Consider the following 130,305-nt stretch of genomic DNA (forward strand, 5'->3'; position numbering starts at 1 on the left):
ACCAGCCTGCGCAAACGCCGTAAACCCAAGCCGCCGGTGGTTAGTTATAGTTAAACCTCCCTTTACGCAACCAGCGCAAAGGATTTCTCAAGTTCCTAGACGCACAACCCAAGCGTGATTAGCGTAAATCCCCCTCCGTTGTTGTTGTTGCTGTTTTCCCGCGTGAGTAAGAATGGCGTGAGTAAGAAACAAGAAGGAGAAGTATAGAAGCTTTCCCCCTATTGCTCTCTCTTACGCGAGTGGCGTAAACGGCAACGCTGAATAGCGAGTACCACAAGAGAGTGGGAGGGATTAAGGGAGGGGGTATATGTGTGGCGTGCGGCCCGACCAATGGTAACGCGAGGAGGGGAGAGGCGAGCAGCCAATGGCGGTCCAGGGGGCGTGTCGGGCGCCGGTTGGGGTGTCTCGCGCTTGGTGACAGCTCGCGCGTGCTGATGATGGCGGTAAATAAAGGGGCCGGTTGTGTGTTTTGGGGGGGGGGGCAAGGGAAAGAGACGGGGGGTAATATTCCCTCCCTCCATTTTGAGGCTGAGGCACTAAATTAAAGGGGACGGTCTGTTGGTTAAATGGGGAGCCCCCCATTTTGTTGGGCAGAAGGGGCGCCTCACGTGCGGCCCAGGCTCGAGGGCGAGGGGCTTGACCCTTGGGGGGCCTTTGTGTTTGCATTTGTGGGGGCCCCTGGCCTCCTGAAGGGAGCGGGGTCTGTAGTGAGGGGCTGAAGAGGGGCAGCCCCTCAGAAGGCGGGAGTGGGGAGGGGAGGGGCCTCAGGTCCCAGGACCTCTGGGGCTCCGCAGAGAAAGGCACCGCAACGCGGGACCCTCGCGCCTCCCGTGGCTGGGCAGGCTGGGGTTTCAATGCTCTGCTTGGGCTAGAGACCCTCTTCGCTCCCCTCGCCCCTCGAGAGGAACACATGGAGCCATAGAGTTGGAAGAGACCCCAAGGGCCATCCAGTCCACCCCCATGCTGCCATGCAGGGACTCTCAGTCCAAGCATCGCCTGTGGCAGGTGGCCTCCCAGAGAAAGCCAGGCACCCCTGCCTTCAAAGAGCTAGTGACACATCAAGTACGTCGCGTGGAGGAGGAGAGGCTCAGAGAGAGAGGAGACAACAACCACAAAGTACAAGCATCCCTCCCTATTTCTGGCTTTGACATGTGCGCATTTGAGTGATACGTTCTCTCTAGGAATATCTAGGTCCTCCGGCGCAACTCTGTGGTCAGCTTTAACTCAGAGTTGCACTGAGAGACCTGGAGAGAAAGCTCTATGTGTAGCTCCTCCAGTGTGGTTCTATGGCCAGTGTCTGTCGGACGTTGGCCACAGAGTTGCACTGGAGGACCTAGAGGCTCCTAGAGAGGTGTCCTTCTCTCAGATAAAAACAAGGAGTTTTTTGTTATTTGCGGTTCTTCCACATTCACGGGGGTCTTGTGCCCCTAACCCTAGCGAATGTACAGCGACAAGGGTATATAGTTGTTGTTATTATATTTATTTGTATTCCGCTCTTTTTCCTGGGACTCAGAGCGGCTTCGCAACATTTAAAGGAAAAAGCAGCACAATTAAAAACATAGAGGAAAAAAGGTACATTAAAAAGAGGAATTAAATTGTTAATCATATTAAAACAGATAGTTGTTAAAAGACTAAAACACATTTCTAAAAAGATAAAACCTTCCGCCGGCAGGTTAAGACCTACCTGTTTACACAGGCCTTTAAGGAATTGTTATAATAATAAGTTTTATTGATATATATCCCGCCTTTCCCTCCGGATCAAGGCGGGAGTAGATCACGATTTTAAAATTACAGTTAGTTCAAATACATTCTCATGATATAAAATCTTAAAAACACAACAAAAAACCTATACAGGTACAACATCAACCTCTAATTTCCCGTACATGCTCCAAATGAAGTGTCATCTTAAAGCTGTTATAGCAGATCTGGGAGATAGGCTCGCCGGAAGAGATCCATCTTGAGTGCCTTCTTGAAGGCATCTAAGGTGGTAATAAGACGGATCTCCTCCAGAAAGCCATTCCACAATTTGGGAGCCATTATAAGGACAGGCTGGGATATTGTACCATTTTAAAATGAAGTTTGATACCATTTTTGATATATACAGTCACCCCTTGGGACTTGCGGAGGAGTCTGGAACGGATCCCCACGAGTTCCAAATCTCATGCATATTCAAGCCACATATGCTTGAATGGGGCATGTGCATGCAGGATGCATGCATGCGGGGCGTGCGCCCCATTAATGTTAATGACAGTCGCCCCCTCCGTGGATTTTCAAGTCCACAGACTTGGAGGGGTGACTGTAATAGTATTATCTTTTTAAAATTTGTTTTATTCTTATATCTGTTTTAATATTGGAATTATTTAATTCCTCTTTTTAATGTACTTTTCCCCTATGTTTTTAATTGTACTGTTATTTTTAATGTTGTGAAGCTGCTCTGAGTCCCAGTTCAGGGAAAAGAGCGGGATACAAATAAATATAATAAATAAATAAATAAATAAATAAAATACAGCTATGGCACCACTGTCTTAAAAGAGCTAGTTATAGATCAAGTACATTGTGTGGAGGAGAGGAGTTGAGGCTCAGAGAGAGAGAGAGAAGCCAACAACAGCAACACAAAAGTAATGAGAAGGGGTGCAAACTGGGATGGGAATAATGTAGAAATTGTGAAGTCGAAGACTTTCATGCCCGGCATCCATATTTTTCTGTGGGTTTTTTGGGCTATGTGGCCGTGTTCTGGAAGAGTTTATTCCTGATGTTTTGCCAGCATCTGTGGCTGGCATCTTCAGAGCATCCAGACCTCCAAAGGAGACTCTCTGATGGAGTGTGTTCTACTGTCAAACAGCTCTTACTGTCAGGAAGATCCTCCTAATGTTAAAGTGGGATCTCTTTTCCTGTAGCTTGCATCCACTTTTATGTGTTCTAGTCTCTGGAGCAGCAGAAAACAAACTTGTTCTATCCTCAATATGACATCCTTTTAAAAATTTAAACATGGCTATTATGTCACCTTTTAACATTCTCTTATCCAGGCTAAACATACACAGCTCCCCAAGTCTCTCCTCATAAGGCATGGTTTCCAGACCCTTCACCATTTTTGTCACCCTCCAATTTCTTTTCACAGAAAAAGAGATTCCACCTCAACATTAGGAGGAACTTCCTGACAGTAAGAGCTGTTAGATAGTGAGACACACTCCCTTGGAGTGCAGTGGAGTCTTCTTCTTTGGAGGTGGATGGCCATCTATCAAGGATGCTTTGATTGAGAGTTCCTGCATGGCAGAAGGTTGGACTGGATGGTCCTTGTGGTCTCTTCCAACTCTATGAATCTGAACATCCTTTTCTGAGGAAGCCGACTGAAGTATCTGAACAGACAGGCCAAAATAAAGCTTCTTTGGGTCACTTTGGAGGTATGCTATTTAAATGACACATGCATCTTAAGAGGCTAGAAGCTGCACCAGAGCTGTGCTTCAGTCCTTAGGACACATGCATCATTTAAACAGCACACTTCCAAAGTGGCCCAAAGTAGCTTTATTTTGGCCTGTCTGTTCAGGCCCTGAAGTCTATGAAAGCTCATGCTGCCAACTTCTTTCTTTCAGTTAGTCTCAAAGGTCTGATAAGATCTGATTCCACAGACTAACAGCTGTATCTTTGAATTCTACCACTGCAGAAATTAAAACTTGTAGAGAAAAACTCTGTCAGGAGAGAGAGGATGAAGGAATGGGATGTATCATAATTGCTGGAAGCCAAGAAAGGGGCTGTGTGTATCCATAACCGTGAAAGAGTGACTGGAAGCCCTCCTTTCTCAGGACATGTCCTACATTTCAGTCTTCTGTCCAGGAGGAATTCCAACATCTCCTCCATTTTCAGCATGACTGAAAATCATGAATTTGCATGTCTATGGTGTTTTTAGCATTTATTTGATCATGTATTACATTCAGTGGTTTTTACAAGAGGAATACTGCAGTTGCTCTAGTGGGTATTAATATCGGCAGCGTGCACAAGAGTTAGGATACAAAGATATAGCCGTGTTAATCTGTAGAATCAGAGATGTAGAGAGATCTTGTAACACCTTTGAGACTGACTGAAAGAAAGAAGATGGCAACATGAGCTTCCCTAGACTAAATTCTACTTCTTCAGATGTATTTGGTGGAGTGGAAGCCACCATATGAACCTGAGAAAGAGTTAGGATAGTGGTGGGCAGCAGGATGGTGCATGTTGGTGTTGCTAAACTGCATGCTGCCTTTGTTTGGAGGAGAAAGATGCTTTGGTGATTCATTTGAATTATTGTGGGTTCTGACTTTGTCTCTTTTTTGCAAGCCTCTTGCTCTGAACTTTGACCTGTTAATTCCACAGCATTTCTCCCCCTTCTGCTTCAAGTTAAGCACATTAGTATGAAATTGGTTTGAGAAAAAGTGTTGCGCTCAAGTATTTTTAACTCATTATGGTTAGTATGGTAACGTGTTTAGTATCGCTGGGCAAGTTGTTCCAAAGATGAAACCATGCAAATGAGAACACTTTGTCTTATGGGATGGATCAAGTCTTTGCAACAACTAGCTTGCTAATTGCTGTTTGTCATCCTGCAATTGTGCTGCTGAAGTCGCACTTGTTAAACAGCTCTCACGTGTAAAATTAACAGGATAACAAAGATAATGATTCTGTTGCAATTGTGTCTTTATTTTTATTAGCAAGTTGCATATATTACTGTGTGAAAAATTTTATGTGCTTTAAAAGATATTTTTATTGTAGATTTTACCAATTGTTAAGTAAAATTAGGCCAGTTTTCTTGTGAGTCAAATAGTTGTTTTACTGGATGAGTATGATGGTACAGTGATAACACATCACATAGGCAGTTGCAACAGTTACCTGGAAACTAAAGATCTCACTGTTGTTTCAGAATACGTTGATTCTTTGATCTTTATAGAGAAGGAAGCAAGACTTGTTTAATTCATTTGAAGTTTTCCTCTTTTCTCTCCACTGCCACTACAGTGTTAGTGGAAAAAGGGGTGGAGCAATGTCTTAACTTTAAATTGATTTCTTGTTTAAATGATGTAGAAAGTAAAGGAATACAGTGGACCCTTGTTATACGCTGGGGTTTGGTTCCAAGATCTCCCGTGTATAACAAAATCCGTGTATGCTCAAGTCCCATTACATATAATGACATAGCAAAATGGTGTCCCTTATAAAAAATGGAAAATAAGGTAAATTTATACTTTTTTGTAACATTCTCAAACCGTGTACGCTTAAATCCGTGTATAAAAAATCCGTGTATAAGAAGGGCCGACTGTAACTACCAGGTCAGGCATCTCTAGTTCTGTTTTATTTCTAAGCTACTTGAGAAAGCCATTGCTTTTCTATGATCCCAATACATTGAATTTTAGTGAAAGTGCTTCCCCTCCCCCGTTTTGTGAAATAAATTTGAAGTTCATGCTAAAGCACAAGAAGTTGAAGAGAAACTTCCAACATATACTCTGTATATGTAATTAACAGGAACTGATAGCTAGTCTTTATCAAGTAGCATCTTAAATCCATTATGAATTTCCCCCTTCCCCAGTTCATTCAAAAGTAAAGGGTAAGATGCAGAAAGCAAAATATATCTCCTTTTATGTTCTTAAAGTGGAAGTACCATGATTGGAGATTTCAGAATGGTACTACTATAGATATTTGTCAGCTTTTACTAGAGACGGATCAGTGGGAATAAAACTAGCATAGAATTTCATGTCATTTCTTGGCAAAATCAGAAAGTACATAGAGTACTCACAATCTTAAATTGTGAGTACTTTAGCTAATAGGTGATACAATTCATGATTTTACATAGGTTCATTTATATTTAAAGAGGGATATTTTTCTTTGTACAATTTCAATTTATCACATTTCAGTATTGTTTTTGCAACTTTATCAATTGAAAACCTCTGGTTTGTTTTCCTCCCAATTATTCATGTAAAGGAGTTGGCATTACCTGTTGTTATCACTTGTTAAGTTTCTTTGATGTTAAAGAACCCTGGAGAGTAGATTAGATGTTGGATGCTGAAAAATGTTGGGAGTTTGTGGAACAGGGTTGAAAACAGATGGACATGTTTTATATGTTATAAGGAGCCTTTAGAATTGGCAGAAGCAATATATCTGGCAACCACACAATGGGTAGAAAAGAAAGGAATGAGCACAGTATCAAGGGAGTTAAGGCCCCCTCCTGACTGAAGATCTTCATTTATTTTCAAAGTAAAATAACAGTCTGATTGTATACCCTTCCTGACATTGCTTGAACTGTTATGTCCCAGAATGGTTTGGCGTGGAAACTTCATACAGTAAAAGGGAAAGGGGGATCTGAGTGCTATTAATGGGAAGAAGCAGGAAGGGTTACATTTCTGATGTGCTCTTGAGTTTCCTCAAGGGGGTTCTGTTGTCTTTTGGTGAGTAGTGTTGTTATGAGAAAACGGATCAGCATTCTTTATTATTATTATTATTATTATTATTATTAACCTTTATTTATGAAGCGCTGTAAATTTACACAGCGCTGTACATGCAATCTTTTTAGTTAGACGGATCCCTGCCCTCAGGCTTACAATCTAAAAAGACATGACACAGAAGGAGAAGGGAGTGGTGGAGGGAAAGGGTAAGAGGTCCAACAGTTCCTCTCTACCTCCAAGGCCTGGACCAAGGCAAATGGACTGGAGGGAGGGCTTGGTTTCATAATGGATGGTTAATCATTTTCCAGGGAAAATACATACTCTCAAGTAGGATAATGCATATACAGTACATAGCAATACAGGAAATGGTTTGATAAACAGGCACCAAAAGAACATCAAATAGTAAGCGACAGTTATGCAATGGTAAGCGACAATTATGCAATGGTAAGCGACAATTATGCAGTGCCTGGGAAGGCTTCTCTGAACAGGATGGTTTTCAACTCCGTTTTGAAGCTGGTTAAAGAAGTGATGGCTCTTGCTTGTGGGGGAAGAAGGTTCCAGGAGTGAGGGGCAGCAAGTGAAAAGGGGCGAATCCGGGATGGGGCAGAGGAAATGCTGGACTGAGACAGCAGACCTTGACTACCAGAATGGAGGGCCCTGGTGGGAAGGTGAGGAGAAAGAAGGTCTGATAAGTAAGGAGGGGCCAGTCCATGGAGGGCTTTAAATGTCGACAGCAGGAGCTTATACTGAATGCGGAAAGGGAGTGGGAGCCAGTGAAGGGATGCCAACACAGGAGAGATGTGGTCAGAGCGGTGGGTGGAAGTGATAATGCGTGCAGCTGAACGCTGAACAGAGATTAAAGGACGGAGGTGAGAAAGAGGAAGCCCAGCCAGGAGGATGTTACAGTAATCAAGTCGTGATTACTTGTCACTAGGGCATGGACCAGGATCTTGACAGTAGAGGCGGAGAGATATGGTCGGATTTTAGCAATATTGTACAAAAAGAATCTACAAGCCTTGGCTGTGGTCTGGATCTGAGGGATACACGACAGAGAAGAGTCAAAGATAAAACCAAGACTGCGGGCTTGCTGGACTGGTTGAATAGAAATGTTGTCCACAGAGACAGAAAAGGAGTGTTGAAGGGTAGGCTTACGAGGAAAGACAAGAAGCTCTGTCTTGGACATGTTGAGCTTCAAACGCCGATGGCGCATCCACTGCAAGACATCTGTGAGGCAAGACGAAACTTGCTGTTCAAGCCTTGGAGAAAGGTCAGGGGCGGAAAGATACAGCTGGGTGTCATCAGCATACAGATGGTAGGAAAAGCCAAAAGAGCTAATGAGTTTTCCTAAGGACAGTGTGTAGAGAGAAAACAGAAGGGGACCCAGAACAGAGCCCTAGGGAACTCCAACAGATAAGGGAACAGGAGAAGAAGTCTGACCACCTGCAACTACTGCAAAAGATCTGCCAGACAAGTAAGATCTAAACCAGTCGAGAACAGAGTCTGAGAACCCAAGGTCAGAGAGTATGTCAATTAGGAGACAGTGATCAACAATGTCAAAGGCTGCAGACAAATCAAGAAGGATGAGAACAGAGTAAAGGCCATTAGCCTTGGCCTGTAAAAGGTCATTCGAAATCTTAGTGAGAGCTGTCTCAGTAGAATGCCTTGGGCGGAAACCAGACTGAAAGGGATCAAGGATGGAGTTGGCTTCAAGAAACTCAAGACAGTGAGAATAAACAACCCATTCCAAAACCTTAGAAAGAAAAGGAAGAAGAGAAATCGGACAATAGCTAGACAAACAGGAGGGGTCAAGAGAAGGTTTTTTCAGAATTGGGGAAATGAGAGCATGTTTGAAGTGCGAAGGGAAGGAGCCTGTAGAGAGAGCGAGATTGAAGATATGGAGAAGTGAGGGCAGAAAGGAGGGAGCTATAGAGATTAGAAGACGAGTAGGAATTGGATCAAGAGAACAGGTTGCAGGTTTGGAAGAGTTCAGAAGTGTAGAGAATTCATCCAAAGAGGTAGAGGAGGAAACAGAAAATTTGTTAGGCGAGGGCGATAGAAGATTAAGAGCAGAAGAAGAATCGGGGAGGGGGACTATCTCAGAGCGAATAGTGGTAATCTTAGAGATGAAATAATTAGCAAAGTCATTAGGAGAGAATGATGAAGAGACAGGAGGAGAGGGAGGTTTAAGCAAAGTGTTGAAGATGGAGAACAAACACTGCGGGCGCCTCTCATTGGCGGAGATCAATGATTTGTAATAATTTTGTTTTGCCATAGAGAGGGCGTGTGAGAAGGACGAAAGAACAAATTTGAAGTGGATAATGTCAGCCCACTCTTTGGACTTTCTCCAAAGACGTTCGGCCGCTCTAGAGCAGGACCGGAGAAACTTAATGTTGGGGATAAGCCAGGGCTGAGGCCTAGTCTTAGAGGAAGAAGTGCGTACAGAGACAGGGGCAAAATGGTCAAGAGTTGAGGAAAGAGTGGAGTTAAATAAAGACATAGCTGAATCAGCAGAATCCCCGAGATTTAGGGAAGAGAGAGATGAAACCAGGGTCTTTCTTCTTTCATTCATCATTCTTCTACATAGACACATGTAGAGAAGACTGAATTTAGAGGAAAAAACAAATAGAACAAATGTACCTTTCATGTTTCTTTACCATCCATTTCTATTATGTTAATATACAGAGAAAACAGTTTATTATCTAGATTTGGGAAAATGTAACCTATTTTGAGGTACCTGGGTAACAAGGAATCTGGGATGATTTGAGTCTTATGTTGATCATTAAGCTTGCTTTAATGTATTTCATTGCTTCCTGAATAATAAGACTGGGACAATGGCAAAAATCCATAAAGATTGTGTTTCAGAGCTGGACTAGTGTTACTAAAGGGCTGTTCCTCCATTCTCCCCCTTTTAAAAAGTGGTGACGAGAAAATAGATCAGGATTGCAGTGCTGTAATTTATATCACCTTCCCCCAATGCCATTTTCCTGAATCAAATTGTTCCCTCCTCACACACCCACGCTGTTTGAATAAGTGAGAAAAAAAGTTTATTTATTGCCAAAAATGCAGTTATTTGACTAAGGGGCAATTCCAGCACCAGGTATAACTTGGCACTCATAGCAGTGTATCTCAAATGAGTTGGCTGCTGTTTTAAGGCATTTGCCAAGTGCTGGCATTCTGGTGGTTTGGAAGCTCAGAGTACAGAGAAGAAAATGGGAAACAAACTGCCACACATAAGTAAGAAGATACTCTTAAATATTCTCCAATCTGACAGTTATTACCCAACACAGGAAAAACTATGATTGTAACCACCTCTGACTGGAGGAAAGATTTTCGGTACAGGATTAATGTACAATCTAGTAGTATGAGCCATGTTTTTGTCAAAACCCTTGCTTATCAGATACAAACAACATGCTATTGCATACTTTGATCACTCCCACTTGCATCAGGAGTATCTAAACAAACTATAGAATTCCATTAATAATTTTATTTATTTTGATGTCTAAACCTGTCATAATCCAGCATTCTGGTTTCTTTTTTTCCTGACCGGCCAGTGAAATAACTCCTGGTTTCTTGTAGAAATGGATGTAATGTCAAACAAAACATGGACTGAGGGCCCATAGTTAGTTTGTATCCCAAACTAGATAAGGAAAGTGTGGCTATGAGGCCCATGTGGCCACAAACTCCCCCCCCTCTTTTTTTTTTTTTTTTTGAAGCCCCTGGATCAGCCTGGGAACAACCTCCACAAGATCCCAGATCTGCTTTTTAGTTTGGGGGGCTTAACATTTATAAATCACTGCAAACAACTTCATTTTTTATTGAAAAAATACAAATAAACATACAAACATACATACAAATCTAACTATATACAAATATCTAAATCTTACAAATAATTCTGTAACCATAACAGACTTTACCAACATTATATCTTATTCCCATCACCTTTATATAACTTTACCTTTTCCTTACATATATATTTTATTTTCCCTCTCCTTTCCTTCCACCTCCCTCTTCTTCTTTCTCTTCCTAATTCTTTCCACCTTTCTCTTCCATCTCCTTTCCTGTCTTCTCCTTAAACCTCCTCTTTACTCTCTTTCCTCAGCTCTTTCTAATTCCAACTCCTTCTTCTCATTTTTCTTTAACAGCCTTCTCTTTGTTCCCTTCATGTTTAGCCTTACAACTTACTCTTACCTTCTTCTACCTACTTTACCTTCTACTATCATTGCTATCCAATTCCTTTTGGAACCTTCATAGTCATTCTTATCTTATTCCTTTTAATATCTAAAGACAAGAGGGGATGGAAGAGGAGGGGGTAAAAAGGACAAAAGTAGCACATGAACAACACATAAACAAAACATTCTCATTCATTCAACTAGAGCTTCCTAGTGAATTTTCTTGAAAAGCTATACTATATTATCACCTCCCTTATTCCATTAGAAATACCTTACCATTTCTTTTCCTCCCTGTTCTTCAAAATATACTTTAGGTTTTAGGCCTAAAATTGCTATTTCTCCCCATTGCTCTTTTAAGTATTCAATCACCATATTCCAGTCTTTATAAAAAATTTCTAAGTTATTGTCTTTTAGGAGCTGAATTAATTTATCAGCTTCTATAATATCATATAACATTTATAAATCACTGCAAAATATGATGGAAACAACTTCAAAACATGTAATCCATGATAAGGTGCTGGTTTGATAACACAGGTTACTGGAAGAATAGAGGTAGGCCCTATATATTTCCATACTGGGAAAAAGCTGGGAGTTGCAGAAGTTGATGCCAGACTTCCTACAAAGAAAAACACAGAGGCCTGTTAGTGTTTTGTAGGTTTTAACTAATAATTCTTGTAAAATGGGTTTTAAAACTGTGGTAATTATACACCATAGTGTTCATGACTAGGTTTCTAGTGGTTGATGAAAATGCTAGTTGTCATAGGATGTCTGACTTTTGGTTAGACATTAATGGGATATATGTTATATTTGGTAAAATGTTTAAGAATTATTGTATTTTCTGGCGTAAAAGACTACTTTTTAACCCAGGAAAATCTTCTCAAAAGTTGGGGGTCGTCTTATACGCCGGGTGTCATATTATAGGGCAGGTGCTGAAACTTCTGAGCTGGACTGGAGAATCTGCGGTCGCCGCATATGGTGAGGGGAGCTCAAAAATGGCCGTGGCCTCATCCCTGCCATATGCGGCGATCATATGAAAGCAGCTACCACTCTGATAGTCTTGGAGACAGGGAGCACTGGCCAGGCAGGCTTTGTATACAACAAGGTTTCCTGCTAAGGACCTGCATGTCATAAGTATTTGAATTTAAATTATCATATTGAAATCAAATCTGATGTTTTTTAAATTTTTATTTGATGTGCTTTGGAAGAGGGGCAGTCTTATACGAGTACATCCCAAACTCTATATTTTAACTGGAAAAGTTGGGGGGTCGTCTTATATGCCCAGTCGTCTTATACACTGGAAAATACGGTATGTTTCATCTGACTTAGGGCCACAACAGACAGCCCTAAAGGATCCATGTGATGCCACCTCTTTGTGTGCAGATCAGAGCTATGGCAACCACACCTTTTTTGCCAGCAAAAGCGCACCCTTTCAGCTGTTGCCACTGCAGCTTTGCAGCACCATTGCGGCATGCAACATATAAACGCCACACTGCCAGAGCACCACAATGCTGCCTGCTGTCTGGTCGGGTTGGTGGCATGACGCCAGCTTGGGGGCGGTGTTGGGGTGTGCGTCATCTAAACGCCACATCTCCAAGCCGACGCTTACTGCCACTCTGTTTGGGTCCTATTTGCAGAACTAATCATATAATTTGGATATTATTTGAACTCGATGCAGCTGTTTTAAAGACTGTATGGCAGAAAAACGGGATATACACTTATATATAAATAACAATAACAGAAGGAAATTTTCAGCAGATGTTTGCCTCTTACACTAAATTATTAACCATATTAATAACCATAGACGTATTGCTGAGTTAATAAAGTAAACAGTTACTTTATTCCAGTCTTCAGCCTCTATATAGATTGTGGCTGAATTTGTTTTTGCTATTGATTATTTACAAGTAAAGACATTCATTTGATATTTTCTTACTTGAATTTCCTCAATGTTTCCTTCTTGGCTAACCAGGTTTTGTAGTGCCTTATATTTTTCATTGTCTGTTTGGTTCACTCTTCTTCACATGAACATCTGGACGCTTGAAAAATGGTAGCCCCTAGCCCTCTGCAAGCCACTTATGTGTACCAGCTGTTACTCATTGGATTTAACGTTTAACATGTATTCTCATGCACTAAGAAAACCTGCATTTGAGCATGTGTTGAAAGAAAAATCTAAAGCGTAGAGTTTGTGGTGATGATGGCTAATGAACAGGACTTTCAATGTGGAGTTTATTGAGAACCACCCTAGCTTTTTTGACTACCATGATATGCCTAGATGGCTGTGTGGAAAGAGAGGTATTTAACTGTAAAGTACATTAACTAGTTACATAGGGTTACCATATTTTGAACAGCAAAAGGAGACACATTTAGTGACTACTTCAAACTATCAATTGCTAAGATGCCTCTCACTTCAAATTACACTATTTTATAAACTGTGATAATTGCTACTAAAATTTTTCTTAACTTTCATTTTATTCAGTGATGATAATTGTAATTGATTAATGATACCAACAATTGATCTGATTACCATGGCAATATCCCAATACAACCTTGGAACAGTGGCATCCCCACCCCTGGTATCACCCTGTGCAGGGGGGCTGCCAAGGGATGGCCAAAAGGGCACGTGGCCCACTCCTTCACTGTTGCACTCATGAGGAGACTGGTGCTGTCACAGCAAAGTCAGGAGCGGTGCGCTTGGCCCTTCACTGCTGTGATGTGGGCCTCTTCATGAGACCGGTGGCACCACAGCAAAGTCGAGAGGTGTGGGGTGCAGTGGGAGGAGGGCCTGACTGGGTATCACCCCTGTTCTGTGGTGTCTCGTAGTGCCGGCCACAATCCCTGCAACCCCCTACTGATGCCACTGACCTGGGATTAGAGGTACAACCGTTGCACCTGCTTATCTACTCCAGCACTTTAGACTCTTGCAACAATACTGCAAGGTAGAGCAGGAGCAAGGAAAATAATCAAGGGGATCAAAACAAAGAACTACGGATAGCGAAAGGCATGATGGCTGGAGGGTCCTGATAAGGTGAAAAGGGAGGAGAGAGATAAACATCCAGGTATTCAGGAGGAAGCCCACAAACACTCTCTATCACACAATAGCTCCTTTCTCAGCAGAGCTGCTGTTGCAACCATTCTCCTTTCCCCTCCCGCCTCTTCCATCAAGTGCAGCGTGATGAAGTTAGATTGACAAGCTATAATCTTGGCCATTGCTAATGACAGGATATTATTTATATGTGCTTCATTATGTTTCATAGATTCACAGTAATTAGACTTACAGAGGCAGCTTGCGTCTAAGTTTCAGAGGTGGAGTAGGACCTTGTAAGAAAACCTGGATATTTGTTTTTAAAAAATTTCCTGACAGAAATTTTAACTCTGAAAAAAGGAATGTGTCTAGGAAAAAGAGGATGTATAATAACCCTAAGTTATGTTAAAGGAAAAACATAAGAATACGTACTTTGAAATAGATGCTTAAACATAATCTGAATTGTTCCTTTTCTCAGGCTAGCTTTATTCATGCAAAAGTGTGCACACATTGGCAGGAAGGATTTCAGCAAACACAGTTGGACAGTGAAAAGATATTATTGCCACTCCAGTTGAAATCAGAGGCCTGACTTGGCAATACAGATTCTCCAAATTGTATCTACCTGTAGTCTTTGTCCAGCAACCATACTCTTGTCCAGTGTACTTCGTGTTTACCTTGCAACCAAACAGATATGGAGACCAGAAATCACACTAGTGCAGGGACTGATTGTTTCTGCCTAATAATAAACATGTTTGGGAGCACTGCTAAGGCAAATACGCCCTAAACCTGTGCAGTTAATTTGAACTATTTGTATATCTGTTCCAAATAATTTTATGTACAACTGTACATTTCCGCTGTACTATTTACTAGCGGGCTTCATCTAAGTCACTGTTTTAATAATCCATACAGATTGCAAAGTTTTAAATTTAGGAATGATTTTTAAATGTATGGTTTCACATACGACATTTTCATTGTATAAACATCCTATGGACTGTGTAATTAAGACCTGTTACAGACTGCCAAAATAAAGCTGCTTGGGGTCTCTTTGGAGGTATGCTGTTTAAATGATGCATGCACCCTAAGAATCCGGAAGCTGCACCAAAGCTGCACTCCAGTGCTTAGGAATGGAGTGTGGCTTTGGCACGACCTCCGGGCTCTTAGGACCCATGCATCATTTAAATGGCATACCTCCAAAGAGACTTGAAGCAGCTTTATTTTGGCAGTCTGTAACAGGCCTAAGTTTTCATGGCAGCAGATTTTGTTGCTTTCCCTCACTTTTCCACACTTCTTAGGCAGGAAAAGCCTTGAATGCAAGGGAGTTGCAAATCAGAATTTAAATTATATGTAACGTCCACAATTTGGTTTGAAATGCAAACATGAAGAATTAAGATTGCTGTTCTGTTTTTTGCTTTCTTGATGCAAGAAACTGGAAGTTACATTTTTAAAAATGTTCTAGTAGCTAGTATTTTGAACTAAATATAAGGTAAAATCTAAGATAGGTATTAATTAGAGATTAATAACTAGTAATCTGATTTTTCTCCAGATTAAATGAACAACAGTGTAAAGGTTTTAAACTGTAATTCAGATTTTGTAAATAGAGATTGTATTTATGGGGTTAATTTACATGAAACTTCTCATTTGCATGAATATTATTTTATCCAGAACAACAAAATGAGTGCATGTTCTGTGAATATAACATGCTATACTTTTGCTGAAAGTCTATATCCATGGTTTATTAGTTATGTGGGGAAAAGAATATAAGAAAGGCATTTCATTGCCAGGACCTTTAAATTGATTTGTTAACCTAGTTTAGCATATTTTGTTATGCTTTCTGGTGGAGAGGGGTAGGAGGGAGCAGTTTAAGGTGTTCCCCCCTCCCCAAGAGTTGACATACAATTAAATTAATAGTCCAGGCCTTCAAATGTTTGTCCTTGTTTAGCAGGCTGTTAATGTGATTCTAGCAGACTTTACAGATTTCTCTTCTCCACACCACCTCCTGCCTAGCCTTATTTAGCAGAATTTAAAGTTGTGGAGGATAGGGGATAAAATAAACTTTTGAAAGAGAACAATTATGTTACATAAAGGAATGTTATATACAAAACATGTTTGAGGGTGATGGTTTTTCAAAGTCAGGAAGTGATGATTATGTGAGAAATTTAGCTATTGTATGAATACTTAACTATATCAGTGTAAACTGAATTATATTTGTACCTTGCTTTTTAAAATGAAGAACTGTGTCTTGAGGTAGGCTAAATGTGATAAAAAGTGGAGACTAGAACATAACATCCTTGCATGCTGATATTAATCTCATTTATTTAATCTTATAGTTTATAACATTAGTTTTAAAGTGCAGAAACCAAGGCTGGAAATGTTTTTTGTGGCTCAATCAATTTGTTAACTAAATGTTAAAAACTGGATTTTTAATCTAATTTTAACTGGATTGTCTTCCTCAAAAGTGTTGTAAAGCTGATATTATTTTTAGTAAGGCCATGGGTTAAATGCAACACTGCCTAACAAGAGTTCTACTTCTTCAACTAGAGCATCTCTTTTCTTCCTTCAGTCCCCTGCTGCACACTCTCACAAATTTGTTTTGGTAGATCCCCCAGGTCTCCAGAGCAGATATGGGGAGAAAAAGCAGGCTTGTAAAGGATAGGGGGATTTTGGTGTCCCCACATTATCTGTTCTACTGGGGTCATGATACCTTTGAATATAATTTAATTTGTCTGTGCACACGTTACAAAAGATACATAGGCTGATTGCCAGTCCCGTGAACCCCTCCTAATGTAGCTTCATCTTTCCATACAAAACACCTGGACGATAATGTTGGTTGTTGTTTTTAATGCCTTCCAGTTGACTCTGTGTGTGTGTGTGTGTGTGTTTGTGGCTGCTTGTGCTTTCAAGACACCTGTTGATTTATGATGAATCAAATAATTTCATAGACAAGGAGTATTCAGAGGTGGTTCTGCCAGTTCCTTCCTCTTAAATATAACCTACAGCACCTGGTATTCATTGGCTGTCTCCCATCTAAGTAATAAACATGACTGACCTTGTTTGACTTCCAAGATCATACAGGATCCTATGCCTTTAGGGTATTTAGGCCCTTACTGATCCCTGTTTAATGCAACACAATCATAGGGTTTTCTTGGCAACGATTGTTCCAAGAGAGTTTTCCATTGCCTTCTTCTAAGACTGAGAGTCTGACTTGTCAATGGTAATTCAGTGCATTTCTGTGGCTGATTGGTGATTCAGATTCTGGTATTTCAAGATCCTAGTCCATCACTCAAATTACTGTGCCATGCTGGCTCTCCATATTGTTGATCAATATTATAAATCTGAGCTCACGTGTATTTTTTAAAGAAAATGTTGGTTTCTCACACACTTTAGATTCATTAAAAAGAAAGTTTTCCTTTTTCAGCGAAATAAAAGTTTCTAGTTTCAATGTCATGCACTATTCTTCTGCTTGCACTACATTTTTAGTATTACTTGTTTCTCTCTGGGTTATGAACCTTTTTGGTAGTTTTGCATGTATGAACAGCAATCTGAGAAATGGAAAATAGTCACAAAAAGTTACTTGTGGTGTGGAACTAAAGCACCTATAGGATTTCACATGTTCTATATGCCAGGTTGTGCCTAGAAGCAGGGCTGGGGAAAAAAGTGTCAACCCATTGTTTATGCAAGATCTGTTTAGCTTCAGTAGTATAGATGTCTCTAGACCAATGTTTGACAAGTGCTGAAACAGTTTTTTAATTGAGCAGATATGGTTGGAGCACTTTACTCTGCAGTCCTAAGTAGAATTCCTTGGAAGCTTGTTCTGTTCAATTAAGTGAGTTCCCTTTAAGTAAAAGGGGTTTGATATTATATATTTTGGTTAGTGGCCAAAACTTGTGCTTGCTGTGAACTATATCTCAGGAGATTCAAGTTCTTGTCCCTCAGTGTTTCACTGAGCTTTGAAAACATGTAATAGGGCTTTCAAGGCCAATACAGTTGTTGCTATGAGGCCCTACGCTATGAGCAGAGGGCTGTCCGACAGTGGAACACACTCCCTCGGAGTGTAGTGGAATCTCCCTCCTTGGAGGTCTTTAAACAGAGGCTGGATGATCATCTGTCGGTGATGCTTTGATTTGGATTTCCTGCATGGCAGGGGGTTGGACTGGATGGCCCCTGCGGTCTCTTCCAACTGTATTATTCTATATTTGATGATTTTATATTCATAAGCACATCTGTGAAACCATGTTTAGGAGTTTTACAGTTAGACACATGTCTATAATTTTTTGTTTTGTTTTGGAAAGTAGCAACAGCTAAATTGTTCTGTTCCAGACAAGGGCAATACTGGGTGGCCTCTGAAAGCAAGATTAAGATAGTCAAATGATTAGCATATGAACAAGAAGCATGTATTTAAACAGGCCAAGGTATAGAAATCTTTTGAGTATTTTCATGTCTTCATCGTCCACTTTAAAGTTGTGCAGATAATATGGGACCATTATTATACGTAATGACCACAGATTGCATTGTCTTCCTTGACATTGCTCAACAGTCCTTCCAAGTTTTTGTTGTTTCATGCTAATATTGTTGTGTCATTTGCATATCTTAATTGTTGATGTTTTTTCCTCCAATTTTCTGAGCCTGTTTGTGCAGGCATTCCTTCCCTCGCTCACTCACTCGCTAGGGGGGAAAGGGATGGGAAGAGGGTGGGATGGCGGGAGGAATAAAGAGGACACCTGTCCCATCCTCTCCTTCCTCACACTTCCCCTATCCTGAGTGAATGAGCAAGCAAATGAGGGAACGTGCACACCATCCTTCTTCATTCCCCCCATCCCATCACTTTACTGCCTCTGTAATTGAGCAAATGTGCGTGTCCTCTCTTCTCATGCTCCCCTGTCCCATCTCCTTCCCCCTGCCCACCTAAGCAAGTGAGTGAGCAAGGGAAGGCATGTGTCTTCCATTCTCACACTCTGTAGCCCCACTCCTTCCCCCTCCCACTGCCTGCACAAGCATGTGTACACATCCTTGGTTGGGCCACTAGTTTGATATCCTCCCAGTGACACCAGTGTTATTGAAGTACCTGTTAAAAAATAGCCTAGAGCAGCAGCAGAAAATACAGTATTCTGCGATTATCAAATCCACTCATTCTTAACTCACAGATGTGGAAGTATGACTAGTTCTTTTTTTAATCACAGACCTTTGTGAGATTCAGATCAAACAATGGAAATCTTTCCTAGAAGAATACAAATAAACATACATATACCATATTTTGCATTCAATTAATTTTATTAATTATTACTTTTATTAATTTTACAATGGAATTTGATCGCTTCATAAACAAGTCCAGCACAAAATAAATTACAATAAATATTTGAAGAGACTATTATACCCTTACAGTTTACTGTGACAGTGAACATTCAAAGTCACAGGAAGGAAAAATTGTTTTTTGTACACAGTTCACAGAACCTCTGAAGCCTCTCCACGGGGTCCTGTGAGTCTGTGTGACTCAAATTAAGAACCCTTGTGCTGTAATATAAGCTGGAAGTTTTAAAAATAGGACCTCTTACCTCTAGGAAGGTGCCTGACTGAAGTGATACATTGGCCTGTTACAGACTGCCAAAATAAAACTGCTTCGGGTCTCTTTGGAGGTATGCTGTTTAAATGATGCATGCATCCTAAGAATCCGGAAGCTGCACCAAAGCTGCATTCCAGGAATGGAGTGTTGCTTTGGCATGACCTCCGGATTCATAGGACCCATGCATCATTTAAACAGCATACCTCCAAAGAGACCTGAAGCAGCTTTATTTTGGCAGTCTGTAACAGGCCATTGGTTCCCAGGACATGTTCTCTCCTCAGCTGGAGTGTTAACCTTCCTCCTGATGGAAGCTTTCCTTCCGCTGTAACTGTAGGAGAAATTAGAAGACCAGATCTGGTGAATCAAGGATTCAGCTTTATTTCAGGGAGAAAATGCATTTCTGTCTCTCACCTTGACAGACTAGAATGCAGAGAGAATGGGAGCCCTGAGCCGCAAGCTCATACATTCTAATACAGTTTGCCAAGTCACAAGATTGCTAAGTCACTACTGCAAAGTGCACGTGTTGCAAAAATTCTATGAAATTAACAAATTTGATAGCAGTCTTGACTTCTAGGTGTCAGTTGGTCATGTGTAGCTTTCTGTAAAGTAAACAACCATTACCCTTTCTCTTGGCATTGTGGGGAACTTGATGATGCTTATTATTTATTTATTATTTATATAGTGCCATCAGTCTACATGGTGCTCTTGCCATGTTACCCCTCACAGTGTGTCAGTTTCTTCTGGAGGAAGACCAAGGCAATATGAACACATTTTGCTAAGTTAGCCTCTGCAAAGCCAAGTTTGTTTCCCTTTCAAGAACCCCCTGAAGCCATATGGTGTCCTGTGGATCCCAATTAACCCCTGTAGTATAATATAACAAGTGTGTGTTCTTGCTATAAATTTCTATATGCAAAATTGATTTGTTTAACTGAAGGAAGGGCCAGATAAAGTGTAATTTTAGGGATCTCTGAACCAGATTTTGCAAAGTTTTTATAAAGCTAATAGTAGGGGGCAAGATTTGGATCAGGAGCACTGCATTGGAGGAAGGTTCCAATCAAAATTCCTCCATTTCCCCCATCAAAGCCCCCCTTCCTTAAGCCTCTAAGGATGTCTCCAGATGAGGGGAGGGGGGAATCTCAGGAAATGCTAGGGTTTGTTCCTCCACAAACTAGTTTTATATTTTTGTTTTTTCATCTTGAAGTATTTCCTGAGAGCTCATGGCATTATCAAAAACATTTTATTCTCCAGGTTGATTTAAAGCAAATCAGTACTTTCCAAAATTGAATGTGTTGACACTTACCTTTTATGTTTCTACTGTCTTGGATCAAAAGATGGCCACCAAGTAAACTGAGCTTTTGTTTCCAGGAGACAGATTCATCAGAGATCAAGTGTGAGAAAGAGGAAAGTTAGCACTAAAACAAAATTATTCTAATACTTAACTAGTATATTATTGCTAAAGCACTAGAACACTTTTACTATGGACTTTATTGCTAAGGTTGCACCTACACTATAGAAATAATGCAATTTGACATCACTTTAATTGCCATGGTTCCCTCCTACAGAATCCAGGGATTTGTAGTTTTGTGAGATACCAGCACATTTTGGTAGAGAAAGCTAAGGCCTTATAATACTACAAATCTCAGGGTTCCATTGGATGGAGCTACAACACTTAAAGTGGTGTCAAACTGGATTATTTGTACAGTATAGATACACCTTTAAAAGAAGGGGAAGGGGAAGGATACAAATATAAGAGAGGGAAGGAAACCAAGCATATTTCAAGAGAGGATTAGATGCAAACCTGTGAATGTGCAAGCACTACACAATCAAAACAAAAGGAATTGGAAATTCTTGGCACAGTCTGGTTGAAACGTAATTTGCCCCACAGGGGAGGAGAAAAACACCCCGCAAATACTAACATGGCTAAAGTTAAGATCTGTGATGGCTTAATTTAAAAAACAAAAAATAGTATGTACCTTTAGTAAAGTGAGACATTTGAGAACCTCTTAAAATCACTGGTAAATTACTATATAGGTACACTACTGATGAAGAAGAAAGTTCTTGAAATTGATTTCTTCAAAACAGCATTTTATATAGCAATGGTTTTAAAATTTAATGAAATGCTTCCATATTGATCTGTTTGCTGTAGAAACTTTGGATCTAGATGAGGATCGATGGGCATGTTCTGGGGTGCAAATTCAGTGGAAATTTCAGGCGCTTTAATGATCTTTGAAGGCTACATAAATACATCATGTGACAGTCTTGAGTGTGTGCTTTAGAACACAGCCAGCAGTCTTCCATGCTTCAGGGGAACATACAGTTCTGTAGTGATAAACTGACTTCACAATAATTGTGTGATGAACTAGGAAGCAAGGCATTTTTTCACATATTGTACTTTACTGTTGCTATGTATTGTATTAGTAGTGATTTTTATAATACATGCTAAATAATAAATCACAGGTGAGGGGATGTTATCATTCCAACCATACTGCTTTGCAGGTAGGAGAAGATAAATCTAGGAATTCGTTGTTTTCATTTAACTACCCTTATATTTTTTTCTCACTATTCTATGGAAGCTCAGTTTAAAAAATATAGGCCACAGCTGTATTTTTCCATTTATGACTTCCATAGGATATCAGCTGAGAAGTCTTAACAAATGATGAATATGACTTGGACAAACATTTACTTGTGTTCATAGTCTTCCAGTTTGTTTCATTGGGTGGCTTTACATCTTATTGAGAAATTGTATCCCTACAGCTGCATTTCCCTCTCAGATTTACAATCCATGCTGTGAAAAAGAAAACCACATTTGTTTGAAGGTCTTTTCCATTTTTTGTTTCTTAGTAAAAAGGTTGATGTGTGTGGAAAACTTTCCTGAAGAAACTCTTAAGTGAGCATTCAAACGACTTGAGAAGCCACATGTGATCAGAAATGTTATATGCATAATCTAAAAAAGAAATCTGGTTTGCATTTCTGTTTCACTTGTGCTTTGTTCCCAAGGCTTCTGCAAAGGATCAGCAGCTGTGACCCTTATAGATTCTCTATTCCAGTTCCAACTGAATCTCAAAATAGTATTTCAGATTTTAAAAGGCAGGGCACTAAAGCATTCTGTTTTATCAAGCCCATCAATTCCATGCTTAGCACATTTACTTAATGAGAGGTGATTTTAAAACCATATACTTTGAAATGTTGTGGTTCTGCCAACTAATCAAGTGACATTCCCTGTCAAATGGGGTGGGGCGTTTATATGGAATCTGTAGATAACTTACTATTGCTATGTCTGGTTGGCCACTGTTCAGTGATACATAAAAATAATTTATTTACTTTTTGTATGCTGCTTTTATCAAGCTGGACATTTTAATAATAGGTCGTTCTGGATGGGAAAGTGAATTCACTTATTTTACCTGTTTACTACCTGAGAGATAAATGTGAATCAGAATCTCAGTATTTAGTACAGTATGTTTCCATGCTGTGTAGTTAACTGTACTGTTTTGATGCTCTGTAATCCTGTATAATATAACCTGAAATGTAAATATAGTCAGGATTGTGCTGAAAGTAGTATATGTGTTAGTGTGTATTTTATTTCTGCACATTATCGCTCACGTCTGTCACAAACAGTTTATTCCCTGGGACAGTTTACTAGGAAATTAGTACTATATGTAAAGGGGATACTTCCTCTTTTGTTCATTTTCAAATACTTGTAAAGACTAACTTTGTACATCAGGTATACTTTAAAAAAAAATCCAAACAAAGGAGAGAAATGTAATGAGTATCCTTTCACTCCAGCTGGCTTCTGGAGGGAGTCAAGGCAGTGAGTTTCTGCCAAATCTACATCAAGCTGGGAATACTCCTTTAGTCATCCAGCTGAAGGTCAGGGTTGTTGGGGTAGCTGATCTCTATTAGTGCTTTCTTTTCCTTGAAAGGAGTTCTGGTGCCAAATTATTACTTGTTCCATATGGTGATTACCTTTAATTTTTCATCATTATATTGCTTTAACTAGGATAACAGTTTGGTTTTCTTGCAGTTCTTCTTCACGCTTTGCAGCCTTATATGAATAGCTTGAGAGCCAGTGTGGTGTGATGGGGTCAGCACTGGGCTATGACTCTTGTCATAGAGTCAAGGAGCCCTGGTGGCATAGTGGTTAAATGCCTGTACTGCAGCCACTTACTCAAAACTATAAGGTTACGAGTTCAATACCGGTGAAAAGGCTCAAGCTCGACTCAGGCTTGCATCCTTCCGAGGTCACTAAAATGAGTACCCAGATTATTGGGGGCAGTTAGATTACAGTTGTAAACTGCTTAGACACTGTTAGTTCAGTATGAAGCAGTATATAAATGAAGCTGGTTTTGGGTATGTATGTGTGTGTCTTCAAGTCATTTCTGACTTATGGTGACCCTAAGGTGACTTCTGATAACCCTAAGGTTTCCAACTTACAACAATCCTAAGGCCACTTGCATAGAACAGCACACAGATGCCTTTTATCAGTTACTGAGAGTGACTGAAGATGATTTGCATAAACTTCCTACTCTTTTAATGATGCTTTATCTTGGTTGTTATATAATCCTTATATCCATCTTGTGTTTTATATTATCTTACTGTATTTTAAATTGTTGTATTACTTTTTATAGCTCTCTTAAGGCTTAAAATACTACAGTCACTGGGTTTTCTTGTCAAGATTTGTTCAAAGGTGGTTTGCCATTGCCTTCATAGAATCATAGAGTTGGAAGAGACCACAAGGGCCAGTCATCCAGTCCAACCCCCTGCTATGCAGGAATACACAGTCAGAGTACCTTCTACAGATGGCCATCTTGCCTCTGTTTAAAAACGTCCAAAGAGGGAAACTCCACCACATTACAAGCAGTGTGTTCCACTGTTGAACAGCTCTTACTGCCAGAGTCCTCTAATGTTTAGGTGGAATCTTTTTTCCTGTAGTTGGAATCCATTGCTCTGAGTCCTGTGTTCTGGAGTGCAGAAAACAAGCGTTCTCTGAGTCTGAGAGGGTATAAGTTGCCTAAGTTCACCCAGCTGGTTTCCATGGCCAAGCAGGGATTCAAATCCTGGTCATAATCCAACGCTCAAACCACTACATAATGCTGGCTGACAAATGCAAAACAATGGATTCTTCAATAAAATCTGCTTTTCTGGGGATAGTACTAAGGCCTATGCAAAGAATATTAGGATTGTTGTTCATGGTGAATAAGAATAGCATTTCAGAAATCTGCTTTAAAAGATGGTGGGCGATTGCCCCCCTCCCCCCAGCTTTCTACTGAGTGTGACTTCTAGGTTGCTGGCATGAAGATAACTGATCATTATAGTAACCTCCTAGTGCAATTTCTAGCAGTTGACAAACGCTGATCTCTGAATAAAGTAGTCATGCTGGGATAGGCATATGACTCTTAAGAAGTTACTTGTGTGAAGATATTGTTTTTCTTGCATTTCTGATAAGAACCAGTGAGAAGCCTTTCACTGGAGATAATTCTATATCTTGTTCTCTTCAGTTGGGTTTACAAAAATATTTTAAGCTTTTGTTTTAGGTTTGTACATGAATAATAAAAATACTGTAAATACGATAAATTAATATACAAACAATGTGCTTAAAACAATTTAAGCATATAATTAAGGGATAAAACTGATTAAGTTATTCAGCATTCTCAGCTAAATTCCATCAGGTGGCCTCCTTGAGAAATGACTGTGATATCTGAAAATAGATTTGATTAATATATTTCATAGACTTTCGGTTTATCTTTGAGAGAGAGAGGTATCATGAAAAGAGAGAGAAAAATCCAAAAGGGAAGCCATGTCAGTTTGTTAAAGGATACATAGGCAGGACCTTTGGTGCAACAGGTCATGGCCATAACTACAGTATATAAAAGACAAAAAAAATATAGCCTTCTGAGAATCTGAAAAGAGGCTATGTTTTTGCAAATGTGTACATAACAGATGTTTCATTACTGTGTGGCAACATCAGCTCTCCTCTCTCATGGTCCTCACAATATAATTGACAGAAATAGATATACTTACCAGCAATTCTAGTCATCGCTACTGTCCATCCTTGCCCAAACCCCCATGCATACCTATACTTCAGAAGGGCTGTCTTTAAAGGAAATTATGTTGTGCATACTCTTCTGATTAATTAATCTTGTATTGTCTTCAATACTTTGAAAAAATGTTCTGGGTAGTAGATAAAGGATTGTGATGTCACCACTGGAGTCAACCAGTGAGTGCTATGCACAGCTGGCTTCTACTGCAAACTGGCAGAACTAGTTTTCTCTGAATCTCAGCTCTAGAGAATAATAGGTATGTTCTACAGAATGTGCTGAGTGGCTTCCAGAATAGCCCCAGTAGTCCTGTAATGTGTACTTGTAGGCAGCCTTAGTAATTACTAAGTGATGTACAATGGGGGAGAAATCAGAATATATTCAGAATAATATAGGGAAACAATAAGAGCCTTTACTAGTAGTGACGTGTTCATTGCTGTCCAGAATATCTGAAGTTTAATTTGTTAAAAATTGCAAGGAATTTTTCCCTTTGTTTACACCCTCTTCTAATCCTTATGGTTATCATTTCAGAAATCAGATAAAAACATTTACAAGCTTATTTCATTTCAGCGTACATAAATATTGGAAATGGCATTGCTAAGATTCTCTGAATTTTATAGCCTGACACCTAGTAAAGGGGCTGTTAGATATTAAAACAGCAGCTGTCACCCTCTCTTTCTGTCTTCCAGTCAGTTCCACCAGCTTACCTACTGCTCATTGTCAAGAGAAATGTCAGTGACCGTTAATGTCCTCCATCTGTTATGCTATATTAAAATAGCAGCAAGGGCACCGCCCCTGAATCACACCTTAAAGTAGACCTGTGGTACCAACATTTGAAAAAAAAAATTCCCCTTCTGATACAACACCCAGAAATGTATGCTGCTTCTGATTATAGATGCTGCTCTTCTATTGATCTCTCAAAACAGCTAATAATTTATTAGCAAAGAATTATTCTGTAGTAGATAAGCAGATGTTTAACAGGCTAGAGAAAGTGTTAATCATATTGTAATGGCATTGATATACCCCAAGTGATGAAATTAGAACGGGCTGTTATATCTACCTTGTCCTTACTTTTATTGTCACCTGTTCCTTGCAGGTTTTAACTTTGATAGGGATGTGCTGACTGTGCAGAGCAGAACCCAAATGAATAAGTGCAATTGACATCCAGTAATGATTCCCTTTTGTGACTAATGGGAGCTCTGGAATTGAAGTCAAGTTTTCACATGACTTTAAGATTAGCATTTCATTGTAGAGATAAGTATAGAAAAGAGTGGTGTAATTCTGTATGCATACAGTATTTTTACTTTTAAAAAGAATGTACTCCCTAAAAAAAGATACAGAATTATTTTAAAAGATTTTCACAGAAAGAAGTAGTGAGTATGCATATCTTTGCCTACTTAGTACTCGTGTTTATGATATTATGCTTGCTCTTTTGGGTAATAGAGCTAAAATGCAGAGTTTATATGCATGTATGCTACTAGGCTTTTCTAAGCTTCAAGCTAGAACAATCTTAGTTAAACATTCCTTTTAAAGTAGTGGCAATGACTTTGAAATAAACATTTTATGACTGAATAGGAGGGGGAAGAAAATGTTTGGGAAATTTGGTTGCAACAATTTTGAAAGTTTAGGTTATTTTACTTTGTAGTTTTATACAAAGATGATGTTGAGTGCTCTGGGATACTTTGCCTGTCAGATATTGGGGATCTTCAAGCTCAAAACCTCTGATGCTAAGTATTAGCTTGTATCTTTAAGGCTCTTAGTGTCTCTTAAAACCATTAATAGGTGAAAAAATCTATAGGTTTAAACCTGTATCCAAACAAAATACCTTGCAGAAAAAAATCAGCACATGAAAATAAAGATGTGGCAATTTTTTCCCCATATCTGATAAGGGGACATATATGGATACTTACCATGGTGAGATGGTTTCATTGATTCTGCCACCTTGGCAGAGACAACCTATTGTAACAATGCACCAAGAGGGATATCAGAATATAATACTATGGTGAGATGTGGCAGGCTGGGGGCAACAATGAAGCTTGAGCTATGATAAAACAAGGTCTCACATTGTGGCTTTTGGTAAACTTGAGATGGGAGATGGAGTCTCGGGATCTGCAGAACCAGGTTTTTAAAAGGAATCTACAGTCCAAGGTGAGATCCTAAAATAGACTAAGAATGACTGAACATCCTCAGTAGCCATAAAACACTAACTGGTTGTTAGTGTTGGGTGGGTGGAATGCCATTTGAGTTGGCTGGAAATCTGAAGAACTTTCACATACTAACATTTTGTTGCATGTACTATCCATTTTACTCTGATCTAGAAATGGGTAATAAGGATTTTTTTTAAAGAAATAAATTGCTTGGGTAAACGCATTCACACAGTTCAATTCAGTTTGAACCACAGGCAGGCATGCAGCAAAGCCCAGAGGACTACACTGACCAGTTTAGTCACTCTGGAACTCCAAAGTGTGCTGTCACAGCCACAGTTTTGGGTGATCTGAAGTGACATTGCATTACTTCCAGTTGCCTTTTGACTGCTTGGGACAGGATGTGTGAATTGATAACCAGCTGAGACCCCAAGTTTTATTCAGCTAAAAAAAGCATAAGGAGCAATGGTTGTGGAGGGCAGAGGGATTGGGGAGGTAGATAGGTGGATCTATATTGTAGATATAGATGGCATACAATATATTGTAGCAGGCATCTAGTTTGCATGTTCACTACCCCTCCTCCTTTGCAGCTGTGAGAAGCACTTTGGTTGCTTTTACCTTCAGTTTTAGTTACTACTGTTTGTCCTGATGTTCAGAACAAGTTGGACCAACTATTATATTTGGTTTCAACAAAACAGCTTAAATACCCAAAGCTGAAGTGGGCTTTTTTGAAAATATTGTTATTGTTATTATTGTTGTTGTTGTTGTTGTTATTATTATTATTATTATTAAACTTTATTTATAAAGCACTGTAAATTTGCACAGCACTGTACATGAACCTAGTCTGTGACAGTGGCAATTTATTGCATAAAGTTAACATAAACAAAATTTAGTTAAATAAAAAAACAGTCATTGGAATTAACTAAAATAAAGCTTCCAAAGTTCCTTCTCATGCTTGTAAGGCAGGAGAGATAGGAATGTAGAAGCATTATGGTCATGGGGTCATTCATCGTCCTGTAGCTGTACTAAATTATGATTTAATTGAGATTAAAAAAAACCATGTCTTATAGCTTCTACTTCTGCTTTACTAGCACTACAGTTGCTGCTAGGGTGTATAGTTAAAGAGTGAGTAATGGAGGTTAATTACTACAGACTGTCCTCCGTATACGCGGACTTGCCATCCGCGGATTTAAGCATATGTGGATGGCAGTCCCACATGGGGGTGGCATTGGCAGAGAAGGAGGGAGAAGGAGAACGAGGGAGAAAGAGAACGAGGAAGAGAAGAGAAGGAGGAGGTGGAAGGGAAAGGAAGACAAGCAGCGGCAGCGCAATGAAGGGGGGAAGAGGGGCAGGAGGAAGGCAGAAGAGACGGCGTGGGCTGGGAGTCACCCCCAGGAGTCAAGTGCTAGCAGGCGTGGGGGGCTTCGTGAGGCCAGCAGAAGCACAGGGACCAGGAAGGTAGGCAGCTCTTGCACAATCCAGGCACCTCACCCCACCATGTCTGTTCTTGTCCTCCTTTTCCCTCCTCTTCCTCCTCCTCCTCCTCTCTGCTCTTCTTCCTCATTTTTATTGTTGTAATCTGCTTGGATTCCAAGTGATTAAGCGGAATATTAATTATTATTATTATTATTATTATTATTATTTTCCTTTCTCCTCCTCCTCCTCTTTCCCTCTCTTCCTCCTCCTTTTTCTTCCTCCTCTCCCCGCTTCCTCTGCACCTGCAGCTGAAGAGGAGGAAGAGCAGATAAGAGGAGGAGGAAGAAGGAGGAGGATGCATGGAGCCCCAACCAACCCAAACCAGCCCTGCACTTGGTGCTTCTCTGGGGAACGAGGGCGGGGGCTGTTGTCTGCCTTCAAGTCAGTTCAGACTTATGATGATCCTAAGGTGAATTTATCCTGGAGTTTTCTTGGCAAAAATTGTTCAAGGTTTATCCTTGCCTTCCCCTGAGGCTGAGAGAGTGTGGCTTGCCCAAGGTTACCAGTGGGGTTTCATGGCCGGGTTGGGACTCAAACCCCAAAACCTGTGACAACAGGGAAGACATGAAGGAGGAGAAGAGTGGAAGGAAGAGCGAAGAAGAGGAGGAGGCAGGAAAGAGAAGGAGCAGAAGGAGAAAGAGAAAGAGCCTGCGGGGGGGGGGGGGGCGTTGGCAGAGGTGGAGGAGGAGGAGGGAGAAGAATGAGGAGGAGCATAGAAGAGAAGGAGGAGGAGGAAGAAATGGAAGGTGAGAAGCAGCAGGATGATGAGAGGGGGGTAAGAGAAGGAGGAGAAAGTGGAGGATGTGGGGAAGAGGAGGAGGAGGAGCAGAAAAGATGGGGAGGGGGAGGACGAGCGGTGGCAGGGCAACGGAGCGAGGAAGAGGAAGAGCAAGAGGAGGAAGGTGTAGAAGGCATGGGAGGGGGAGGAGGAGAAAGAGCCACGGCTGCAATGACAGGAAAAAAGAAGAGGTACCCCTTGCTGCCTGCTGCAGTGAGAACGGCGAGGGTGGCATCGGGGAGGGCAGGGGGAAAGTGCCATTGTCCTCAATGATGTCTCGGCCACATGGCCACGCACCATTGAATTCTATAGGACCTGTGCATACACGGATTTTGGTATCCACGAGGGGGGATGTCTGGAATGGATCCCCTGCGGCTACCAAGGGCCCACTGTAAACGTGAAGTCAAAGGCTTTCATGGCCGGCAGCCATAGTTTTTGGTGAGTTTCTCGGACTATGTGGCTGTGTTCTGGAAGAGTTCGTTCCTGACGTTGAATGTCCTTGTCATCCGCAAACTGAACCAACATTTGGGCCACACAGTATATAGAAACCCTACACACACGGACAGATACCAACACAAGAACTCTAACCATTACCCAGGGCAAAAAAGAAGCACAATAAAAACACTGGTAGACCGGGGGGAAATGATCTGTGAACCCCACTTTGTGGAAAATAAATTGAAGCACCTAGACAACTTCAGTAGGAAAGAAGAAAACCTTAAAGTAAATGAAGGGTTTTCCCAGCAGACAAAAATCATTAATCAAACGGACACCCTGAGGCCTTGCCACTCAACAACAAATCAACACAGAGATTAACATGTAAATCATTTCCTTTCAGCTAAGGCTCACACAGTATTATGCCCCACTCACTCCCAAGCCAGCATTCTCTGAAGATGCCAGCCACATATGCTGACGAAATGTTAGCTCTTCTAGAACACAGCCTCATAGCCTGAAAAACCCACAAAAAGATTTTAAAATGCTTTAATAAGCAGCAAACAATCTAAATCATAAAATATAAAAATATACTCTTCCAGAACATGGCCACATAGCTAAAAAAACCCACAAAAAACTATTAACTAGTCAACTTACTTCTATCAATGAGAGAGATTGCATGTCTTCACATTCTTTTCATTCACTTTGGAGAACTTTGGGGTTTACACAGTCACTCCTGTATGTCTCTGCATAAGCTAAATCTCAGGTACTAAAAGGACAGATGACAATCTCCGGAAAGCATTCTAGCATATGGTGAATGCAATTGTGAAGACAACAGGCAGATGGGAACCTTGGCACTAGCCAATGGGAGCAAAGCCAGGAGAAGGTGGGGGCTGCTCCCAGTAGTGAGTACAGTGGACCCTTGTTATACGTTGGCATTTGGTTCTAGGATCCCCCTTGGATAATAAAATCTGTGGATGCTCAAGTACCATTAAATATAATGACATAGCAAAATACTGTCGCTTATTAAAAAATGGAAAATCAAGGTTTGATATTTGAAATTTATACTTTTTTTGAACATTTTCAAACTGTGGATACTTGAATCTGTGTATAAGAAGGGTCAACTGTATATAAAAGGGAGGAGCAGGTTTGAAAGTTGTTGATGTTTAGTGTGCCCTGAGGGGTGAAGACCTATTGAGATTACGTTAGGCTGCTGTGAGGGCAGTTAGAAAGGGTTTTAGGTACCCAAGAAAGGGATGAAGAGTGTCCTTAATTAAATTGTTGTAGTGTCCTGGAGGAGACATAGTGTTCAGTGACTAGTGGAGTCACAGGTAACCAAAAGAGTTATATGATACAAAAGTTTAATAAACGTTCTGTGAGAATTTAGGGGCTGTGCAGACAGCCTCGAGCCGCCCCTTTCCTAGCTGGATCAGGGCCACGGCAACCTCACGCCGCGGCCCCAACCCAGCCTTTTGAGGGCACAAAAAGGAGCCACAAAAAGCATCTCCTTTTTGCGTCCTCGAAAGGGCGCCATAGCCGTGTTGCCACGGCTATATAATGCTCCTTTGGCGCTGTGTCATATGGATGCAGCGCTGGAGGTGCACCATGATGGTGTGCGCCATGTGAAGCAGCGTGCAGCATCAGAGCACCCTGGGGGCAGAATCGGGTAGGTAAGTCTCATCATGACAGCAATTAAAAGAAATTGTCATAAGGCCTAGGAGTCAGGATTTTGAAAAAGCTACTGAAATAATTTTAGAAAGCATGTATTCTCTTTATAAATGAATTGATAAAGATGTCATTGTTTCAATTTGTAGACAGGGAAGGGAGAGCATCTTAGTGGTTTGGCCTCATGAGTTTTAAGTGCCTCAAAAATGCTGTTTAGATGGAATATGACATAATCCTTCCTTTGCAGTTTACAGATTATATCTGTAGACTGCACACAAGGAATATGTACACATAGCCCTCTAATATTGATGTACTAGTGTTCAATCCCAGACGTCTGCATACACAAAAGCAAAGTGATGTGTTAGCTACCTAAAAGAGACTAATACCCAGTATTCTAGAGGTCCTGGTAGTGCAATGGTTAAATGACTGTACTGCAGCCACTCACTCACAAACCACAAGGTTGTGAGTTCTCAGGGTCAACTCAGCCTGGCATCCTTCTAAGGTTGCTAAAATGAGTACTCAGCTTGTTGGGGGCAATTAGCTTACACATTGTAAACTTCTTAGGGAGTGCTTAAGTGAACTGGTAATCAGTATAGAAATGTACTCGCTATTGCTATTGCTATTCTACTGACATTTGCCAGTTTGGTCATTCATCTTGACCTTATGATTTATATAATCCTAGCTTGTCTTTTATAATAGTGACTGAAGCAACAACAGCCTAAAATAGATAGTCCATAAAATCCTCTTGTCTTTCAAGTCTAATTTATTGCATAATGACTGGAACAGTATTACTATTATAATGTGCCAGAAAACCTGTAAACATTATGCACAAAACCATGCAATTTTACAAAATTTGTCTGTTTTTCTCTTGATTTACTTCTTGCTCTGGAAGAGGATTAATTGCATAATGTAGCAATTGTAGTATTACCTGAGTGGTAAAGTATGGTTTAGAGCATATATTTGTATTTTAAAAAGATTTAAGATTTGTTTGGTCCTGTTCCTAAAAATCATTGTAGCAATCTTACATAGATATGCATCTTATCCCCCTTTCTCTTTTTCCTTTTTCTCTAAACGGCACATGGACTTAAGTTCTGTCTTTGTATAGCTGGTCTTCAACTAGTTGGTCTTGCTATTAAGAAAAGCTAGCCTTTGCTGAAAATGCTTTATAGATCATTACTGTAAGTCTGGCAGTCCCTATCTTCATCTAGGTCTTAAAATGTCATTGAGTCCTTAAAATGGAATGTGGCAAAAGGCACATCTACTTATAGTTGTGGGTGTAGTAAAGCAGTGAATATATCTTCCCTTTCCTTGAAGTCACTTGATTTGTATGGCTAATTTAGATGACGTCTAGGCTGCTGTGTTACTTTGATGTAATCTGGCAACATCTGGAGGGCCATAGCTGTGCCTCCACATGGCTTACAATAAAAAGGGGGATAACAGGACTTCCAAAAGTACTATTGAGGTATTAAAATCAGATAAATAATTCTTGCTTTTTAGTTGTTAAGGGCTTTAAAATATTGCTAAACTTTTGGCCTGTTACAATTGTAATATTGATATTTTAGTTTTCTATGAGAGCATTGCTTCATGTTCTCCAGCCAAGCTCTTCCATTTCCTTGGCATGGTTTATATATGCTTTTGCCTTTTTGAAACAGTTGGCACTAGTCTTAACTTTTTCAGTTTTCCATATCTGAATGAAATGCCTTGGCTTCATTCATAGTCGACACAACAATATGTTGATATACTGACGATTGACTACTTTTCATAGCTCTTGACATTCTTTTGAGGAAAAATTCAAAGAAACTGGCAGCACTGTTTGTTTTTAAAGTCTCAGCAAGCATGCTGATATGAAAATAAGTTTAAACCCATCATATGGAATTCCTTACATGTGAGTAGGCTTTCTGGGGTGATCCAGAGAGCATGGATACTAACAATAAGCATTGCCTTAATTCGTATTTTGTTGGTCCCTGGTGGAGTATTTGATGCAGTAGGGAAACTGACATGATACTCAGTATTTGAATTATGGTGAAAAGGATAGGAGAGCGCAATGAAAGTGACCACCAGCCCATCAGTTTTGATCAGTTGTGCTTTCCCTTGTTGTTGTGTGCCTTCAAGTTATTTTTGACTTATGGTGGCCTTAAGGGGACCCTATTGTGGGGTTTTCTTGTCACGGTTCTTCAGAGGGGGGTTGCCATTTCCATCCTCTGAAACTGAGACCATATGACACCAAGGTCACTCAGTGGGTTTCCATAGCCAAGCGGGGAATTGAACTCTGGTCTCTAGAGTCATTATCCAGTGCACAAACCACTGCACCACACCGGCTCACATAGGGGGGCTGTCACAGAAGCTACGGATCAGACTCTCTCTGGCTCACATGTACCTCGAGCATTACAGCATAACTTCCAGCCATAAAAGACCTCACTTGTGTAATAGTTATTTGTGCTGTCTTCATGCATGCACACATACATACTTTGTTCATTCTCTTATTAGAGTTTAAGATCCAAAAACCACATGGATCCTAAGATTTCCCCATTGGAGAGCAAGTTACATTTTAAAGGAGTTTGTGAAGCTATTTGGTTCAGAAAGTGTACATAGATGTTAAACCAGCAGGAACCTTTGGAATGATTGACAGAAGAGATTATCTGATAAAACTAAATAGATGGTGGAAGAGGAGCAAGCAGTTAGACAGATCCTGCTTGCAGGCATCACATGTGTGGATCTAGTTAGACAGCCCAAGTAAACAAAGCGAGTGTAGTATGGAGTCAGACACCAGACTGCCCTCTTTGATTAGAAGTGTAGCCACATGGTGGAGAGAACTGGAAAAGGAAACCATGTAGGAATCCTTGAATACAGTTAGGAAAGGAAATTTTATCCTCCCCATGGCAATTATACCTCCTCCCTACCCCCCAGTAGTTAAAGGGGCATAACAGAGGTACAGATTGGGTCTCTTGTGATTTGAAGACAGATTATTTTACAGAACAGACAGGCTTGGATATCCTCTGTGATTTAGCTGTAGCCATTTCATGAAGTATGTACAGTATATTGGGATGTTCTTGTGCCTGCAGCTAGGATTGGTGGATGGCAAATAAACATTTGCCCTGCCTAATGTGGGAAATAGTCCTTGAAGTGGTTGTAGAAGGGTGATGCTTATGAGACAACAGGTAAACATAGAAATGATCTGAATATTTATCCTATGTTTTGCTTAAGAACTGCAGCAACAGAATAGCTAGAGAAATAGAGAAGTTAATCAGTATATTGGGATGTAGATAAGTGGACAGTTAAATTTGGTCTACACATTATTACAGGTTGTTTCTCCCATATCCAAAATGCTTGAGACCTAAAGTGTGTTGGATTTCGCATATTTTGTAATTTTGGAATGTTTGTCAGCTGCCTGATTCTGCCTAGCAAACGAATGACCAAGAGTGCTGCTCACAGTGGCTTGAAGGCAGAACCTGGTGGCTTCCCAGAGATTTCCTGTACAGTAATCAGTATTTGTGCAGTATTTGTGGACTGAAGAAGCAAGAGAGAGAGATGAGATTTCAAAAACCTACAAAAAATGCATGAAAAATAGAGTGAACTTTCCACTGATTGGGGCTGTGATGAGAGGAGGCAAGCAGCTGGCAAAAGAGAAGTCGCAGCAGCAGCAGCCTCTGAACTGATGGGCAGCTCAAAATCCAACTTGCTGTCTCTAACCACCTCTCTCCGACCTGTTCACTGTACAGGAGATCTCCAGCCACTCACATCAACCTTTTATGGCAGTGGCAGTTCTCTTGGTCATTTATTCATGTCTGTCTCTAGTCTCGTTTCCCTCCCCAGCCTCACAAATGTCCATATTATAGGACTTGTATCTCTAGAAGTTCTGGATTTTGTATTTTTATATTTCAGAATTTTGAATAGAAGAGACCCAACCTATAGTATCCTATTATATGGTCATAATTCTTTGAAAGTTCATTAGCCTATATACTACTCAAGCCCTCCGAGCCCAACTTGTATCAACACTCACATTATTTAGGCGCCAAGTTAAAACTTAGCTGTTCATCAAAGCTTTTGGACTTCGTTAATTCATTCCAAACATAGTTGTAAATTGTTTTTGAAACTTTAACATCTGTTTTTAGCTTATTGTTGGTGTTTATTGTTGCGAGTTCAAGACCAGCAAAAGGGCCCAAGCTCGACTCAGGCTTGCATCCTTCCGAGGTCGCTAAAATGAGTACCCAGACTGTTGGGGGGCAAATTAGCTTACTTACTCATTAGCTTACTTGCTGTTCACCGCTATGATCTTTGGAATAGCGGTATATAAATAAAACAAATTATTATTATTATTATTTAATATGGCTTAAGTTATTTAATTATTTTATTGTTTTAAAGTGTTTAAGTTGTTTTAATGCTATTTGTAAGCCACTCTAAGATCTTTGATATAGGGCAGGTTAAAAATATTTTTAACTAACGTGTATGCAAAACTAGTTTGTGACTCTTCTTTTGGCATATTTTATTAAAGGACAGAAAAGATTGATCACTATATTAGAGCAAGCTATATTTTTGTCCTTGTGTATTTGATTTGGTTTCAGGCATCAGGACAGATCAAACTGAGTGGTGATAAGAATTATCTCTGGAATTGGCTGTCCAGGTTTGAAAAGACAAGATTTCTGTATAAACACACTCCCCACACATTCTCCATCTTACGTTTTGGGATCAGAAAACAAGAATCTTACTGTAGTGGCCAGAATTACCATTACTGTTATATGATCTGATATGAAGTAGTATTTATAATACTAGGTTTAAGTTGTGAAACCCTTGTTCATATCTCTTCTCAGCTATAAAGCACCCAAAATAGCCGTAAGCAAACCACACTGTCTCAATGATATCTACTGAACAGAGTGGCTGAGGGGTAAAAGGATCTACTCTGAGCTCTTTGGCGGAAGGTCGGAATATAAATTCAGTCTGGTTATCTAGTGGTGTTAAGTGCCTTAGATAAAGTGGAACAAAGTGAGGGGGGAAGGGGCAAGAGCTGTTTTCTATTCACTTTCTCTGACTCATGAATGATTTCATATACTTTTTGATAGTTGTAAGTACAGTATATAATCTTTGTGTTACTATTCACATATGTGAAGACTGAACAATTTTGACTATCTTTACGATTTACAACTTCTGTCACATCACCACAAGCTTTTTGGAATCATAATTATCAAGTTAAATAGCACGGGCAAATGACAACTTCTTATTTTTTTTTTCTCCTTATGTTTTTTGCTGGTTTGTGTGGAGATTTTTTTAAAATCAATCTTTTGGCTTTAAATGCACAGATAGATAACTTGGTGTAGTTGTACACCACTGATGTTGAAACAGGAATACTCAATGATGCACTCTCTTGATGTTTTACTATTGCTGTGACTGCTGTACATGTCTGAACCTTTTGGAAAGGGTCTGGGGAAAAAGCTCCATGTACATGAAAGTATGTTGTTCATACTCATCTGATTGCTGATGTTTGATGCCTATTTTTTTTATCTTAGAAGCAGGCTTTATTTAGTCTATGAACCAAAAAATTCTGCTTCACCTGATTTTCTTAAGAGGCAGTCATGTTCAACTGTGGTCACTAGGGTTTTGTAGCATCCCCAGTGTATATTGTATTTTACACAGCAGCATATGCAAAAAAGAAACCCCTAGTTCTGAGTACTTATACTGCTTACTTTTAACAATTGGGGCGGGGGGGGGGGAGGACCAGGGGAAGAATGGTGTGAGAGGGAGAATGGCTGAAAGGAGATGTGAGACAGATGCCATTCTGTGTAGTTAGGTTTTATTTCAGTTGGGGGATGATAAGACACAGACTTCAGTGGATGTATTCCAGTTTCTTGATATATTCGAAGTTCTCAATCAGTTTTTAGTACATGTATAAGTCATGCCTGATGTGTGGCCCAAATATTTGTTGTAGAAGTGGTCATGAAAGAGCAAAACACTTCTCCCTCCCCCAGATAATCTTTCTGGGGAGTTCCTTATTTGTCTCCCTTTTCCTTCTTCCCCCCTTCACTCCAAGATCCCATGTGACTTCTTTGTTCTTTGCTAAAATTCATGGAAAGTTCTCAAGGCAGGCACCCCTGGCCAACCCCATCTCAGTGATGTCATACCTATTGAAATCTGCTTAGTGGGAGGCCAAAGACATGCAAATAGAAAGATTCCCCATGGGTTTAAATGTCAGAGGATAACTTGGATTGCTTCCAGGACAAAAGGATCCTCCAGGAAAAGAGAGCCTTCCTTAACTGTGAGCAGAGAAGAGTGTGAGGAATGATTTAGTACATACTCACAGATATTATTGGTGTGTGGGAATTCTTTTCATTAGCAATTAGCATCAAGCACATCTGTAACAATGTGTGTTTCACAAGGATTCTGAAACTGTGGCTTGTGCTGGCATTGCTAATACAAATATTTTATTGCATTCAGACAAATGATTCCTTGTCAATTGACTTTCATAAATATGGTCATTTACACTTTAATATAATTTCATTGATAAGTTATATCATATTGCTTTATATTTGTATGTTAGAAAAGCATGTTCTGAAATCCTATGGGAAGCAAACCTAATGCATTTTTCCATGAAAATCTATTTCCTCATCATCCCAAATCAAAGTAGTTTAACATGTGCATTTTGTGTCTGGGGGGGTGTCTTTAGCTTTTGCTTTGCAATATGATAAGTAGTTCATTAGAAGTTGTACAATGAATCAACTATATAAGATTAGAGTATTCTATAAAGTTCTAGAACAAAGGAAAATCAAGAGTGCCTTTTTTAATTTAACATTTCTTCATCGGTGGTATGTTTTTTATTATGACATCTAATTAGTTTTCATCCATTAAAATATATTATCTACAGTAGTTCTTTCACTAGATGAATTATTCAGATTCTAAAATTACATAGCCTGGGCTTTGTTTATGTATATTTTACAAGATTATTTTCTTTTTCAGGGCTTTTTTGTTGCATTGCCTTTTTCTGATGAAGATATAAATTGAGATTAAATTCCATAACGGTTGGAGCCTCTATTGATTGAAATGGGGATGTTCCAGCCTGTGGTCATTGAGTTGGGAGAGTATTTAAATATGAATCGGTAAGTATTTCCTTCTCTCTCTCTCTCTCTTTCTCTCTCTCTCTCTCTTTCTCTCCAGCATTTCCCCTGAGCAACAGATATCCTGCCTGTTTGTGAAGTTAGCATATGTGGGATAGGCAATGTGTTGGTAGATAGTCTGGGGGAGCATCCCAGCAGCAGGCTTAGCCAGTGCCAGTGATATGTAGGGCTGCAGAGGCCCACCTCTTCCACAGAGCTTCCCCCTCCCTGCAGTGTTTCTTACAATCTCTCATTTCCCCACCATGGGACAGACAGAGATGCATATGCATCTTACTTTTCTTCTCATTGCAAATTTAAACCTCCCTTTTCCAGGCAGTAAAGCTTTTACGGTCCCTTCTAGGAAAGGAGCAGTAACTGCAGTAGTCCAGCTTACTTCATGGTTTCTCTCTAAGTAACATTTTTGAGGGGGGAAATCACAAGGGGTTAGAGGAGAGTTATCAGAGTACAGTCCTGGACCCATTTTGTGGTCGTAGATTCCTCCACAATATCTGGACTTCCCTTTTTCTAAAGAAGAGTTTAATTGCCTCTTCTATTAGCCTGAAGAAATGGTAATCTTTTGGATAGGTTTCTCAACTTGTCTGCACTGCTTATTATTTAACAAACAAGATTTTTTTTCTGGATCAGAAGTTATATTTGGACTAGTTCTGGTTTAGGGAGGCATTTATGTGAGTCCATATGGCTCCCCAAACAGTTTTAAGGGGGGGGGGGAATCACCCCAGGACCCACTACAATTGCCCACTCCTGGCCTAGAGGGTCTTAGCACTCTAGCCCACTGTACTCCATGGGTTCGCTCAAACATATTAATAAAAGAGTTTGGTGGACCATACAGTCAGCCCTCCATATTCACAGATTCTTTATTCACAGATGCAACCATCCATGGCTTGGAAATATTTTAAAAATGTATAAATTCCCAAAAGTAAACCTTGATCTTGTCATTTTACATAGGGAGCCCCATTTTACTATACCACTGTATGGGACTTGAATATGCACAGATTTAGGCATCCACAGGGGGCGTGCGGTGTGGGGGCAGGTCCTAAAACCAAATCCCCAGCAGATAACAAGGCCCCATGGTAATACCAAGCATCTATTTTAGAACCTAAGAGAAAAAAGGTGCTAGAGAAAATATGCATGGAGGGGAATTTTAGGAGTCAGTTAGGGCAACTGTGGGCTGCAAGTAATATACATTGAAAGCTATATGTGGCCTATTGATCACAGTTCTCCTAAATAGGTAATCTATCCTTGGTGTCTAGGGGGCTACTTTCAGTGTGGCCATATCTTTATTATTCTCATTAATATTAAAGGACGTTAAATTGATAGTTACATCCTGCTGAGACAACATCTCATGATTTTAGTTAGCTGCTGATTTGAATTGTATAAGAGACAATATGTTTTTGGTTATATTGGATAAAAATATGCCAACATACAGAAGAACTTAAAATGTTGTTATTTCATGTTTAACCACAAAATAAACTAGGATTAAATATAGAGACAGTCATTACTTAATTATAGTGTAACTTCATGTTGTTTGTAAGATCTTGAAAACTTGATACACACACACATATAGATATATACATACACAGTGTGCCCACATATGATTTGAGCTTACGTGTATGGCAAGCTGCAGAGGACAGGAACGTACCGCCATAGCAAATAAAGGTTTAGCCTTACTTGGTTTTTCCCATACGCGAGGGGGGGGGGACAAATCTCCCACATATAGGATGGGGCCATTGTACCAGTAATTCAAATACCCATTCAGTGAGTTTTGTCACTCCCTCATACTTCCAATGGGTTGTTCACTAATATTTCTTAAAATAAATATTTAATTTTTATAGAGTTGATAAACTAGTCTGAATATGGGTTAATTGATGTACTAGAATATGGAAGCTATCAGTTTATTAATTAGGGTAAATTGATAGCTTCTGCTGTCATGTTATACAAAACTGGTTTCTCCTGAGATCAGTCCTGAAGGTTTTTTTAAAAAATCATGATATGCTAAGTACAAAGTCTTGTACATTTTGCAATTTATTAAGCCAAGACTAATGTGGTTAGTGAAAAGTTCCAATCTCCTCCTCCACAGCCATGCCAAAGCATGAGGAGAAAGAGAGAAGTTGTTGAAACCAAGATTCATTCACCATAGTTTAGCATTACAACCCAAATGAAGCTGAATTTTCATTTGTATGCAGACAGGGAAATTATTTAGATGCAAAACACCCAGTTCTGTGCTAGAAATAAGACTAACAAATGATAGGGTCATCCACAATTGGAGCTGACTTGAAGACACATGACAACAACAAAAAATAAAAAAGCCCAAAATTGTGTCAGTAATGTGTGGAAAGGTGAGAACAAAATGTACCATGCATACTTCAGATATAATTTGTCATTATGAAATATATCTGTTTTATATCATTATTGGCAACAACTGCTTCATCCAGGGACAACTAGTAGATAAGATCTGCAGGTCTGTTTAATTCTTTGAGAACTCACATACGACTTGGAGCAGCTGAGGTAGAAGCTGCCATACAATTGAGAATGGAATAGAAAATCATTCTGTGGCAATAGATCCACAAGCCCACCTCTGTATTTGTCAGCTTCATATTTTAAATAGGAATTTGGTCTATTTTTAACTTTTCAATTAACCGTTAACTATTTTTAACTGATGGGAGTTTTCAAGGTGGGATAATTTTAAAAAGTGGGAAGAAGCAAGCTCAAGACTTCCCTCCTTGGAAGTCTTTAAATGGCCATCTGTCGGGTATGCTTTGATTGAGAGTTTCTGCATGGCAGGGAGTTGGAGTGGATGGCCCTTGTGGTCTCTTCAACTCTATGATTCAATAAATAAATATCTTCCTATTTTATTGGTTTTTTCCTACCAGCCAGATGAAATCCTGATAGCTCAAATTATTTTTAAAATTCCTTCTTTCCTTTCCTTCTTCCATTGAAAGAAAGCTTGCACTGACTAAGTAATATGTGAGAGTTTAATCTGGTTCAGTCCCTCTTCCCACTGCTTTTTAAATACAATGTATTCAACTTTCGGCTGTAGATAAGTGATACTTTGCAGTACACCTAGGGCATGTATATTTTGCTTTGTTTTTGTTTTGTGGGCTATCTATATGATTGTATCTTTTTTTTAAAAAATGCATACAATGCTTGAGTTCTTTCCTATCTGTTTTTCAAGGTTAAAGCAGTGGAGCTTTATGTAAGAAATGGATAGATGCAAACATGTTGGGCGGCTACGACTTGCCCAGGACCATTCTATTCTGAACCCCCAGAAGTGGCACTGCATGGACTGCAACACCACAGAATCCATTTGGGCTTGCCTGAAATGTTCCCATGTGGCCTGTGGAAGATATATTGAAGACCATGCACTTAAACACTTTGAAGAAACCAGACATCCTTTGGCAATGGAAGTAAATGATCTCTATGTCTTTTGTTATCTTTGTGAAGACTATGTATTGAATGATAATCCCGAGGGTGACTTGAAATTACTAAGAAGTTCTCTATCTGCAATTAAAAGTCAGAAGCATGACCCATCTGCTAGAAGTGGGAGGACGCTGCGGTCAATGGCTTTGGGGGAGGATGTTTGCAACCATCAGAGGGCCCCTCAGGGACAGCCTAAGATGCTTACAGCCCTTTGGTATAGACGGCAATCATTGCTAGCAAAAGCACTGCGAACTTGGTTTGATAAGAGTTCTAGAGGCCAGCAAAAACTAGAACAAAAGAAACAAATGGAAGAACTAGAGAGGAAGAAAGAAATGGCCAGGCAGCGGCGTCAAGAGATGAAGCGGAGATTGTTGGAGGAACTCGCAAGTACTCCTCCAAGAAAAAGTGCCAGGCTTTTGTCACATATTCGCAGAGAGAATCTGATTCCTCGAAAGTTCAGAGACATGGAAGCAAGTTCCCCTACCTCAAGACGAATACAGAGTAGCAAATTCAAACAGTTCTATTCCATCCGGCGGAAGCCTCTCATGACTCCTGGTGTGACTGGACTAAAGAATCTAGGAAATACATGTTACATGAATTCTATCCTTCAAGTATTAAGTCACCTCCAGAAGTTTAGAGAATGTTTTTTGACGCTGGAGCTGTGTGAAACTGAAGAACTCTTAGCTAAGACCGTGAATGGAAAGTCTAGAATGTCTGGAAAGCTGCTCAGCGGGCCTGCTCCTACTGAGTCAGGGAAGAATGATCAACTGGGGTCTTATGGCAGGCAGAGCCTGCCAGCTGGCTTAAATGGCGGGTCCTCAATAAGCAAAAGTTTAGAACTAACACAGCCCAAGGAGCCAAGTTCAAAGCACATCTCTCTCTGTCATGAACTGCATACACTTTTCAGAGTCATGTGGTCTGGGAAGTGGGCTTCAGTGTCTCCTTTTGCCATGCTGCATTCTGTTTGGAGTCTGATTCCAGCTTTTCGAGGTTATGACCAGCAAGATGCTCAGGAATTTCTCTGTGAATTGTTAGACAAAGTGCAGCAGGAGCTGGAATCTGAAGGAACAAAACGCAGGATCCTCATCCCTTTTTCACAGAGGAAGCTCACCAAGCAAGTCCTGAAAGTGGTGAACACAATTTTTCATGGGCAGCTGCTCAGTCAGGTATGCATTTACACACTATTGCTTTTGTTAAAACTGTACATTTTCTGTGGCAATATTTTTGAACAACTCAGTATTCTTGTGTGTATTTTACAAAAGGGTAATCTGTTACAATTTTTCTCTTTTGAGGAAAGCTGGCATTTTCAGTATATGTTTCCAGTAAGACTGTGAGGACCAAACTACACATGGTTGCATGGGCCTCCAGCCCTGCCCTCCAATTGTTTTTGTTTTTCTAGAGTTGGTAGGCTTTTAGGTTAGCATAAGACTGTTGGAGAACTATTGTACCCTTTTCCTACCTGCCTACTCAGAATTTCACTCAAGAGGGGGCAAAACGTAGCCAAAGGTGAAGGACTGAGAAGTTCTGCTGCTAGCAGTAGAATGTAAGCATTTTTAAGATTTATTTATACTGAATATTCTGAATACAGTTGGGAATGTCAATCTGTCATTTAAATATAAAACTTATTTTTGACAAGACATTCTATATCCAGTAATGTACCACTATTTCCCCCTCCTCCTTTGGGTGTCCTTGTCTATTTTATATAAGTTTAAAAAAATAATATTATTAAAACTTATATAAAGGAAGGCTTAATTGAAGCTGTCATACTTTGGTCACATCATGAGAAGGCATGACTCCCTAGAAAAGACAGTAATGCTTGGGAAAGGTAGAGGCTGGAGAAAAAGAAGTAGACTGCATACAAGATGAATAGACTCGATTAAGTAGGCTATGCCACTAGAAGGTATGCAGAGCAGTTGAGAACAGGAAGTCCTGAAGATGTCTCATCCACAGGGTTGCCATGAGTTGAGTCTGACTTAGAATCATAGGGTTGCAAGAGACCACAAGGGCCATCCAGTCCAACCTCCTGCCATTCAGGAACTCATAATCAAAGCACCCCGAATTCAGGCCATCCAGCCTCTGTTTAAAGACGTCCAAAGAAGGAGATTCTACCACTCTTTGAGGGAGTGTGTTCCACTGTCAAACAGCTCTTACTGTCAGGAAGTTCTTCATAATGTTGAGGTGGAATCTCTTTTTCTGTAGCTTGCATCCATTGTTTTGTTTCCTACTCTCTAGAGCTGCAAAAAACAAGCTTGCTCTATCCTCAATATGACACCCCTTCAAATACTTATTCAGGGCTATCATATCACCTCTTAACTGTCTCTTCTCCAAGCTAAACATACCCAGCTCCCTAAGTCTCTCCTCATAGGGCATGGTTTCCAGACCCTCCACCATTTTAGTCGCCCTCCTTTGGACACACTCCAGCTTGAGGGCAGTTAACAACAGCAACAATTGTGCCAACAGAATTTTGAGGCATAATGAGGCAGAATTTACTTTTTAATCACTAAGGACTCCTGCATTAAAAAAAAAATCTGTCCTCTCCTTGTTTTTCAAAGTATCGTAATTTTATTATCCTTATTTCAGAGTCTTTGAGCTAGAATTTGGTCGGCTTGTTGTATAATATCATACCATAGGATTTCAGGCTCCACCTTATCTTCATCAACTCTATTTTCCTTCCTGACTTTCTGGTTCATGTTATTGCTTCCAGATCAACAAATTATGGGTTGTCTAGCACTGGAAGTCAGAATGGAACTTGAAGTATAGTGTAGAAGCTAAGCTTGATGTTCACTCTAGTAATGCTAGTCCTTGATTTGGAGTTGTGTATGAACCAGAGTTCTGTTGCTTTGTGACTCTTACTTTCATACATTTGATGAGGCAAATTAAATAATTTACATCTGTTACTGTTTGTAAAACAAGTGACAAGAACCAATATTACCCATAGAATAGCATTACAGTACTGAGACTGTACAAAATAAAATATCTCTGCACATATAAATAAACTGAAATAGTGGCATCATTAAGGTTGGTGTCAACCAGTGTGGTAACTCATGGTGTCAACCTCCCCCCACCCCCATGCCATTGACTTCCTCTCGTACCACACAGAATCCTTAGTAATATTTTTTGTACAAATGCTATTCATAAATCATAATTCTGGTATATAACTGAATGTAATGAAAATAGTTGTGACATCTTTATATTTAGTGCATTGTACAAAAGAAGGTCAAATCACATAAGAGAAATTATTTTCAAGATGTACCTATCTCTTTCAAAGCACAGCCTCTATCTTACCGATGGTTTCAGATTTGGGACAGTCAAACCACAAACACACCACACTGTCTTGGTTGCCACTGGCCTTGCAATGTCTCACAAGAATGTCTGTGCTGTAAGTGTACAAAAAATGTCTTAATAATTGTTTTTCTGCTAGGTCACCTGTATAACATGTAACTATAAATCCAATACTGTGGAACCCTTCTGGGATCTCTCCCTGGAATTTCCTGAACGCTATCACTCCATCAACAAAGGGATTGTGCCTGTTAATCAGATGGAGTGCAGGCTGACTGAAATGTTGGCCAAATTCACAGAAACAGAAGCTTTGGAAGGGAGGATTTATGCATGTGACCAGTGCAACAGTAAGTAAAGTACTGTTCTGTGACTTGAACATTTAACTTTTCATTGTATCTCATGAGAGATGTGCCTGTATGCTTGTGCTCCTTTCATGGTTCTTAAATTTTCATTTATAAGTTCAGAAATAATTGTTATATATTCCAGCATGGATTCTGAACACCACAAAGTGAAAGCAGAGGTGGGCAATTGTGGCCCTCCAAAAGTCTTTGGCCTCCCATCAGCCACAGTCAACATAGCAAATGGTGAGGGTTATGGGAGTTGCAAGATAACTGGTGAGCCAACCCCTGCTGCAAAAGATTTAACTATTTAAAATGGTTTTTTTTTACTCTTTACGTAGATTTTTCTCTGGTACTAAAAATAAATGCCTCATTTTTCAGTGTATGTCCCTCCCCCCCAGACAAGGGGAGAAATGTATAATTTTTCTGCCAGATTGTTGAGACAGATAAAGTCCTCCTAACTAGGTGGGTTACTGACACATGAATAACAAGACTTTTTGACAGAAACTGACTTCCCTTTAATGAAAGAAAGGGGCAAAACAGACTGGCTAACAAAGCCAGCTTCCAGGTTGTCCAGATGTGGGCCGGCTTTCGGACGCTCCAGCAGTGCACCGTTTACACGCTGCAGGAGCACCATAAAGCTGTGGTGGGGTGGGGTGGGAAAAGCCGGCTGTTTGCAGGCACAAAAAGGAGCGGCAAAAAGGCAGATTGGGGCCACGACATGGGGTTGCTGTGGCCCCAATCTGGCTTTCTTAGAGACAGTTTCAAGCAACATCTTCGGGGTTGTCTGTTCTGCATCGAAGTGCGCTCTTTGTGTTCTGCAGAACAGAACGCACATGGGGGGGGCAATAATTGTATTAATATAAATTAATAAAAAAATATTCAAAAAAATAGACATGTTCTGCTTAAATATATGTTTGATGTTGTCTGTACATAAGCAGTCTGGAAGTGTGTTTTCCTTTTACAACTTAAGAATAAGAAAACAACATTACCCAATTTGTGTAATTTATTTCAGTATTTGTCCTTTGCATCAAATTAACCTGCTGCATACACAGATAACTTCCATCTCTTCTCCATTATTCGAGAGGGGTGACTGTGTTGGTGATTCAGGAATGTCTGCTTTCAGACAGTTGTAATTGCATATCTGTTTTGATGATATGGCAGGATATAAATCAAAAGAATAAAATGCTTCTCCTCTCTCCCAAAATTGAGTTGGTTTATTAAGAGTCATAGAAATAGAGCAGGAAGAGGCTTCATGGACCATACAGTCCAACTTACTGCTCAGTGCAGGATGTCCAGCTGAAGCATCCCCAGAGGCAGCTCTCCAGCCTCTTTTTGTAGACTGTAGCTATCACCATTTTTCTTCATATAAAACATTATCCTACACTTTACAGTAGAGTAGCACCATGCAAATGAATAGATTCCTGTCTCCCCCTTCCTACAAAGGCAGCCACATGCATTTTTCACTTTTGATTTCCACAGAGCCTCCTTTGTGGGACCACATTTTTCCCAAAGCCTTTTTTCTATTGAATATATTATATATATGCAAAACATATGTATGTGTGTTTTAATGGAATGTTAACATAGATGTTACAAACCTTTAATTGCTCTCAAAAGCTTAGTGCATATTATTTGTAGTTACTTTTGTGGTGCTGTGTGTGTGTGTGTGTGTGTGTGTTTTAATATTTAATTTAAAATGTTTGTTTTTCAAACAGTCTTTATTGCTCTTAGTCTTAAGGTTTTATCAACTTTCAATAAGATGAGATTTACTTCTGAGTAGACACATGTAGGATACTGCTGTTAGCCTCTCATCTCTGCAATACAGTGGCGGGATACAGACGGGCAAAAAGGGGTGTATTCATGACGTCATGAAGGTAGAGCCTTCAGACGGCCCTTACCTGAATGCCGCCATGAACACGCCCCCCGCACGCCCCAAGCGGGAAGAAGCGGCATTAAAAAGGTGCTGCTTTTCTCCGCTTCTTTTCCGTTTGATGCGCAGCTCCGTCTGTAAGCTGCTGCACCGGTACGCCAGAATTGCTACGCCGCTAATTTAAGTTGCCCATTTAAAAGCTCCGTATCTGCTGCGTCGCATAATGAGTCAGGGTCCTGGAACATGCGCAGTTTGCAGTCAGGCTTTAATTGCAGCGTCAGCTGCCATGCAGGTGTGGAAGCTGCAGCACAGCTGCAGCGCATTTTAAGACTCGTAACCCTAACCCTAACCCTAACCCTAGAGCAACATGTACGCATGCGCTGCTTTGAAAGTTTGGACTTTAAAGTGAACCCCTACACACATTCCTGTGCCATTTTCACCTAACAATAAAAAACCCCTAAAACTTTAAATATTTACATATGTACAAGGGAGGTGATGGGGGATGGCAGGGGGACAGCGGTGGCAGCGGCGACAGCTGTGGCTGTGCATTGCAGATTCAGCAAGAGCGTGGGGACCAAAGGAGAGGAGGCATCTATGATGCTGGTGACACTGGCAAAGTGCAAGCGGACAAGGATGCCAACACCAGCTGATCACCAGCTGGCAGGAGACCACCATTGTTCTTGGGCAGAGCGGGGGCGAAAGTTTTAAAGGGGCTTGGGCACTTTAAATGTGCCCATAGGCTTTCTGCCGCCGCTGCTTAGCGCTGCGGCTGCGCATCCGCCAGCCGACAAAGGAAAAAAAAAGCCCCGTTTTTGGCCGCCCGTGAGGAAGCTGCCTCTCTCTTTGCAGCGTCCTCCGAGGCGGCGGTTTGGAAACTCCGGGTCTGAAACGGCCCCAGGTGAGGTGTCTTCACTGCCCCCCATGTGGAAGCCCCATCTCCTGAGCCACGCCCCCGGGGCGGGCGGTCTAGAGGCTCCGTATTCAGCAGAATACACCTCCAAGACGTCTTCTCCTGCCCGTCTGTATCCCGCCAGTATTTCCCTTTTAGTAAGGAAGTAAGCCCCAATGAGTTTGATGGGATTTACACTGAAGTAAATATGCTCAGGCATGCTTCAAATCATTGCAAGATAAGTAGGAGGGAAATTTATTTAATTCTCTATGAACCTGTGGCGTAGTGGTTTGAGTCTTGGACTACAACTCTGGATACCATGATTCTATGATTCTACCAGTTTTCAAATGAGACTTGAAATCCACTAGTGGCCTTGGGCAAATCACACTCTCAGCCTCAGAGGATGCCAATGGCAAATCCTATCTGAAGTGATTTGCCAAGAAAACCCCACAATAGGGTCACCTTAGGATAGCCGTAAGTTGGAAACGGTTGAAGGCACAAAACAAGAATAGCATTTCTATACTGCTCCTCAGTTAAAAAGGCTGTTTGAACAGTTTGTATAAATTTACTTTCTGAAATACATTTTTCTAGGGGGTAAATGTGTCTGCTAGCATATAACTTTGGGGGAAAAAAAGCAATACTGAAAAACTACTAGCAAAAAGAAATAAAACATATTTCAGATTTCCTGCAGCATTCTAGTATTATGACACTGAGGACTAACAATTGTTTATGGAGATCTAAACAGAAGTTCCTATAGCATTTCTATCCCCACTGTTACTGTTTAAATGATGACTGCTGCAGCAGTGAAAAGACTCAATATTTCCCTTCGGAAGACAGAAACCTGTAAATAGACTTCTATTTTAACTTGCCCTTTCTTAAATGTTATGTAGGCAAACGACGGAAGTCTTCTCCCAAACCTCTCATACTAAGTGAAGCTAAAAAGCAGTTAATGATCTACAGACTACCTCAGGTCCTCCGGCTGCACCTTAAACGATTCAGGTGAATTGCATGTGGTGGAAACAAGGGGTCATATTTATATCTGAAACAGTGATGTGGATAAAGATTTTTATTGCTGAATACTTTTATTAAGTGGCACTATAACATACCCTTTTACTTTTAAAGAACAGAATAATGCTTTTCCTTTAATTCTCTCAGGACTCCTGCAAATCACAAACAAAGCTGCTATTTGTAAAACAGACTTGATACACACAGTAGAATGATTGTGTGTTCATTATTGAATACTTTTGACAACATATTATCCTCTATTATTTCTTCATGTGTCTCTGAAAGCACAACCCTGCTTTTTTCCCCCAAGTCCTATTGATTTTTCTCCTGATACTGTTCATAGATTAAACTATTGTAAACTGGAATTCTCTTGAGTAGCCAGGATCCTGCAGGATATTGAATGTGTGTACATATGTTTGTATGTATGTGGATATAAAAACCTCATGGCATTAAAGCCTGCTGAAGTCATACTACGCTATAGATGTGGGGGGAATTGACTCAGCCATTTGACTAGGAGTGCCAGTGGAATCAGTCCAATTGATGTGTATCTATGGAAACTAAAACAACTGCTATAGTTTGAAAATACAACCAGTTATGTTGGAAAGAGTTCTCGGGATGGTGTGTTGTAAACTGTACATCTGCTTCTAATGTATCTGAAGCTTATGTCTGTTAAACAGATGAAATTATAACCAAAATAAGTAAACTTCTATTATACTTGAGGGATGAGGACCCTGCAGTCCAGTAATAGCTTGTTTTAAATGGCAGAACCATAAGTATTAATAAGTACAGTCCAACCTTCGTATCTGAGGAGGTACCATTCTGGACCTCCCCTCCCACACACACACATGGATACAAAAAACCCCCACGGTACCTCAAGTCCTGTTAACTCTAATGGTGGCACGGTGTGTGCATGGCTGCTAGCACAGCCACCTGCATATGCTGCCATTTGGGATAACAGGGCTTGCCAGCTGCGAATGCTCAGATTTACAGATGGCAAGCCTGCTGATGGCAAGGTGCCACTATACCCTCAAAACAGATTGGGATGAATTGCACAGTTGATTTGCAAAGACTCAACAGTGTAATGTATCATCTCTTACCAAATGTATCTAAAGGGGATACATCTATTCTTGTCCTTAGATTTCCATTTTTTCAGAGTTTTACTTTTTTTTTTGTCCCACTATTTCCATTTCTTTGTAGATTCTGGAAACCTTTTAAAGCCAGTTGATTTCATAACATCAAGCTGGCTAGGCCTATTAGTAAGAAAAAATTTTGTAGTAACCAACTTATTCCCCCTAAATAGTATTGCTTTACCCATTTTAGGTTTCCAAGGGAGGAAAAAATTGTTTTTGTCTCTAATTGAGAAAAAAATAATTTTAACAGTTTCCTAGGACATTGATAACATAATCAGGTTCCAGAATAATTACAGATATTTATTAAATGGCAGTCCATTGATTGTGAATTTCAGAAAATAGTTCAAAATGTTAGAAAATAAAAACAAAACAGATTTCATGATGTATTTCATAGGATAATACTGCTGTATTAGGAGCCCTGGTGGCGCAGTGGTTAAATGCCTGTACTGCAAAACCACAAGGTTGCGAGTTCAAGACCAGCAAAAGGGCTCAAGCTCGACTCAGGCTTGCATCCTTCCAAGGAGGTCGCTAAAATGAGTACCCAGACTGTTGGGGGTAAATTAGCTTATAGTTGTAAACCGCTTAGACACTGCTTAGGCGGTATGAAGCGGTATATAAATGAAGCTTGTTTGTTTGTTTTGTAGAAATATGTTTTAGTAACCCTTCTTAATATTATGTGAATTACACTAGAGTTGAAAGAACATTTAAATGATTTTCATTGTACCTGTACCCAGGATGTCAAGACTATTCCAAATCTTTTAATAGCTTTACTACACAACCAGTTCCTGTGCCATTTTTTGAAGTCTCTTTGACTGCATGTGTTTGAATTATAGGTGGTCTGGACGTAATCACCGTGAGAAGATTGGGGTCCATGTCCTCTTTGACCAGGTATTAAACATGGAACCTTACTGCTGCAGGGACACTCTCTCCTCTCTTGACAAAGAGACCTTTGTCTATGACCTCTCGGCTGTGGTGATGCATCATGGGAAAGGGTTTGGCTCAGGACATTACACGGCATATTGCTACAACACAGAGGGAGGTGCGTGTGCCTTGTTACAAGGGGAATTTTTAAAATTTATTACATCTTGTAGATCTGCCAAGTTTGTTAGAATGTATGTGTTTCCTGTAATGGTGTATTGATAATAGTACAGGTTGACTCTCCCTTACCTGAAATGCTGAGCTCCAGAAGTGTTTTGGATTTCAAAGTTTTTGGGATTTTTCAATTACATAAAGAGATGTCTTGGAGATGGGACCCAAATCTAAATATGAAATTCATTTATGTTTCATATACACCTTATACACATAGTTAGAAGGTAATTTTATACACAGTAGTTTTAATAATTTTGTGCATGAAACAAAGTTGCTGCATAATGAACCATCAGAAAGCATTGATGCCACTATCTCAGCCACTCTCGTGGTCAATTTTGGTATATTTCAGATTTTATAATTTTGGGTTAGTGAGACTCAACCTGTATATTTGCTAGGAGCATTAAGGATCAGAAATTGCTTTTCCTTCCTTTCCCTTGCTTATAGTGCTTCAGAACTGACTTTTATTGCTTCCTTGTTTTCAATGAGTCAGCCTCTTTTTCTTAAAGTTTTAACACCACATTAAATGAAATTGTTCCATGAACTGATATCCATACTTCTCAAGCTGTAAAACAGTGCTGTTCTGATGAGAAACCAACTGTGAATGGAGACTGTTCCTCATCCACTTCATTATTCAGAACACCTTCTTTCATTTCCTTTTAACGTGTCAAGCAATCTTTTGGTTTCTAAAAGGAGAACTCTGGATCTCAGCTTACCCATTTCATTGAGTTATCCTGAGAGATGTTCAAGAAAAGATAACCCTACTTAAGACTTTCTCCAGCTACCTGAGAATATGCTATTCTCCCTCCTTGGAAGTCTTTAAACAGAGGCTGGATGGCCACCTGTTGGGTATGCTTTGATTGAGAGTTCCTGCATGGCAGGGGTTGGACTGGATGGCCCTTGTGGTCTCTTCCAACTCTACGATTCTATGATTCTAACTCCATATCCTGTCCTAAACCTGGTTTGAAATGGATCCAGATAATCGGTTTCATCCAAGACCACTTGGAGTTGAAGGACAACAGCCCTCTCAATCACTTTGCTTAAAAATGGCAGATGGGACACTGGCCTGTAACTACCCATATCCAGGGGGTCCATAGAAGGCTTTTTCAGAAGCGGCCTAATGACCGCTTTCTTCAGACAAACTGGAACATGGCCTTCCCTAAGGGATGCATTGATGACACATTTAAGAAATGTCATCAAGGCATCTCCCCCCAGACAGACAGCCATGAAGGGCAGGGATCGAGAAGGCATGTTGTCTTCATCACTTTTCCAAGGATCTTGTCCACATCATCAGTACTCACAGATTGAACCGATCCAGTTTAATCTCATTAATGGGAGTTACTGGACACCTCATCAGTCGATTCTGCTATAATACTGGTGTCCAAGTCAGCTCTAATATGAGAGACTTTGGCCCATTACAGACCGCCCCATTGGGGCGGCCTGTAGGCGCACCTTTCCCCGCCAGATCGGGGCCTCAGCGGCCAGAGCGGCAGCCGCTGAGGCCCCGATCCGCCGCTTTTCAGGCTGCGGGGAAGCGGCAAAAGGCCCCTTCCTCGCAGCCTGGAAAGGGGTGTCCTTGGGGCTTCAAGCCCCAAGGACACCCCGTGGCAGCGGGGAGGAGAAAGGGGCCATTTGGCCCCTTTCTCCTTTGGTCCGCTGGGCGCAGCCGTCGGAACGCTGCGCCCAGCGGACCAAACGAGGAAGGAGCTCCAAAATGGAGCTCCTTTCGGGGTCGCGGAAAGGGCGCCCTAGGTGCCCAGCTGTGACCCCAATACGTCACAACTGCGCGTGCCTTGTTTGGAGGTGGTGCAGCCGTGATGTATCGACGGCGGCGGCCATGTGGAACGGCCGCCGCCATTTTGTGCGCACACAACGCGCACTAGGGTTAAGGCGGTGCGGAAGCATCGCCCCGCCTTAACCCTAGTACGCGCTCTGCGCGTACTTTTAAGCCCGTATGTAACGGGCCATTATCTGCAAAGTAGTTGATAACAAGGGCACACTACAAATTCAAGTTTCCTTTGTACTCATAGAAATAACTCTGTGGGTCCCCGCCATCCCATCTTCCTTTTAGAAATGGCACATATCTAGGTTGGTTTTCTGTTTTGTTTTTTATCTGTGGATAAGTTCAGAAAATTATGTTGGCAGATAGCTTCTTTTCATTAATATTCCTTGTCTTCTCTCCTTTTTAGGGTTTTGGGTCCACTGCAATGACTCCAAATTGAATGTATGTAGTGTGGAGGAGGTATGCAAAACCCAGGCCTACATTCTTTTTTATACTCAAAGAACTGTGCAAGGCAAAGCAAGTATCTCAGAAACACAACTTCAAGCTCAGGTGCTGTCCAAACACAGTGATAAAGACAGAAGACTGACGCTCCCATGAGAGGAAGCATTAATATCTCAATCAGCTGGCTCATCTTTTTTAAAAGCCTTTGGAGTTCACTCATCTTGGCAGGAACAAATACTCCTGCAGGAATTATTTGGATCCATTGTCTGGAAAAGTGGGCCTCCTACTATGTGCAACTCTGTTCTATGAGATTGTAGCAGAACATCTATTTTTTTTAAAGACAGATGTATTTGTAAACCCCTTCCTCTTCTAAACAAAACAAAGAGTAACAGCCTCCAGTGTCTAGGATCATTTATCTTCTTTCAAAGAGAAATCTAATGTGGCATGGAAAAGTAGATGCATCCAGACTTCTGTGTATAACCAGGATACAAAGCCATCACATTGACCACAAATATATACATTCCTTCAGAAAAGGAATGAATAGGTACAGTAGAATCTCATTCAGTCTATTTTCTCTTGATATAGTAAACGGTTTTTGCACCACTTGGTGTAAATAGCTCACACTATTATACAGCATCCATCTTTCTAACCCAACATAACTTGGGAAGATGGTGTTGTATTGTGCTAAAAACCTAGTTAAGGTATTTTTCACCAGCAAATGTGGTTCTGGTTTGTTAATTTGTCCTTTTTTGCCCAGATGAACAAAAACTGAAATTACATAGAAAGCTGAAGAATGTGTCTCACACTCCAATTTACTGTGTGTTCAAAAAGAGCAAAAGTGCTTCCCCCCTTTCTACCTTGATATTTTCAGCATCTGCTAATAAGATAAATATTTCAGTTGAACTCACAGTCTCCACTTTCCTATGTAATAATTGCAGACATTGGCGGGTTATAGACCGCCGCTTTGAGGCGGTCTGCCGCCGCTGCCGTTTGCTCCGTAAGGGAGCCGCTGCAGCCAAACCGCACGGCTCCGTTACGGAGCAAAAAAGAAGCTCCAAAATGGAGCTTCTTTAAGCGGCGCCTCTATGACGTTGCGAGGCGCCAGGGGCGGACTCGCGACGTCATAGACGCCGCAACACGTGCAGATGCACAGTGTCCGATATGTAAATATGTCGGCGGCCGTGTGGAACGGCCGTCGCCATATTGTATGTACAGAATACGTACTAGGGTTAGGGGGGTGCGGAAGCACCGCCCCTTCCTAACCCTAGTACGTATTCTGTACGTACTAAATGGCGGTCTGTAACCCGCCATTGTGGGATAGCTGTGACTTTCAAGGCTCTCATTATGTATTGGCTGTCACATGATGATCACTGCCCAGATTTGTATGTGACTATACCCAGTTTCACAATGAATGATTTGGTTTCCTATATCAATGACTCATTTTGTTTTTCATCTGCTGCTATCAAACATATCAACTCTTGCCCTATGTGCATAATAATTTCTTACATGGAAAGAATGTTCAGGGGGTGTACTGGTTATTATTCAGAGAAGGAACAGCTCCTAACAAAATCCTGAAATTTGTGACCATCGTACCAATGAATTATCCCCTTCTTAGTGTTTCAAGGCGGTGGGTTTTCAGAGTCATATTGGAAGGAGATTGTTTCTATCTAAACCTTAGAGGGATTGTAACTATCCTTTTGCCCTTCCCATACCTCCAGTTCACAGAGCTTTAGGAACATAGTTCACACACACATCTGCAGACACCTATATTCAATTTGTATTGATCTGTGCCATCCCTGTCATAAGCCTGGGTCTCGTGTGCATGATCACATCAACAATTTTTTCAATATATCTGTGGTGATCCTAGTTAAAACTGTTGCTGATCTTTTATAATTACAGTGTTGCAGCTTGGCAGAAAGAACAGGTTTGGAAAACATAAGGTTTTGTTGTAATGGAACAACTTGTGCTTTTCAACTAGGAAATATAGGATAAGTATTCCATCTTGTTCATTGAATGAAGGTAAAGCACACAAAATGTACATACTTTTTTGCTGGGTTTGTAACTAGTCTTTGAGGGCAGTACCCTGTAGGGAAATGTTCCTAATTGTTCTTAATAGACCAGCTTAGAAGACGTGGGTTTCGCCTTGACTCAGTTGCTATGGAAGCTGGACTTTAAGAAAGACGACAGATCTAATCTTGTAGTTGTGATGAACAGATAGTGTGCATCTTCCATTGGTTCCTTTGCTAGAGCAAAACACAGGTACTTCAGGAAACACTTTCAAAGATAGCACAATCTTTTTATAAAGATGGTAGCTACCACCTCTGGCAAGAACAGAAGCTGCAACACAATGGGTTCAGTTCACAGTATTCACTGAAAAATGTTATGGAAGGAGTTTCACTGATGTGCTAGAAATCTGCTTTCCTGGCAAACAGGAATAGTTGAGTTTTGAAAGATGGGCAGGGATCTGATGTGTTCAGGGCTTTCAAATGTTTTCCTGTGACTAGTAGCTTATTAAGTGGAGAAAAAGAATTTGCATCTTAGATTATGCCAAACACTGATTTCACTAAACTTTGGTCTGATGTTTAAACGGGTAGGGATTAGCATAGTTCACATGTAGTTTACAAATATTGAGTATACTATATCAACATGCCTGTTGCCTAATATTCCACAAGACTCTCCATGAGAAACATAATTATGAATAAATTCATAGCCCATTGTCTGATAGACATTACAACTAATTGATTCAGTATAACAAGTTGAATCCCTACAAATCACAGTATAGCATTGCAGTTGTTACTATAGTTAAAACAAAATTTTTACCAGTAAAGTTGTCAACTGACTGGAAAGAAAAAAATCCAGCCTTTCATCAACAGCACCTTCATATGCAAAAATCTGCGGCTGAAAGTTTTACAACATGAGATAAGCACCATCAAGCACTGTTGCCTACACACTGAGCTGTTTTTAAAGGAGACAGTACTCTCTTTCCTCTGGGGATTACTTCTGTTGAGGTAACCTCTGTGGAAAGAAGCCTATGAACAGAAGACAGGGCCAATCTACCCCACCATCGCCACCACACACGGTCACTAGTTTCTTTATCTTAAGAAGCTCAAGAAAGATAGTGTTGGGTGTGATTATTTTAAGTTAGTATCTCAGTGCCCGCAATTCTCTTATATATACCCCTACGTATATTTCTTCATCTTCTCCTTTTTTGCTTCTTTACCCCCACTCAAACACTTTAGTTAAGGACTTGCTGCCTCAGCTATCTGGATCCTGCAACTAGGACAAGACAACTAGTTGGTGGGCAGTCAGCCACATGCTCAGCCTGAGGCATGACCACACAGCATGGTAACTAGAACATCTTGGTTACAAATGCTTCCTTGTTCTAGCTACTGTGCTCCTTGGTTGTGTCTGTGCCTGCCTGGGTTCTTGTGCTGTTCTCATGGCAGTTACTGTACATTACCGCAAAAACTATGGGTGTGGGCAGGCACAGAGGACCATGTACTCTATGTAACAAGCACAACTGCAGAGATTCCTTTGAAAAGCTGACATACCTACCATTAGTACTCATCTTTTGACTGAGTGTTGCAGGCTTAGTTGCCACCTGTTTTAGTTGCATAGAAGAGAGTGGTGGGGGGTGGGAGAGGGAAGGTATTTTGGTAGCCATGAATGCTTCACATTGCCCAAGCAGATTTAGAGAATAGTAGCCTCTTGTGGGAATACTGGGAGTGCCATGAATGTGGAAAAATGTGCAATTAAGTTATCTCAATAGGGAAAGAAGGAACTGTCCTTTGAACTGAGCTTGCTGTTTCCAACACTGTGAGGTTTCTATAAAGATTAGCTTTTATTTGGAAGCGATAGCGTATAGCATTTTTTATGCTGTTTCTTTTATATCTGCCTACTGCAAGCAGTGCTCTTGCTATGCTGTGTACACTGTTTTAAAGTGTCCTGGTTGGCAGAAAAATTAGTAATAATTGATGTTTCTTGACAGTTCCATATCTTCCCATTATAATGGAAGCCTATCAGAGTAACAGATCAGATAACATGTCTTCCCAAACTAATTTTCCTAGCTACATCCCACTCCTTTTTTTGCATGTGTGTTCAAGGAAGGCCGACATGGCAGTCCAGATCCTGAAACCATTACTGAGCAATGTATCACTTCACACAAGAGCCCACACATACTTGCATAACTAAAAGCACATCCACACCTTTTGATCTATGGAGGTTTTCTTTAAGATTTCTTTAAGATTTCACCATCCTAAATATGTTGATTAGAAAGCAAGCCCACCTAATTGGTGTGACATTGCTGAGTAAACATGTCTGGGATCAGGATGGAAAAAATGTACAAACAGGAATACGTTGATTGTATTTAAAAACTGAAAAAAATTGAGTTAAGCAGAACAAAAGTCTATGTCTGTAACTAAAACCAGACATGAATAATAAAGCTGGATGGAGTAATTTAGTATACAGTTGGTCCTCTGTACCTACGGGATGGCAAGCCCACATTGTCACCATTGGCAGTATATGCACATGGCCACCATTAGTGACAGCCCCCCATTGTCCCATAGAGGCACATGCAAATGTCCATGCCACCATTAAGACCCATTGTCCCTAACACTGTCACACCACCACTGGGGACAACGGGGGCTGTCCCTAATGGCAGCACAGCCATGTGCATGCACTGCCATCGAAGTTCCGTTGTTCGTAACGGTGATGCAGCTGCATGCATGTACTGCCATTGGGGACAACGGAACTTGAGCATCCGCAGATTTTAGTATCTGCGGGGGGGGGGGGGGGCAGAACAGTTCACCTATGGGTACTGAGGGCCAAATGCATAAAATCTTTGAAAGGAAATCTTTAGTGAAGTAGCTCACACTTATTAACTTGATGTACTATATCACGTATATCAAGTTCTCAAAAGTTTGTAGAACAAGCAGCCGCTGATGAAACCTACACAGCACTTACTTTTACCAGTCAATGCTCTTTATCAGGCTTTGGAGCACTTTCAGTGTATCCATTCCTCTTTGTTGAGGACAGAACTGCATGTTGTCCTTGGTAAAAATGGTGTCACCTAGTTAAACTGTCATTTTTCCTTTAAATTTAGACATATGTGCACGTTGTGACATTGTCAAATTGTGAGTTTCCTTGTTCCAAGCCATAGCAAAAGACATCTGCTATCATGAGATATGACTTAATGAGAGAAGAAAGCTATGAGCTTGCAATTTATAGCAACATTCCTATGCTGACTGTAACAAACAGTTCCACCATGACTTTTAGACCTCCTACTTTTTAAAAACAGACATTCTCAGAACTATAATTTGTTGGTCAGAACAAAGACACAGGTAGAATGATACCCTATCTGTACTTACAAGCACAATGTCTTAAGTATAGAATTGTAACTAGCACTCAGTGTTTAAATTTGTGAGTAAAAGACAAATATAAAATCCCTTCCATTTCAAAGGCCTCTTGAAGGCATTGGGAAAATATTACTAACTTTACCAATCAAGCATATGAAATTGGATTGCCCCAGCAGGCAACCTTCTATCATACTGCAAAGTTGAACTGTGCAGATGCACTCTTTTGTTACTTTTGAACTATAAATGTTTTCATTCACTTCAGGGAAAGCATAACACATTTACAAATTAAAATGTATTTAAAAATTGGTGTTAAATGTGTCCTATGGACTCAAAAGGAGACTTTTATGTATAAAAAAGTTCTCTGTGATGTAGAGAAGACCTGTTTCTGATTGTAAAGTTGGTTTGTGTGCCATGTATGTCTGGTGAGAGAAAATGAGTGAGTGCTGAAAGTCAGTTAATTGTCCTGAACACAAATTGCAACAATGTTCCAACAGTATTGCTGACAAAAATAATTTTTATGAATGGGATGTAGATTGGGGGCGGGATTAGTTTTACATACTGATAAAGCTTTGTGAGCAGTTTTTTTAAAGATAAAAAATTGGTGCCTTGTATCTAATTACATTTTGCATGGGACACATGTTTTTTTTAAGTTCTACCCACTCTCAAATCTGTGTCTTTAGTAGCATTGCTTTTTTAAAAAACATTTCATATCTGTATGTGAATGGGGAAAAAAGTTCCTACCAGCAAATTGATGTATTTTACTGTGTATGTCTAAAGACTGTATTTCTAATAATGGAAATAATTTGCTTAAAGTTAGATCATAATTTTGGGTTTTGTATTAAATCTTTGTCAGTAAAACAAAGTAATTTTTTTCAAATTAGAATTTTTCTTCTTTAAGCAAGTACTTTTAACTATACTGTGGAAAGTAAGAATGCCTAGATAAACCTATTGATAAAGCAGTCTGGAATAGGTTCTTCACTCTTATGCATCAGGACTGAATATTTTAGATCCCCAGAGTCAGGTTTTGTTCCAGACTACATACAGAATTAAACCTGTATTTCTAATTCAGCAGAAGTCACCTGAACAATTTTTTTAAATCCTTAAAGTTCATACTAGCAACATACAGGTTATCTGTGTTTTCAATAAAAATAGCCAGATCAGATTTAATGGGGTTTTTTGTCCCAGACAGTGTAATAACATGGAACAAAAAACACTTCTCTATGGCTTTTTTTTGGAGAACCATGATACAATGAATCAAGAAATGAGGTGCTCTGGTTGTCAGCAGGTTGGCCCCATTCAAGACAATACTAGAATTCTCACTGGACTCAGGAAATTCAAGGAATATACCTTATTTCCTAATATTGATCCTAACCTACAATACATTGGAATTTTGATTGGAGTCAGAAAACATCTCACAACTCACTCAGTGGAAGCTTTTTAAAAAAACAACACATGAATTTGGTTATATTACCGACTGGAATCTAGCAAAGTGTACTGCTTCCTGTTATTTCCAGTTATGAGGAAAATTATTCAATCTTGACTTGAAGCAGGTTCAGTATTGTGGCACTGTATATGCATGGTACATGGTAGCTGTTTGAAGCTAAGTATTTGTATACAAAGGTGATTAAGAGAATCCAACATCTACTGAATTCTGCTTCATGATACCAGATTTATATTCTACATTCTAATAACTAGAGCTGTCCTCTATCTTTAAACTTAGTAGCTCAAATAGAATGAAACATGGTCACTATTAAATTGTTTCAGTATGCATGCATGCAGTCTGCATAGGCTGAAGAGTGACTGTTTAGAGCAGAATGCACTGTAACTGTGCAACAAAATTCTGTGCAGAGTATGGGTTCCACAGTATTTTCCCAATTCAATTTAGCTGAGAGCCTGGGAAAACGAAATGCTAAACATACTACTAAGGTATACAGCAGAGTACTGCAGTGTATATTGTAAAACTGAGTAGCAAGGGAGAAAAGCCAACTTTTTTTCCAAAAAATTTTATCAGTTGAAGCACTGCAGATCACACCAGGTTTTCCAACGTACAAAACTGGGATGGGTCACTCCTCAATTCATCCCCCAGTTCTATTTCTCCACTGTCTACGAGTGGATGTCCTCATTTCTCTAGCCAGGTTCAATAAACCTTTGCTGCTCTATAATTTTCATTACTAGAGTTGCAGCCTAGTGATGCTGAATCAAGTATCAACACAACTTAAAGTGAATGAGAACATGGCTTTTTAACATCCAGGTTTTGTTAGTTGTTCCACATTGAAAACAGGAGCTATTCTGGGATTTAGGAAATCCACATGCCAAACTTTTGTAAAAAGGTTTTGTGATGTCATTTAAAAAATCTTATCGCTAGGGATGAACTCTTAATCCCCCCCCCCCCCTTAATGGTCAATTATTCCAATACATTTTAAAACTGCTACCACTTCCGTTTGCTTGCATCACATTTATGAATGCTATTTTATTTATTTTTTTTGTAGAAAGATTAAGGTAAATCTACCTACAATTATACTTGTTATTTCTTGTGTCGTGTCAATTACTTAAATTGACTCCTTCCATTCACAATGGGTACTGCTTCTGCTGCAAGAGTGGCATGCAGGATGATAGTTAGTGATGGCAGACAGACCTATAAATAATCAGCATTTTAGAATTGCAGCAAACTCTTCTACAACATAATCTGGATTTAATGCTTACCAAGATCTCTAGTATATTCTAATAGGAAGCTGTGAGCTGTCATAGTTATGAAAAACAATGTTGTGCTCTAGCTGCAAAATTTTAGTTCTTTGCGTCCTTTCTTGAATTCTGCAAACAGTATGCCTACAGACAAAGGTCCAAACACACTGCAGAAATAATCCACTTTGAGATCACTTTAACTGCCCTGGCTCAATGCTAGGGAATTCTGGGAACTCTAGTTTTGTGAGACATTTAGCCTTCTCTATTAGAGAGCTCTGGTGCCACAATAAATTACAATTCCCAGGATTCCCCAGCACTGAGCTAGGGCAGTTAAAGCGGTCTCAAGCTGGCTTATTTCTGCAGTATGTTTTGGACCAAAATTCTGTTTCACCCTTACTGGCAGCTGAAGTCTTAGTTACATCTTATTTCCCCTTCAGATTCAGCTACCTGTCATCCCCTTATGGGAAGAAGAGATGGCTCTGGTGAAGAATTATCTTTCCATTATCAATGGGAATTTTAAATGAGACATTGTAGTAGTAATGGTGTCCTAAACAGGCACAACACCTTGGTCCTTAGTTTGTTAAAATTGTGCTTCATTAGCAAGTGGTTTCCTATTAACTTCAACTGCACTAGAGAACAGTCCAGGACACCAACATGCTATGCAACACCAAACAGTTTCTTTTCCGCATACAATATAAAAATCACAATTCACCACACAACCATTGTGCTGGGTGAGAACTGTCCATAGTTAAGGCTCACCTAGGCCTTCTAAAATGTAATTTCCCTTTGAATAGTTAACATGTCCTACTTAAAGGACTGAGGCTTGTTACTACTTTTAAGTGTGAATTATGAATCATGTTTTTATGATTTTTGTAAATCTACTCTTTTTACCTTGTTTTTGTAAGCTGAAATTTCCTATTAAAAAGAAAAAACGTTGAATGCACTGAATGTCTTTTTATTTTGCAATTCACTTCAGAAGCTATTAAACACTTCATACAGAAACCAATTTCATCTACAAAAGAATTTTCTCTTACATTTTGAATAACTGTCTATGGCAAAAAAGTAGAGCTTCAGGAAGTACACTTTCACTTGGACTCGAAACGATTTGCTCCCAAACCAGTGAAATGAACATAATGAAAATGTACTGGTAAAACATTGCCTCGGTGTTGTTGTTAATCCTTCATATTCTAGATCTCCTGATGCCTCTAATACTTGGAATAGAAGCCACTTGGAAGGTAACATCTGTACATAATGCAGTGATCAATTGCAACTCATTTGTCATGCAGCAAGAAGATGTTCTGGCTTCAGATGCTTCTACATCAATGACATCTGTAATCAAATATAATAAAGGTTAGGATCAATTCCTATTTTAAAACTTCTAGTGCATGGTAACACAGATGGGCATAAAAAATATTCATAAACACAAAATCTCATGTTTGATGTATTTTCCTTGACAGACATACACACCACACCAGCATGTCTGTCTCAGGCTTGATGAAATAATAGTATTTCGATAGGTCGGCCTAAAGTGTAATGAACTTTCAGAACAGCCTAATAACTGCCAGTCTTATAGGTTTTTGTGGATTTTTCAGGCTATGTGGCCATGTTCTAGAAGAGTTTCTTCCTGACGTTTTGCCAGCATCTGTGGCTGGCATCTTGAGAGCCTGCCAGTCTACACTCACAATCTGCACAGATGGCGTCACAAGTCTAATTATGCTTTACTGCAGGACGGGTAGCCACATTAGCACCCCAGGGGACATGGAAGCATTCTCGCCATGATTGGGGGTCTTCTCGAGCCTCTGGAAGGCATTTTTGAGACAAAAAAATAAATTGTTTTGACCAGGGTGTGTGGGGGCAAGGGACCTCCAAGCATGGTGGAAATGCCAGTCACACCTTCTAGCAGTCATTTTGGACCATAAGTTAATTTGGGGGAAAGACTGACCACCAAAAGTCACACAGGAACCACACTTTCCCCACTCTTTCTTTAGTTTTAGTTCTCCACAGATCATGGCCTTGGGGATAATTTTTCCATCTCTAGCTTATTTTCAAGCAAGCTGCATAAATGGCACCTGCTAAATCCAGTGTTAATTCTACTCAACTTCATTTAGGGTCTTGCTAATCAAGCTAACGTCTTGTCTCAGATCCTAAAAATTCAGAATGCAGAGGTGATACTTTTTCCCAAAAAGAGCTTTCTGTTCGGTGAAAAGAAAACTACCAAAGGCTGTGTCCAAGGATTTTTTTTAAAAAAGCACTCCTTTACAGAACAAGCATATTTATTCAAGTTTTCAGTTAACTATTAATCTGATTGAGAATAGACAAATTTAGAAGATATATATATGTATGCTCTTTCCCCCTCAGTCTTGGCTACTTACCAGCTATGCAACAGGTTGTGGTGCCATCAAATCAATATCTGTTAAATTTCTGGCTACCCAAACTCCTACTGCAAAGAGACCCAGATTAACAATGAGGTTCCTGAAATAAATACAAAATAGTTCAATTATTATGGCTCATATTGCTGGTTACACATAATCCCACTGAAGATTTCCTGTCTGGTTCCAGGTTGAAATGCTAGAGTGTTGTAGGGGCTCTTGGAAACTCCGCTAAGGGACCCTATGTTGAACGTGGCACTAGCTGAAACAGCTTCCCTGGCACAGGAAGCTCAGAAGATCATCCCAAAGGTCTGGTACCTGTTCCTAGCAATGAAGACAACACTAATCCTTGTCATTTGGCCATGGCTAGAACAAAGGAGACCGGGAAGTAACATCTCACCTCACTGCATTGTAGCCACTGAAAGAGTTTTGAACACAGCATACTCAACTTTCTACTTTTAAATAAAGGCATCCACTTTGTGATTTATCAAAGAATTTGCCAGTGAGTGGAATTAAACAACTTCCAACACCAGAATCACTATCTGTGGAACTGTGAGTAAAACAGAATCATGGAATCATAAAATCAAAGAATCATTTATCAGCTAAAGTTATGTGGAATAAAACACTTTCCGACTTGAGTTTAAAACACACTTTTAAAAAAATATTAGTTAACAATGAATTAGAAAGTACTGAGAAGGAATTAAACTGCAAAGATTTAAAGGCTAGGGAAGTACATTATTTAATCAAATATCAAATAAATATTGATGGAAACGTTGATGTCTGACAATTTTTAGAGTTCGCTTTTATTAGCGTAGTAATCTAAACATCACCACTACATCAAAGAGAAGGAAATTAAAGGAAGAGGTTTGTTTCCAATTGAAGAGTATAATGCCTAGAAGGCACCATGGAGGGCTGAAGGAATCAGGGGCATCTAGTGGTCAGAGTGGAAATTGCACAGGAAAAAATTGTGTTTTAAATTTGACAGCTGTCAAAATGTTTCTGCAGCTGAGAAAAGATGGGATCTTGTGCCAGATCCAAAACAGGGCAATCTACATATGCTCAAGGGCCAAGAAGAGCATCTGTTAATCAACCAAATTAAATAAATGAACAAATCAACAAATTTGAAAAGAAATATGTCAGTTAGCTGGCCCAGAAGACTGTGGAATGAAGAAAACAGTTTAAGAAGGGTCTGAAGGAAGAACTAAAGGTAACTTTAAAGGTGTAATTAAAAAAATAACATTTAAGATTTTTACTGAAATGCAACATATTAACACAAAACTGACATCTTTGGAAGAAAAATACATTAAGCTGGAAGAAATCAATGAAATGATGACTACTAACAGAGAGAGGGAGAGATCTGGATGCATTGTCTCTTTTGGAGCTTAAAGACAAAGAGAAAGCTTTGAGATTTGGAGGGACTGGAGAACAACAGAATGAAAATACCTATGACAGAGTAGTCAATGCCCTGGCTGAGAATGGGAAGGAGATACAATCTACAGAATAGGCTCTTGGGTGTCAAGACAAAGGAAGCTGAAGGAGGAGATACAAGAGACTGATATGAACAAGATGTAGATAGACAGCAACAACAATAGCACTTACATTTCTATACCACTTTACAGTGCTAAGCACTCTACAATGTGTTATCCAAATAGATGGGAAACCCATACATGGTTTTAAAGGCAGATCAGCCAGAATTCTGAGTAAGAGGAAAGATTAGTTTCTTAAGCTATTCAGGGATAGATGTGTTGGCCACAATAACAACCAACTTCCACAAAACAGTGATACCTTTCTTGGGCCAACCAAAATGCACAAAATACCCGTTGCAAACATCTTCAGAAGGCAAAGGTGTTAAAAATAACACAGAAGAAAGTAATATTTAAAAATATGACAATGTTAGTCACAAGCCTGCATTTTGTCAAGATGTTGTTGTTGTCTTGTTCTTAGTAGACCTGGTGTGGAGGGCTATCTCTGTAGGCAGGGCCCTCCTCCTTCGGGCCATGGGTAACATTTTTACAAGAAAATAAAGCAAATACAACGGTTGTCTTTATCAAGTTCGCCTTCTTACTTCCCAGTTAATGTTACCAGAAGATTTTGAAATTCATGACATGCATGATTGGCACTCAGGAAGTTTAACAAGTTCACGTTCTACTGAAATATCAAATAAAAGTACTGATTTCAGTTATCTTAAGGTATGTGCTTCTCTGCAAAATTAATATTGTCCACTTTCATAAATCACAGGATGCACACATTCCTGTCTTCATGATGAGCTAGCTCCCCAAAATACAGGAGGAGGGGGGTAGTCTATGATATAAAAAAGGTTCAATCTATAATATAAAAAGGTTTTCCAGCCATCAAAGCAAGGACCTCCCTTACATTAAGGGACACCTGCCAGTCCGATACAGGGCAAAATTTCTAGCCCTCCAATAAAGGGCATCCCTTGTAACAAGGGACAAGCTTTCTGGCCCTCCAATAAAGGGCACCCTGTATAATGAAGGATATGGGCCAGGCTTTCTTTATGTGTTAACTGCCCTTGACTCATGGCAACCCTGCGGATGAGACATCTCCAAGGCCACCCTATCTATCCTTCACTGCTCTGCTTGGGTCTTGCAGATTCAGGCCTATGACCTCCTGACTGACTAACCATCTGGCCTGTGGTCTTCCTTCCTTTCTACTGCCCTCCATCTTTCCAACCATTGATGCCTTTCAAGTGGGCCATGCCTTCTCATGAAGTGGCTGAAGCACGACAGCCTTAATTGTATAATCTTTGCTTCCAGGGAAGATTCAAGTTGGATCTAGTCAAAGTCCCATCTGTCTTTTTGGCTGTCCCTGGGATCCTCAGCACTCTTCTAGTTTCCCATCCTTCCAGTCCAGGGCATCCCTTGTAGTAAGGGACAGCCTTTCTGGCCCTGAATAAAGGGCACCTCTCGTAATCAGGGAGACTGCCAGTCCCATTCCTGCTCCCTGGCATCCCTTGCAATGATGGGGCCCTGGGCAGCCAGTTGTCCTCCTTTTCAAGGACAGGTCTGCCGTTTTAGCCTTCTGTTGAGAAGGGATTACAAAATGTTCTCCATTTTGAGCATGAATTTATATTTATACTGAGTGTTTTCGAGCCTTTCTTTGGCCACGTCCTCCATTTTTCTTTGCTGTCCTCCATTTGGGGGTGCCTCATCCTCCTTTGAGTTGAGGCCATCTGGTCACCCTGCCTTTGGGGGCTCCCACAAAGATGGAAGGAAGGGGGGAAGCCATGGGTTGCCAGTGATCCTCCGCCTCTTCGCCCTTGTCCTCCTTTCCCCATGACAGAACCAGGACCCCAGAGGCGAAACCACTGGGCAGATGGGAAGGCCGGGAGGGGGCCTTGGCCTGGACTGAAGAGAAAAGGAGGCCATGGCAGGGTGAACAGAGGTCCTCCTCACTGCTAGGAGGACAAGGCACCGCAAATTGGAGGACCTTCCAGAACAATGGAGGACTTGATCAAAGAATAGCTAAGACACTCGGTGTAAATATCAATTCATGCTTCTGAGCCCTGCTCCAAAGGGAGGACCTTTTGCAATTCCTCCTGGACAAAAGGCTGGAGATGGAGGACATGTCCTGGAAAAGGAGGACCTCTGGTCACCTTAAGCAAAAGACCCTCGGGATAAATGTAAATTCATGCTTCTTAGTTCTTCTCCAAACGGAGGGCATTTTGACATTCCTCCCGGACAGAAGGCAGAGATGGAGGACATGTCCTGAGCTTACAAAATAACACACTCGTCTAAGATAAAGGCAGGCCTTTGGGGATGCCTCCCGGGCAGAAGGCAGAGGAGGAGGAGGCGCTGGTTCCCCTTGAGCTCAAAGGCCGCTCCTACGAAGAAGGCCCATCCTTGCTCTGTCCTGAGCCCTGCTCACCGGCGGAAGTCGTTGCGGTCGGTGGCGAAGCGGTAGGCCCCTCGGACCCAGCTCCGGAGCCCCTCCGGGGAGACCGCGCTCGAGCCCCCGCCGCTGCTGCCTCCCGGCGCCATGGCTGCCTCGGAAGAAGGAGGAGAAGAGGCACGCTACGCCTCACACCGGAAGCCGCCACGAGAGCGGCGCCGGAAATAGTCGCCACTTCCGGTGCCAGGCATTCTGCGTCACTGTCCAATAAACTACGTCACTAGATTCCTGTGGAGGAGGAGGAGGAAGGGGGAAATAGGCCCCTATGGAATAGTCTGCCCCCTCAGATGCATTTGGATATAGACCTTGTTCCACCACCTTTGAGACTGAAAGAAAGAAAGAAAGAAAGAAAGAAAGAAAGAAAGAAAGAAGTTGGCAGCATGAGCTTCCCTAGACTTCAGTCCACTTCCTCAGATGCATTTAGTGGAGTGGAAACCAGGGACAGATAGATACACACACACACACCCCTCAAGCTCAAACTCCTTTGTGTGTAGAAATGAAGTGGCAAGACCATTTCAGCTTTGGAAAATGAAACTGACATTTCTGTGAAGATGCCATCCGCAGATGCTGGCGAAACGTCAGAAACAACCTCTTCATGAACATATTGGCCACTTAGCCCAAAAAACCCACAAAAAACTATGGATGACGGCAACAAAAGCCTTCGACTTCACACTGAATTGGCCCTTCACATACCAATGGCATATATATGTCTGCTCCTGGTTTCCACTCCACCAAATGCATCTGAGGAAGCAGACTTTAGGGAAGCTTGGCTGCCCATTTCTTTGTTCAGTGAGTCTCAGGTGCTAATGAGAGGTTTGAAGTTTATAAATATAAAATGGCTACGCTCATGCTAAGAAATAGGAACAAAGGCTAGAAATGCCACGTAGACAAGCTCTGCTTAAACAGCAATGTTTCACTTGAACAGCAAGACTATTGGCAATTCTACTCTTTGCTCTCCCCCTCCCCTATTAGTTTCATGTAGCTTAACCACAAAGCTATTTTTGACAATTAGCAGTTTCTGCAGAGACACCTGGTTATCTCGCTAGCAAATTTTGAAACCTGCTCATGAACTTTTGAATCTTTTTTAACAATTCTTGATCACCGCATGACTAGGTAGGAAGTATAACCCAAATTAGGAATTGGCTATTCTGCTTCTGTAATTGGCTTATGCTAAGGCACAGATAGACAGAGAAAATGTATAAGTATGTAACTCAAACAAGGGAGGTTGCGGCAGTCTTGGTATCGCCATTCAGGCGTGCTGTCGCCCTGCGCAGTAATAAAGCGTTTTTAACCTGGACCATCTCGGACTCCTGACTTCTTCTTTGTGCCGGATAGCTCAAGGACCCCTCCCGGTCTGGTGGGGTTAGAGTCCCCGCTACACTACAAGATCTCTCTATGTACTGATTCTACAGACTAACATGGCTATATCTTTGAATTCTAGCCTTCCTATGTATGCCTTCCAGTTCTTTCCAACTTAGGTTCTGGTTTCCTTTTGCCAAATTTCTTCAGAGGGGTGTTTGCCTTTGCTCTCCCCTGAGGCTAGAGTGGCCAAATATATATATATATTGCTAAGAAGGACAAGGAGGCACCTAAAAATGGACAGTTATTCAAGAAAACATGGAGGACATGACCAAATAAAAGCTCAAAACACTGATACAGTGGAGCTTCCCAATTTTTCTGGGGTTAGAAAGGACCCCAGTGAAAGTGGGAGCAAATGCAAATAAGCAAAAACTATTATTAATTTATCCTGAGAGATCATCTCTCCAGGTTCTCCAGGGCAACTCTCTGGTCAACATCTGCTGGAAACTGGCCATAAAATTGCACTGCAGGACCTACAGATGTCTAGAGAAGTGTCCTCTTTAGGAATTTTTTAAATCCCTCAGCATGAATTTCAGTAGAGGTTGGCCATAGAGATCCACTGAAAGACCTAGAGATTTCTAGCAAGAACATATTGATCAAGTCAAGATGCTAACAAGCTGGAACGTAATGAATGTAATGGAAACCACTCTATTCTGCTTTGGTTAAGCCTCACCTGAAATACTAGGAATCCAAGTAGACAACAAGTTGAGTCAGCAGCGTGATGCGGCAGCTAAAAAGGCCAATGCAATTCTAGGTTGTATCACTAGAAGTATAGTGTCTAGACCAAGGGAAGTAATAGTGCCACTCTATTCTGCTTTGATTAGGCCTCACCTGGAATCCTGTATCCAGTTGTGGGCACCACAATTAGGATGTTGACTGGATGGAGCATGTCCAGAGGAGGGCATCTAAAATGGAGACGGGTCTGGAAACCATACCTTATGGGGACAGACTTAGGGAGCTGGGGATGTTTAGCCTGGAGAAGAGAAGCCTAAGAGGTGATATAATATCCTATTTAAATATTTGAGGGATGTCATATTGTGGAGGGAGCAACCTTGTTTTCTGCTGCTCCAGAAAATAGGACATGAAACAATGGATGCAAGCTCCAGGAAAAAAGATTCCACCTCAACATTAGGAGGAATTTCTGGATAGTGAAACAGGAAAAATTTAAAGCCAGGAAACACTTAACAAATAGTCCAGGATACAAGGATTTTATTCATTGCATATGCAAGACACAGCTCTCGAATCTTTCCAGGGCAGCATTCATGCCAGTCATAAGGCAATGTCCCAGACAATTAAAAGGGGAACTTACCTCAAGGAGTGAGTTTCTATATGAAACTCATTTGATTATAGCAGTCTGCAAGTCTGCAAAAGCTAATGTCTGTCCTTTTGTCTAATTCAGCAAAAGGCTTGACTGTTGTCTGACCCCTATAGAAACTGGTTCCTCATTTTATATCAACCCAAAATCATGGCTTCTAATATATTTATTCAGCTAACTTATCTAGGCAATATAAAAGCCCTACATGTCCTACCTAAATGTCCTATTTTCCCTCTACAATAGAAGGGCTGTTTGACAGTGGAACACACTCCCTCAGTGATTGGTGGACTCTCCTTCTTTGGAGGTCTTTAAGCAGAGGCTGGATGGCTATCTGTCAGGGATGCTTTGATTGAGAGTTCCTGCATGGCAGAATGGGGTTGGACTGGATGACCCTTGGGTCTCTTCCAACCCTATGAGTCTATGAAACCCATGAATGATCAAATCCACAAAAGTCAAAGCCACAGATGTGGAGGGCCAACTCTAAATACAAATTCATGCTTAGTCGTGTTCAAGAGAGACATGTCTATGCAAGTTTGGTGGATACACATTATAGGGTTTTATTTATAGCAAAGCCACAAATACAGAACTCCCTCTCAGGTGAAGTCAGTCTGGCTCCTTCTCTTTTTAGTTTCTGGCAGGTAACTAAGGCCTGTTACAGACTGCCAAAATAAAGCTGTCAGGGATGATGGGAGTTGTAGCTCTTCACCTCTGGCTCGAACTCACCATCTTGTTGCGCACCGACGCTGACCAGTTTTGGCCAGTGGATAAAGCTTTGCTCTAAAGCAGCAGAGTTACAGAGAATAGGCTGAAGACCCTGACAAACTCTCCAAGCCTTCTCACTCTTGCTTCCACAGAAGTCTTCCCACTTCTTCAGGATCCTGCTGGCTCTTGTATCTTCACTCAAGACACCAGACAACTCAGTAGTCTTATATAAAAGATCTACTTTATTCTACTATATACAGCTCCAAACTATCCAACACAACAATACACCTCACTACTCCAATACTATCCAACTACTACCCACAAAATACACTGGGATTCATAGTCATTAATATAGTCCTTGGATCATACCACCCACTCTTGTCAGTATCCACCCAGTGGGCGTGTACAACCACTCTCATTGGTTCTCTTGTTTCTACCCAGAATTAGTGATTTCATCATCTCAGCCTTGACCACTTAACAATTCTCAGGTGTTTTCAATTATCCACTTTACATTTCTGTCCTTGGCACTCAGGACTTGTTAATTCTATTATCTTTTACACCTGTGTGGTTGCTACTTGCTTCTGCTGAGTCACCCTGACTCTCACATACATGTTTTATTTCAATCACTGTATATCCCATGTGGCTTTTTCCTTAACAATCCCCTCCGAAATAAAATATTGTATGTGGCTTACATTGTCATTCCAACCATTTGTGTCAACCTTTCATGTTTTTCTACTGTTAGTGCTTTTGTAAACAAATCTGCAATGTTATTTTGTGTTTCTATGTACAGTGGAGCCTCGGGTTACGAAAATAATCCGTTCCGCGGCCACTTTCGTAACCCGAACGGCTTTCGCAAGCCGAATCCCCATAGCCGCTAATGGGGAAAAGCCGCGATTTGGTGCAAAATCGCGGCGAAAAGCACCAAAAGTTTTTTCGGGACCCGAAAAAACGTTCGTAACCCGGATCAATAATTTCCAATTGGATTTTTTCGGGTCCCGAAAAATTCGTAACCCGGGTATTTCGTATCCCGAGGTTCCACTGTATCTCAATTCTATTTCACCTTTTTGAACCATGTCTCTCACATTTTGGTACCTTACACCCACATATTTGGTTCTGTTTTTCAAACTTTCTGTTTCAGCCATTGCTATGCATGATTGTGAATCTTCTTGAATTTCTACTGGTACTCTGAAATTTTCGTTTAGGTCATTTAACAGTTGTTCTAGCCATTGTACCTCGTTCACTATTTCATTCAATGCTGCAAATTCTGCTTCAGTTGTGCTTAACGCTACGTTTGTTTGTTTTCTGCTTCTCCACACTATGGGACTTTCACTATATTTGATGATCATTCCTGTGACTGACTTCTTGTCTCCCAATTCTGATGCAAATGAACTATCTACAAAACAGTCTAGATCTGCGTTGCTGCTTCTTATGATCAACCTTTTGTCTAGTGTTCCTTTCAAGTATCTCAACAAGTGTTTCACAGCTGTCCAATCCTCAACTTTAGGATTGCAAACTCTTCTAGACAACGTGTTCACAGCAAACGAAATGTCTGGTCTAGTGTGGCATGAAATAAACTGTAGTGATCCTATGATGCTCCTGAAAAATGTCTTGTCCTCAAAATCTCTGGTTGTTGGTTCTGAAATGAAACCAGTTGTCATTGGAGCTCTAACTGTCTTAGCATTCTGTAGTCCACACTTTTCTATCAAATTTTCTATTTTCTTTCTCTGACTCAACAAACAATGTCCATCTTCTGTCCATTCAACATTGATGCCTAAATAAGACTTCAACAAACCTAAATCCTTCAAAACAAACTTTTCAGACAATTCTCTCTTCACTGACTCTATTTCCTGTTTTGACTTTGCTGCCACGCACAAGTCATCAACATAAATCACAAGCACTATGTCTCCTTTTGTATAAACACAAGCATCTGCCACGCTTCTTTTGTATCCTAACTTAACTAACTCATCATTAATGCACAAATTCCATGCTCTGGCACTCTGTTTCAAACCATACAATGCCTTTTTCAATCTATAAACTTTCTGACTTCCATTCTCTTCAAAACCTTGTGGCTGTTTCATAAAAATTTCTTCATCCAAATTTGCATTTAAATAAGCTGTCTCAAAATCAAAATGTTCCACAACCAAATTCCTCCTTGCTGCTACAGCTAACACCATTCTCAAACTTTCTGGCTTTGCTGTTGGAGAATATGTCTTGTCATAATTCTCATGCTGTTGTTGTGCAAAACCCTTAGCTACTAATCTTGCTTTGTACTTAATGCTTCCATCAGGCATTTCCTTTCTTTTATATACCCATTTGCAACCTATCACTTTCTTATCTTTGGGTCTATCAACAATTTCAAAAACATCTTTGTTCACCAAGCAACTAAATTCACTGTCCATTGCTTCACACCATCTTCCTTGTTCTTCCCTAGAAAAGGTTTCCAATTCTTCAAAACTCTCAGGCTCTTCTATTACTGTACAAGCTCTTGCCTGTGTCACAACAAACCTATCTGGCGACTTCCTAACTCTGTGACTACGCCTGGGTATGAATTCTGTCGTTCTGCCTCTTTCCTCATCACTGTCTGCACTAGTAGATGTTGTCTTTCTGCTAAACCTCTTGTCTTCTGTCATTCTTGTGGTTACTGGTCTTGTTTGTGTCTCCTCATCAGAGGTACTACCACTACTGCTAGTTGAGGCTTCTGGCTTGACTGATACCCCTCCGTTTCCTGAAGTTGGTTCAGTCTGTGCTTGCTGCTCACTTGAGCTACCTAATCTCAAAAACACTTCCTTATTGGCATGCAGCTTGTCCCAGCCAGCATGTCTCTCAAAATTTGCAGACCTGGAGTACTGTATCTCTTTTCCTCTCATTAGGAACTTGTAGCTGTTTCCTGAATACCCTAGGAACATCAGCCTTTTGCTTTTTGCTTCTCCTTTCCTTCTGAAACAGGCAGGTATGTACACATGTGCAAATTGACCAAAAACTCTTAAATACTTGAAATTTCGCACTCTCCCATATAACACTCTGTAGGGAATGTCATCAATCTCTGAATGATACAATCTATTGCTTATATGTATGGCAGTCAGAGTAGCTTCACCCCAGAGACTTTCTCCAACGCCTGCATCTGCCATCAAACATGCAGAAATCCTTTTGATGTCCTGGATTTTTCTCTCTGCTAAACCATCCTCACTTGGACAAGCAGGATTGGTGGTTTCATGTCTTATCCCCACCTTCTGAAACCAATTGTACAGTTGGTTGTTTAAAAATTCTCCACCTCTATCTGTAACAATAGTCCCAACTTGACTATCAAACCTTCTTTCTATCATCCTGACCCATGCTTTTAAACTTTGCCCAGCTTCTGACTTATTTTTCAGTATTCTTACATATGCAAATCTTGAAAATCTATCAACAATAACCAGGAAATATTTGCTTCCCCCTAGTGACAAACAATTAGCTTGGGCTACATCAGCATGTACATATTGGAATGGTCTTTGAGCAATCCTTTTAGACTTCTTAGCAACTGGATACGCTCTGACCTTGACTTGGTTACATACAGTACAGTCTAAATGATTTTTACATTCTGCCACTTTCAAATCTGGACACATGCTTATTAAACTCTTTAAACTCTTGAAACTTGCATGGCCAAACTTTCTATGCAGCTCATGTATGCAGTCTTTGTGCATTGGCACATTATCAATATTGTTGGCATTCTCAATCTTATAACTATCAACATTTTCTTCCAGAAAATAAAGCTTCTCTTTCTTTAAGCCTATGCCACGCAGTTCCCCATTTAAAGTTATTTTACACAAGTTCTTTTCAAATGTGACTATATAGTCTCTGTCTGTTAATCTGCTCACTGATAACAAATTGTTTTCTAATTCCTTAACATGCAAAACATCATTAAAGTTTTCTTTCAGCCCTGGAATGTAAACTGTTCCCATTTGATTTACAGTACTGAGCTCATTCCCATCTGCCAAAACTACAGCATTTACATTGGCTGGCTTTCTCTCACTAATTAAGTTAATGTTATTACACATAGAGGACGAAGCTCCAGAATCTACAAGCCATTTAGAGTTTGCTTTTTGCTTTTCCTTGATCATGGTGGCAAACACCTTATTATTATTTCTATTGTCCTTCAAAAATGGCGGCTTGGACTGCTTCTGCCTCTGGTCATGTCGAGGTTGCCACCTGCTCTCTTGCTTGCTTCTATCAGCAGCCAATTGTTTACAGTTTCTCTGCAGATGTCCAATCTTTTTACAGTAGAAACATCTCCGTTGCTCCCTCAAAGAAGCTGCCTGGTCCAGCCCACGCACATCAGGCTTGGCTTGCTCCCTTGGCACAGTCTTGGAAGTTGCTGCGTCATTTCTCTCAGACTGTCTCCTTTGGTTCTCTTCCAGAATTCTGGCCACAACTAAGTCTCTCGTTAATTCTTCAGTTGGTAAGTTCTGCAGAGCATTGGTAATGTTGCCCCAAGTAGGATCTAGGGACTCAATCAAGATATAACACTGTTGTTCTCTGCTAATTTCAACACCTCTTAGCTCAGCCTGCACAAATAGGTCTTGCATCGTTTTCAAATGCTGTATTACACATTGGCCCTTTTCCATTTTCTGCCTATATATTCTTTTTGACCATAACATTTTTGCAAAGGCAGTCGAAGGAGTGTGTAATCTCTGCAAAGTGTCCCACACATCTTTGGCGGTTTCCTTATCTCTCACATCATTAATCAAGTCTTCTTCCAGCATTAGGAAAAGACAGGATTTTGCTTTACAATCTTTCTCTTTTATGGCTGCAGTAGGGTCTGCTGGCAGCCCGGCTTGAACAGTGGCCCACAAACTTTCTTTTACTAACAGAGACTGGGCATAAATCTTCCAGGTGGAGTAGTTGCTTCTATTCAATTTACTAAACTTCAAAGTCTCCATCTTAATTTGTGCAGTGACTCAATTGACACAGTCCTTCTGAGTATGCACAGCTGACCCCTTTCGGGCTTAAACAAAACACAGGAGGAGTTACTCACGGAGCTTATCAGTGCAGCTCAAACAGCTTGCTCTGATCTGTCTTCCACTCTCTGGAACTTTCAGCTTCTGTGGATGCTGGGTGCTGCAGTAACTGGGCCCGTAACCCTTGTCAGGGATGATGGGAGTTGTAGCTCTTCACCTCTGGCTCGAACTCACCACCTTGTTGCGCACCGACGCTGACCAGTTTTGGCCAGTGGATAAAGCTTTGCTCTAAAGCAGCAGAGTTACAGAGAATAGGCTGAAGACCCTGACAAACTCTCCAAGCCTTCTCACTCTTGCTTCCACAGAAGTCTTCCCACTTCTTCAGGATCCTGCTGGCTCTTGTCTCTTGACTCAAGACACCAGACAACTCAGTAGTCTTATATAAAAGATCTACTTTATTCTACTATATACAGCTCCAAACTATCCAACACAACAATACACCTCACTACTCCAATACTATCCAACTACTACCCACAAAATACACTGGGATTCATAGTCATTAATATAGTCCTTGGATCATACCACCCACTCTTGTCAGTATCCACCCAGTGGGCGTGTACAACCACTCTCATTGGTTCTCTTGTTTCTACCCAGAATTAGTGATTTCATCATCTCAGCCTTGACCACTTAACAATTCTCAGGTGTTTTCAATTATCCACTTTACATTTCTGTCCTTGGCACTCAGGACTTGTTAATTCTATTATCTTTTACACCTGTGTGGTTGCTACTTGCTTCTGCTGAGTCACCCTGACTCTCACATACATGTTTTATTTCAATCACTGTATATCCCATGTGGCTTTTTCCTTAACAAGAATGGGGTTGGACTGGATGACCCTTGGGTCTCTTCCAACCCTATGAGTCTATGAAACCCATGAATGATCAAATCCACAAAAGTCAAAGCCACAGATGTGGAGGGCCAACTCTAAATACAAATTCATGCTTAGTCGTGTTCAAGAGAGACATGTCTATGCAAGTTTGGTGGATACACATTATAGGGTTTTATTTATAGCAAAGCCACAAATACAGAACTCCCTCTCAGGTGAAGTCAGTCTGGCTCCTTCTCTTTTTAGTTTCTGGCAGGTAACTAAGGCCTGTTACAGACTGCCAAAATAAAGCTGCTTGGGGTCTCTTTGGAGGTATGCTGTTTAAATGATGCATGCACCCTAAGAATCCGGAAGCTGCACCAAAGCTGCACTCCAGTGCTTAGGAATGGAGTGTGGCTTTGGCGCGACCTCCGGACTCTTAGGACCCATGCATCTAGGATTGCCATATCCTGCCTGGGGGCGGGACTTTCCCAGTTTGGGGCGGGGCCACATGGTCCCACCCCAGTTTGGCCCCACCCCCAGGACCCCCCCAGCGAGGCCCTGGAGTCAGCTCCACCCCTCCCCGTGGCTGTGTCCCACCCTCCTTGCCTGGCTCAGCCTAGAGAGCAGGTCTTCAGGAGACCTGCCACTCAGAGCTATTGCCAGCCCACTTGGTATATATGTCTTGCAAAAGGCATTACTTCCCAGGTTACAGTGAGGGGGAAAAAAGGCCATAAATTGTTCATGTTTCACTGGGAGCCTAATTGCCTCATCTTTTAAATGTAAACCGCGTCAGTATTCTTGTAATTCTTTATCACAGGATCGTTTTTGAGGCCCTAAACACCTTTACTTGTAATATGCAAATTTCTCCCGAAGCTGACCAATGGGAAAGAAGCAATCAGCCCTCCCCTTGGGTTGGTTTTCAATGGCTTGGAAGGAAGAGATTTTGCCTTGCTTGTAAATAGGAAGGGCTTTGGGGTAGCAAAAGGCTGCAGAAATAGTTTGACCCCCCCCCCCCTAAACATCCATGGCTCAGTGCTATAGGATTCTGGGAATTGTAGTTTCTTGTGGTACCAGAGCTCTTGACAAAAGGAGGCTGAATGGTCCACAGAGCTACAGTTCCCAGGATTCCATAGCCTTGAGGAGGAGGAGGAGGAGGAGAGGAGGAGGAGGAGGAAGGGTGCCTTGAAGGGCAGAATTGGGGCAGAGGAGGAGGAGGAAGAGGAGTTGGAGGAAAGCTGAGTCAGTGGCCATTAGGTCTGCCTTGGTTTTTTGGGGTTTTTAAATTATTTTTAAAAATATAAAATACTTATTTTATTTTATTTTATTAATTTTTATTATTGCTTGTTTTTATTTCATTAATTTTTATTATTGCTTATTTTTATTTTATTTTATTAATTTTTATTATTGCTTGTTTTTATTTCATTAATTTTTATTATTGCTTGTTTTTATTTTATTTCATTAATTTTTATTATTGCTTGTCTTTATTTTATTTCATTAATTTTTATTATTGCTTGTTTTATTTTATTACATTAATTTTTATTATTAAATATATACACCCCTGCCTTGGGTTTTTTATTATTTTTTATTATTAAATATATGCAAGTGCATTTTCTGTGTATTTATGGCGATTTGAATGCTAACAAGTCTGCCTTTCTTGGCCAATTATAGTGGTGATGATGATGATGATGGTGGTGATATTGATATCAGCAAGCCTCTGAGGCACGGCCAATGTAACTTGCTGTGATTTTTACAAACTCATGCGCAGTGAAAAAAAACCACAGTCCCTTGCCCAAGTACACACTTCTGAGAAGTACAGTTGAACCCGAGGGCAAGTCCATTTCTGCCATCTGTCTAGGAATAATGCCAAAATGTCCTCCATTTTGATCATGCCTAAAAAACATGCATTTATATTAGGATTTTTTTAAAAAAACCTCAATTTTTTCGCATGTCCTCCATTTTTTAAAAAACGTGTCCTACATTTGAAAATGTTGCCCTACATTTGTCCTACATTTGTCCCGGTTTGGAGGTCCTGACTTATGGCAACCCTACATGCATCATTTAAATAGCATACCTCCAAAGAGACCTGAAGCAGCTTTATTTTGGCAGTCTGTAACAGGCCTAAGACTGTTGTTTCACATGGCCTTGAGTCCTCCAAAGCAAGAGTGGCTGCTCTGGATGTTTTAACTGTCTGTGATTTTAAAATTATTTCTAAGAATTTTGAACCTGTATTAAAATGTTTTTATTTTCTTAGTGAATGCTTTCGTCCATTGTACCTCAGATTGAAGATGATTGTCCATGACATTGTATTTCTAATTTCTACTTATTGTTGTTAAACCTGAACAGTGGTTTGATGAGGGGATGACAAGAAGAGAATCAGCTATTTTGAAATGTGATGCCAGAGGAAAGTTCTACAAATACCATGGACTGCCAAAGAGACAAATAAATTGGTCCTAGGGCAAATGAGACCCAGTATGGTGCAGTTGTTTGAGTGGACTATGACTCTGGAGACCAGGGTTTGATTCCAAGTTTGGCCATGAAAACCCACAGGGTGACCTTGAGTAAGTCACACTCTCTCAGCCTCAGAAGATGGCAATGGCAAGCCCCCTCTGAATAAACTTGCCAAGAAAACCTGGTAATAGGGTCACCATAAGTTGAAATTGTTGTTCTTAGCTGCCCTCAAGTCGACTCTGACTCACAGTGACCCTGTGGATGAGATCCAACTCTACGATTCTATGATATCTCCAAGAATCCTACCCTTCAATGCCGCTCCCAGATCCTCTATCCTCATGATAGAGTCTATCCATCTGGTTTGTGATCTTCCTCCCTTTCGTCTACCCTCTACCTTTCCTGGCATTATTGTTTTTTTCCAGTGATCTGTGCTTTCTCATTTTGTGGCCAAAGTATGATAGTCTCAGCTTGATCATCTTAGCTTCCAGGGAGAGCCCGTGGTCTGATCTGTTCAAGAACCCATTTGTTTGTCATCTTGGCTGTCCACAGTATCCCAAGTACTCTTCTCCAGCACCACATTTCTAGTGAGTTGTTGTTGTTTTTTCTGTCTGATGAAATTACTTGAAGGCAAACAGCACACAGGGCAAATGAAGCCTGAACTGTCCCTAGGAATCAGAATGACCAACATGAGAGTATCACAGTTTAACCACATGATGAGATTAAATGACTAATTAGAAATGAAAAGAATACTTATGCAAAGTGGAAAGCAGTAGGAAAAGAGGAAGACTGCATTATAGGTGGATAATCAAGAAGGCCACTGCGCTGAGTTTGCAGGACCTGAGCAGGGCTACTGATGACAGGGTGTCTTGGAGGCATCTCATTCCTAAATTCACCTTAGGGGGAAAGCTGATTTGATGGCAGTTAACGACAGCATTGCCACCCTGAGGGGCTGAGAGGTGATAAATGCTTTAAATAAAGTATATCCTCTTTAATCAGTGCTTTTCCTTAAGCTCACCCTCCCTCCCCTTTGTTCTTCAGCTCCCAAAAGCCCCAACTAGCATGGCCAGCTTTCCATCCTTTAGGACACAATCTGCTGCTGCTTTGTTTTTCCTTGCAGCTATTTCAATACTCTTTTATTAGTTTCAGTGTTCTTGGCCATTCTGATATAAGTAACCACCCATATCTCGTATTAGTCCTTTCTTTATTGCAGGGGTGGGCTGCATGCAACCCCCAAAGACCAATCTTAAGCCACCAGAGTAGAGTATTTCCTGGAGACATACGCCCATGCACACATGGGTGGATAGTCACAGGGAGTACATGATGGGTGGCTGGACATGAGAGATGATATGTATTGGCCGATATGCTGAGTTAGCAAGAAGAAAATAAATTTGTACTGCCAACTGCTTACAAGGATGGAACAGACTATTATATATCATTTTTATGACTTCGTAATAGGTATTGAGTATACGCATGGCTGATAGTAAACAATGTGATAACCCAGTGATTGACATGTTTACCTATTAACATCTGGTATAAATAAAAAAAAACCTTGGAGATTCGTCTACAGAGCTCATTGCACCATGCTATGATTCTCACTTTGTGATTTTGTACCCTTCACCCCAGGGCCCCAGCACATCAAAATGTTTTTGAAATTTTTGAAAAATTATTCCTCTTCCTCCATAAACCAAAAATGTCCCACAGGACAATTTTGCCATGTTCACCAAAAATGTGATGAATTTGCTCTCTGCTCCCTAGAGAAAATGGGAGTATTTTTTAAAAGTTAAACTTTTTTTAAAAAAATTGAAAGGGTATAGGTGCAGCCCCCACCTTCCTACTCATTGCCCAACCCTGCTTTACTATAAGCTATGACTCTTCATTCCTATTAATGGCTGCATCTGCATTGCAGAAATAATGCAGTTTGACACTGCTTTAGCTGCCATGGCTCAATGCCATGGAATTCTGGGACTTGTAGTTTTTGAGATATGCAGCCTTCTCTGTCAGAGAGCTCTGGTGTCACAACAGACTATGGTTTCCAGGGTTCCAGCATGTGGAGCCATGGCAGTTAAAGCAGTGTCAAACTGCATTATTTCTGCAGTGCAAATGCAACCAATGTCTCAAGAGTCCTCAGTGATTTTTCTCAACTTGTTATACAGTATTTACATTTCTCCTTGGCCAACTTTGGGATTTGCCATTTAGGGTCTGACAGCTCACTTAATCCACTCATTGTGTCATTTGGTGTTACGTTTGTGCAACATAGGCTAACCAATAATGATGAAATTATGGCCTGTTACAGACTGCCAAAATAAAGTTGCTTCGGATCTCTTTGGAGGTATGCTATTTAAATGATGCATGGGTCTAAGAGTCCAGAGGTCGCACCAAAGCCACACTCCATTCCTAAGCACTGGAGTGCAGCTTTTGGTGCAGCTTCCGGATTCTTAGGATGCATGCATCATTTAAACAGCATACCTCCAAAGAGACCCGAAGCAGCTTTATTTTGGCAGTCTGTAACAGGCCTATGATCCTATTGTTAAAACTAACCCTGAACTGATTATTTTTGGCTAGTGAGGTAATGAGATCCTCTCTACTGTACATGAGGGTTTATAAGCATCTTGTATCAGAGGTGGGCTTCCAATATAAATCTAGACAGATGACACTAGATTTTTGATTCAACTGATTCTACTGTATGGAAGTCTGTTGATGAAAGGGGAGGGTAGCAAGCCCTCCCAACCTATGCCGGAAGGGTCCTTGGAGCACCCAGCAACAAAGAGAGTCAAGAGTCCAAACTGTGGTCCAAAATAAGCACACCTTTATTTTCTGTACAGGGTGACAGCTGCCTAAATGGCGATTCCAAGACTGTCACACCCAATTGTCTTTCTTCAAACCTTTTATACATTCTAAAAATGCAAGCATAGCTTTAAGCAACATCTTCTCCAAGTTACCTTTTAACATTTCTTAATAATTTCCCAGAACCAGTTTATTGGCTCATTCCTGCCTTCCTGCCTTCCTGGCAAGTTTCCACAGTTCTGGTTAATCTTTCACAATCCCCATTGTTCCTCCTATCTCTAGTCTGGATTGCTTGGCCATGCTATGCTGTAATCATTAAGCTGCTCAACTGTCCTTTAGCCTTTCTAGGTGGCTGTCCCTCTCATTGATACACTGTCTATTGAGTGTTTCTCTGAGAATGACCACTTACCATCTTAAGCTTAAGATAGATCCTAGCATTTCATCCTAGCCACCCAGTAACTCCACTTTCATGTCCTTCATTGTGCTTTCGGGGTTACACACTGGCCCCTGTCTCCATTGCCAGGAACTTTGCAGTCCTCCTGGACGATAATTTGTCTCACTTTATTGGGGCAACCACTAAGGCATGTAACTTCCATAATTTGAACATTCATGAGATCTTTAGGTTTTTGACTGACCAGACTGCCCATTTGCTTGTCCAGGCTTTGGTTATTTCACACCTGGACTATTATAATAGCCTACTGCAGGGTTTGCTTCCTGCTGTCTTATACGTCCAGTTTGAACCCAGAACACTGCTGTTTGGGTTGTCTTAAATCTCCCCAAATACTCACATGTCTCTTCCCCTCGTAGATATCTCCACTGGCTACCAATCTGGACCTCACTATAAGCATTTGGTTGTAGTATTTAATGCCCTGCACTTTAACCTCTCCCTGTATTTGGCAGTTTGGCTAGCATGGTATGTACCATCTAGAAATTTAAGATCTGCAGAAAAAAGATTACTGGTGGTTCTACCAATGCGTATGGCTCTGTCAAGGCTGCGAGCCTTTCAGTATCTGGCTCTGCATTTGTGGAACAGTCTTCTTTTGCACCTCTGTCTGGAGGAGGATCTGATCTGCTTTTGTAAAGGTTTGAAGACCTTCCTCTTCGATTCGCTTGATTAAGTTGCTGCGGTGGCCCAGATGGGTAGCGACTGATGAGGATTTCATTTGTTTTTGTTTTTAGCATATTAGTATATAATTTTAGTATTTTGGCATTTTATAGTGTGGCATTTTATCATTCGTTTTTGATTGTATATGTTCCAATGTACCGGTTTTTTTGGTGGAAACAGCGTTATAAATAAATATCGTCGTCGTCGTCATCATCATCATCATCATTATAGCTTTCTGTATTATCACATTGTGAGCTTATATATTTTTAGTTTGTGTTAATAACATTCTTCTTCTTTGCTCCTGGTACAGACTGCTGGGCTTTTCTGTTCAGGAGGGGAGGTATCTCTTTGGCCATAAATAATAATCTTTCCACACAGATTCAGGACCCAACCTGGGGTCCACTTACGCTCCAGATGGTTGCGGTGAGAACTGATATCTCCGTTCTCCCTCCTAATTAAAAAGGCACTGAGGCAAATCAAGAGCCTTGAATTTTCACTCCTTAGGTATTATATAATTATTTTGAGAACAAAGGCCATCTGATTGGTCAATTTTGATAAACTGTTCAATTTTGATGGGCTAAAATCTTACACATATTTACTGCATCTTATTTCATTTTCCTTATGGTCAGCAATTTTTCACACACAAACACCCTTATTGGCACGTAACTGTGATATATGAAGGGTCACTGTGACTGTGAAGCTTCCTTCTCTTATATCTCCTCCTGGCTTGTGTTTCCTTGCCAAAATCTGGCATCATTAACTCCAGGTGTTTGTTATCTTGCTCCCCCCCATTTGAAAAACAAATCAAAAAACAAACAAACCATGACTTAACCTTAACTATTTCAGCAAATTAGTTCCCAAACAGGCCAACACTTCTGTGTTTAGCATAGTGACTAGATGTGTTAATGCACTCGCACTGCAGAAATAATCCAGGTTGACCTCACTTTAACTGCCATGGCTTAATGCTAGGGAGTTGTGGGAATTGTAGTTTGTTATGGCATCAGAGCTCTCTGACAGAGAAGGCTAAATGTCTCTCAAAATTACAAATCCCAAAATTTAATAGCACTAGGCCATGACGGTTAAAATTAGGTCAACTTGGATTATTTCTGCACTGCGGATACAGCCTAAAATAGGTTTAAAGAAGCCTGCAGTTGTTACCTCTATTGGTGTCTTAAGGAAACAAGTACGCTGCCCCACCCGTTTGGGGATAACAATTCTGGGGTGCCTTGAATTTAAAAGGGTTGCCAGAACAATTCCAAGATAATATGTGCTAACTCCCTCCCAGATATAACACATGTGTCACACTCACAAGCCAAATGTGTTAATGGGAGGCCTTCCTCTTGATGCAGCCTAGAAAAAGACAATTATACCCTCCTGTCCAATGAAATAGACAGTGCCTAGACAAGAGTCAGAGAATTAAAAACAGAAATAGGTTTATTTTGGCTTGCAAACCAAAAAATGGCTAACACCGGAGTCTTGTACTCAAATCTGGTTTTAGCAAAGAAACAAAAGCCCTTTTTATACCCTTAGGCAAAGCTATAGTCTTGCTCATCATATTTGGAATCCAACAGATGTCTACTTACAAACATTACCAAAGAAGACATGGGAAAACAGAATCTGATGTCATGTCAACAGTCAATATAATCCATGCACAGACACATATCTCAGGCATCTGTTTCTCACAAGAGTAGCGTAATTGAATTTCTTAACTGGCACCTGTTTTCTCTTGGTTAGAGAAAAGCATAAAAGCTTTTTAGAGAGGCAGCAATTAAATATTAAGAAATCATTTATGTTTTATTTTTAACCCATGTGCCATCATCATCACCATAGCATTTTTTTACTTTAACCCATGCCCTTTACATTTTTCCTTCAGGACTTTCTTTGTCCTTTATTAAATTTGCCTTTCTAATCTCAATTCCTGTGTCTGTTTCTTATCTCTGAGCCTCCTGTCTCCTGGTTTGCTATCACTTTTTCACTTCTTTTGGTGACCTTGTCTTCTCGCATATACACTCCTCTTCTCAGGACATTCCGTTCTAAACCATCCTGTGGATGGTATATGTATTTCTACAAGTTCCAAACTCCCCTTTGCAACACCCCTATGAAAAAGTAATGTATTTGTTTATCTTTCTTACACTGCCCTGACTCAGTGCTATGGAATTCTGGGATCTGGAATTCTGTGAGACATTTAGCTTCCTCAATCAGTGAGCTCTAGTGCCAAAACAAACTACAATTCCCAGAGTTCCACACCACGGGCTGCTTCTGCACTGCAGAAATAACCCAGTTTGACTCCCCTTTAACTGCCAGGGCTCCATGATATAGAATTCTGGGAACTGTAGTTTGTTGTGGCTCCCAACTGACAGAGGCGAAATGTCTCACAAAACTACAATTCCCAGAATTCCACAACATTGAGCCATAACAGTTAAAATGCTGCCCAACTGGATTATTTCTGCAGTGTGGATACAACCATCCCACCACGGCAGTTAAAGTGGTGTCAAACCGGATCATTTCTGCAGTGCGGATGGCTGTATCCACACTGCAGAAATAATCCGGTTGGACACCAATTTAACAGCCATGGTTGGATGTTATGGAATTCTGGGAATTGTAGTTTGTGAGGCATTTTGCCTCTGTCAGGGAGCTCTGGTGCCACAACAAACTACAACTCCCAGAAATGCATACCATTGAGCTATGGCTGTTCAAGTGGTGTCAAGTGGTGTTCCTTTCTCCAGTGCGGATGCAGCCATTGAGCCATGCCAGTTAAAACGGCATCAAACTGGATTATTTTTCCAGTGCAGATACATCCATTGAGCCTTGGCAGTTAAAGCAGCGTCAAACTGGATTATTGCTCTAGTGCGGATGCAGCCATTGATCCATGCCAGCATCAAACTGAATTATTCTTCCAGTGCAGATTATTATTACGATTATTATTATTATTATTATTAACATTTATTTATAGAATGCTGTAAAATTTGCACAGTGCTTCACGTATCATCATCATCATCATCATCATTATATTTATTTGTATCCTGCTCTTTTCCCAGAACAGGGGTGGCTTCGCAATATTAAAAGACCGATGCAATTAAAAACATAGACAAGAGGCGCATTAAAAAAGGGGAATTAAATCATTGCAATGTTAAAATAGACAGCTATTTTAAAAAATACATAGGCAGCCATAGTTTAAAAAATTGGCACCAGCTTCCTACTTGCAGCCTGGCTCACTTACTCGATCTCTCTGGGCCCAAAGGCAACGCCCAGAAAGGCTGAAGCAAGAGGAGGAGGCAGAGAGGCCCTTCCTTTGCTTGTAATTTGAGAGGAGGAAGGAGGTGAACGAAGTTTGGGAAGGAAGGAAAGAGTCACGTTTGCCTTTCCCTTTTGTCTCCCCCAGAGAGAGCTTTCTTTGCAGCAGAAGCAACAGCAGAAAGAAGGTAAGCAATCCTTTCTTCGTCTTCATGATCCTCAGGAAGAGAATGGATGGACTTCTGTGAGATGATTTAGTTGTTAATGTTGTTGTTGTGTGCCTTCTTCAAGTCCTCTCTGACCTAAGGCCACCCTGAGGAGAACCTATCATGGGGTTTTCTTGGCAACTTCCTTCAGAGGTGGGTTTGTGTTGGGTTTTTTTGCCATGGCCATCCTCTGAGGCTGAGAGAGTGTGACTTGCCCAAGGTAGGCTTCCTTGGCAGAGCCAGGATTCGAACCCAGGTCTCCCGAGGCTTAGTCCAACACTCAAACCACGACGCCTCTGAGAAAACTAGTGAGCCAGGACTGTGAAGGAAGACGGAGAGATTGTTTGCTCTTAAAAGATTGTTTGGCTAATTTGAGAACTTGATCCCTTTACAGAGGGATAGTGTAATAAGATATTCAAGAATACAGCAAAAAGATATTGGATTGTGTGTGTGTGTGTGTGTGTGTGTGTGAGTGTAGCATCCCAAATCATTATATATATATATATATATATATACACACACATACACACACACACACACACGGTATATATATCTGGCTCTAAAAATTCTTAGCAAACATATCAAGAAACTAATAAGGATATAAATATTTTTTGATTATTGAAATATTTAAACTCTCTGTTTTTAAAACTAGTTTGATAACTATAGAAGTAACATTAAGGGGATTAATATGATAGAAGAGTTGAATATAGGTACAGATTTATGAATATAATCCGATTTGAAAGCCACCACCATTTAATTAGCCCAAACTACTTGAAGGTAGGAAGTTTTTGTTGATCTGTGGGTGCATTTTAAATACAATAATTTGTATGGTGATTTCAATGAAAATGAAAATAATAAAAAGATATATGTTTAAAAAAGATATGCCCATCCTTTTTGTGCATGTGAGTTCAAGTGGCCCATTGATTTATAGTGATCCTGGCTGTATCCACACTGCAGCATTAATCCAGTCTGACACCACTTTAACTGCCATGGCTATGTGTTATGAAATTCTGGGAACTCTAGTCTGCTGAGATGTTTAGCCTTCTCTATCAGACAGCCGGGTCCAAAACCCACTGCAAAAATAATCCAGTTTGAGATGGCTTTAACTGTCCTGGCTCAGTGCTAGGGAATCCTGGGAATTGTAGTTTATTGTGGCACCAGAGCTCTCTGACAGAGAAGACGAAATGTTCCCAGGATTCCCTAGCACTGAGCCAGGGCAGTTAAAGCAGTTTCAAACTGGATTATTTCTGCAGTGGGTTTTGGACCCTGATACTGCAACATACTACAATTCCCTGGATTCCAAAGCACTGAGCCATGGCAGTTAAAGTGGGGTCAAACTGAAGTATTTCTGCAGTTCAGATGCAGCTCTCATCGCTTTAATGGTTGTGCCTCTTCTTTAAAAGTACAAATTCTGACATGAGAGCAACTGTTGGAGTGCTTTATTTATTTAGGGCTGCATCTGTACTGTAGAAATAATCCAGTCTGACACCGCTTTCACTGCCAGCATCTTAATGCTAATGCTTAAAGTCAAGCTGACCAGACTTCCTCTTTTTCCAGGACATGGCCAACTTTTCAAAGGAGGAATTTCAAAAGGTCCTCCAGTCTGAGCATGACTAAGAAGTGTGAATTTACATTTGTTGTTTTTTTTTAGGTTTTATTTGGTATCATCCTACATTTTTTCTGGAATGTTCTATATTTTGAGGTGCCTTGACTGTTAGGAGACTTGGTCACCCCAGGTGTGATGCCAGAGCTCTTTCAGAGAGATGCTAAATATCTTGCAAAACTACAAATCCCAGGATTCCACAGCACTGAGTCACTGTCATACTGCATTTTGCATTTGCACTGCAGAAATAATCCAGATTGACAACACTTTAACTGCCCTGGCTCAATGCTGTGGAATTCTGAGACCTGTAGTTTGTTGTGGTACCAACAAATGCATCCTAGATAAACCTTCTGCCAGAGAGATTCAGATGTGCCTGATCTTGATAAAGGCATGTCTTTGTGTTGATCTAATCAGTGGTTTAAAAAGACTTTTCAGCTATTATGTTTTCTAGTTTCAGTTGTGTTTTTCATTGCCTCAGTTCTGCCCATTGAAACTACACACACAATAGCTTCAGTGACCACAAAGGAAATGCTGCAGTGTTGTTTTTGCAAAATAGAGGAAGCCAGAGGCCTTACAGTTTTAAAGAACTCTAAGCACTAATAATGATTCCTTGACGGAAAATTCTACTAAACATGAAAAAAGAGTCCTTGTTTGTTGTTGTGTGCCTTCAGGTCGTTTCTGACTTATGGGGGGGACCCTAAGGCAAACCCTATCATGGGCTTTTCTTGGCAAAATTGGCTCAGAGGAGGTTTGTCATTGCCTTCCCCTGAGGCTGAGAGAGTGTGACTTGCCCAAGGTCACCCAGTAAATTTACATGGCTGAGCTGGGAAATGTTCAAACCAACGCCTAATCTGTGTATTGTTCTGTTGTTGAATGGCAAGGTTTCAAGGTGTCTATTTAATTAATGCTCCATTCTCTGCTGGGAAACCCCCCTCACCCAGGATGGTTTTCATTTGCATGGGCTGGGATTTGGTGTTCTTCAGGACTGGTAGCCAGACTCTCTTTACTTTCAGGGTTTCTTCTTTCCTGTTGTCCAGGTGTTTATGGATTTCATTGGCTTCCCTGTGGGCATTCTGACCTGATAGTTGTTGGCACAGTCCAGAATTTCAGTGTTTTCAAACCTTTTCAAACGAAAGGCGATTCGGTCTGTATGAGATTTAGTCAGGCACTTGGAAGATTTTTGCATTCTCTCTTTCGCTCATTAGACAGACAGGGTTTTCCTGCATGTAAGCTCTCTCCCCTCATTCAGATATCCCAACATTGGCTCCTACTGAATCACAGGGCAATAACTTTGCAAACTGGTAAACAATCCATGTGATTCAGTTCACTCCCTTGTGGTGGTTAAAATCAAAATGTTCAGTATAATCAATATCTATATGTACTCAATATGAAGCTAGCAAGCCAGTGGACAATTAAGAAAGGAATTTAGAAGTGAAGCTCTGGCTGAGGAATGCTGAAGAGGAGTTCACAGCTAAATGTGTCAAGTGCAGGATGACATTTTGAAGGATTTCTGCTTGCCTGGCGCCCAGTGCATTGCACTAAAGACATAATAAATAATGACATGAGATGCCAGAGCTAGAATATCCTGGTACAAAGGGGCCTCAGCAGCCAAAGCAAAACTGATAAGGGAAGATGGAATGTTACCCACAAAACAATGTTGTTAACAAGCCTTGAAGAATTCCCTGGATTGGTTCCCCAGAAATCCCCCCAACTACCCGGAACGGGGCAGGACTTTTGGGACAGAGGCCGCAAGGCAGTATGGGAAGTCTTAAAGGGGGCAGGACTTCCGGGATGGGGAAGGTAGTTCTTTCATCCAGACTTCCTGATCACTTTCTATTGGCTGCAGGTAGAGAGAATGGCCACTGTTTGGGCGGGAAGGTTGAATTCCCTGGAAATTCCCAGGAAATTTTGCAAACACGGAAATTAAACAGAAAGTGATTAAATACCCCAAACTGGCAACACTGCCCACGAGGGCCTTACGTGTATTTTAATGTATGCATGTATCTGGTCACTGATTGTAGGAAATTCTATATGTTTAATTTTTCTGCATCCAATCCTAAGTGTTAGAGAGAATCTTTTGTCTGTTAATCTATAAAAGTGATAAGTTACTTTTCTTTGGGGCTCTTAGAATTTGGTGAAACACAGTTCCTTCTGGGAGTCGTCCTCCAAAATAAACAGCTGTGTTTCAATTCCTTGGGATCTCCTTTTGTCAGTTTGTCAGAAGTTGGTGAGCAGAAGTTGGAGGTGATTTCTTTATTTACAGAAATCTTCAACACCCTCTTTTGGGAAGTTCTCCCTCATACAAAGATTTTCTCTTGCCCTGTTGGGTTCCCTATTTCCCTCCTTTCTCAACTTTCTTTGTAAAGATGATGAGATAAAGATTTCTACTTTACCTGAACTATTCATTAGATAGATTAGGATATAGCCTCTATGTTTATGCAGATTAAAGCCATTAGTAAACTTTTGTTTAAATAGCAAGCTACCTGTGTTGTTTTTAAGTCAGTCTCAGTTCTTAGAGAAATATTGTTAGGCAAGGACATATTTCTGCTACTCTGCTGATTTAAAGCTAGATCTTAACCGGCTTAGCTTTGGGGTTTTCACAGAAGACAATGGATCTCTATTTAAAGGGACACAAATCCTCTTTGCTTATCTTCCCACCCTGAGGCCTTGCCATTCCACAAGAGAACAATACACAGATTAACATGGAAATCACTCCTCCCTATACAGGGCCACACAGTACAGTATATATATGCCCCACTCTCTTCTATGCCAGCATTCTTTGAAGATGCCAGCGACAGATGCTGGCAAAACATCAGAAACAAACTCTTCTATAGTATGGCCACATAGCATAAAAAACCTACAAAAATATAGGTTTAGCTTTGCTATTTTTGCTATTTAAATATTTTTTGTTTCCTTAACAAAGGCTGAAGCCTTAGGAAACTTAAATTGTTTAAGAAGTGGTGCCTGGAAGGCTTGTCTAAATTGTACCTTCCCCACAGGGAACTAGGTTTTTGAGCACAGGTCTGCAAGACTGAGGTCATAATTTTTTTTAATGCATGCTGGTTTTACAATTGAGTACTAAAGTTAGAACCATCCAATCCATGGTCTTCCCCATCCCTATGTATGGATGTGAGAGCTGGATAGTGAACAAAGCAGATATAAACAAAATAATCTCATTTGAGATGTGGTGCTGGAGAAGATTGCTGAGGATACAAGGCAGCCAAAAAGACAAACAAATAGGTTCTTAAACAGATGAAGCCTGAAATACTCCTAGAAGCCAAGATGATCAAGTTGAGGCTGTCGTACTTTGGCCACATCATGAGAAGGCATGATTCATTAGATTAATGAATAATAATGCTATAAGGTTGAGGGTAGAAGAAAGAGAGGAAGACCACACACCAGATAGCAAGACTTAATTTGGGAGGTTACAGGCAAGAATCTACAAGACTTAAGCAGAGCAGTGGAGGATGGAGAGTCTTGGAGATGTCTCAACCACAGGATCACCATGAGTCAAGGTCGACTGAAAGGCAATTAACAACAACAGTGCTGGTTTTATGGGAATTTGGTGTTCTACGTCCAGAAATAACCTCAGATTTGCTACCTCGTGTACATTTTCCCCCACAATTTGCTCTGATGATTTTTTGTTGCAATAAGTGACTCAACGAAATGAACTGAAAGAAAGAAGTTGGTAGCATGAGCTTTCATAGACTTAACTCTACGAAAGCTCATGGTGCCAATTCTTTCTTTCAGTTAGTCTCAAAAGTGCTCCAGGATCTCTTTGCATATTGATTTTACAAACTAACACAGCTATATATTTGAATTCTACCATAGAAAGGGAGTAAAGTCTTCTAACAGACTTCCAAAACACTTTAATTTGCTGATTTGAAACACAAAAGTCAGTTCAAAAGCACTACAAAGTTGGAACTTCAGCCTCTGCACTTAATTGAAGCTGAATAACAACTGAATTGATAAAAAAAACTTTTTGCTGTTTTTTTAATGTAGTTGTTTGCTCTTTAACATCTGCTCTGTCATTTGCCTTTTGTGTTAAATTTCTTACTTCAGAACTCCTGCAGGTGGTCTCTCCAAGGATTTTCTGATGCAAATATTTCTCCTAGAATTTGGACCTAGGTCCAAAACAAAGTGCAGAAATAATCCAGTTTGAGGCCATTTTAACTGCCCTGGGATTTCCTGGAAATTGTAGTTTATTGTTGGAAGTGAGCTCTATGACAGAGAGGCTAAATGTCTCAGAAAACTACAGTTCCCAGAATTCCCTAGCATTGAGTAAGGGCAGTCTCAAACTGGATGATTTCTGCAGTGTGCTTTGGACCCTAGATGAAATACTTCTTTGAAACTTAAAAATGTAACACAAGATGCAAAACCGTATTTTTCTTTGGGGAAGGAAGTATACATGAATAACAATGTATTGTGTGCACAATAATAGTATTGTCAAACCATCATTGTATAACTGATGCTGGGAGAAAAGGAATTTTTGATATACAGTACTATTTATTTATTTACTGAAGAATACATGGATCCAGGGTAGCAAACAGAAATATAGGGGGGATATAGGCAGTCAAAATAAGATGGATTCAATCCCGCTTGGAGGCAGGGCATTTAGATGACGTGTGTCTTGAAGCAGGATTAAATCCAGATAGAATGTGATTTACCCGGGGGGGGGGGGGGAGATTGGGATTAAAAAGAAACTGTTTTTATCCGCTCCATCCCGGAAAATGCACATCTTCACAGACTATATAATCAGAGGAGAAGCATGTGCAGTATGAATAAAAGGATGCTGAAAGTTCCCCTACCAGATGTTAAGTCAGTGGAAAGTGATAAACTTGACTTTCATGTCCTAACTGAACTCCCACTCAAATTCCAGCGCCATTTTCTTCTTGCTCTTGTGCAACTGCGCATCATTAACTATGTACCATCAACGTTTCTCTGTATTGGGCATAATGGAACAGCGTAGCACTGACCGCTTTGCCCATAGATTGCAGGGTTAGTGCCAGTGCAGGCCACACAGCTGACATGGCATCCATGATATCGGTTAGCTCCTGGTACTGATGTGAATGGCATCACTGCGACAATACATAGAGTCATAGGGATGTGGGTGGCAACATGGCCTTTACGTGGGTGGGAACCAGGCAGATAAAACACAGTTTCGAGCCACAGTGCTTGCTCTGTTAATTTTTTTGCGCTTCCGTTCTGTGCCTGCACATGATCGCAGAGACACAGGAACAATGCTACAAAAGCCATGTTCCTATATCTCTGTGATCATGTGCAGGCACACAGGAATATGGTCTTTGTAGCATTGTTCCTGTATCTCTGCGACCATGTGCAGGCACAGAACAAAAGTGAAAACAATTTAACAGATCAAGCGCTGCAGCTTGAAGCCGTGTTTTATCTGCCCAGTGTGGATGGTTCATCAGTGCTAGCAGTGTGTTTGGCAGGATTCAATCCAGCTTCAGAAGAGGTTACTTGAAGCCAGTTTTTCCTGCCTGCCTTTATTCCCCCCCATAAATAAAAATAAATTAAAAATACTATCTACAAAAGTTAAAAAAATAAATAAACGCCAGTGTTGTTAAGGCCATGATTAAAATGGTTGAAACATACTTAAGGCATAAATTGCTAATGAAACATCAGGAAATAAGATAAAATGCAGTATAGTACTGCTAACACAATTCACATCTCAGAAGCCTACCTGAACAAAAAGATCTTCGTGAGATGGGGAAAAGAGAACATGGAGAGGAACAACTTGATCCTCCTGTGGAAAGGTGTTCCACAGGCTGGGATCAGCCAAGGAGATAGCCATCTCCCATGTATTCACTAAACATGGCAGTGAAGGTGATGGAACCAAGACCTTAAGACTCTGTGCTGGCTGGTATAGGGAGATACAGTCATTGAGATAGTCTGCACCCAAGCCAGGCCAAACCAGCACAGATTTTATGTTGAGTGCCACAAAGTTCACAGTAAAAATAATAAAATGAACAAAGCAGGTCAGGGATGAATACGGGTGGATCTGGCTGATGTGCATAAAACTGAAAACTGAATGCATCCTTAAAAACAGTGATTGGTCACTGTGTTATTTTTTCCCCCTTCACAGGACTTGATGTATTAGGCGGGGCTTCCTTTTCATATTGAGAGATGTATCCCAGAGGAGGACGTGGACACTGGTTTCCTCAGTCTGTAAGTTGTTGCACTTGCTGCTTAGGTCTCCTTACCTTTCTCTGATTTTTAAAAAAACTATCAAAGAAGTTTGGCATATATTGTTTCTGTAAACTGAACATAATTGTACTGGAATCTTTCCAATTCCTGTGCAAAATAAGAAGCCTGGAGTGTTCAGAATTTAATGAATTAGTGCTTGTTGATTTTAAAAAATGCTTAAGTTTTTTTAAATTAATAACACATTTGTTGTTGATGTGCACCTTCAAGTCGTTTCCAACTAATGATAACCATATGGTGAACTTATCATGGGGTCTTCTAGGCAAGATTCACTCAGAAGGGGTTTGCCTTTGCCTTCCTCTGAGGCTGAGAGAGTGTATCTTGCTCACCTAGTGGTTCAATGGCTGATTTGGGAGTCAAACTCTGGTCCCCAGGGTTGTAGTCGTCATAATGCTCAAACCACTGCTGGCTCTATAATAGCACATTACCAGTAAGTTTTTAATTAAAAATCACAAAATAGAAATAGAATCATAGAATCATAGAGTTGGAAGAGACCACAGGGGCCATCCAGTCCAACCCCCTGCCATGCAGGAAATCCAGATCAAAGCATCCCCAACAGATGGCCATCCAGCCTCCGTTTGAAGACCTCCAAGGAGGGAGACTCCACTACACTCCGAGGAATCCTTGATTAAAGAAGGGAATGAAGAGAAACCTAAAGTGTTATGTGTCGTTAGGTTTTAAAAATGTGTAATGAAAAACATGAATAGAAACTTGTACAAGTTTCCGTCATAAACAGGGAATTAATTTTGTCTTGGCATAATTAAAGCCATAATTCTTGGGATAATTCTTTTCCACAATACCAGGACAAAATTATACGGGACTGGACTGGGTAGATTATTAACAAAAACATTACTCTCCCCCCATATTTTGACTTAACATTGTTTTATTGTATATTTTATTTGTAGTTGTGGTTATTGTTACTATTATTGGGGGTTTATTTATATAGCGTCATTAGTTTACATGGTGCTTTACAAGTGCAACAATAAAAAACAATGGGTCCTGAAATCGTGAACTGCAAAAATGCAGATACTCCTTCCTGCACAGTATGTCAGCCAGAAACTGAACAAGAAGCCAGAGGATTTCAAACAGGAACAAACCTTTATTTGGTTTTGCAAAATCAAAGCAAATTTGACCAGACAAGAGGCAATGGCTCAAATTTGTCTGGTCCTAGGCATCAGCCTTTTCAACCCTTTTATACTTTTATGGCATCATACCATTACATCATCTGCTGTATTTGAAACTCACTACAGAGACACACTGCAAACATCTGTCATTAAAGGGTAATTCTATCCATTGCATATAATTCAATATGTAGTTACAAAAGACAAATGGAACACTCACAGCAGATTACATTAACTTAAAAACCATAATGCTCCCATCTGCCTATAGATATGATTATCTACAAAAGCATATGCTTACCAGCTGTCTTTAAACGTAATTAGCTAAAAGAGTATATGGTTGGGTCTCGTATACCTTCCATCTGTCTCTGTATTTTAGACAAAGACATCTCCAAGCTATATTTAAGACCATTCTTGAATTATAACAGTTCAGTATTGAAGAATCACTCTTGTATGTTTAATTTTTCAAATCTTGTGGCTTCAGTCCTGCCAAAGAGGAAAGTGGAATGAGGAAAAAGAAACTGGGACATTGTAAAAGCAGCTCAGAAGCGGACATAAATGGGAATTAATTGGGTTTGCTCTGGCCAGATCAGGACAGTTGGAGGGCATGAAATCATCTGTTACTTTCTTCACCCCAGCCCCAAACTTGCTTTAATTGCTAGTATATAACTAAATGACAGTGGTTTCATATCTCAAACATGCTATATATTTGTGTTTATGGGCATTATGCGTCTGTGTAAATAATTCTTTTTCCTTTGCTAAATGTAAGATGATCACATTCTGAAATTTATACACTAGTGAAAAGTAGTGGGCTGGATGAGAGAAAACAGACTCAGTTTGAATCCAGAGAAAACGGAAGTATTGGTGATAGGCTCTCCTGGCCCGGGGAAGGAAATTTTTCCACCTGTCCTGAATGGGGTCACGCTCCCCGTGAAGGACTCAGTTCGCAGTCTGGGGGTGCTTCTGGACTCGTCGCTCCACTTTACATCTCAAGTGGATGCGACGGTCAGGAGCACCTGCTATCAGCTTCGGCTGATACGCCAACTGCGACCCTTCCTGGGCCGGGGGGTGGGGGGGCTTGAAACCATGGTACATGCTCTGGTAACCTCTCGGTTGGATTTCTGTAATGCGCTCTACATGGGGCAACCCTTGTACCAAACCCGGAAGCTTCAATTAGTGCAGAATATGGCAGCCAGACTGGTCACTGGATGTCCCAGGGTCAATCATGTAACACCTATTTTGAAAGATCTCCATTGGCTGCCCATTTGCTTCTGAGCGCAATACAAGGTGTTGGTTATAACCTATAAAGCCTTAAATGGCTTGGGCCCAGGGTACTTGGAAGACCGCCTCTCCTCATACAATCCGCCCCGCACTCTCAGGTCGGGCGGGAAACATCTCCTAAGAATTCCAGATGCACGCTATAATGCAACTCGGAGGGCATTTTCCATCTTAGCCCCACAGCACTGGAACACCTTGCCCGACGAGCTCCGCACAGCCACCTCCCTTGAAGCTTTTAAGAGGACCTTGAAGACCTTCCTCTTCCGCCAGGCTTTTCCCCCCATGATCCTTTTTTTTTTCTTTTTGACTGACTCTTCCCCCCCTTTTTAGTGATGTTTTAGGCATTTTATCTTGTCACTGGTATTCTTATTGTACTGCTGTTATTTGTATTGGGGGTTTTATGATGTTTTAATTGTTTTATATTGTATAATTGGGGGGTTGGAGGGGCCTTGTTGTTTTACACTGTTTTTATATTTTCTGTACACCGCTATGATCTCCAAGGAATAGCGGTATAAAAATAATATATATATATATATATATATATATATATATATATATATTAGTTTGGATAATTTATATAATTAATTAGTGAAATAATGTGAAAACAGCCTTCTTTGAAGAAATGTTTTAGAGGCAAATAAAATTCTGGACATGCAGAAATCTTCTAAGATACATACATACATACGATCATGTCATTTTATCTGAATTTATCTGGACAAGTAGCTGACTCTTAGGCTGCATCCACACTGGATAAATAATCTGGTTTGAGACCATTTTAACTGCCATGGCTCAGTGCTATGGAATTCTGGGAATGGTAGTTTGGTGTGGCACCAGCGCTTTGTTCTGGAAAAAAAAAGAGGATTAACCAGGATTGCTCTGGCCAAAACAGGCCAGTTGGAGGGCATGAAATCATCAGTTACTTTCTTCACCCCATCCCCAGAGCTTTGATCTGATGCCACAACAAACTACCATTCCCAGAATGCCATAGAATTGAGCCATGGCAGTTAGAGTGGCATCAAACCAGATTATTTATGCAGTGTGGAGTGCGTGTTAGTGTAAAATCACATATACAAATTATGGCACCCATTTCTCCCACAAATACTTACTGGAAAAAGTGATAAGACTCCAATCTCTTTATATTAATCACTTACATTCTTAAATACAACAGGTATTATGCAGTAAAATCATAAGGATGAAAGCCAAGACTTAATCTGAGTCACGTTCAGCCAAAATAGCTGCTGGAATTGTTGTTCAAACCATGAAAGTTAATAAGACAATGGTCTCTAGTTTGAACATGCACAGAATACCATTATTTCCCATGTATTTTTCCAAATAAATGAGTTGAGGAGGGAATACAGGGTTTATCCTCAATAGCAACAGGGTAATATAAAATAAAATAGACAAAGATGCATACTTAACAATAACATGGATCACCCCTTACCATTTATGTCAAACTACACTTACATCCTCACAGACAGGTTAAGGAAGAATAGTACAGTCGCCACCTTTTAAAATTTATTATAGAGCTCTTCTGTCTTTAACAGCTGCATGCATCAGTAACACTTTCCTTGTTGTTTTATTAATCCATATAGCTATTAAAGTCACAGGATCTCTGTTCACATCTCCACCCAACTGGCAATGATATATGGGTGATATTTTCTTCATCTTTTAGGAGCAGGATTCTAATTTAAATCAGCACGTAGAAAGAAATCAGAAATTATTCTGAATCAAGACATTAATTAATCAGTTAAATTTGGCATTGTCTAACCTTCCCACACATAAGACTTCAACAATTGGCAGATAGGCAAGCCCAAACAAAAAATCAAGAGGTGGGATTTTCCCTAGTACTGTACAGAAATGTTTGCAGAGATGGGCAGGGACAGCTCTGTTGGTTGAGTTAGTGTCATGGGCTACTAACAGGAATAGAATACAAGGTGCCTTTTTAAAAAAATTACAATGCCTACACTGATGGGTTTCCCCTTTTCTGATGTATGTTTTGGATTCGTTCGCTCAAGTACTGAAAAGTCAAATATGAACAGAAAAGGTTTTGTGAAAAGTGTGGGTGTCATGTCAAATATGACCATAGTGAGAGCAACTATAGAGAACGACAATACACGGATTGCTGGGGGCTTGTCAAAAAGAACATTGTGACTTACAACAGAATCAGTATTAGACAGGAGATTAAAAAACCTTTTCTGAAACAGCATTTGGAAGATAGTCCCCCAAATATGGTTCTTTTTATAGAATATAAAGTGAGTTCCTTAGACAACCATCAGCTAGCTAATTATAATTAGGTATATTGTATTTTGATCTGGATTCACATTTTTTTAAATAACCTGTTTCTATTGCAGTGTGCTACACCTTTCTCCCAGGGGCTGTCAGACATTATTGAAGGAGAAGCAAAAAGGCTTGCCTAAAAACCCATTTACCCCCAAGACTTGTCTAGTCATCCGTATGAGACTGTATGGTCCCTGTGAAGAACTAGTGCTGTGGTAAATGCTCAAGGTGCAGGACTCCTGGGATCTTGAAATATTATCTCCCTGATATGTGTTTTACTTTTTAACTTCATATATGTTCATTATTTAATAAAGCATATTTCATAATGATCAGTGAGCTGAGCAACTGATGGAATGTTCAGATAATCACTTTGTTAATCACCAGAGTGCTGAGCTAGTCTTCAATAATAGTGCTTCATGTTTGCTGTTATTATCTTTTTGCTAGGATTTCTTCCCCAGATTGTTATTTGTGGTGTGCTAACCTGACATATTTTTCTTTAACCAGTACATGCCAAACAGAAACTTCCAGAGAAGTGGCTGGGATATGCCGCAGAACAACTGTTTCCCAGACATGCCAGGTCCAGGATGGGGCCAGTTTGATCCCAGGAAACAGAGGTGGGTGAAATTTCAATGAAATGTATATTCCATAAATTTCATTCACCTTTTAATAAAATTATTTTAATAATTTAAAACAATTACAGGTTGAGTATCCTTTATTGGAAATTCTTGGGGCCAGAAAGTGTTTGCAAGTCTTGGCAATACTTCTCCAGCTTTGTCAGGTTGGATGGAGACTGTTGGTGAACAGCCACTTTCCAATCTTGTCACAGATTCTTAATCAGACTGAGTTCTGAACGTTGACTAAGCCATTCTGATACATTCAGGTTCTTGTTTCTAAAGCAAGATGTGATGATTATTTGCAGTTGCTGTTCACTAAACATGAATTCTTGTTTTCTTGTCCCCATTTAAATTTTTGTTTACAAGCCAAGAAATTTACCACCTGATCACCCATCAGAAAGTTGATATTCTGGATGTTTTTATTCCTTTATTGCTTCAGTGCAGTTGAACAGCATGGATGCAGTTGAGTCTGTGCATCTTCAAGTTGGAAAGGTCTAACAACATAGGAACTTTCTAAAGAAAAGTGTTGGTAGCATGAGCTTTTGTAGACATGAGTCATATCATAATCCATGATTTAGACCCTGAAACCTTCCCTTGACTTAAACATGAGGTCGACTTGTATATGAGTATATGCAGTAGTACAAAACACCCCTCTGCTTTGAGGCCTGTGGTGGTGTTTCATTATAGAGTGTGACAGAAAATTATACAATAGGTTGTGGATATTGGTGTCTCTGCAGGGCATATGATGACAACTTGGGCAACTACAGAGGTTCATACCGAGGCCGTGGTAGACGTCCCCAAGGATATTTCCATGAAAAACATCACCATCGTGGCCATTCGTATAGAGGATCTCAAAGCAGCTTCTCAAAAGGTTGGGTTTTGCAGTAGGAAAATAGTATGTTTGGGTGAGAGGAAAAGGGGCAGCACCAAATACTTTATCCTCACAATACTGAAAGATATGCGCAGGACTCTAGTACTGTGGTAAAATGCCCACATTGTCTGATTTTGTTTATGTTTCTCTGTTTCATTAGTACCTGTTTATAGGAAAATTTGTTAATCCCAACACTTGCCTGAAAAGAATGAACAAAACAAGAGTTATCTCAAGATCCAGACTTCTCAGCTCACGAAATACAGCAGAGCCCTTTCAATTTCATTTTATTTTGAGTATGTTTCTCTGTCTCTAGGTAGTTACCACCATGTGTCACGTTTCCTCTGCTTAATAACGGTAAGGGTTAAACCAGTGCTGGTTAATTCCTACATTAGGGTGGGAATTGCAGTCTATGTATCATTTGTAGCTCTCAAAGTCTTTCTATACAGCTCTAGAGTCTCTCTCTTGGACTTACTTGATCCTAATTGTTTTAAATTTGGAACAAAAAGAGAGAGAAGAATTACATTTGCAGAAGTATCTAGAGGGTGTGATTTTCCACTTACATTTTATTCAATCTCCACACCTTTCTATAACCCCAAAATTGCATTTTTATAAAGTCAAAAGTGACCGTCTGGTCACTTCTGGTTTTGGAAAAATGGATGGGTGAAGCCAGTAAGCATATTGAATCAAAGGGATGGATGTGGCCCCCAGTTTTCCTTCAGGTACCTAGGTATCAAAAAATAGATGCAATAATTGATACATTGTGGTTGTCTGCTCTATGAGACATCATTGATAGATACATTAGAATCAAAGACACTTGATTACACAAAAGTCACAACAAAACATTAAGGCACTTATATAATGAGACAACAGCTAGCTAAAGTGTGTTTCATCTTGGATTGCAAAATTGGTAGTCTTTCTGAGATGAAGGATCCTTGGTCTCCAAGATGTAATCATGTTTAAAAGAAAGTCTTTCTTCTAAGCTGCTTGATTACATAAATTGAGGAGACTCTATTTATCGTTTCTTTTAGGATGGCTGGTTATTAAAGAGAATACTGTAGTCTATGAACAGTCCCTCAGTTTCTGAGTTTCATCAGGTCATGCTCTCTTTAGGTGTGGATACAGTTTTACTTATCCAAACTTTTGAGCTGACACCATCAGAATCAGAACATCTCTTGTGTATGTCACTGAAAATGTGTTCAAATCCTCTGGTTTGTGTTTTGTTTGTCAGCCATCTAATCTGATTAATGCTGAAAATCATTAAGACATCATGAGTGTTAGTAGTGAACAGTTTAGCAGGTTTGTGTTTTAGCATGCTTGCAAACCTTAGGCTCTGATTTTATTGTATAGTTAATCATATAATATCATGTTCTAATAACCTGGTGTTCCAAGGAGTGAAGCCCACAAAACTTCAGAACACTTTGGAATCATTCATCTCAATGGAGTATAAAGTTGTGAACAAACAGACAAATAAATATTAGGCAGCTGTCAAAGTGACAGGAGGCCTGTGAGAACATACTGGAATAGGCAGTGCTAGAGCCATCTTTCTGTTCCTTCACTGTAGCCAAATAAAACAAATGATTCTGAAAAGATGAAAACTGAACAAGGCAAAGGAGATTCTGCATCTTCCTCCAAGGAAACTGAACAAGGCAAAGGAGATTCTGCATCTTCAGAAAAGAAAACTGATTTACCCAAGGTAGTTATGGGAGAAAGCACCTGTCTTGTCACAGTGAATTTTCAGAAAGCAATGAATTGGAAGTCTGTGAAAGAGATGTTTGGAATACTAGCTTCTATGGAATGTCAAATGCATAAGGACCTTTCATACTTAATAAGTTATTGGCAGTGAAGTTTTTTATGTCTTAACAGAATAAAAACATAGGCACGTTCTGGATGGGCCCTATGGGGCGCTGTCGTTACGTGCGAGGGGCGGCGCTTCCTGACACGCCTTGCCCCTCGCACGTAACAAGGGTGTCAAAATGGCGGCGCCCTATACAGATGGGTGCTGCCATTTTGACGTGACGGACGCCTAGCGTCTGCACGTCTCAGCGCCCTTGTGACACCGCAAGGGTGCTATTGGCGCCTTGTGATGTTACAATGGCGCCGCAAGAAGAACCCACTTTTTGCAAGTTCTTTTTGCTGCGTGGAGGAGCCGCGCGCTTTGTCTGCTGCGGCTCCTTCACGCAGCAAACACAGGTGGCGGCAGACTGCCCTTTTGGGCGGTCTGTAAAGTGCCATAGATACATAGGCTTGAAAAGTGCTCTGTCGTTTGTCACAGTGTGGTGTAGCTATTGTAGTGCCATGAAACTAATGTATTTTCCTGCAGCTTTAGATGGAGCCTAAGAGTAATGCTACATCTGCACTATACAATTAATATTTTTTAAATACCATTGTAACTGTTGTGACTCTTTCTTATGCAATCCTGTGATGTGTAGTTTTGGAAAGGTCTGCATTGGAGTATTACAGCACCATAGCTCTCTAGCAAGAGAATATTATGTGCTGCACCAAAGTACAGATCTCAGCATTCCATAGGATGCTCATATTAGTGATTCAGTGTGACTAAGGGTCCATTACTCCTGAACTTCTAATAGTTGTGTTGGAAACAGTGGTGTCACAAGGGAGGTGCGAGGTGTGTGGACCACACCAGGTGATACCCTAAGCAGAGGTGACACCATTGCTTCTCAAACACCTACCTTTTGGCAGAAACAGGCTGTGGCATTCATTTGCTTCCCTTTAAAATGCTTTAAGAGATGGTGGGTGGGGTCAAGCTCAGTGCGAGGAGAAAGGAGAGGCCCCAGAATTTGTTTAAATTAAAATTTCAAATTTTATTTTTAATTTATTTTTTATTTTTTATTATTTTTAAATTTTCTTTAAAAACATCACATTTTAACAAAATCTTCACTGTGTATTTGTAAATACATTTAGGTTGTGTGTATGATATTGTAATTTGAAGGTATAATTTTAATTTTGCTAGTTGTTTATGTCACAACTGTTAGCATTACATTCAGTGGTATACAAGAATTATAATTTACGAATAACATTAGTGCAAAAAACATTACTAAGGATTCTGTATTGTGTGAAATGGGAGGAGGTCAATGGGGGGGTGACACCATGAGTTACCGCACCGAGTGACACCAACCCTAGGGACTCCGCTGGTTGTAAAGGGAATTTCAGGGAGAAAAAGATGTCTGTTTGTTTATGAGGAGTATTTATAGGTCATCCTGTAAACATATTCTCAGGGCAGCTCACGACAACAAATAAAACAATGTAAAATTAAGCTCAAGAAGTGACAACAAAACAAGGAGCAATAATTTAAGTTCAGTTTACCAGGTTTTCATTTTCTATTTGTGTAGGTGAATCAGACGACCACAAAAGCAATCCTGTCTCCAACTGAATTTAGTTTTCGTTTGACTGAATCCTCAGCGTATCCACAGAACAATAAGGAAGTGCCTTCTGAGAAAAAAGAAGATTCTAAATTGGTAGGAATTCAAATTATTCTGTTTCTGCTAAGAACTGATAAACTGGGAGTGGGTGGAAGATGTCCCTGTTGACTGTAGTGATTCTAGTGTCCATCCTATGGCCAATGTCAACCTTACTTCCTATTGAAGGCCTATCTTGGGCAGAATGACCAGATGTCATAACCACAAAGGAGGACAAAGCACTTAAAATGTAGGACATTCAAGAAAAATGTAGGGCATTACAAAATGCAAGCTAAAAACACTAATATAAATATAAATTCATTTCATATGGTTTATTTACAGCTATATTATGTATACTGTATTTTATTATATAAACTGTATTTTTCTGATGAACATATATCTCCCCAGAAGTATGCTGTACAAGCATGAGCCTCAGATTGGCAACTGCTTAAAATGCCTTGTTGGCTTACAGTCCACTTATAGAACTCTAAGTAAAACAAATGCTTAAAATTGGACTTTACTAGCAACAAACCCTTGACTGAATCTACATTTAAATTATCCCTTTAATTTGTCACACTTTCAGCATTTGCACTGTGTCCTCAAGCAGCCCCTTGCCTACCACTTTTCCCCTACCAGAAACAAATGCTTGCTGAGTTCTGGGGGTAAGCCTTGTCTGCTGCTTTTGCAACTAGGAAAAAAGAACTTTAAAAGGATCCATCCTATTCCCCTATTTGTAGTGAGGACCAGCTTCTCAAAGTGAAGAACACATGTGGTGCTGCTCATTGGGCCTATTAGTCATGCTCTAAATGGAGGACATTTTAGATTTGTTTCTGGGCAGATGGTTGAAATGTAGGACATCTCAGGAAAAAGAGGACATCTGGTCACCCTAGTTGTGAACCTAAAATAACCTTGGAGTAGGGCCAAATCATAGTGAAGTTTCCCTCAATACCCCCTAAGAGGGTTGGGGACCAAGCTGTTTTAGGGATAGATGGCTAGGGTCTTTCCAAGGTCCCCTGGGGACCAGAGCGGGCCCCTGACCCCCAACAGTTTATTTGGTTGCCCTCACCCAGCCTGGTAACCAAATCTAGATCCTTGTCCAGCATATGCAGAGTCTCACCTAACTCCTATGATAGACTGAAACACAGTGGAATGTGATCAGCATAGTGATGACAAGTTACGCCAACATTCTGGTGACTTCACTCAGCAAATACATATAGAAGAGTGAAACAGTACTTTACAGGGCTGCTCAACACAAACGTTGTAGTTTGATCTGACACCAATCCCCTGAAACTTTCTGAAACCAACCCTGCAGGTTCATGTGGAATCATACCATCTTCACTTTACACAGAGCCCAGTCCAGTGTAATAACATGATAGATGGTACCAAAGGCTGCCAAGAATTCAAGGGGAATCAACAGGCACACACTAGTCAGTTTCCTAGCAGAGGTCAACCTTCAAAATGGCCAAAATTATTTCAGTGCAAACCCAAGAACTGAAGCTGAATTTAAATGCACCTATATAAATACTTCCCAGGCTATCTGATGTGGGGGACCAATACTTTTTCCCCCTGATGTGTCAGGAACCCATTGACTGCAATTATTTCTTTCTTGGAAACTCACCAAGGACCAGCAGCCAATCAGTCAGAAAGTGGCATCAGTCCAGAGACCACTGCAGTGGAAACCCTCAGGGTGACCTCTGGCAAGTCACACTCTCTCAGCCTCAGTGGAATGCAAAGGCAAACCCTCTGTGAACAGATCTTCCTAAGAAAATCCTGTGATAGGTTTATCTTAAGATTGCTGTAAGTTAGAAACAACGTGAAGACACCCAAGAACAATATTAATCTAAACAGTGTGTTTGAGCCATCACCACTTTCAAAAGCAACTTGCTTCAGAAATAAATATTAGTGACTGTATGATTATTGCTGCTGTCTCCTGAATGCAAGGACGATTTCTTCAGGAATGGCTACAGAAGTCAGAATTTTGTAGATGGATCACTTGAAGGTATCAATCTTGGTAGTGTCTAATTGACAAGAGTCCCAGGTTCTAGTAGTAAGATGGTAGTATTTTCTTGAAATTCAAGAATACTCTTGTTCATTTCCTTTCTTTGAAGCTTAGTTAGGCCAAGTTCCACTTTCCAAGGTGATCGAAGCATTTCTAATTATAATTATCTTTAAAAACAATTTTGCAGGCCCAGTTAGAAAACAGCCAAACTGCTGACGTCTATCCCAACCAGACTTCCCCTATACTATCAGCCAAAACACCTACAGAAGAAGAAGCATCATTTAATATTACAAAAGATCCTCATGGCATGGAAAAAGAGCCTACAGTGGTAGGAACAGCTTGTTTTTTCCCTAAGCAATTACATGATAATCTAAATTTGTGATAAGGACTATATTTTGAGATACTTAGCTCTGGCCATGGAGTTGATTGCTAGAATAGAAAGTTACAATTCTAGCTAACTTTTCCCTGAGTATTTGAGGATTTATTTATTTATTTATTTTGCTGTTGATATTGCAAGTGTTTCTGGTGCTGCCATTTTATACTTGTACTCCTGCAAATGTGCAGGCCTTACCATGTTTTGAAGTAGTTCAAAGCAGGACTGGGGAATAGAAGCTTTTGTGTTCCATCAACTCTTACTTGAGCCTTGAGGAATTTGCAGGTTCCCTTTCTTTCTGGATATTTCTGAGCCTGCAATTTGTAACATGAGAACAAGCTGCCAATTGTTAAAGTTATGTGCAGACTGTGCTAGTGATTTGGAGAAACTCTGGAGTTTATCAGACGCGAGTTTTTGGCGATTTTTCCTGCCTATCGCGCAATGTTAGCGTCACCAACGTTGCGCAATAACGTGAAAGCACGACGCCCTTCCAGATGCCATTCATTTCTATGGGAGCCCATTGCGCAACGCTCCCGTAGTTTAAGCATCATTCCTCCCCTTTTGGGGCATTGCGGGCAAAAAGGGAAGCCAGGCCATGGTCTCCCGTTACCCTTGCGAAATATGTTGCGAAATGGTTTGGTGTGGTAGGCAGCAGCGCAACGCAACGCTAAAGTTACTGATTGCAAAGTTCCCATGATGCTGGGCTGCTTTTTGACCCCATTCCCTTCTGGTGGCCTTCCTTTTTCAGGACAACCCCTTGGAGGGGAGGTTGCCTTGTCTTGCATGAACACCTAGGAGGCTTCCAATGTAAGGAACCCCTAGGGGTCATCCATCCCAGCCTCATTGCTTGGTCCTGCAAGGACACCTGGGGGGCTGCAAATGCAAGGGGCCCCTAGGGGTCATCCATCCCAGCCCCATTCCTCTTTCCTGCATGGACACCTGGGGGGCTGCAAATGCAAGGGGCCCCTAGGGGTCATCCATTCCAGCCCCATTCCTCTTTCCTGCATGGACACCTAAGAAGCTGTAAACGACTGGGGTCCCTAGGGGTCATCCATTCCATCCCCATTCCTCGGTCCTGCAAGGAAACCTGGGGGGCTGCAAATGCAAGGGGTCCCTAAGGGTCATCCATCCCAGCCCCATTCCTCTGTCCTGCATGGACACCTAGGAGGCTGTAAGTGACAGGGGCCCCTAGGGGTCATCCATTCCAGCCCCATAACTAGGATCCACGCGAAAGCTAGTACTCAGGGAGCTGGAGCTAGCTAGCATGAACACTCGCATGCACACACTGTAGGCGAAAACAGGAAACTGGAAGGGGCTTCTCCCCTTTCTCCTCTCCCCCCCCGGAAGCACAAAGGTCAGGATGCCACCAAAACCTCCAAGGCGCATGTGCAAATATGTTGTTGCGAAATGAGAAAGACAAAAGGAAGGTGCTGGTGTAGTAAATAGTTCCGGAATGCATGGTTTCACATCACGGAAATCGCAACTTTCGCGCAATTGTAGTGCTAACATAATGTTATGGGGGGATAACGGAAAAGCAAGCAATGTGGTAAGACATCACGCGAAACAGTCATTTCGCAACGTTCTTTACACTTCCTTAGCGCAATTGCAGGGTCCAAAACTTGAGTCTGATAAAATCCTAAGTGTAAGCCAAAACTTTTCCTGTATGTAATACAGTGTTGTCACACAGACTTATCTCTTCCAGCTGAAGTCAGTAGTGAGTTTATGCAAAATATAGCAAAAAACCCAAATCAAGAAAGATTATTGATATACAGACTACAAAATATAACTACTATTTAGATTCCTCTCCATTTATTATCTCCAAAAACCAATTGAGAAAAATGTGAAAAGATACTTTGGTTCACAAACCATTGAATAAATGCATGAGGAACCCCTCTAGTAATGAAGCCAGAGTCTGCTTTTGAACATGAAATACAGGACAGAATATTGGAAGACAGGCACTGAAGGGGAAATTCCTCCTTACAGATGGATTAAGGAAGATAAGTAACATCTCCTGTGGAAAATTTCCCCACAATTATTTTTTTAATAAATTGAAAAATACTCATATACTGATGTTTCCTTCATCAGTGTGAGCAGGCCAGCGCAGTCTGTATTTAAAGAAAAAAGATCAATTAATGGCTCTGTTGGTGCAATTGTATTCCTTAGGGACCACTTTAATTTTTCCAGCTTATGTAAAATATTCTCTTGCTCTTCTTTTGGAAGTAAACCAAAGGCATCGACAAAACTATCCTCCATCTGGAGTAGGCTAAATTGACTCTCACACTCAAGTTTCTTCTGAATCAAATCAAGAGGGGTTACCACTTTAGAGACTCTTGAATCAGCAAATAATGGTTTGACTCTTTCTTCACGAAAGACTCTGATGGGAAAAATTTGGTACTGGGCTAAATAAGCCTTCATTCTAAGTAGCATCAATGGGATGGTTGAATGTTTAAAGGACAACAGGATCTGCATTTGCGTTGGATACCCTGGGAGCCATTCTACAGAGTCTATATCTATCTGCCTTTGTTGACAGTGGAGAAGCTTTCCCAAGGAGATTTTGATTGCTTTCTTGGAGATCCAGTGACCATAATTACATCTGTTCTTATGGATACTCAAGGCAATCCATTCTGGTTGAAGTAAACAGCCGTGTTTCAGAGAAGTTGGTTTGTTAGTTTTTGTGGCAACCTTAGTATAAACACGGTCTTCTTGTATTACCTTTCCAGATTTCGATTGCATAGTATCTTGGGGCTGCTGACAGGAAGGACTACTGGGAGGTCTTGTAATTAGTTTTTTCTCAAAAATCTCCATTTCTTCACTTAACCTATCCAGCTTAAGTTTTAATTCTGATAACTGTTCAAAAATCAAAATTACAGTTTGTGTAATAGCCAGGCAGTATTTAGTCATAAGTTCTGTTGGGACTTCTGTTTGTTGTTCCACCTTCTGATCCTTATTATGTTTATCAGTTGTCCTACCAATATTAGTCTTTATTTCCAAATCCCTACTACTGATATCAGGGCTAATAACCTGAATTGACAGATCTTGATCTCCATCCACCTCTAAACTATAGGGTAGGGAAAGATCCAGGATCTGCTCTGCTCCTATCACCGTCTGAGAACCAACTCCCAAAGTTTCAAGTTCATTAACAATATGAGTAGGATTTGATTTACTTACATTCTCATTTCCTACAAAACATTAATCTATTCTGGGCTGTTTAGAATGTTTTGAATGAGGGAGTGAGTTTGGACTCCCACCCAACTGTTTTCTTCATTTTCTCTTTCCCATGGCTTAGTTTAGGAGTTTTCTGGAGAACTCAAGGATTTAAATCAGATATTTATGTCAGGAGTAAATTTTCTTAGCTATTTAGCACTAACAAGTAAGTGACTGGCACTAGGACAACTCAGATGGTGATAGAGGTATTGAATGGGGCTTAATAGCCATCCAGGTGTGCTCCTGGTGTTGGCTCTGCTGGTGGGGTGAGGTTGGGTGAAACCTTTGCTTCTAGGAGGATGGTGAAGGGAGGGTTTTATGCTCCAAACTCACTCTGCCTCTCAGGTAGGCGTGGGAGGTGCTGGTGCTGCTGCAGCTGCAGCCACTGCTGGAGTAGGCTATCAAACTTCTTCCCTCGACATTCTTTCTGGAAGGAGGGAGGGTTTTATGCTCCAAACGCACTCTGCGTCTCAGGTGGGCGTGGGAGGTGCTGGTGCAGCCACTGCTGGAGTGAGCTATCCGAAAAATACTTCAAAACTAAGAGTTTGTCTCTTAACTCTCGCTGTTTCCATTAAATAATATAGAGCAAATAGTTTCCATAAAATAATACAGAGCAGTCAAGGGATGACTTTTATAATGTTTTGTGTTAAAAGATTTACGATTCTGTGTGGGTGAATATGGTGTGTGTGGGTGTGTATGTATATATAATTTTGAGATTCTTTTATCAACAATGGTATATAGTGGAAATAATGTTTATGCTGAATTAATTTAAATTTACATTGGTGAGGCTAAAGTGGATGCTTAGCCATGCTGGAGCTTAATGTTTTATATTTCTTCTTATATACTATTTGTCATCTGTTATGCTTTGATTTACTGCTTTCTTTATTATTTCATCATAGCCTTTTATGGTAGTTAGATTGTAACTGCTCTTTATAGTTTTTGATAGTCACATGGCCAGTGTTTTAGTAGTCAGACGTCAGCCATAATGCAACAAAGTTGGTGTATAAAAGAACCCAGATTTTCAAATGTCTTTAACCAAATGTCTCCAAATTAAAATGCCAAAAGTTCCCAGGGCTTCTCCTGTTTTTTTTTAAATCAGAAGACATATTATTTATATCTGCTGTGTTGATTTAATATTATAATTGTGTGCTTTCAAGCACTTTTTTATTGACAGAAGGTAGCATTTTGTTTACAGTTGACTTTGAGGGCTCTGTTTTGAAAGTGTCTAATTGTCCTTTAAAGAGAAGGGAGCTTTAACCCTTAGTAATTTGGATGTGAGGATATTTTTGTCATGTGTTCTGTATGAAGCCCTATTAAGCAAAGTCCAATCCTCATACTCCCCCCAAAATTTCTGCAGATGAAAGATAAAAGTAGTGATGTTGTGAAAGATTCTGCCAACGAGACTCACCTTGTTCCATCATTTGGAGCACCTGTAGAAGAGCAAACATCTGAGACTACAGAAGATACTCATCCTTCAGCAAAAGAAAATTCTCCATTGGTATGAGCCAGTATTTCTTTTTTATTTTGCTTGGCAAAGTTGGGCATCCCTAGTTTGTTGCCTAAGATTGGGAGCAGACTGGTGAATGGTTTGGGTTTTGTTTTGTTTTTGTTTCTTTGCTCTTATTTCCATGACCATTTTATGGAATTATCCTGTAATTTTCAATACTGTAATTGGGCAATTTTCGTTTAGGGAATGTTTGTAAGAACTCATGTTTGTAAAGTATTATGAGTTTTCTGTTAACCATTCAGGTGTTTTCATTTGCTTATTTTTGATCACATTTATTGTCTGGTTCCTTCAAATTATTGATGGCTGACCTTTCTCTCTTTTCTGCAGCTGGAAGTCAGGGAATCCACAGACCATTTTGAACATGATAGTGCACATCTGGATGTAAAAATTCCATTTCTGTGTGAGACCACAAAAGATCACCCTTCTGAAGAAAAAGATGCAACTGAACTGGTATTAAATAATTGTCTCCTTAAAGAATTAAATAGCTTATATAGGGCTTCCAAAGGCTGAAGCTAGTGTTTTTTAAGATCTCTGCACTACCACAAAGAGTTACCATATTTTGCAGACACACATGAGAGAATCCTTTACATACATTTGTAGCACTGCGAGATATAAAATGTCTTTGAGCATGCATGGGGACTCAAATTACCAAAAAGACAGCCTCCCCTCCCACCACTCCCCATTTTTTAAAAGGAAAATTACTGGTCCTAGAGATTTCCAGCAGAAGCAGTTTTATACACATATCTTGAAAATAGAAGTTGATTTTCGGTCATTTATGGTTTTGATTTTTTGAAAAAGGGCATTTTTTTTGCTTCTGTTGTAACCCATAGCAGTGCCAGTGTAGAAAACTGCTCCATCGCCCACTGAATACTGTATCTTTGTTTTTGTTTCCAGTTAATGCAGACTTCAAGCACAGACAGCTGTGTAAGCCATGAACGAAAGGACACTGCTGTTACAGTTGATGCTTGCAGCCTGCCACATACCCTCAGTGATATTTGTTGTGTGCCTGTGCTGGTGAGAGAAACAAAAACCAAACTGGTAAGTATGCTGAAACCTTTGTGTCTCTCTTGTTTGACAACCTAGGTGGGTGTACTTTTTGAATCTTGAACCTACTTGCATGTATGGAAATCACAAGTGGCTTAGTTCCTGATTTAAGTTTCATTTCATTTGTAAACTAGACCAGGAATACCAAGATGGATTTATGAAAATGAATACAACTTTAGGATAGCATGTGTTGATTGACGTAAGGTAGGATGCAAGTAGAAAACTATGGCCTGTTACAGACTGCCAAAATAAAGCTGCTTCGGGTCTCTTTGGAGGTATGCTATTTAAATGATGCATGGGTCCTAAGAGTCCGGAGGTCGTGCCAAAGCCACACTCCATTCCTAAGCACTGGAGTGCAGCTTTGGTGCAGCTTCCGGATTCTTAGGACCCATGCATCATTTAAATAGCATACCTCCAAAGAGACCCGAAGCAGCTTTATTTTGGCAGTCTGTAACAGGCCTATGTGCCATATAGACAGTCTCGTAGTTACAGGATTTTACCATTTTGCAAAAGTTATTCTAATGCCTATCTTGCAAAACAAGCTGCAAGGCTAGATAGAATAAACCTATCCAGTCCAGGATAGTACAGTATTAAACTTTATACAACCCATAGCCTCGTGGGTATGGTTTATCCTGTTTAGCCTGCTTATATTTTTCACAATGGTGTCCTGTGTATTTTACCTGTAGCATTTTCCCACAACAGTAGGAGCATCTGTAGTTACTTTTATCTCTCCTGGGTCTACTGCAAATACCTCCTTGAAGAGTGGCAGCAATTCAGAAGCACCTTGATGAGACCAGAAATCACTTGTTGTCTTGAAAAGGTGCTTCCAGGAAATGGCAGAGCAGTTTCCATTTAATGAATGAAAGCTTTCAAGTGGAATGCTATTCTTTTCTAACTAAGAGTGTTGGTTACCTGTAGGTGTTTGTTTTGTTGATGCCTTCACCCCCCCCCCCCATCTGTTATCATTCACTTCTCTAGCCTTTTCCTTGGGAAATCAACTCCTTGCTTGAGGAACCTGTGAGAGGATGGGCACCTGAGGATTGTCAGGAGCCACCCTGGAGTGTGAATGAAGTTCACAAGAGTGAGAAAGTCTCTGAATGTGACAGAGATTCAGTAAGTTTTGGATTTCATGAAAGTGATTTTTATTTGAAGAGGCTAAAGGAAAATTAGGTGGGAGGATTGAATAAATAAAGTAAAAGCAAACTGCTGTAAACAGAAGAAGCTGCTTCATTAAATAAAGAGGAATGTTAAAGGAGCATAGTTTTCCCTACAGGATGGTTATAAAAATAATAAATTGTTTGCCTTCCACGGTGTTTTTCATACTTTCCCCCCCTCTGTAACCTCATAATTTTAAATACTATCAAGACAGATTCTGGAGTAATGTTGTGTATTCCAGAAGCATTTATTATGGGCACACCTGAGTTAACAAAGCCTCAGAAAAAGAAGCTCCTTTTTACAAATACTTTTTATGTCTGCCCCATTCCGCCTTTTCTTCCTCATCCTCTTTCTAACTGGAAGTAATTTAGCAGCATCACTACTGGGAGGATGGAGAAGGAAGGCTGGAGAGCCACAGACCTTCAGTATCAGGTTACAGTGGTGTGTCTGCAATAAACAATGCCATAAATCTTGAGCTGGGGAAAAGGGGATTCTACTATATTGGATCCTCCTGTACTTGTGAGCCTGCCTATATCAGGCAGAGTAAACAGCAGCTGGCTAAAGGATACCTCTCTGTGTGTGTATGAAAAGCAAAACAGAGAAAAGTAGAAAGCTGATAGGCCTGTATCAATAGCTCCCCACAATATGTTAAAAAAAAAATCTTTATGGCAGGTTACATACTGCCGGATTGCAGCGGTCTCCCGCCGCCGCCGCTTGCAGCATCCGGGAGCCACAGCGGCCAAACTGTGCGGGTCCCGGATGCTCCGAGGAAGGAGCGTGGAAATCGCGCTCCTTTCTGGTCCCTGGAAAAGACGTCGTGAGGCACTAGTCGCGCACTCGTGGCATCACTTCCGGGGTGTGACCTGTGGACGCACAGAGTCCGCTACATCAATATGGTGGCGGCCATGTGGAATGGCCGCCGCCATTTGTCACGGACTCTGTCCGTGATAGGGTAAGGGGCATCTGTAAGAGACACCCCTTTTTCAAAATGAGACATTTTAAGGACGTCCCTTATGGTGGTGTGTAACGCGCCTATGTTTAGTCCCCAAAATGAAAATTGGGAGAAAAGCAGAGATTGGTGAAAGAAAGAAAAAATCAGTGGATGCACTTTGGAAGACATTTTCAAGTGGTCTATTTGTGCAAGGTTTATCTAACTTAGGCCCTGTGCACAACACCAGGGCCGGGTTGTCACACCACACGGCCCACAGTGTCACGGCGCTTCTGGTCATCCGGACGCAATGCCGAAAGAGTGCCATAAAGCCATGCCACCGTGGCTATTACACCCTTTCTAGGGCACAAAAAGGAGCCACTTTTTGCAGCTCCTTTTCACACCCTGGAAAGGCCAGATCAGGGCCACGGCATGCGCTTGCTGTGGCCTCAATCTGGCTATCAAAGGGGCACTGGAGGCCGCCCCTTTGGGGCTGTGTGTACAGCCCCAGAGTTGTTTCAGTTCACATGTGTATATTGTTAATTTTGAATAATTGTTAATTTAGTTTTAAATTGTTGGATTTGCCTAAAACGATTGCTGAAACCTCTTGAACTACTCTTGAACATGTTGAACTGTCCCCGTTTCCCCCCCATTATTTCCACCTCTGGCACCAAATTTTCTGTTAAAGAAGTAATGCCCAGAAGCACATCTACTTTGTTAACTGAGGTGTACCTGTATTGGGTTCTGTAGGTAAAGTGTGAGAGAGGTGAACCTAAGACAAGAGCAAAATAACAAAACAAGAGATAATTCACCATCCCAGTAGCAGTAAGCCATTGAGCCAAAGTCCTAATTCAAATCAAAAAGGATTTAGCTTTGCTCCCATGGCCCTGAAGTTCTTATTGGGTACTCCGAGAGAGAGAGAGAGAGAGAGAGAGAGAGAGAGAGAGAAAGAGAGAGAGGTGTGAATTCTGTTAATCACTTTTGTGTCTTGTTTAATAACCCTGTTATCTTTACAGGTGCCTTCTCAATCCCTGCCTCAGGGACATGTCTCTTGTGACCAAAAATGTCATATCGAAAGACTACAATACTGTCATTCTTGTTCAACAAAGAGTCATCACAGCAGTACTTCAAAGGATTCTAGCCAAAACTGTGCCCCAAGGGAGCTGTTCATTCAGAGATCAAGATCCCCTCACAGTCAAGAACGAAAATCGAGATCCCCTCACAGTCGAGAACAGAAATCGAGATCTCCTCACAGCCGAAAACAGAAATCGAGATCTCCTCACAGCCGAAAACAGAAACCGAGATCCCCTCACAGTCGAGAACAGAAATCGAGATCCCCTCACAGTCGAGAACAGAAATTGAGATCCCCTCACAGTCGAGAACAGAAATCGAGATCCCCTCACAGTCGAGAACAGAAATCGAGATCCCCTCCCAGTCGAAAACAGAAATCGAGATCTCCTCACAGTCGAGAACAGAAATCGAGATCCCCTCATAGTCGAGAACAGAAATCGAGATCCCCTCATAGTCGAGAACAGAAATCGAGATCCCCTCACAGTCGAGAACAGAAATTGAGATCCCCTCACAGTCGAGAACAGAAATTGAGATCCCCTCACAGTCGAGAACAGAAATCGAGATCCCCTCATAGTCGAGAACAGAAATCAAGATCCCCTCACAGGCAAAAGAAGAGATCAGGATCCCCCCAGCAGCAAGAACAGGAATCAAGATCCCCTCACAGACAAGAAGAGAGTTTGCATAGGCAAGAACAGAGTTTGAGATCTCCTCACAGGAAAAAACAGAGATTGAAGTCCTCTCACAGGCAAGAACAGAGTTCAAGGCTCTATTATAAGCGCAAGTGGCCATTTCATGAACGAGAGCGAAGTTCAGGTTTCCTGCAGAGGTAAGACAGTCATAATTCCTGTGATTTGTTCACTTCCCCTTGATAGCTGCCTGTTGTGTTTAGGAATTTGTTAATGTCTGGGTTAAATCAAATGATAAGACACAGAGTTAAATAAAATGATAAGACACAGAGCAGCAAAAAGAGCCAGAAATAACTAGGGAAAAATGCCTTCTGGTTAATATTTGGACAAAAGAACAAAAATTCACTCTGTGGAAAATGGGGGATCTAGGCAGATTGAGTTGGGATGACAGTTGCTGGGAATGTTCTAAGTTGTATAGGAGAAAATAGAATAGTTGATGGATTGATTTAGGATGCTGCACACTGACCAAATCTTTCCAAGAAAACCCTATGACAGATTCACCTTAGGGTTGCCATAAGTCAAAAACGAAGGCACACAACAACAACAAAACTGCATAAACTGTAGGCTGAATAGACTATAGCATAGCCTTTGACTGCATCAATCATGAAAATCTATGGAAAGCTCTCAAAGACATAGGAATCCCACTACATTTGATAGTTTTGATGAGAAATGTATACGCAGGACAAGAGGCCACTGTTAGAATAAAATATAGGGAAACAGTTCCCATTTGGCAAGGCAGCCAGACAAGTCTGCATTTTATCACCCTGCATGTTCAACTTGTATGCAGAAAACATCACACAAAGAGCAGGCTCAGACTTTAAAAGGAGGAGGAGTGAATATCGGAGGAAGGAACATCAACAGTCTTAAGATATTTTTTTATTTGTTGTTTGCTATTTTTTATTATTTAATGTTAATATGTATTAATATGTATTATGTTAAATTATTTTAGTAGAATGTATGCCTTAGGCAGGTTTATTTTATTTTAACTGATTGTATGTACAGCGCTGTGTAAATTTACAGTGCTCTATAAATAAAGTTTAAATAATAATAGATGACACAATATTACTAGTGGAAAAATCATGGACTTGAAACAGCTACTGAAGGCACAACTCATTGGAAAAGACAATAATGCAGGGAAAGGTAGAGGGTAGTAGAAAGAAAGGAAGGCTGCACGCCAGGAGTCTGTAGGACCTAAGCAGAGCAGTGGAAGACAGAGGCCCTTGGAGATGTCTCATCCACAGGGTTGCCATGAGTCAAGGTCAACTCAAGGGCAGTTAACAACAGTAAACTGAATAGATGTCAAGATGGTCTCTAAATCTGTACCACACACTGACACTGACTTTAGATTAGTTTTTTGTCTCCCCCCCCCCCTATGAATTTTGTGAACTGTATTTTATAAGGGTGTTGTAAAAATTGTGCCCAAACATTGGTGGGCAGGAGGTAGACATAGAATTGCTGGGAGATGATTGGTGATTTCCAGTTGGTCTGGAGAAAATATGCTCTCTCTTACTTATCAGCAACTGAAACAAAACAAACTCCGTCCATGACCCTAAATTATACTCCTGAAATAAAGAAGACTGGGATAATGTGAAATGGATTTTCACATGGAAAGACTGTGAGCTTCCTTTCCATTTTGGTGCTTAGAACAAATTCCTCAATTTGTTCTAATTACTGAATTCTTATTGTGGGTTTTAGTTTTTTAAAAAAAGCAAAATAGATCCATAAGCCTTGGTTCTGCCCAACCACATGCTAGTTGGTCTTAGTGGTTCACTCTAAACTTTGTAAGTTTATGAATTCCTAGGAGAAGGAGATTGAAGGGAAGCTATAAGAGTTTTGAACAGTCAGGTTCTAGGTGTTGCATCTAGAAACATATGATTGCCACTCTTCACCTGTAATCCTTGTACTTCTTTCCACAGGAGGAGAATTGACTTTGGAAGACATTATTATCCTTATTGTGACTGTAAACATAGCTGTAGTCTGCCCCAAGATAATTTTTGGGAAGAAGAGTTGTCTCCCCATTACTTGCCCTGTAAAATAAAACGCAGCTGTTCTCCCAAAGGTTTGTTTTTATTAGGCTTTATATTGTGCATCTGAAACAGTTTTGAAATATTAAAAAGACTGAGTTTGATGTCTTTAGATATAACTACATTAAGATAAAAAAATCTTTTCCATATGATGTTTTCTGCCAGACATCTCTTAGACAAGGGTGGGAATGACATGTCCCATGAGCCTTGAGGCCATATTTTCAGAACTGTGCACCTTCATGAGAACCAGATGGGGAAAATGGTCAGCTAAAAAATTGAATAACATCCAGCAGTAGTGATTCACCTTTTAAACAGGTTGCAGCCCCCAAATCCTTATAGTGCTGCCCCCTTTTTTTGTGACACACCAGAATTGACTTCCACCCACTTCCAGTTTCATTCTTTCTGGGGCTTTTGGTTTTTTTGGGTCTCACTGCAGCTCCTGATGGGTCCTGGGGATTGGGAAATTGGCACCCGGATACCCATTAGCACCTCAATACCCAGAGATTGTCCATTCCTGCACTAGACTCTCTCCAGAGTATTTACCAGCAGGATTATTTGCTGAAATGCACTGAATTTTGTACGACCATAGAGTGGGCCCTTGGCATCTGTTGAGGATTGGTTCCAGAATCCCCTATGGATAAATAATAAATAATAAAATAAAACTTTTATTTATATCCCGCTTTTCTGTGACAAGACAATCAAAGCGGCTTACAACACGTTAAAATCCACATTTACAAATTTATATCCCAAATTCCCCCCCTTAAAACAGGATTAAACAAGTTACAATTTAAAACATCTATTAAAAACACAATAAAAATACAGCAAGGACAGAGCGGTGGGCTGATACATGATGTGGGGGCAGTCATTCTGTGGCCGGGCACTTTTATTCAGGAAAGGCCTGCCAGAAGAGATCCGTCTTGACAGCTTTTTTAAAGCTGTCTAAGCTGGCAATTTGACGGATCTCGTCTGGCAGGCCGTTCCATAGTTTGGGAGCAATTGCAGAGAAGGCCCTCTGGGAGGTAGCAGTTAGTCTGGTTTTTAAAAGCTGCAATAGATTCCTCCCAAAATCCATGGATGCTCAAGTCCTATTAAATACAATGATGTAGTAAAATAGTGTCTCTTATATACAATGGCAAAATCAAGGTTTGCTTTAAGAATTTATTTATATATTTTAATGTTTTCAAACCATGGATGGTTGAATCTCTGGATACGGAAGGCCTACTGTAATTCTAATTCTGAATTCTGTAAGAACATTCCTTCAGCTTCCAACCAACTGATTTTGTCAGGACATGACTGCAGTAGCACTTACCCATCTGTGTTCTTCAGCACCTGCTATACAGAGGCATACTGCCTTTGTATGTAGTAAAAAGGCTTCATTGCTTGTACCCATTCATAGCCTTAGCCTCCATGAATTCATCTAATCTCCTTTTAAATCTGTCCAACTTCCAAACTTGTGGAAGAAACTTCAGTAGTTTAATTGTGTGCTGCATAAAAATATACTTCCTTCAGTGAAAACAGAATTCATAGTCACAAATTCAATAATGAGTAAGAAACTGTGGGCAGAAAACTTGGGAGGTCTTCATGGCAGGATGTGTCACCTGTCTAATCTTATCCAGTCTTGCAGTATATGAAACATGAGACAAAATCTCCATTTGTATTTTTGTATCTGAGATTAGAAAGCTAAGCATCCACAAACCAGAAAGGAGTTTTGGCCTTTTGGTCTAATTTGTGTTGTTCTTTTTTCAGAAAGAAGCACAACTGGTAAACCCTGTCCTCCAGCAAGTAATGCTATGGTAAGAAAAGATGGTTAAACCTTGCCTGCTTAGTTTAAGCTGCTCATATATCAGCTGGAAAGGTTCCAAAGGATGGTGGTAATCACTTGTGATTCCTGCTCTTCTTGCCTTTGTTAATGAGATAGGCCTTGGAACATGCACAATTCAGTGCCACTTTCTGTAGATGACTGGTGATGGGTTATTTCAGAACATCCTTTCTGGATCCTAACTCTGTTTCCTGTCCTCTTCCCCCCACAACCCACCCAATTCCTTCTCCCTGTAAAATGAAAATCCATTCGTAGAGGACAAAGAAGAAAAAAGTAAAAAAAGTAAAGCAGCCTGAGGAAACTGCAAAGAAGAGAACATCTTCAGAGGAAGGAAAAGAGTCTGTCAAGGTAGTTGATGCTATGTGTGGATTTCTAGAGGTTTCACTTAAGTCAGCCATGTGTTTAGATGAGACTTCATGTGTGTGTGTGCGCGCGTGTGTGTACCCACATATGCATAGAGGGAGAAATGTTGGGGAGGGGGAATGTATATATATTCCATACATATCTGGCTAAACACTTTGAGAAACGGGTTGCTGGAATAGATAGGCCTTTTAGCTTCACCTTTGTGGCTCTGAGGAGCTGGTGAATGTAGTTCATTATTTGCTACACTGTCCCTTATGCAATAATCACAGGGTTCATTTCTTGGGAGAGCCTTTGAAACCGAGACTCTGTTGGGAACTGACTGATAGTATTGTGACCTATTGGTAGATCATACTCCGTTAACAGTCAAGCTTGCCACCTTTGTAGGATCAGCCCAGATGATGAACTGTACATTTGTAAAGGTGGCAGCAGTAGACTGCAGAAGAGGTTCAGCTGCCATTGTTAGTGCTGAGCTCTAATGGTATATTACAATATTAATTTTGGTAATTTCCTACTGCTTTCTACATTTCCAGGCATTATTGTCTTTTCCAGTGAGTCATGCCTTCTCATGTAGCAAAGTATGACAACATCAATTTAGTCATCTTGACTCCTAGGGAGAGTTCAGGCTTGATTTGTTGTAGGACACATTTGTTTGTCTTTTTAGCCGTCCGTAGTATCTACAGAGCTCGTTCCCAGCACTACATTTTGAATGCATTGATGTTTTTTCTATCAGCTTACTTCACCATCCAGCTGTCACACCCATACATACCAATGGGAAATAAGATGAGCTAACTTTAGGGTTCAGTTGTATATTTTTGCATTTCAGGATCTTGTCTAGTTCTTTCATAGCTGCCCTTCCCACTCCTAGTCTTTTTCTGATTTCTTGTCTTCAGTTTCCATTCTGATCAGTGATTGTTCTAAGGTATGTGAAATCTTTAACTATTTCAGTTTCTACATTGTCCACACTGCATTTATGTAAATCCGTCATGGTCATTATTTTAGTGCCAAAGAAGAAATAATGCTGGATCCTCCTCTCAGCAAATGACACCTATGTAATTTTCATGACTACAGAACCTTCCACTGTCACATGGAACTTATAATTGATTATGATGGCAAATGAATCTCTGGTAGTGAAGGTTTGATGTTACTAACTATTCTGGCATGGCCATTAATCAGTTGGGACTGAGATACCCAGTATGATAGAGAGTATTTAGAATACAGAGTAAGCCAAGATGCCAGGGTCAGATGTACATATATCTTCTCTGATGCCTTACTTTCACGACTCACCACCTCACCTCTGCTGGATTGTGGATGATACTTACAACTTTTTAGGCTTCTCTTCACACACACCCTTCCCATTTTCCTGTAGATTCTACGCTTGGTTAGTTTGACAGAAACTTTGACAATATCTTTACCATCTCCTTTTCTGAATCTTTTAGGAATTTATTTCCACAAGCATGTTTCAGATTTATTTCTATTGTTCTTTTTCATGAAGGCACCTTTGTCTCACTTTCACATTTTATTTTACAAGTATTCCTATTTCTCAGATGGAAGAAATTCCACATGTCCTTCTTGTGGCATTTATACTTCCTCCTGAGCATCTAGGATTAGTATTACTTGTTTTTTGGACTGTTAAATGTCTCCCAACTTTTAAAAAAGGTTACGAGAGACAGGTTTCCCAACTTTTATCTATCAGCTAATTCCCCAATGAATTATGCATTATTTTTCTCCTTCTCCTGTCTTTTGCAATTCTTACTCAAATCAGTACTTGTTAGAATTTTGTATTATCTTGTAGTTTAATGATTTTCTGAGATAATAATTTATGCATTTTACTACTCCACTGCCCTTTTATATTCCAATCATATACTGATTATATTGTATTGCTGTGTTTATATATTTTCACCATTTGTAGGCTGTAGTCTCAATACAACATTTCAATCCAGTTTACTTTAGACTGGCTCCTTTTCTGGTTGAATTCCTTGGCTTGTTGCACAAAAATAGAACCTAACCTTTCTCTTCTAGGCCAGAGGTGGGAATCATGTGTGCCCTCCAGATGTTTTGAGACTGTACCTACTACCATTCCTCACTAGTTATGCTGTCTAGGACCTTCAGAGATTTGCAGTGCAGCAGCATCTGGAGGGCCTTGTGATTTTCTCTCCTGCTCTTGATCTTGTTAATTCCACACCCCATTGGAAATCTCTGTAGATGCAGATGGCAGCCAAGAGTGAGGAGACAGGCTCCCCTTGCCAACCCAACATAGAGGAGAAAACCACATCATGGACTCTGAAGGACCGTTCTGCAGCCGTGCTGGCAAGGACAGAAGAGATTGAGAAAGTAAGAAAAAAATGAGGTTTCCCAGTAGCATGTGTACTGCTTTTAAGAAGGAAAATATGTCAGATCTAAAACAGCTCTTTCATGTACTGTACAGTTTGGCCCTTTATGTTCCCTTATAAACTTTGCCCACCAATGGATTAAGGCAGAGTGGGCGACTGTAGAAGGGGCTAGATTGGTTGTTCAGGAGACTTTGCAGAGTTGCACCCCCAACGTCTCCTCCAAAAAAGAGATTTTTGCACCTAAACACCTTCTAGTGGGCATCACTCAGATGGAATCCCCATTTCACCTATAAAAAGAATGTGACGTGATGGGACAAATCTATCATTTACCACTTTTTAACTGATCTGATCATGGATGTGACTTAGATTGTTGACAGCCCATGTAATGCAAATGCAGTGGAAATATACCACCTTTTCAGCCTTAAGTTAGTTCCTTGAAATTAATGTCGTCTTTTGTGATGTTGGCAGTCTCACCCGTTTTCTTAACAATTAACTGTATTTTTTCTATTCTCAGCATTCTCATGGTTGATGTCTAGTATATAGACCTGGATATGTCCCTCCTGTTGTTCATACAGTGGCTCACTTGCATGACGAAACCATTTTTCATTTCCAACAGGCTTATCTGCGGGTGCTCCTCAACTTTGCAGGAGTGGCTGTCATGTTGGTAGAAAAGGAACCAAACGTGGAGGCAGCTATAGAATCAGCACTGCGGGCCAACCTGAGGAGGATTGGGGACTACTATGAACACATGCTGAAGAACTACATTGACAGCTTAGCTGAAGCCAGCTGAAATGAGACTTAATAGGAACAATCTACCTAATGCAACTAAATCCTGTTTCACAACAGAATGAGGGGACTTGGAAGCTGTGAGGGTTTTTTCCCTGTTGGGTGAGACTGGGAAAAAATACCATCCTTTGGCACTAGGGATGAAAAAAAACCCAAGGAATATGAGTTTAAGGTGCAACAGCTATGGGAAACGGAGGCAATAGCTGAAAGACCTGCAAGTGTTATTGCTCTGTTTATGAACAAAGGGTCTTGGAGTAGGAAAGCTCTCTTGATAACAGGACTGTTCTGAGCAGTGTTGGCAGAGAAGGTTCTGAAAGGCTCAGGAACTCAAGTCAATGAGGAATTGGGAGATGGCAGTAAACTAGTTACACTGGTTTGTTACAATTAATTGTTGGACAATTTTTTCCCTTTTGATCATCACATCTGATTCTGTATTTTCAGCTCTCTTGAATTCATACACTCCTACCACAGGCAGGGAGAGAATGGAGGAGGATCCCCCCCCCCCCAATTCCTTGTAAAATCTTCATGTTTGTTTTTTGAATTGTTAAAAAGGTTTTTTTTTAATGCAAATAATAAAATGATGGTTGGAAACAACACAGTCTTAGAGCTGCCTTTATTTGTTAGCATGCCTTCTCTGCAGTCAACTCTAGATAAAATTGTTTTAAGTTCTTTTAGCTTCCTGTTTTAAGGTTGCCAAGTCACACATTTAAATGAAGCAGTGAAATGCAGGGTTAATCTATATACTCTTAGCACCTTTTGTATACACATTAGTTGGGAGGTTGAAGCAGTAGCAAGCAAAGTTCCTAAGAGCTTTTGTCAATTTGTCCAGAACGTGGAAGGATATAATATGAATAATAGCTTTGTTTTACTTTCCTTGCATCCAGGTTGTATCAAAGCTTTTGGAGCTATGACTTGTAGATTTCCTGATCACTGGCAAACCTGACAAGGACTGATGTGTGAAATAGTCAAACTACAGGGCACAAGTTGTTCAGCCTTGCTGTGCACTGCAATGCTTACTCCACATTATTTTTTCAGTACTTGAGGTGCAGAATGTGGTATACAGTGAGTGTCTTGCTTGCAGGGCTCTGAGGGCTTATCATCCATTTTATGTTACCTCTATATGTAGTGCATCTATATGCATCCGTTTCTCCTATCAAACATCATAAACACTGGCCAATATGCTTACTAGTCTGCTTTTCCTGCAAAAAAAATCATTATTTCGTTGGGTTTTCATTGCACGCTTTCATTCACCAGAATTAATAGATTCCTGTAGTGTTCTTATACACAGAAATAATGTGTATGTATTATGCCAGAATGCACTCTTTCATGAACTGTGTTGATAGGCAACTGGGGCACTGTATAAAAACGTATACATGGATTGCAAGTGGGGTGGACAGAAGGTGACACAACATGGACTCCTAACTTATGCATTTTTCTTTCACTTGAACAAGGTCCTCTGCATAGAGCATTTATAAGTTGAGTCTCTCTTATCTGAAATGCTTGGGACCAGAAGTGTTTTGGAATATTTGCATCTTGGATAGGTATAAACATGAAATCCATTTGTTTCATATATACCTTTTACACATACTCTGAAGGTAAATTTATACATAATATTGCTAATAATTCTGTGCATAAAACAAAGTCTGTGTACACTAAACCATCAGAAAGCAGAATGCGTCACTATCTCAGCCACCTCTATGGACTGTTTTGGATTTTGGAATTCCAGTTAAGGAAGACTTAACCTGTCTTGGTATCTTATTGTTTCTGCAACAACTAAATTCTACAGGCATAGAAAAAGTGTGGGCTGCATGCAACCACCTCTCCCCTTTATTTTTTCCTTGGACCAGTTTTTGGCCTCAAAAACATGAAAGGGCAGCTCAAATTGCTGCAAAATGTAGCCAGTATACTTCCTCGCATTCTTTAAACTTCCCCCCATAAACAGCAAAAAATGGAACCAGAAATAACATTACTTTTTCAGCAGGGTGATGCTGTGAACCAACAGCATAAAAGTACCAGCAAGCCCTCCCTTGGTGCAATAATGCCATAGGGGCTTGTAACTCTTAATATGTTTGTCAGATTAATTGCCTGATGTGTGGGCTTTTACCACACCAAGGAAATTTTTTAACAAGAGGCTGAGCAGAGCAGATATATTAACTATGTTACTTAATCTATTCCCGCTATTCTCTCAAAATCAGCCAGGTTAACCTCCCTCCAATATCCTAATTTCTTGGCATGCAAGCAATTTTAAAATGTATTTCTTTCACAGGTACACCTGGGTTGGCATCTTGTTAGTGAGTCACAATAGTGTACATCCAATTTACATTATTGTAACCCGTTTGGGGAGCTGTTACAGTCATAATTCTTTACCAACTGTACAAAAACCAAAATTCCACCCAACCTCCCTTTTTAAGCAACACAGGCATTTCCAGCTATTTTCCTGTCATTGGATGTGCTGCAAGGATGTCAATTGCAGGGATTTCCTGAGGTCCCTTGAGGATAGGTATTGTATGTAGCATGTCTAGCTGCAGGAAAATAACTGGATACCTGTCTGCTGTTTCCTCTTGCTTGCCAAATAACAAAGAAATTGCTGTGGAGGAGTAGAACCAGGGGAGAGAACTACAAGCCAGATTTGTGTTTACTGATGCAGTTTTCCAGCTGTATAAATAATATCCAGACCAGAGCACAGGATAAATGGTACTTTGGAACTATGCTTCCCAGAATCCACCAGCCAACATGGCCCTGCTAACTGGGGAGGGAGGTTCTTGGAGGCAAAGTCCCAAAAAGTAACATCTCCTAGACACAAGGTATTAAGTATCATGCATGGCATTGTCATAACTCAATGTCTTCAGTATCTCCAGATAGATTTCAGTGTTACCTGACCACTAAAATATTCCCAGACCTGCCAGCAGGGAGCAGCAGAAAACAACTAATTACGGGGGAAAATACTAAGTGAAAGGCCACCTGAAAGCCCTGACGGCAGAAATCTTCCTAAGGAGAATTCCAAAACATTTTAAAAGCTACTGCTTGTGACTCTGCTTTCCACATGTCATAGAAAAATTGGCTCCAGAACAAGGTGAGGGTGAACACATGCACTGCCCTTTCTCCATGTCACCCTTTTTGTCCCCAACCTGTTTCACCCTTTTGAAAAAGAAATACTATTCCTGATAAGGGCACTGCAGAAAGTTTGAGTCCTTGTCTAAAAGCTTTGCCCTTCTTTTAAATCGCAGGCCATGGAGAATGGGCACACCTGTTCTCCAAGCCTCTGAAATAAAAAGTTTAAGCAACTTGGGGAAACACATACTCCGTGTCAAGGCAGGTATATTTTTCTAGAGGTTTTTTACTGCAACTCCCAGCAGCATTGACATTTCTGATGGTAAGAAATGATTGAAACTGTTGTTCAGCAACATCTGGACAGCTACATAATTCCTACCTCTGCTCTGCATCCATAGCAATCCTGCATCTCGGGTCACCTGTACCCACGTGTTCCTGAGTTAGCCTACACTTACTGGGCATTTTGCTCTGCACCCATAGGGTGATGGTCTTCCAATTCTTCCTCTTCTCTCCACCCTGTTTTGCTACATAAAGTGTCTGCTCATGGCACTACACTGCTCTCTGTCTTCTGACCTACTCTTCAGATGTCTGAGCACTACCTTGTTAGGCTATACTACAGTGTTTGCTGTTTGTCCGTGCTCTGATTGCCCACCGTGTTCCTTTGCCAAGTGTTTCCTGCTCCATACCGGGCAGAGAAATGTGCCTGGCCCTAGGCTTTGGAATTGGCTTCCCAAAGAAGAAGCCTTCTGGCTCAGACTCAGAATCAGAAGAGGATGACCAATTTGGGCACCAAGTGTCACCTTGTTCTACTACTGCTTCCTGCTCAGCAGTACTGTCTTTTAGTGAGGTCTCTGGGACGTCCATGATTAACACTGCTGCATGGGGTGCTACAGAAAGGCCACTTCTGAAGTTATGGTCTCCAACTTGTTGCTGAGATGCTTGCAGGAGAGTGGTTCCCAAGCTGTGGTCCTCCCTCTGACGTGTTGAGCTCCAAGCTGCTTCTAGAGAAGATGTGGAGATCTGCACTGCTTTTTGTAGAGAACCAATCAATGACTCACATTCATCATGTTGTGGGGAAAGCATTCTGCTCCTGAAAACAATATCTGCTTCTTCCTGGCTGCCACATTCAGGACCTATTGAAGAATTCCCACTTGAGTAAAGACTTTCCATTGCTAGAAAAATAAGTAAAAGAAAGATCATATAAGAGCAAAGTGATGACCATTGCTGAATGAAATCTAGAAGGTATTCTTGCAGTGGCAATTTTTGCTAATTATCAACTACACTGCATGAGTCAGGTGTTTCTACAGTCAATCAACTGCATCCAGATCAAGTTTGCAAGATCTTTGTGGTTGTTGTGGGCCTTTTAGTTGTTTCCAACTCATGGCAACCCTAAGGCGAAACTTTCATAGTGTTTTCCTGGCAAAAGTTGTTCAGAGGAGTTTTGCCATTGCCATCCACTGAGCCTGAGAGAGTGACTTGCCCAAGGTCACTCAGCAGGTTTCCATGGCTGAGTGGGGATTCAGCCCCTCGTCTCCAGAGTCATAGTCCAGAGCTCAAACCACTACATCTCACTGCTCTCTGTTTGTTTTGTGGTCCATACCATTTATTGTACCATCTTATTTCATAAGTGAGTTTTCAAACAACTTTTGTGTTTTCTCTTGAGGTATTTCAAACATGCAATGTTTCATTTATTTATTCCCTTATGAAAACTAGTGTTATGTACACATCTCATTACCCATGTCAAACAATGTGGCAGCCACTTCTTTCTCTAGTTTCTCCTGCTGTGATAGGATGTACAGTTCTCTTCCTGTTAATCCACACCTGACACTCAGAAGCCTAAAGGTTTCTGCCATTAGGGCAGAGCTAGCACCAAGTGTTGGCATCATTAACCATTTGCAAAAGCCCCATAGTAAACTCCCAGAAGGATCACTTTGTAGCCCTCTTCCCAAGCTAATTCCTGTGGCATCATTGCTTCTCCTTGCTATTACTATTACTGCTTGTTCATCTGGCTCCATCAGTCTGCCAGTGAGATCTAGTAGCTGGACTGCTGGATAGGGATTTGAGAGAGCCAGCTCCAAATCCACACTGAGCTATGAAACTCACTGGATGGCCTTGGGCTAGACATTCCTTCTCAGCCTGACCAGTCTCAAAGGTAGTTGTGAAAGCAAAGTAAGTCATGGACTCTGCCTTGAAATGACTGGAGGAAAAGCCTAATGAACAAATAAGGAGCCACAGTCTCTGCTTGCCTGGCCATCTTTTTAGTGGCAAGGATTGGTCCACAGGAAGAATATCAAGGGAAAGTGTGGTAGCAAGGAGGTGGGCTTGCTCCAAGCAGGGAAACTGATGAGGTTATCTTACACTCTTTTCCACTCCCACCCCCCAAAATAGAAGCTGACACTGCATTGGGAATACAGTAACCTAAGATTGGGGACTGATTACCAAAGACATTACCGTCTGCACCTGCAATTTCCTTGCCGGTTTCACAGCTGGTTCCTGCAGCTTCAGAGGAGCAGCCAGTGTTACTGTTTCTAACTCTGGAGAGAGGTGTGGAGTCAGGGGATGGTGCAGAGATGAAAGCAGAGTCAGAGGAATCTGAGCCACTGAACGACAAAGTGGATTCCTTCTCCAAGCTACAAGCTTCAGAGCAGAAGAGGAGGCCATTCTGAGTGATGACTGGCTGGTCTACTACCAGTGCTTTTTGGCACAGGCTGCAGCAGAAACAGGAGGTTTTGGCATGCCAGTGTTGACCCTGGAGGGTGGCCTGTTCACTGTCGACCCCTGTGAGAAAAGAATAAAACCATAGAAGAGAATATGAGAATGTGAATACAGCATAAGGTGAAAAGTGGTGGCTCCTGGAACTTGACGTTAAGACTGGAATTGCTCAGGTATGTCATAGACTTTCAGCAAGGAGGTAAAAAACATTTTACTTGTGGGCAACAAATACACATTCTTTAAACTGCTTCCCAGAGTGGCCAGAGCAATACTACACTTATACTTCCTGTAATGAGACCTCTCTAGCCTCAGCTGAAGTAGCTAAAGTAGCTCATAGGCATGTTGCTTTCATCACACTTTTGCAAGTGTTAAGGGACCTTACTACACAGGGCACAAAAGTAGAATCAGTTCACATTGGTCGATGCGTATTCGCGTTATATTGCATTGGTGTTTCACACCTGTGAGCTCAGAATATGTATTGACCAATGCGATATAACGTGAATACGCTTTGGCCAATGTGTATTCACGGCTGGGTTCCGAACTGAAGGCAGCCAGCTCCTCCGTTTTGCAAGTCTGCAA

At 40.7% G+C, this 130,305-nt stretch overlaps 4 protein-coding genes across 10 annotated transcripts in view; 2 read left to right on the forward strand and 2 right to left on the reverse strand.

The window, feature by feature from the left end:
- Positions 1 to 389: 389 nt before the first annotated feature.
- On the forward strand, positions 390 to 62,949 carry USP49 (ubiquitin specific peptidase 49). 5 transcript variants are annotated; one of them, XR_016280433.1, is made up of 8 exons: positions 390 to 443; positions 38,616 to 38,755; positions 41,946 to 43,356; positions 45,612 to 45,816; positions 49,457 to 49,565; positions 51,535 to 51,740; positions 53,977 to 54,555; positions 55,911 to 60,101. XR_016280433.1 is itself a non-coding variant. In XM_089514631.1 (7 exons), the coding sequence occupies exons 3-7, from the start codon at positions 41,974 to 41,976 to the stop codon at positions 54,007 to 54,009; spliced, it is 1,785 nt and encodes a 594-aa protein (XP_089370757.1). In that variant the 5' UTR covers positions 882 to 1,116; positions 38,616 to 38,755; positions 41,946 to 41,973; the 3' UTR covers positions 54,010 to 54,100. The 5 variants fall into 5 exon arrangements, 2 of the variants coding, with proteins under 2 accessions (XP_089370757.1, XP_089370756.1); XR_016280432.1 differs by lacking the exon at positions 390 to 443 and adding an exon at positions 882 to 1,116; XM_089514631.1 differs by lacking the exons at positions 390 to 443; positions 55,911 to 60,101 and adding an exon at positions 882 to 1,116 and having other exon boundaries at positions 51,535 to 51,589; positions 53,977 to 54,100.
- A 37-nt stretch (positions 62,950 to 62,986) lies between these two features.
- On the reverse strand, positions 62,987 to 68,472 carry TOMM6 (translocase of outer mitochondrial membrane 6). The gene is made up of 3 exons (XM_089514632.1): positions 68,302 to 68,472; positions 64,420 to 64,519; positions 62,987 to 63,376 (listed from the first exon to the last, which is right to left on the reverse strand). Exons 1-2 carry the CDS (start codon positions 68,412 to 68,414, stop codon positions 64,423 to 64,425), a joined length of 210 nt encoding a protein of 69 aa, XP_089370758.1. The 5' UTR covers positions 68,415 to 68,472; the 3' UTR covers positions 62,987 to 63,376; positions 64,420 to 64,422.
- Positions 68,473 to 87,122: 18,650 nt separating this feature from the next.
- Positions 87,123 to 124,509, forward strand: LOC149316026 (uncharacterized). 2 transcript variants are annotated; one of them, XM_089514635.1, is made up of 18 exons: positions 87,123 to 87,260; positions 94,985 to 95,067; positions 100,281 to 100,390; positions 101,128 to 101,261; positions 101,575 to 101,615; positions 102,823 to 102,954; positions 104,609 to 104,734; positions 106,861 to 107,001; positions 111,608 to 111,748; positions 112,085 to 112,207; positions 112,661 to 112,795; positions 113,780 to 113,914; positions 115,901 to 116,781; positions 118,558 to 118,700; positions 120,412 to 120,458; positions 120,740 to 120,832; positions 123,050 to 123,178; positions 123,794 to 124,509. In XM_089514635.1, the coding sequence occupies exons 2-18, from the start codon at positions 95,026 to 95,028 to the stop codon at positions 123,965 to 123,967; spliced, it is 2,727 nt and encodes a 908-aa protein (XP_089370761.1). In that variant the 5' UTR covers positions 87,123 to 87,260; positions 94,985 to 95,025; the 3' UTR covers positions 123,968 to 124,509. The 2 variants fall into 2 exon arrangements, with proteins under 2 accessions (XP_089370761.1, XP_089370760.1); XM_089514634.1 differs by having other exon boundaries at positions 112,652 to 112,795; positions 123,794 to 124,508.
- Positions 124,510 to 124,547: 38 nt separating this feature from the next.
- LOC149316027 (prickle-like protein 1) overlaps positions 124,548 to 130,305 on the reverse strand; it is a 20,787-nt gene continuing 15,029 nt past the window's right edge. The window contains exons 7-8 of one of the 2 annotated variants that reach the window (XM_089514637.1): positions 129,475 to 129,792; positions 124,548 to 128,186 (exon numbers count right to left, since the gene is read on the reverse strand). In XM_089514637.1, coding sequence (XP_089370763.1) covers positions 127,618 to 128,186; positions 129,475 to 129,792 — 887 coding nt within the window. In that variant the 3' untranslated portion in view covers positions 124,548 to 127,617. Of the gene's footprint in view, positions 128,187 to 129,465; positions 129,793 to 130,305 lie in introns of both variants that reach the window. The other variant, XM_089514636.1, reaches the window with a different exon arrangement.

Source organism: Sceloporus occidentalis, unplaced genomic scaffold, assembly GCF_023333645.1.
Source record: "Sceloporus occidentalis isolate IW3139 unplaced genomic scaffold, rSceOcc1.0.p SCAF_3, whole genome shotgun sequence".
Classification (NCBI taxonomy): Eukaryota; Metazoa; Chordata; class Lepidosauria; order Squamata; family Phrynosomatidae; genus Sceloporus; species Sceloporus occidentalis.

Excerpts from the sequence above, each read along its gene's own strand:
- USP49 (XM_089514630.1), top strand. The coding sequence starts at position 41,974 with ATGGATAGATGCAAACATGTTGGGCGGCTACGACTTGCCCAGGACCAT. Across the intron at positions 45,817-49,456 it reads TGCATGTGACCAGTGCAACA|GCAAACGACGGAAGTCTTCT; the intron begins GTAAGTAAAGTA and ends AATGTTATGTAG. Across the intron at positions 49,566-51,534 it reads CTGCACCTTAAACGATTCAG|GTGGTCTGGACGTAATCACC; the intron begins GTGAATTGCATG and ends TTTGAATTATAG.
- TOMM6 (XM_089514632.1), bottom strand. The coding sequence starts at position 68,414 with ATGGCGCCGGGAGGCAGCAGCGGCGGGGGCTCGAGCGCGGTCTCCCCG. Across the intron at positions 64,520-68,301 it reads GACCGCAACGACTTCCGCCG|GAACCTCATTGTTAATCTGG; the intron begins GTGAGCAGGGCT and ends TATTTATTTCAG.
- LOC149316026 (XM_089514634.1), top strand. The coding sequence starts at position 95,026 with ATGTATCCCAGAGGAGGACGTGGACACTGGTTTCCTCAGTCT. Across the intron at positions 101,616-102,822 it reads GTTTCCTCTGCTTAATAACG|CCAAATAAAACAAATGATTC; the intron begins GTAAGGGTTAAA and ends CCTTCACTGTAG. Across the intron at positions 120,459-120,739 it reads CTCCAGCAAGTAATGCTATG|AGGACAAAGAAGAAAAAAGT; the intron begins GTAAGAAAAGAT and ends ATCCATTCGTAG.